General features: G+C 38.4%; 4 protein-coding genes across 12 annotated transcripts; 1 reads left to right on the plus strand and 3 right to left on the minus strand.

Annotated features, from left to right (window-relative positions):
- Nucleotides 1-1,966: 1,966 nt before the first annotated feature.
- On the minus strand, nucleotides 1,967-46,056 carry phactr3a (phosphatase and actin regulator 3a). 4 transcript variants are annotated; one of them, XM_079589694.1, is made up of 12 exons: nucleotides 40,624-40,928; nucleotides 19,596-19,757; nucleotides 16,410-16,556; nucleotides 15,848-16,060; nucleotides 15,543-15,762; nucleotides 15,283-15,425; nucleotides 14,379-14,532; nucleotides 7,139-7,194; nucleotides 6,085-6,146; nucleotides 5,011-5,151; nucleotides 2,851-2,927; nucleotides 1,967-2,531 (listed from the first exon to the last, which is right to left on the minus strand). In XM_079589694.1, the coding sequence occupies exons 1-12, from the start codon at nucleotides 40,727-40,729 to the stop codon at nucleotides 2,516-2,518; spliced, it is 1,497 nt and encodes a 498-aa protein (XP_079445820.1). In that variant the 5' UTR covers nucleotides 40,730-40,928; the 3' UTR covers nucleotides 1,967-2,515. The 4 variants fall into 4 exon arrangements, with proteins under 4 accessions (XP_079445820.1, XP_079445822.1, XP_079445823.1 ...); XM_079589696.1 differs by lacking the exon at nucleotides 40,624-40,928 and adding an exon at nucleotides 45,619-46,056 and having other exon boundaries at nucleotides 1,968-2,531; XM_079589697.1 differs by lacking the exon at nucleotides 40,624-40,928 and adding an exon at nucleotides 45,693-46,053 and having other exon boundaries at nucleotides 2,031-2,531.
- pigt (phosphatidylinositol glycan anchor biosynthesis, class T) lies at nucleotides 45,937-56,074 on the plus strand (the record flags this gene model as incomplete). 2 transcript variants are annotated; one of them, XR_013794979.1, is made up of 13 exons in its annotated part: nucleotides 45,937-46,141; nucleotides 47,700-47,877; nucleotides 48,019-48,146; nucleotides 48,460-48,560; nucleotides 48,648-48,734; nucleotides 48,848-48,935; nucleotides 49,516-49,613; nucleotides 49,723-49,879; nucleotides 50,103-50,303; nucleotides 54,647-54,812; nucleotides 54,958-55,041; nucleotides 55,131-55,619; nucleotides 55,696-56,074. XR_013794979.1 is itself a non-coding variant. In XM_079589678.1 (12 exons), 12 exons carry the CDS (start codon nucleotides 45,937-45,939, stop codon nucleotides 55,381-55,383), a joined length of 1,746 nt encoding a protein of 581 aa, XP_079445804.1. In that variant the 3' UTR covers nucleotides 55,384-55,633. The 2 variants fall into 2 exon arrangements, 1 of the variants encoding a protein (XP_079445804.1); XM_079589678.1 differs by lacking the exon at nucleotides 55,696-56,074 and having other exon boundaries at nucleotides 55,131-55,633.
- Nucleotides 56,075-56,553: 479 nt separating this feature from the next.
- On the minus strand, nucleotides 56,554-108,437 carry LOC306986452 (uncharacterized protein). Of its 5 annotated transcripts, none has more exons than XM_079589698.1 (11): nucleotides 70,285-70,556; nucleotides 69,310-69,378; nucleotides 69,053-69,202; nucleotides 65,937-66,086; nucleotides 65,198-65,347; nucleotides 64,366-64,518; nucleotides 63,746-63,898; nucleotides 61,358-61,507; nucleotides 60,583-60,735; nucleotides 59,964-60,116; nucleotides 56,554-56,942 (listed from the first exon to the last, which is right to left on the minus strand). In XM_079589698.1, exons 1-11 carry the CDS (start codon nucleotides 70,370-70,372, stop codon nucleotides 56,938-56,940), a joined length of 1,374 nt encoding a protein of 457 aa, XP_079445824.1. In that variant the 5' UTR covers nucleotides 70,373-70,556; the 3' UTR covers nucleotides 56,554-56,937. The 5 variants fall into 5 exon arrangements, with proteins under 5 accessions (XP_079445824.1, XP_079445825.1, XP_079445826.1 ...); XM_079589699.1 differs by lacking the exons at nucleotides 69,310-69,378; nucleotides 70,285-70,556 and adding exons at nucleotides 107,247-107,315; nucleotides 108,254-108,437 and having other exon boundaries at nucleotides 56,682-56,942; XM_079589700.1 differs by lacking the exon at nucleotides 65,937-66,086 and having other exon boundaries at nucleotides 56,682-56,942; nucleotides 70,285-70,496.
- LOC306985981 (uncharacterized protein) lies at nucleotides 97,773-104,927 on the minus strand (the record flags this gene model as incomplete). The annotated part of the gene is made up of 6 exons (XM_079588813.1): nucleotides 97,773-98,911; nucleotides 100,069-100,218; nucleotides 101,835-101,984; nucleotides 103,593-103,736; nucleotides 104,418-104,498; nucleotides 104,819-104,927. The coding sequence occupies 6 exons, from the start codon at nucleotides 104,925-104,927 to the stop codon at nucleotides 98,901-98,903; spliced, it is 645 nt and encodes a 214-aa protein (XP_079444939.1). The 3' UTR covers nucleotides 97,773-98,900.
- Nucleotides 108,438-111,272: the final 2,835 nt, after the last annotated feature.

Genomic DNA, 111,272 nt, shown 5'->3' on the forward strand with positions numbered 1-111,272 from the left:
CTTTATTAAGTACACCTGTCAAACTGCATGTTAACGCAAATATCTAATCAGCCAATCACATGGCAGCCACTCATTTAGGCATGTAGACATTTTATGCGCTAGCGAGACAATGGCTGAATCCCCCCTATACCCTCAATTGGGGCATTATTTGAAAGGACAGCCATTTGGTGGTGTCCGAAACCATAGTGGACGTTATTGAGTGCACTCATTCAATCCCACAATGCACTGCAATAACGAGTGTACAACCGATGTACGCTCAACGACTGTCCGAACTCGCTCATTCCTTTTCATTCACTCCTTCGAACAGTATTAGTGGACTAACGTAGATAATAGTGAATTAGGGTTCAGGGGGCAATTTCGGATTCAGCCATGGTCAAGACGGTGCCGAAGTTCAAGCTGAGCATGGGGAGGAAAGGTGACTTGTTTAATGTGGGATGGTTGTTGGTGTCGAGACTGGTCTGAGTATTTCAGAAACTGCTGATCTACTGGGATTTTCACGCACAACCATCTGTAGGGTTTACAGAGAATGGTCCGAAAAAAAGATAAAATAACCATTGAGCGGCAGTTCTGTGGGAGAAAATGCCTTGTTGAGGTCAGAGGAGAATGACCAGACTGGTTCCAACTGATAGACAGACAACAGTAACCCAGGGCTCCAGACTAACTTTTTTCACCTCCGTCCTGAAAAAAAAAATGTAACCGTCCTAAAGTGAATGTCAACCGTCTCAAAATAAACATGTTGTTTCTGTACTTTGTTATTATCATAGTTGTTAGTTCTTAGTCGCCACATACCACTTGGTCACTGCTTTCACAGAGTCATAGGTTGTGCAGGACCGCATAGGTTTATTACCCACTGTCGCTTTAAGACATCGGATCATGTTCAATGACATGCGGATCCAATTGCACGGATGCACATCCAATACACTCAAAACTGTTTAATGTTGTGTGTATTTGTCCATTCAGACACGAAAGAGAGCAGTTCAGTCCTCGCAAGCGCTGTATAGGTGTCTATGTGCATGGCTGCACGCTTCGGGTCGGGTGTGTGCGCACAGAAAACCTGAGCAGCATGAGAAGACGCGCTCCGTTGTAGTCAGCGCTTGGTCGGTTAATTTTGGCATTTTCTAAGTAAGTTACCCTTATAGGCTAGTAATAAATGAACACGCATACAAAAATGTCTTTCGTCCTGTAGGCGTCCTGGAGAATATTTCTGTTCGTCCTAAACACATTTTCACCGTTAGTCTCGAGCCCTGAGTAACTCAGATAACCACTCGTCTCAACCGAGGAGAAGAGCATCTCTGAACGCACATCACTTCAAAGCAGCAGCAGAAGACACACCGGTGCCACTTCTGTCAAACTGAGACTACATTCACATGGGCTCGACAAAACCGGACAATAAAAGATTTAAAAAATGTTGCCTGGTCTGATGAGTCTCGATTTCTGCTGCGATATTCAGACAGAATTTGGCAAAAACAACATGAAAGCATGGATCCATCCCGCCTTGTATTAACGGTTCAGGCTGCAGCTGGTCTTGGCACACTTTGGGCACTTTAGCATCAATTGAGCATCGTTTAAACATCACAGTCTACCTGAGAATTGTTGCTGACCATATCCATCCCTATCTGACCACAGTGTACCATCTTCTGATGGCTACTTCCAGCAAGATAACATGCCATGTCACAATCCTCTCAAACTGGTTTCTTGAACATGAGTTCACTAAACTCAAATGGCCTCCACAGTCTCCAGATCTCAATCTTTGGGATGTGGAGGAACAGGAGATTCACATCATGGATGTGCAGATGACAAATCTGCAGCAACTGCGTGATGCTCTCATGTCAATGTGGACCAAAATCTCTCTGAGGAATGTTTCCAGCACCGTGTTGAATCTGTTCTTTTGATGAGCCAAAAACATAAAAAAATCTTACCAATCCCAAACTTTTGTGTGGGTACATAATCAGACTTAACAACGCAGGAGTATTTCCAAAATTGTATTTTGAAGACAAGTAGTGCTTACAAAGTTTTTTTTTTTTTTTTCAAGTGATGACATGAACAACCCTGTTCAAACTGACTTTTGTACAGTAAATATGAAATTCATTTATAGCAGGCTTATTAACCCTCAAGTTTATTTTTCTTTCTTTCTTCTTCTTCTTTTTTTTTCTTTTTACTTTTTTTTCAAGTGAGGCTGGTTACATGTACACAAACATTTACCCAGAACTGATTCGTCTTTCCTTAGCAGTCATTGAAATGTAGTCCAGTTTTAAAAACATCAAAAAGTCTTCTGCCGCTCCACTCCGTCAGCCTCAGGTTAAATGTCTCCGCAGATGTTCTCCAGGTTTGTCCCTGTGGCCGTCCGTGAAGGAGACGCAGCCTCCAGCGCTAACCACCTCCAAACACCACTCGGCCCAGGCCGCTGGAAGAATAGGGGAATCCCATGGACGAAGCCACAGCTCTGGAAGAGGCACCTCCAGTATTTAACATGAACGCCACTTTCAGCATTTTCTTCACAGAAGAAAACCCTCTCTTAGGGCCTGTGAAACCTGATCGAGAGGAGACAAATCCACAAAGGTGCCTTTCACAAACACGACCATATGATTGGACAGGACTTGATTATAGTGTTGCATCAATCAGTTATTTTTAGTAAGATCAAACATAAGTGCTCTAATGGGCACTAATGTCGTCATTATGTAGAGAGCAACCTTTTCTCCAAAACCACTCATATCAAGGTGACACAGTCATAATTTCATATCTACGTGTCCCAGTCATTTTTGGACCAGGCCGTTCGTCTTCGGCGCTGGATTTTGTCCGTCTAAAAATAGCGAGGGCACATCTGTGAGAGGGTTACACACACATACTGACCTTGTTAGATGCTTGCTTGAAGCATGGACCTCCATTTCAGTGCTTTTGAACTCGTTCAACTCTTTGCGGATGGCCGCCTGTGGAATCGCAAATAAAAGCAAAGATTTTAGTCAAAGATGGCCGCCGAGTGAAATGTTGCCTTAAAGGGACTTTGATAAAAAGCCACTTAAGTAGGATGACCAGACGTCCCGGTTTCCCCGGGACAGTCCTGTATTTTAGTGTCTATTTTCAGTGTCCTCCAGTGAAAAATGTGTGCAGTATTTCTTCTTTCCTAAATTGTCTTTTCTAGGTGATCATAAAAGTGAGTAGTAGTCATCTGTCACGCGAGAATAGCCTAATAAAAGGTAGCCGATCTTGTCATAGTATATTTTGTAGAACAAAATTACCATTCAAGGCAAGCACAATTCGTTATCGATTAACTTGCAGTTAGTGAAGGAGAGCGCGGAGGAGATCAAGTCAGACGAGTGCCTGTCCATCCCATCCCGTATTCCACCATGAGAAATCTGATCACCCTACACTTAAAATGAAATTAATCCATCATTTATTCACCCCCAAGCCATCATAGGTGTAAATGACTTTCTTTTTTCAGCCAAACACAATGAGTTATATTAAATATATATATATATATATCCAGGCTCCTCCGAGCTTTATAATATAGTAACTTAAGATTTTGATGCCCAAAAATCGCATCCATCCATCATAAATGTGAATCCATTCTCCAGAGGGTTAATAAAGGCCTTCTGAAGTGTTTTTGTAAGAAAAATATCAATATGTATGTTTGTTGAGTAATTTACAACGGCTTCGAACGCGACTCAACCAATCAGAATCAAGGACCGGAACTATCCGTTTTGTAAAACTTTATAAACTATAATCACTGGCTTCCGGTAAAGGCTGTAAGCGAGTCTAGTTTCGGCGGAAGAGTGACCTCTGACCCGACATATATCCATATTTAAAACTTCATTAGCTATAATAACTAGCTTTTACGGCGGGAGAATGACCCCTAATCTGACACAACGTATTGATGAACGTGGAAGCACAGAGGACAGAACAAAACACCAGTCACGAATCAGAAGTCTAAAGCGAGATTTTCTACAGAGAAAGTGGGAGGAGCTTGAGTTCGTTGCCCAGCCCTGTTTGTTTGAACCGCGAGAGGCGTCTAATCTCACCGAAGCTTACGCTACTCCTACATCATGCGTCGGGTCAGAGGTCACTCTTACGCCGGAACTAGACTCGCGTACGGCTGTTACCAGAAGCCAGTAAATATAGTTAATAAAGTTTAACCCAATAAAGTTGGATATTTTTCTTACTAAAATGCATCGCTTCACTTCAGAAGGCATTTATTAACCCACTGTAGTCTTATGGATTTCTTTTATGATGGATGGATGCGAAATTTCAAAAACGAAGTTACCATTTACTTCCATCATACAGCTTGGAAGAGCCAGGATATTTAGGTGAACTAAGGTGTGTTCACACTTTCGGTTCTCTTGTTTCTTTTGGTCCGGACCAAAAAGAATTCATAAAGAGCTTATAAAATGTGTAAAGGAGTTAAACCAGGGGCGTAAATTCCTCCATTACACACACAAACGACAAGCAAAGATTTGCTGAAAGGAGCTGTAATGGGCAACGTAGCTCCTATGAAGAGAAGATCTAGGTATGGCTGAGCATTCTGTCTTTTTTAGGATTGCATATTGTGATTGCATCCTGTTTTTGGTTTGTTTGGATATCTTTGATCCATATCGCGTTCATATTTCAGTCAAACTGCACTAGAGTTTGTTAGAAAGCAGACACGGACCAACTAAAATGGTCTCGGTCCACTTGTTTGGTGCGCACCAAGGTATGGATGGCAGCGTTCACACTTGTTAAAATGAAACGCACTAACAGAGCAATCGCACCAGAGTTCGTTTTAATCCAACCAAACCTGCCAAGTGTGAACACACACTTAAACGCATCCTCAAGTAAAAAGTGCACGGATTCATGTTGACAAGCTGCTTCAGTTTTGACACAAATTAGATTTCCTTTTATCCACTTAACGAAAAACCTCGAGAGAATCACTAATAATAATAAGAAGAAGCAGCATTTCCCTCTGTGCTGTCTTATTGAATTTAAGGCAAACTGAAGATCACTGTAAAGGTCTGCTGACATCGGCTGTTTGTCACGGACCTTGTCAGCAGCAGACAGTCTTGTCCAGGGTTTGTCAGCTCTCCTGTCATAATCCTGGGCTTTGGCCACCTCCACGTAATCACTGAAGCGGATGAGAATCTTTCTTTCTCTCAGTTCATCAACTGTTGGCCTCTGGTTGAGCTGTAAGAAAAGCAGTGCTGTTAATGGGGCTGCATACAAGTTATGAGATACACTTTTTCTGCAGGAAACAAAACAAAAACACACTTTCGCACATTTCAGAGTAGAATAACTGGCTCGTTGTTTCTCGGAGAAACAAGTATTTTAACTTAGTATGTGTGCTCTGAGATTTAAGAAACATGCTATGATATTTTATGCTATAGTACAGTCAAAAAAAAAAAAGCAATTTTAATAATATGTAAATAATGAGTAACTAATTGCACACTGGGGGGGATAAAAGCCTTAAAACAAAATTATTTCAAAATGTAATTATTATTAGTATTTTTGTTGTTATCATTGCTAAATTTTAATAATAACAACAACAACAATGTGTAATTAATGTGTAATTAATTGCAAACTAGAAAAAATAAGCCAAAAAACTGATTCCAATATGTAATAATAAATGTTTCATTAATTCAATTTAATTATTTAAATGTTAATATTACTCTATACATCACGCCGTCATTTTGAGGTAAATTTATGTTTGTTTTTTTACCATAAAATAATGCAGGCAAGCACTATATATATATATATATATGCATACAAATTTAAACGCATGCTGTTAACCATCTCAATAATTGAGGTCTCATGTCAACCCTTTTTCTTTTGTTCTCATCATCTCTATGGTCTGAATGCTTTATAGAAGTTCTTTCAATCTGATTCACACGATGAAACTAACTCTAAAAATGATTACACAAAATTGTTTTACCCTTTTGAGAACCGCTGCTTGTCCTTGAATGCTGCATCTTTATTCAGCATCAGACAGTGTGTTGTGCAATGTCTTATTACAAGTAGTAATATTAGGAGCGTAATAATTTTACAGACCAGCAGCTTCCTTGCAATCAGTGACCATGAGGAAGATGAAGCATGCTGCAAGTGAAATGAAACTGAACATACCTTTCTGTTGAGTCTCTGTTTGATCTCTCTCCGTTCCTCTTGCTCCGTCTGATCGTTCCTCTCTGAAAGAGCAAAAGAGACTCGATGAGGGCGATCTAATCAAGTGCACAGTCACAGGGGTCACTTCACATGCCTGCTTGTTTTTCTCTGATGTGTCTTATCTGACAGACAGATTACAGTCATCTATTTGATATAATACTCTAGTGATTTTGTGTGTAGTACAAAGCAATGGAAGACACAATCACATTACTTTGTGCCGAAGTCAAAAAGCATGTCAACAACATTTTCACCATAACAGCCCACAAAAAAAAATTCATTTAATTAAAATAAAATAAAACTTTAATTGAATTAACATGCTGATTAAAAATGTCTTACTGTATTACTTTTCACTTAGCAATTTACTTAATATTTCAACTATATGTGTAACTACCATTTCAATCTGACTAATTTTTAACTTGTTTGTCATAAATCAACATTTGAGGAAAATGGTATGGGGTTTCTAATCAAAATTTGACTTTCTGTTACAAAACAGGGCATTGATTTCATACATGTCCACTGTAGAGACACCAGGACAAACATGATGTTTATCAGGCATTTTGGGAGACACAACAAATAGGGAAATAAATTATTTATCAATATTCCTATGAAATAATAGATATTATTTTGAAAAATGTTTTGCCAATGATTACTCCATTATTACACTTTTCATTAGATACTGCCCCAATAACACATTAAATATGCAAATTAGATACATTGTATTGAGTGGGACTACCCAATTAATGGCAATTTTACCCACATATTGCATAAAGTAAAATGGTATATCAGTTAATTCCGTTATATCTTATAGAACATAGTTGAGAATCATTTTACACAGTTTGGTTAAAAAATACTGAAACATAAACATTTATTGGTAAATAAAAAAAAAATAATAACATTATTATTATTGATGTGCAATATCATAAACAATATAATTACTTTTCCAAACAACATTTTTTTATACATAATGCATTTATATTTATATTCACATTTTTTTTGATTATCGTGTAATACTCACGTTTTAAAATGTTTCTGCTCTCCAGCTCTTCAACGGCCGGCCGTTGACTGAGTCTCCTGCGGAAAAAGAGCAGAATGTGGTTTTGAACCATTACTGTCCCCGTCCCGCGCTGAAGCACAAGCAGAAGCCGCTCAACGAGACCCAGAGGTGAGGGAGGGAGATTCTGAAGGGACGCTCAAAGTCTCTCCGTCCTTTGTGTTCAGCCTGACAGTTAGCACTCCTCATCTGGATAGCTCAAACACCGGGCCTTTGAGCCCTTTTGCTAAATAAACACCAATTATCAAGATGCGGTGCCGACGAGACTTGAATGAGTGAGAAAGTGCAGTCTGTGTGTATTACGGTCCGAGAGAGAAAGAACTCGTGCTCCTTGTTGTGGTTTGTGTGCGGGCGCGCGCGCGCTCTTTTGAACAGGCTGGCGCGTGCCGAGTGATGAGAGCTCCACGCGCGCTCTTTGTCGTGCGCTCTGTCTCTCCACGCGCCTTTGTAGTAGCCTAGTATTAGGTTAAGCGACCGTTTGATAATTGATCATTTGAATAGAATATGCTGCCAAATAGCAAGTAGAAATCATAGACCAAAGCAGCTAGATCATGCAGTATGTCCCCGTGTATGTCGTAATACTATTACTATTTTTTATTTTTTTAAATCTAGAAATCATAGTGTGAGTTTTACTCGATCACATTTGACAATTACATAGGAGGAAATTTTAAATAGTTTTACATAATTTCACTACTGGTTTGAGTTGATTTTACCACGTGATACGCATTCTGACATGAAAAAATGCGATTTAATATTTCAGGAGTTTCTTTATTTTCTCCATTCTCTAAATAAAACGTTTAATTGGGTAGGATGTTATTTTAATATGTGATCAATTTACACTTTCCCCCCTGTGTTCCCAGTCTTATAAGTTGTATTAAGTAACAAGTTGTAAAAAATAACAATGAGTTGTAATAAGTAACCATATAAACCCGGGTCATTGTTACACAGTGTAATTATATATTTAAGTAATGTACTTACTATAGGGTTTAGGGTTAGTTGCATGTCATTATGCATCATTTACTTTTATTACTATGTTAAGTGCATGTATCATATGTAACAAGGACACTGTAAAATAATGTTACCTAAATCAGTATAATATCATCAATCAAATCATATTTCTAAAAGTCTGCTATACTCTTTTAAATAAATATTTCCTTAAATTACGAAACATTATTAAACGTAACAGAGTTGAAAATGCTGTACAACATGAACGACTCGACTTTGATTAGATTTGCATTAGACGCAAATATGGAATAAAGCGGCATGTTGTCTCATGGAAATTGCTTTCAAACACACTATTAATATGACCTACTCTGTTATGCCAAGATCTGCGGCGAGATCTGATTAATAAGACATTTTACAGCATTAGACTGCATTCCAGCCATTGCAACACTGTTGTCACTCATATAAGCTGAGTAAGACGGGATTCCAGCAGATGTGGCGGCGTTAATATTTCATGAGCTGAAATGGAGACCAACTCCCAAAGCTCCCTTGGAAGCTGCCTGGATATTATTGACCTGTATCACGAGTTGCCTAGCAACAGTAGCTTCCCCGTGAACACGGAAACAAAGAAATCTGCCAGTGCAACACTGGAAGCTCGTGGCATTGCTCTCCATTATACACCGGTCATTCATCAGACCGGTTTAATTAACAGATGGACGGCAGTGTGCTTTATCCTATATATTTCCATCAGATAGGAGAAGCCGCTGTGAGTAGTACAGTAGACCACCGCCGTGTTTGGCATTCACTACAGTGAGGTGGAGATGGAGGAGGGGAACACGCACTACCATCCATTATTCACCAGTCTGAGCTCTAAAAATAGCTCCAGCCGGGTCTTTCTTCTGTGGCGGAGTAAAGCAAGGCAAGCCAAAGATAGGAAGGTCATGACATGCTGCTGCGGCAAAGTGTCACTGTGTGTTTCGCTCAGACTTCAGCCGGTCCTGCAGGTGCATTGACCGTCACACTTCACTCTGGCCTAGTTATACTCATTTATGCTGACCATCACTGTCACACCTAAACATGACATTCAAATTCACCCAATTTACTACCTTAATAGTGTGTATGTGCTCCTCGTATTATGTGAACGATTCATCAGTGCATGTTAATAATAATAAAAAAGCTTTTATCAAAAAGTTAAAACATGCTCCACATCTGAAACGACTTTCCTTCTCGGCTGACCTGACCTGACCTGACCCTTCTCATTTTTCATGCTTTCTTTCTGGCGCATGCTTTTCAAAGTGCAGTCAATTCCAAAATGCCTCAAAATAAAGTCATGCACTAAAGTATTTATAAAAGGAGTACTTGTTACAGAATTAAAAGTATATACTTAAGTGCAAAGTGAATGTAATGTTTTTGGGAAATTAAACAGTTACACTTTATTTAAAGGTGACGTAGTTGTACTTACTCAAATAAGTACTGAGTAATATTAATGAACTATGCACTTACTATAGGGTTACTTCTAATTATGCATTATTTACTGTTATTACTATAGTAAGTACTTGTAGTAGGCCTAGCGTGTAACTACTCCACCTTAAAATAAAATGTTAAAGTAACACCAGGTAACTTTTGCTCTCGGGGTCCCCCTACAGTTGGGAAACAGTATTGTCCTCTACTACTGTCGTAAACTCTGTCGTAAGCTTTCATTTGATATTTGAAAGTCCGCATCGGTCGGGCATAGGGTTGCCACCTTTGATTTAATTGTAAAAAACCGGGACACTCAGATTATTATTATTTTTGGGGGTCTGAGTTGTAGGTTGTAAATAGTATTTTCTTTGACACTGGTGGCTCATCCGATTTTGTTGTGTTATCCTCCTCGTCCGTCTCTCCCCCCATTTCACACAATAGATGTAAATAGACCGTTTTTAAAAAGCTAGCTAGCAACTAAAGTCACACTGTATCATCTTGGATGTGTGTTGATGCGCGCGCGCGACCGACCGACAGCACAGGCAGTTGCTAGGCGATAAGTTGAGCTTCCAATCAAATAAAAGTAAACGCCAGGTCAATCCACTGTTTTACCCGTTTTTACCCGTTTACGGACACAGGATTGGATGTACTGTACACAACTATGAAGAAAACACATTAACAGTAGACGGAAACGGTTTAATTTGAAACCAGGAAATTCTACTTTAGAAGTACATTTTCACAAAAAAAACGGGACAATTCGTGTCCCGGGAAAGAATATTCATTTTCCGGGACTGTCGCTCAAAAAAGAGAACAATCCCTGGAAAACCGGGTCGGGTGGCATCGGGCACCCCTCCTCCCTCCTCCTCCTTCAGCTCACGCCAGCGAGGAAACGCTAAGTTAGCCCAATGTTGATCCTCGTTCTGCCTTTAATGCGATCACTTTCTCGTTTCCTCTTTTTGCTTTCCTCCGACAAAACCTTTGCTTTCTTGCTTTTCTGTGCTGCTTCGTCCATGACTATAACATTTGGCAAACAAACGCTAGTTTGGCTCGCACGTCCGATTTTAAGGAAGTGGGGGTGGTGGTGGAAGTGACGTATATGCCGTAAAGCAGTCGAATTTTGTAGTTCTCTTTGTTCGCCGGTTAACGTTACCCGAAACCCGAAGTTTAAAAGTACGATTAAAAACGCTTCAGACCCCGTCAGGCTATGGCAGATGTGTCATTCAACCTATTGTAAGTCGATGTACCATCACAAGAGACTTGGATATATAATATTAAGGTTGAAAAGTTACCTAGAGCTGCTTTAACCATTAAACTTGCCATGCAATTAGCAAACTAACTAATTTGTGTTTTTTTACCCACTTAAGTACCTAAGTACTGTACATCTTTATATGCAATTTCATAATTACTTCAATATATTTTAATGTCAGTTCAAACTTAGATAACACTTTATTTTACAATGCTACATGTAGTAATAACAGTACATTATGCATAATTACAAGCAACTAACCCTAAACCTTCATCCTAACCATATAAGTACATGTAGTTAATTAATATTACTCAATGCTTAATTACTCTGTAACAGGGACACCTTAAAATAAAGGGTAACCAAAACTAGTGTCAATATGGTTGGTTACACATTTATTATGACAAAGTTGCATTTGAAACAATTTAACTTTTAAATGTAATAATGATTAACATGCTACATGCTTTAGTAATCAGCATATCAAAATAATTTTACTTCTTAAAAAGTACAACAAAATATTTGACATAATCACAATCATTTAAAATTTAAAAGTAAAACTTATAATTTGACATTGCAAAGTGCACATTTTAAAAGTGTACTTAAGTGTATTAAGAAACAGGCATTTAAGTGAACTAAGTACCCTTACATGGCTTTTTATTTCATTACTGTTATATTATCTTCAAGTACAGTTTTTTTTAAATATACTTTTAAAGGAACACTCCGACTTTTTGGGACTTTAGCCTATTCAACGTATCCCCCAGAGTTAGATAAGTCCATACATACCTTTTTCATCTCCGTGCGTGCTATAGTCTGTTTGACGCACCCACCGCTAGCCTAGCTTAGCACAAAGACTGGATGTAAATGGTTGCAGCTAGCATACTGCTCCCAATAAGTGACAAAATAACGCAAACATTTTCCTATTTACATGTTGTGATTTATATAGTCACAGAGTGTGCAAAAAACAAAGTCACATGAAACACAGACATATTTTAACCGTATAAATACTGGGAACTATATTCCCTGAATATAGGGCGGAGTGATAACCGCAGCGCACCTGAGACGCGCTCTGAACGAACTCTCTGCTCCTCACCACGGCGCGTCTCAGGTGCTGCGGTTATCACTCCGCCCAAGTAGCAGTGCTTCGCCTTCAGAGAATATAGTTCCCAGTATTTATACGGTTAAAATATGTCTGTGTCTCATTTGACTTTGTTTTTTGTACACTCTGTGACTATACAAATCACAACATGTAAATAGGAAAATGTTTGCGTTATTTTGTCACTTATTTGGATTAGTATGCTAGCTGCAACCATTTACATCCAGTCTTTGTGCTAAGCTAGGCTAGCGGTGGGTGCGTCAAACAGACTCATAGCACACACGGAGATGAAAAAGGTATGTATGGATTTATCTAACTCTGGGGGATAAGTTGAATAGGATAAAGTCCCAAAAAGTCGGAGTGTTCCTTTAAGATTGGAAGTACTCTACAAGTGCACATTCAAGTACACTTCTTTTTCACAAGGGACACCACCAAAAATAAAATGGGTTTCAAACGTCATTTCATGTTGAGTAATCAATACAGATTCAATATCAATATACTGTATGAATTCTGTGTTATGTAAAATCGTGAACATGATTATTACTGGGGAAACATTTTAAGCTGACGTCTTCCCACTCTAGAATGTAACAATTGACAAAGAGTACAAGACACACTAAACCCTATGACTAAGATCTAAATGTCCTTGCTATCAAGGAAAGTATCTGATAAGCAGCTAAAACTTCCAGTTATACACATGTGGCTCCAAAATCCTCAAAAGCACAACAATTATTTGTTGGTTTATTACAAATAATTTACTGTTTGTTAAGCATCCAGTACTATTTCCTTCAGTGTAAATGTCCATCATATGCATGAATCTGTAGAATGTGTTGCTGAAGTTAATCTAAACACCTGCACAGGCACAGCGCCTGCTTTTCCTTCTCTGAACCACATCTTTGTTACAAACCACTCATGGTTTTCCCATTACATAACTTAAGATGGTCACATCACATACCATCTTATAACATTTTAGCACCTCGTATGTGTCACTGCGGCCTGAACAAAGCTCTCTCGAAGCCTAAATTAAACTGGACATAATGGCTGTTTCTTCTAAGAATCCACAGAAGGCTGATTTCAATGGTGAAATATACCACAGCTGATTACATAAGACTTATCCTGACAAGATCTGTAATTGCGTGAGGCGCTGAAGCCCATCCTCGTCTCATTTTTTCCAAGCACTTAGTTGTAAAGATCAGATATTAAACACTACACTGCTTCTATCAGTAGGCTGAAGTAGCAGATGTCAACATTTGTCTTCACTTACTTTCTAAACTCTGAGGGTATGTTTACACGACAACGATGTCCTAAAAATGGAAGTTTATCCTTTGCATCTTTTGCGTACAGACGACAACATTGTCAAAACGATCCCTGTTCATACGGATCCTCGAAAACTACTAAAACCGCTGTATTCTGCTGCGAGGCCAGTAGTTGGCGATATCTCTTTGTAAAGAAACACCTGCCAATAGACTGATCAAGTAATATGCATGATGTCACCGTTTTCACAAATTCACTTTTTTTTATAGTTTACATGGATACATTAACAGTATCGTTCGTTGATTAAATGAACGGCCAAAACGAATCAAAAGTTTTCCGTTTTTAGTTGAGAACGGTGCCGTGTAAATGGCCCCTGAGAATTAACATGCTGTATTTAAAATGTAAAAAATCATTAAACAAAACAAAACAAAACAAAAACACAAAGCAAAGACGCAAAAAAAGATAAAACAAAACAAACACCAAACAAAACAAACACAGCAAAGCAAATCACAACACAAGCACAACAAAGAAATGCAAAACAAAACATAACACAAAGACAAAACAAAAAACATAGCACATCAAAGCAAAGCAAAACATAACAACAACATTTTATCAGCCTGTAGAAGTTTCATTCATTCTTTGTAACATTAAAGTGTGAGCAATGCATGCACCATATACTGAATTGAACTTCTGAACTCAAAGGCAGGTGTTCATATATAATCAAATATAATCTAATGAAAACTGTAGTGGATTTATTCTCAGATTAACTCCAATCCTCAACTGACTGTAATCCCAGTTTCTGCTATACACTTTACATCAGATTACAATCATTGTACAATAACACTATACCTCTGCACGAAATCTGTTTTCATAATCTGTTCCATGAGTTCCCTTGTCCATATAATCCTTAAGTGATATCTAAACAGATTTGCTGTCATTAATGGAGAAGTTCGAGCATACAACTCAACTCAAGCGCTAAGCTTCCCCCTGGACTTAGTAATTAATGGATATAAATTAGTAGCTAAATTAATATTAGAATAAAGGTTGCCAGTGTATGCAGGTGATAACAGCAAAAAAAAAAATTATTAAGCAGTCTCCAAATCCCTGAAGATGACCTTCTCATGTATTTCCAAAAATGTCCTGAAGAGGGCAGTGTAATAGTTTATATACAGTACTTGCATATACAGTACAGTCAACATACATTTATGACTTACTTGGCAAGTTTCATTTCGATCTGTTGACGGATCTCCTGTCTCTCCTGGTCACTCCGCGTAGGAAAAATGTTCCTGTCTTCCAGCTCCTGTTTGCTTGGACGATTCCGAAGCTTCACGGCCAGCAGCTCCTTCCTCATCCTCCTTGGCAATGTGCCTGCACACATTCGCCGTAGAATCCATTACTTAATGACATAACAATCTAAAGTGCTCCATATTTCCAGACAGAAATTACTCTCTTGCCACTTGTATTATGAAAAAAACACATTGATCCAATGACTATATCATGGCAAACATTCTGCGCAAATTCTACCTGATCTTCTAGTTATAATAAATCATTGCAGTATCTTAGCATCGCATTAAAGAGGATCTATTATGCTTCTTTACATCTTCAACCTTCTACAATGTTGCTGTTTGAGCATAAAAAAGGTCTGCAAAGTTACAAAGCACAACGTCATTCCAAAGGGAGATATTCTCTATATCCGTAAACACCGTTTCTGAACTCCCTGAAACGCTTCGATTGTAGTCTTCAGTTTTCTTCCGGGAATAAACACGTCACAATATTCCTCATATAAATAATTGAGTTAGTAGTGTGTTGAAAGTCGAGGTTATGGTAAGGGATGTGAGATTTCCAAAACACGCTTGAAGCGGTTGACAAATCACAACACACTGATCCAGCCGACCAATCAGAGCACAGTGCACTTTTCAGAAGGAGGGGCTTCATAGAGACAGGAACTAAACAGAGCGTTACTGACAGACTGGGAAGAGTGGTGCTGGAACAATGTCAAATATGTGAAAAAAAAAAAATTTCAATCATGAGAACCTTTTCTAGTAGAGCCCAAAAACAAAACAAGGCTTAGTAAAAGGACATACAATAGCCTCTTTAATAGTTGTGCAGTCCACCCACCAGAAATGACAGACTCGTTCCAGTCGTCCATGTCGTAGATAATTCCTGAAGCGTCAGTGAAGCAGTTGTCTTGTCGAACGTTTTCCTTGTTTTCCTCTGCTTCCTTTCTGTTCTCACCATTTCCACTTGGCTCTCGCTCAATGCTAAAATAGAAAAAGAAAGAAACACTTTAGCAATACAGAAAAATACTTCTTAAACCTCCTAAAAATTCATTCTGAAATCAAGCAAGTAAAAGTAATGATGGGTTTAAACATCCTCACCTTTCCTGTCTGAGCTTTGATGCCAGTGCTCGGTGCAGTTCTTCTATTATACAGCTAGGGGGCAGCGGCGGATGTATGCTACCTATATGCGGCGACCCCACAGAATTAGTAAAGTGCCCTCTTAAAACCACAGGACTGGGGCCATCACAGACTCGAGACAGTTCTTTTTGGAGAAAAGAGTTTGAATGAGGCACTGATGCGACAACGACTTTACCCGGGTCTGTGGAAACAAAAAATACATTCATATATATATATACCACAATATCAAATTTGATCTGATTTTCATTAGCGAAAAATGAACACACCGTCCTCCGTGCTTAGCTGAGAAACGAGATTGCCGTGACTGCTTGGCGGAGACTGCTCCTGCGGTTCATCTTCCTCATCTTCCTCTCCGTCGTCTTCATCTTCCTCAACATCTTCATTCTCATTTTCAGAGGGAACCGCCTCCTCGTCCTCCTCCTCTTCCTCCTTTGAATTTGGCTCTTCCATTGTCCCGTTGGCCTGTACAGAATCTACCACTAATAGGAAACACAAAATCCATAGCTTACACTATTAGGAACGCAATTCAAGGCTGTTGTTCATTGGTGTATTGTGTATTTGTCAAGGACTCTAGCAAAAAGGGAAAAAGTAAAAAGTATTTTAAAAGTGTGTCACTATAAATATGATGCAGTGAAGAGTGTCATAATTTGCAAAAAATAATGACGGTTTAAACGGGTTTCCCAGCCACTCCCCCTATCCTTCATTGGTCAGTCATAAAGATAGCCCCGCCCTAAACTCCTGCTATTGGCTGAGCAACAGTGGTAGAGTACTTCTATTTTGGACAATAAATTATATACATATATGAATATACGTATGAAGAGCACTCACTGGTGTCTTGCTCTGAGCTGAGATACTCCATGCTACTGATGCTGAGAATGGGCCCCTGAGAGCCAGGCAGCCGGATCTCAGCATCGGAGATGCCCCGGATGGGAGAGCTGGAGTTTGGAGAATGAAGTCCACAGGCCAAGGCCACATCTGGACACAGAGGAACACAGCATTAGATTGCTCAACTCACAAACACTCATCAACAGAAGTTATATAATACTGTACATACACATATCGCTATATTGTATATTATGCATTTGTATATTTTTATTGTCTTGTCGCTGTCGTTCTGTCTGTGCCGTGGAAGCTTCTGTCACCAAGACAAATTCCTCATGTGTAAACACACTTGGCAACAAAGCTCATTCTGATTCTGATATACGTACGCATGGCCCGTTTCATTCGCACACGCTCACGTAGCTCCATCTGTGCCATCTTCTGGGTGACATGATATTGGTAGGTGTTCGTGACTTTAACTTTGAGACTTGGTCATGATTTGTGGATGTTATTTGAGTTCTCTATGGGGGTGCTATAAAGCGTCATGCCCATTCAAACTGAGTGGCACATCCCACCAACCTCAGAGTTGGTGGGATGAGCCACTTTATATATAATATATATATATTTATATATACTATAGTCTACTCTCCAAAAATGGCCCTGATTGGATTGCAGTTTTAATGTAAACAAACTAATAAACTTTATGTGATGCATACAAGTCAGTCATACATAAATGGAAAAAAAACAGGGTAGATTTCTGTAATAGTACTAATAAACAATGTTTTAAATACACAATAACCATGTTCATATATATTTATCATCAATAAATACAATTTCTTTCAATCTCATACATTTAGCTTGTTCCACAAATAGCCATATTTGAACACTTTTTAACTGAAAACAATGAACAAATGTAGGCTGATTCCAAGCAATCTTGATTTAAAAAAGTTGATTGAAAATAATGATTAATTAAAATGTATGTAAATTGTTAATAATAAACTATGCCATGATTTTTTTGGAGAGCAGATGTATGACTGACAAATATGCATTGCATCAAGTTTAATAGTTTACGTTATAACTGTGTAATGCGAATGGATGGCAAATTTATATGCCATTCAAATACATACATGTACATCTTTAGGCTTCTCAAATTAAGTTTATATTTTTTTTAATTCAAATTCATATTTTTTTGAGTGTCATTGTAATTTTACTGTGTCAGTCCAATAACAGACTGCAAACATCTTTCAATTTTTCCCCCCAGTGGAACAAAATGTTAAAGCTACATTTATGTTACATACATACAAGACATACAAGATTACATACAACAAAAAACGCATGCTAATCACTTCATTTGTGATTTGGATTGGTGGATTTGAACCTGGGTCTGCATAGACGCTAAGATGTTTACCATTAGACTCTCACATCTTTTAAGGGTACTTTCATGTGGTTCCACACCTGTTTGACTTTCTTGCTTCATTTGGAACATAAAAAAAAAAAAAAAATATATATATATATATATATATATATATATATATATATATATATATATATATATATATGTATATATATAAAAAAATCCAAACAATGAGAGTAAATGGGGTCTAGAACAACATTGGACCCCACTGACTTTCATTGTATGGACGAAAAGTTGAAATATTCTTCAAATATCTTGTTTTATGTTCCACAGAAGTACCGGTAAGTCATGCAGTGCATGTTTGAAATTATATGAGTGAGTAAATGATTTTACAGAATTTCCAATTTTTGGGTGAACGATACCTTTGAAAGTAGAAGAGTCACTGGCTAATTTCTCCAAAAATGGTGTATGACACACCTGCTGTTTGCCACCACAGGATTGACTCAGGATTGACTTTGAACTGATTTTCCTACTCATTCCCAATCTTAACACCATCAGAAGACTAGCAATCCTCCCTCATTCCCTGCAAGCATCCACTCTCATTTGTGCATCACTTCCTCTGCTAAACTTGATTGGATTTTGAAATGGGATTACGATATTGTCTCATTATGTAACTAAACTGTTTCTACAGCTGTTTGCTATCAGTTCACTAATTTCCCGCTTGATTAAAAGATCTCTTGCCTCTGGTACTGTTCCATTAAAAACTGCTGCTGACACCCTAATTCTCAGGAAACTTTGTCTAGGTCCCTCTGTGTTAAATAATTACAGACCTATCAAAAACCACCGCTGAACAGAGCCGTTTCCCCCTCAATTAGAGTCGCACCAAGTTTTTCAAAGCAGAATAATGTCCTTTACATAGCAGAGACGTCTCTCCACAGGGCCATAAATGACCTATTCCTTTCTGCTGAATCAGGGGTGTTTAATATTCAACTCCTTCTGGACCTCAAGTCTTTATTGGATTCTGTCTCTTAGATGTTGGCATCACTGAAAATGGAAACTCTCCTCTGGTTCAGTTCTTCAATGACAAACAGCAGTGTGTTTTTCTTCTGAAACACACATCCTCCATCAGTCCTGTTATCTGGGGTGTCCCCCAGGGGTCTGTTCTTGGTCCTCTTTCTCTCAGCCCAAGCTAAGTTAATATCTCTATAGAAATTAATTAAAGTGCTAGTTAGGGATGCATTGATTTTAAAATTCTGGACGATATAAGCCAATTATTGTTTTCATGCTATGGTCAATGTTAAAATTCAAAACCATTTTGTCTAAAAAAAATTGTAAACAATAAAAACTAAAATCAGACATTTTAAACTCTACAAGTAAATTTAGGCAACACGGAATTATACTGTACAGTATGGAAAATTCATGTTCATTTTAAGATTTGCTAAAGATTACATTCAACAGTGTTATTAAATTAGCATTATCAAAGATTAAAATCATCGTATCACTCATAACCATCCAAATATTTATCGTTCACAGCCCCCTAAATTTGTTAGCTTTGTTTTCCACTTCTATCACACTATTGTGTCATTTTTGTCATTTGAATTGATCATTGAAAAATGTCATGCAATATTTTTCCCATTCATAAATCTTTGTTATCAATTGCCTCTGTTGTGCATTTTAAATAAAAAAATATTTTCATTATCTATTTATTTTTTATTTTATAAAAGGTACTTTTAAATCACTCATCACTCTACAAAATATCTATCTGTATTATCAATTTCACTATGTTATCAGTAATATAAGACAGACAAATAAAAGGGCAACAAAGCCCGGTTGTCTCTCACCTGTAGAGCTCTGCTTCAGCTTCTCGTTTTTCTTTTTCCTCCATTTCCACGGCCTGAAAATGCGCCCCAGTGTGGCCAGCTTGCTGTGGCGTCGGATGGGAGGGGTGTGGACTCCACTCACCAAACAGCTGGAGCGCAGCACATTCTGCTGCTCCATCACATCTGTAACACACATGAGACAGACAGGAACCATCAGCACAGTGAATCAAATTTGAGGTTTTAGAAGCACTTTAAATACTTAAATACATTCAATTTTATTTTATTTTACTTTATTTTCCACTACTGGTGTTAGTCGACTCTGGATTTCAGATTTTTACTGATTTTCTACTACTTTTAGAAGCACTTTAATTACCTTTTTTTATTTTTTAGAAAAATTGTATTTCATTTTATACATTTCTATTTTATTTGGACACTACTGCTGTTTGTCATTGCAGGATTGACTCTGGATTGTTGGTTTTCCTACTAATTTTAAAAGCGCTTTAAATACTTTAATATTTAAGTAAATTGTTATTTTATTTTAGAAGAATTTTATTTTCATTTTATTTTGCATTTGTTGTCCAAAATGTCTTATATAGGCTCATTATTTAAGTCAGTTTTTGTTTTTGTTTTTTTTGTGATCAACATTTTTATTGTTTTCCAAATGGAGAAGGGGGTGGGGGGTGGTGACAGACATATTCAAAATCATATGTGACTGTTTAATTGAAAAATAATAATAATATAAATGAAAAAAACATCATATTGGTGAGACAATAAAGCAACAAGAACATGTTCGGCAGGTAGAGTCAACAATTATTGCCTATAGCATGTTGTCCCTGGCCCAAGAGATTATCCTAGAGTCAGTTTGTAGCAAGACCGACTCTGGACTTCTGTTTTTTTTCTGATTTCCTACTCATTTTAGAGGCATTTTAAATACCTTAATATTTTACAACATTTTTATTTAATATTATTTTATTAATTTTATTTTTATTTTGACACTATAGCCTACTGCTGTTTGTCATTGCAGGATTGACTCTGGATTGTTGATTTCCCTACTCTGATTCCCAACTCCTTTTAGAAGCACTTTAAATATTTTACGTAAATTGTAAATTTAAATACTTTAAAAAATATATTTAAATTTAATTTTGCATCTATTCTCCAAAACATCTCATGTAGGGTCATTATTTTAGTCAGTTTTATTTTATTTTATTTTATTTACGGTCTTTCTCTTTTGAAAAAATGAGCGTGATAACATAATTTTCCAACACAAAAAGAAGGTAATTACAAAGCATGTAGGCCTACCTCTTAGAACTTTTCATTTATTTTTCTATAGGATTTTTCTATTTTACTTTTGAGCTAAAGCAGATGTTAATCAAACGCGTATACATCAATTGTATATTTTACCACACAAAGCCTCTACAACACCCACATCATCAGCATCACATCCTTCAGCAGGCTAGACCTAATCCTTTTAAATATTCACACGCAGGAAAAAGCCATTCATAGAGCAAAATGAGTCAACGCTCTGCCAAACACTCAGTTACCGAAATAGTGTAGTGTGGGCAGGGGCAGCGAGCGGGTGCCGTCACAAACCCAGAGGCGCTGCGGCGCGCACCACATGCACGGAGGTCCTCCGACCATTGACCATACAAGAAAAGAACCGGGTCAACCGACTGAGCGTTTCTGCTCAAGTAACCAGCGCTACACGGAATCCAGGTCAAGCCTGAAAACTGTGCGGCGAGGCGAGTCAGCAAAGCCAGGGTCAGCAAAGCCTAGCAGTTACTATGGTTACTGCTCCTCCAGATGCAGAGCAAAAGGCTGAATCCGAGCGCGTATGAGGGGCCGCCACTGTCTTAGGAAAGGGAGGATGGGGGAAACGGAGAGAGGAGGGGGAATGGGGGTCTGTTGCTATACGGAAGCGCTTGCTGAAGACCTCAAGCAGCCAATCAGGGCCCACCCTTTCATAACATATAATATCAAGCACACTACCCCTTTCTTCAGTGCAGGCCAGGGAGGTCTGGTGTTGCACTGGACAATCTGTTGCAAATCAGAAAATAAAAATGTAAATGTGTTCAATATTAGCTAATATTAATGGTGGGCGCAGTAACCGTTACACAATGCATGCTATTAAGAAGCAAGGTTGTAAAAGCGAGAGACAATTTTCAAAGGAGTATAAAAGGAAATAGAAACCAGTACATCTGACAATGTTTGAATGAATATCAGGGCAGTTATTCATGAAGCAAGCGACAGAAGAGCAAAGCACAGCGTTTTGTGAACAGAGAGGCAATCAGCACACAGGCCTGCATGCTGGACGTGTGCCACAGATGCCCACGTTACCAATATCTCAAAACACCTGCCAAACACCGCTGATATAAGACTCACGGTGACCCAACGGACATATATCTCATGCGTACAGTGTCTATTAATACAATAGTCATTATAATACAATACAGGACAAAATTACAGAACAGAAAGCTCCCACTTTTATAGTAGAATCATAACACAATACTGTACTTTTTTTTTTAGAAACATTATGGGTAGATCACGAAGCGGGATACATCGGCCAATAACAACATTAGGAAAATGTTTTTTATATAATTATAAAGCTTGACAGATCATTATTAACATAATTTTAAATTTGAATTGTCATTCTACTATATATTCATATTCACATTTAAACAGGAGATTGGATGAACTAATAATTTAGTTGCCAGTTATTAATACAATAATCAATATAACACAATTCAAGACATTGCCAAATAGAACACACCCACTTTTACTGTAGGGGCATTATTATTAATATTTTATGGTTGAAACACTTCTAGTTCCAGGCTCTACTGTTTGTAGATGGTAAATACATGAATCAAATGGAGATCATGTTAGGCCGCTTAAGAAGTTTCAGTTCGTTTTATCAAAGGCGTTTATGTCTGTCACGGCTCATTGAAAACACTTTAAACGTGGTTTTAAAGAGGAGGGTATCTGTGCGATTAACAGACCCAGACAACAAAGAGACTGAGAGACACTACAAACCCCTTTTTAACATTGCAGATTGGCAAATACTGCTTATAGCTCTGTCAGCAAATCTGCACTCCTTTATTCTGCGGCTGCGGCCCCCTGCACCTGATATTAATATGTGCTTTGGATCTGAATGATCTTGTTTGATTCTTGTTCATCAAAATGCTTTTTCATACACAATTGTTTTTAATATATATATATATATATATATATATATATATATATATATATATATATATATATATATATATATAAATAACTTAAATTCAATTATTGTCATAAGCAATGAGAAATGAGAGACAGTGGTATATAGTGAATATAGTGTGATGTATTCACCAATCAGAAGCCAGGATCAGAAAAATGTGCTATAATGAACATTTATACAAATGTTATATTATATAAGTCATTGTTACCTTCAATTTTGAACTTAGCTTTATATAGCAATATGCTGTTTATCAGTGCCATTATGGATTAAATATATATAGAGAAAAATGTTTGTGTATGTCAGTTCCAAGAATACACTTAAAGAGATAGTCACCTAAAAATAAAAAAAATCTCTCATCATTTACTCATCCTCATGCCATCATGCCATACGACTTTCTTTCTTCAGATAAACACAAATGAAGATTTCTAGGGAAATAATCCATGTAATGCCAGTGAATGGTGCCGCTTGGTTGACACTTGAAAAATCACACACAACGATTCGACGAATCACGGTCTTCTGAAGCGAAACCATTGTAGGTGTGCGTGTAAGAAAAACACAAATATTTGTACCTTTTTTAACTGTAAATCATTGACTCCGGTCTATTGTCACAAAACTTTGGACGTAGATGCGTTGCGAAGTTGCGCATGAGAAGTGGCTCTGTTGTTCCACGCTATACTTTTAAAACAAAGGCTGTGTTAAAAATCTATACCCTCATTCACTATTCCCTACATTAGTCCACTAATATAGTCCACTTGAAGGCGTAAATGTAGGAAATTAGTAAAATAGTATTTTTCTTACACCTACAATTTCTCTTCAGAAGACACCACTGAGGTCGTATGGATTATTCAAGCGTCAACCGAGTGGCACCCATTCACTGGCATTACTACCCCTTTAACACCAGAATGGTTCGTGTTCTGGAGCCAAAGCCTGTTCTCGGCTATGCGGCAGTGCGGCACTTCTGTTTTGCGGTTCAGAGTACAGGGACAGGCCGGGAAACCGCACCGGAACTGTGTCGGTGGAAAAAGGGTAACAGATGGATTATTTTCCTAAAAATCTTCGTGTGTTTTTATCTGAAGAAAGAAAGTCATGTACTTTAAGGCATGATGTGATATAAATGAGGAGAGAACTTTCATTTTTGGATGAACTATCCATTTAATATGGTCCATAATACTTAATTTATGGCTGTTTTAATACATACGTAATCGACTTTTACATTTTTCCAGCTCAGGTAAAACACTCAGAGGAGAATAAAGCTGAAATTCCATTTTAACATCTACACTCAGGTGATAGATGCTTTTATTTAATAAAGCTCTTTGGCATTAGGAGATGCTTTAAGTAAATGTAAATGTAATGGAGTTGCGTACAGTCTGTCCTCTGAGGCTTGTTTTGGAGATGCTGACCACATAAACAGGCAGCAGGCAAAACCCATTTGTCTGCAGCAGATAGATACTAAGAGCTTGTTATTGTAATGTCACCCTAGAGATGAAAGTGGGAGATTGAGAATATTATTCAATTCATCAATGACTACAGTCTAAAGATGCAATCATAGCAGACGCATGAACGTGGGCCTCATTGTAAGTAGTCGGGCCAGGGGGTCCTGCAATATGAGGAGGTAGTTGTGCTGTTTAGGGCTGATCTGAGACCAGTCACCAGTATATATACACACTTTATAGCCAGTATAAATCGACACAAATTTCAATAGCATAAGCAGACCCTAAACACAGACCTGAGATAATTATGGCAATTTGGTCTCTGATCTGTATCCAGGGCCACTTTCTATCCAGGACTCCAAAAGAAACACACACACTGCAGTTCAAAAGTTTTTGATAATTGATAATTTGCTCTCTGCATTTAATTGACGAAACAGTAATATTGTGAAATATTATTACAATTTAAAATAACTGTGTTCTAATGTAATAGATTTTAAAATGTAATTTATTCCTGTTGTCAAAGCTGAATTTTCAGCATCATTACTCCAGTCTTCAGTGTCAAATGATCCTTCAGAAATCAGTCTAATATGCTGATTTGTGGCTCAAGAAAAAGGTCTCATTATTATCAATGTTAAAAAAACTTTCATATTTTTGCTTAATATTGTCACAATTATAGCTGTCGCACTCGCATGATGCAGATAATCCAAATATATAATCTTTAATATACACAGATAATACACACAGGAGATCACTATAAGAAAACAAACGCAAACCACACTGCCAACAAAGGCGAGAACCGACAAGCGAAACTGAAAACACAGGGCTATGTATACAAGGGCAAACTCGGCAACTAAAGGAGACACAGGTGGAACTAATGAAAAACAATGGACACTACAAGGAGCTTGTTCAGGTAGCTAAATAGCGGATACGTATACACGACAATGATGTACTACGCAAAGGAGACGACACCTACAGACGACAGCATTGTCAAAACGATCCCCATTTACACAGGAATTTTTTTTTTAAATGTATTATTCATGCCAGGCCAGTAGTTGTCGATGTCACTGTAAAGAAACACTAAGCTCTTATAGACTGAACACGTGATACTCATGCTCATGGCGTCACCGTTTTCACAAATTCGCATTTTGTAACGATATAATTTTCAAAAACTTGCACTTCGAATCCCATTTACAAAAGTTAGCATTTTCAGGCCCCCAAAACGCCGGTGTCATGTAACGGCCAAAACGCATGAAAAGTATCCTGTTTTTAGTTGAAAATGGTTGCATTGTGAGTATTTGCAGTGCATTTCTGTATTTGGTTGCGTTGTGAGTATTAGCGGAGCATTTCTGTATTTGCTTGCGTTGTGAGTATTAGCGTATTATTTCTGTATTTGCTTGCGTTGTGAGTATTAGCGTAGCATTTCTGTATTTGCTTGCGTTGTGAGTATTTGCAGCGTGTTTCTTTATTTGGTTGCGTTGTGAGTACTTGTAGTGTGTTTCTGTTTTTGCTTGCGTTGTGAGTATTAGCGGAGCATTTCTGTATTTGCTTGCGTTGTGAGTATTAGCGTAGCATTTCTGTATTTGCTTGCGTTGTGAGTATTAGCGTAGCATTTCTGTATTTTCTTGCGTTGTGAGTATTTGCAGCGGATTTCTGTATTTGGTTGCATTGTGAGTATTTGCAGCGGATTTCTGTATTTGGTTGCGTTGTGAGTATTTGCAGCGGATTTCTGTATTTGGTTGCATTGTGAGTACTTGTAGTGTGTTTCTGTATTTGGTTGCGTTGTGAGTACTTGTGTGTTTCTGTATTTGCTTGCGTTGTGAGTACTTGTAGTGTGTTTCTGTATTTGGTTGCGTTGTGAGTACTTGTGTGTTTCTGTATTTGGTTGCGTTGTCAGTACTTGTAGTGTGTTTCTGTATTTGCTTGCGTTGTGAGTATTAGCGGAGCATTTCTGTATTTGCTTGCGTTGTGAGTATTTGCAGCGGATTTCTGTATTTGGTTGCATTGTGAGTATTTGCAGCGGATTTCTGTATTTGGTTGCGTTGTGAGTATTTGCAGCGGATTTCTGTATTTGGTTGCATTGTGAGTACTTGTAGTGTGTTTCTGTATTTGGTTGCGTTGTGAGTACTTGTGTGTTTCTGTATTTGCTTGCGTTGTGAGTACTTGTAGTGTGTTTCTGTATTTGGTTGCGTTGTGAGTACTTGTGTGTTTCTGTATTTGGTTGCGTTGTCAGTACTTGTAGTGTGTTTCTGTATTTGGTTGTGAGTATTTGCAGCACATGTGTTGTCAAACTAATGAAGATGTTTTCTTAATTTGCTGGTGTTTTTCCATAAAATGATAATCGATCATAAACGATCCCATGATGGAAACCCCTAAAAGGTTTTATACACACTGTATGAAGTGCCTGATAGAACCATTTGAGGTTCTAAAAAGAACCTTTTCTTCTGGCACATAGTTTACACAATCAGTATGAAAATACAAACTATCAGTTTTCAGAAATGAATCAGGTAGTTTAGTGTGAGAAATGAACGGTTACTGTCGTCCAACAAAATAAACCCCGTAGTTTACCCCCTGGCTTAACAACTGTGCAGCCATCTGGTAGAAGACAAGTGCCCGCGGTGTAGCCTCCTTAAGATGCTAAAAGTGGAACAGACTAAATAACAAGTCTCTGACGAGGCTTAAAGGGACTTGAGACAGCTCGAAGCTTTGGCCAGTGTTGCTTAGAAAAAGCAACAGTAGCTTTTGACATCGAACAGACCTCTGCTGTGCATTCTCTGTGACATCTAGGGCTAGACATCGACTTAGAATACCAAGCTGTCATGATTCAGTCTCTGTGTTAAGAGACGTCAGAGGAGGGGAAAAACACTGAGCGGTAAAGAAAATCTGAAGGTATCAAGCAAAGCATGCTGGATATGAGACCATGGACATTGTCCTCTGAGCAGGAATCAGTTGTGTGACCTTTTAGTTATCCTTTTCGGTCTGTAATATAACGCTGAAGGTGTTAAATTGGGTCACATAACTATTCCAAGAAATCTAAAAAATTCAAGGCCACATGGACAAATGCTCAAAGACGGAAGGCAAGGGAAAAGTCAGTCTCACTTTTAAAAGCCTCCAAAGTTAAAGGGATAGTTGATGCAACAATTAATATTCACTAGAAATCTATTTGTGTCTATTACTTGTACAGTAAGGCTAAGGCATAAGAATTAGAATGAATATGTACCCATTCAATGTTTTTTTTTTTTTTTATTGTTACCACAATGCTTTAGGAATTATATTATTATGATTTATATGTCAGAGTTATAGGTCAACTTCAGGTCACCTGTCTCAGCATGGCTTATATCACTGAATTTTTGATGGAAGTCACTTGGAAACTCCAGAAGCTCCATGCACATTAGGCAGCAAACCTTCAGACAATATTTTGAGAATTTCCATTTATATTTATAATCCATTTATATTCATGTAATGACCTTTTGCCCAGACCTTCAGCTTATCAAGAAAATCTTTCATCTTTTCTCAAGGACAAAATCTTTCCCAACTACTGTTGTAAACTACATACAGGGAACCCTGTCAGCTGGTGCATAATTATCAAACATTACGTGACATTGTTTACAAGCTGTTTTATCTGCGGTTGAAACACTGATTGAGCGATTACATCAGACATTATACTGTACATTTCAAAACGGTTTCTTTTGACATGATATAAGTTGTAGGCCTAGATTTTTCAACACCCTCTGATGTTCAATCATGTTTATTTTGTGCTGTAACTAATAGTAAAATGGAAGAGTTGATCGAACTGAACTGAACTGTCACGTGCCAAAAAGGTATATAGTTTGAATATAGTGATTTTGAAAGCTGAGCCGTAGTTTCATCTCAAAAAGCAACCTGTCCTGTCTTGTCTGTCAGCGCATTGTCCGTTTACTCTTTGCTCAGTGCTTTTTCACTGTGTGAGAACATAGACACGAGAGCGCAAGAACAGCGTCAATTGCTTGACTCTCGTGCTACATGTCATATACGCTGAAAATGTTCGCATACGTCAAGCTAATCCCATAATGACACATTGATAACCGCATCACAAATGCGTCTTTTAAGCCACTTCTGACTGATGTGGGCGTGTAATGGTTCAGAATAGAAATATGCCCTAATGTTCGCATTGGCAAACGTATATATTTGCTCTTTAAAAATCCTCATTGACTCTCTGGTGAGTCACTTGAAGTCATTTCCATCCTTCTGTGTCTATTCATTGTTGTTTTTTCCCACCTCCCCTGTTTCCCCTTCACTCACTCCCACTCAGTCTCTCTCTCTTTCTCTCTCCTTCCCCTGACTCCATCCTACAGTATATCGCCTTTAAACTGCATTACAGTCATGGTTTCACTTACCGTTCAACACAAACAGTCAGAAATTCATTGAATCGCAAACAGCACAATAAAGTCAGGTTCAGCTGAGCTACGCCATCCATCCAAGGCAGCTCCGCTCAAGCTTATGAATGAGAAATGAGCTTCTGAAATATTTGAGATGGTTCAGGTATGCAGAGAGTGAGGCCTGCTCTTTCCAACGGCATTGCATTCAATATTAACTACATTTCCTCTCTCAGCCGCTCAGAAGAGCCAAGATACCAAGATCTGTTGACTGTGCATTACAGCGATTAGAATTTGAACTCCTATTCTCTCTAATGGCCTCCCACAGGAAAGAAAAATCTCTTCTCATCCAAAAGTTGAGGGTCGGTAAGATTCTTTAATGTTTTTGAAAGAAGTCACTTATGTTCACCAAGGCTTCATTTATTTGATACAGTGAAAGTGTGATCAGAGCAGAATCTTTACATCATTACTCCAGTCTTTAGTGTCACATGATCCTTCAGAAATCATTGTGATTTGCTGATTTGATGCTCGGGAAACATTTTTGATTATTACCAATGTTGAAAACAGTTGTGCCGTTTAATACGTTTGTGGAAACCGTGGTACATTTTCTTCAGGATTATTTGGTCAAAAGAACAGGATTTATTTGGAACAAAAATCTTTTATGACACTTTTATGTTTTTACTGTCAATTTTGATCAATTTAATGCATCATTGCTGAATAAAATTCTCTTTCTTTCTTTCTTTCTTTCTTTCTTTCTTTCTTTCTTTCTTTCTTTCTTTCTTTCTTTCTTTCTTTGAGATCCAAAACTTGAGTGTTTCAACTCAATTTGAATTCAAACATTTATCAGATATAGCAATTAATCTGAGCTATGCCATTCGCATTCATTTTATGCGTTTTATTTATGTGTAAAAAATATTCTTACTTTACAGCAACAATTGACTCGTTTGTGTGTTTTTTTCTATTAATTTAGGACAAACATTGTAGAAACAATTGCTACTTTTATGGTATATAACTGTAAAATATCCTGAGCTATGATAGTTAGCCTACTTTTTAAATGTTTATAGAAGCTTAATTTATAGTAATTTATATTATAATTAATATGCATGTTTATATTGCTCTCTGGGGTCTCTGCATGTTTCCAGCATTCTGGAAAAAGTTTATACTCCTGAGAGGGAATCAGTGAAGCTTATTTCTGAGAGCTGCAATAATCAAACCGTATGACTGAGACGTCTCTGTTTTGTAAGAAATCAAACAGTTCTGCTTTCCTCGCTTTCACTGTCACTGTCACACACACAACCTCAAACATATTCAACTTTTTGCTTCAGATATATACACAGTGTCAGTCACACAACTAAAAAGACAGAAAGACCGTCATACGCCTTATCGGCTCTGTGTTGTATCCCTGGGGAGGTCGCTGAGCTTGTTGTTGTGTTCGGTTTTCACGCCTGAGAAGAGCTAGAAGCTGCTGAACTGCGCTTGACAAGGTCAGGTCTTGTCTCCTCTTGTATATGCTGTGCATATACCTTAGTCTGCATTGAGGAAAGACAATCTCAAGCTGGAATGACACCTAAGGATTTTTAAAGGCAGAAGCCACTGCATGAGGGAATTATATATCCTTATAAGCATCTTTGCGAAGGCAAGAACCACTACTTATTGGTTAGGGATTTGAAAACACCTTTAACCTAAGTATTGAACTTCAGAACATAACTGTTTCACACATTTGAGCTACTGGCACCTTGTTATGTGGTCCGTTGTGGACTACTTTTCATATACTTACATTGAAGAAGGCACCCAAGTCACATATCATTTACATTTACAGTTATTAATTTAGCAGACTCTTTTATCCAAAGCGACTTACAAATGAGAACAATAGAAGCAGTTAAACTAACAGTAGGACAACAATATGCAAGTGGTATGACCCTTCCCAGTTTAATCTAATGCAGTTTTTTTTTATTTTTTTTTTATAAATAGAATAGGAGAGAAAGTGTTAGTATTACTGGATCAAGTGCTGCCGAAAAAGATGTGTATTTTCAAGGTACCAACATATCATAAAGAGGTGGGCTTTTAGTTGCCAGCAAGCCACAACTAGGAACAACCTAGCAACACCCTAGTAACTTTATAACAACATGTTAAAAACAACTCAAAATACCTATAGCAACAACTGACTTAGTGACTATGCATGATAAGCACAACAAAATGTAATCAAGGTCTCATTCTTTGTCAAAATTAACCAGGATTTTGTGATATAACAATGGCAGCATTTAACTCTTTCCCCGCCAGCATTTTTATATTTTTAAGTTGCCAGACAGCATTTTTAATGATTTTTTTTAAAAACAATTTCATGGCCCCCAGAATATTTTGTTGTATAAATATCTGAACATGCAATATATATCAAACGAAAGAATGGTAAATGGACTGCATTTATATAGCGCTTTCACAGACCCAATGGCCACCAAAGCGCTTTACATTGCCTCACATTCACCCATTCACTCACTCATTCATACACCGACGCAGTGTCAGCCATGCAAGGCGCCACTCAGCTCGTCGGGAGCAGCTGGGGTTAGGTGTCTTGCTCATGGACACCTCGACACTTGGTCAGGTGGAACCAGGGATTGAACCACCAACCTTTCAGTTTGTAGACAACCTACATGAACCACTGAGCCACTGCCGCCCCATCAAACGAAAGAACAGAGCCTCTGCTTTTAAACAACAACAACAACAACATTTTATTATAGTTTCATGCATTCTTTTTCATCAACACTTGAATGTGGGTAAGGGCTATTTACACAGAGCACGGTTTTGCTTTGAAAAACGGGGGAAAAATCGCAAGGTCTCAAGGAACGTTTAATTTATTTTAACGTGAGCGCTGGGTTTTTAGAATGCAGTGTCATGCACGAGACTCTGCAAAAGACGAGATCAAACACGTCCGTCTAGCGCGCTTAAATAGAAAAACAATGGAAAAGTGCAATGAAAAAATGCGTTTTGTGTGAATCTGCCATGAGTTGCATAAAAAAAAAGCTGCATTTTGAACAAAAACCTGAGAAAAATCACGTTTTTGTCAAAGACTATCCATCATATTCAGAATGATCAAGATATAGATGGAGTAGACCGAGTCCATTAACCTTTCCTGGCTCAACATGGTAACGTTAGGCAGTTTTGATTTATATGCTGTTTAATGTTTGATGATTGTGTTATTTTAAATGTGGATAAGTAATCCTTCTATCGCTTGTTTCTCCCTCTTCTTCGGCTGTGTTTTCATCCGGACATTCTGTCACCAACACCAATTATCTAAACATCATGATTAGCCTACTGCTGGTTACCGCAAAAACACAAAAATGCCACAAATATCGCTGCAATTTTTGAGAAAAGATGCAACAAATTCAGTCATTTTAGTCCTATCAAAATGTATAATCATTAGATTTATTGCTGTGGTGATCTACAGATGCTGCCTATATGAAATAAGAAAATCTAAATACATACAAGCAGTTATGACCAAGATCTGTCAGCTAGGCTAATGTCTGAGCTTGTGCTTTCCTCGTACCTTCTACATTTCATCTACTCTTAAAAGTGTTTTACTCTTAAAAGACAGCGGCACAAATGAAAGTAGCTTTTTTTTTTAGTGAAACACTGACACTGCCTTTCAAGCCACTGCAAAAACAAACACAGGAGAATTCCACTTTAAGAACACAATCACAGTCAGTCTAAAGCAATAACGTTGTATGCAAATCCTCCTAAAGAAGTGAAAGATGCAAGAAAAGAGATGTCAAGGACTTTCTGGGCCAGACCTTTTCATCAGACACTGTGTTTGGCAATAAACACACCCAGGTGAAGAAGTGTTTGCACCAGCCTGCACAAGAGAAGCTGATGATGAGTCATAGCCCACCTCAGAAAGCGGCCTTTGTGCCAAACTCATGAAATGTTACATGTTCTGTACAAGGAACTTTAAAATATGGTTATAGCTCAGTAAGAGCAAGAGATCTGAGATTATAAAAATGAGCATAACTATTAGTCACCATGAAATCAAAATTGACAAATGTTTTTTTTTTTAAGGAATATTGCAATATTTATTATAAATTATGTATCCTTTTTTTTTCTTCTTTTTTTTCACGTGCCATAGCAATCTTTAATCAAAATAGCTTCCTTTCTCTTCTCTTCTCTGATGACGTGTTTCTAGGCGTGAGGGCGGGACAACCGGTCACTCGCATGATATCGACCAATTGCAAACCACAACCATTCAATCAATTCCGAATGGACAAAATCAAGTCCGAGAAGACGCTTCAATTAGATATACGTCCCAATAGGGAAGAAAAGATCATCACAACATCCGTTTCATATTGACTTTAAAAAGATATCCTTAAGAAGATGGTGGAATGAAATATTCAGTGCATACTGGATCATCTAAGAAATTAAGACTCATAGATAATATATGTAATATATAAAGTATTGTATGAAGTGTTTCTCTGACTCTTGCACACCCCAAAATGTTCACTTTATCTCAATTAGGCTTTCACCAGAATGGTTCATTTTCATCCCGTTTTTCAAGGGCACGAACTTCACGCAAGCTGAGAAGACACTTTTAATGTGTAAATAGGTGTGAAGTGATGTGGTGCATCATATCTAAATTTAAGACTCTTTTAATGAACTTGATGATAATCTTATGGGACAAACCAGATCTCAGTCATGATTATATACGTCTCCCTGCGCTGTCTTTCTGCTCAACCCTTGAAGCACTCTTGGACATATCGAGCAGAGTTAAAAGGTTAACGCACCTCTGAGAGCTGTGGGCAAGAGAACTACATGCTGAGCTAGTTGTGTAGACAAATTAGTCCTTTGATGCAAGACGTCCTCTCAGACCTTAAAAGTAAAAGCATAAGTGATATCCATAATTCTAAGACATATGTCATGGTATGTCATTATGTGGGTCAACATAAATTCATATAAATAAATATATATGGTAACATGATTAATATAAAAATAAGGATTAAATTGATCAAAAGTGTCAGAAAAGACATTTATAATGCTAAAGATCTATTTTAAATAAATGTTGTTCTTTTTAACTTTTTATTCATCAAATAAAAATATGTATAAAATATCTGTTTTCAATACTGATGATAATAATAAATGTTTCTTTAGCAGAAAATCATCATAGTATAACGATTTCTGAAGAATCATGTGACTAGAGTAATGATGCAGAAAATTCAGCTTTGATCGCAGGAATATATTTCTAAAGAAGTAAATTATTGAATTAGTTATATATTCATAATATATATATCTGTGTGTACAGTATACTTTAATTTAAGTAGATGCTTTCGCACTAGGTAGTTATAGGAACTCAGGAACTAGTCTGCAGAGAACTACATTTTCCCCTAGGGCCATTTTCATGGTTGCATTCGCACCACCAGTAGAAACTCTGAAGTGACGTAAGCCGGTCGACAGCGACGTCATTTAAGCGCGGCATTCAACAACGTCAACAGCAGGAGAATGGAGGATGCGGTGATCGGTTGAGAAGTGCCTGAACTTCAGCGTCGGTCCATCTATCGCTGTGTTCCATGTTCATGGAGTTAGTTTGTGGAGTAATATGTAAACTGCGTGTTTACATGGCGTTTTAAAAATGGCAGATGCCAATGTTTTGTATGGCATGTGTTCAGGCCAATCAGCGTTCACTTAGTCACTGGTAGTTCCTATTGTGCTGGGTTAAACTCTAGCTGTACACTGTAGATGCTAATTTAGGGTGTGTTCACACTTGTAGTTCGGATTGCTTGGTACGGACCAAAAGAAAAAACATTTAGTCCTTGTCCGATTAGCGTTCACATTGGCATTTTAACACCGAACCTAAAGATACTGAACCTAAAGGCATATGTTCAAAACCCGATTGGTCGGCTTTTATTACGTATATTTTGAGACAGAACTTACCGAACATCCAAAACAATGCTGTGTGCTGGGCTAAATGCGCTCGCTGTATGTGCGTAGCCTACATATGATGGTATTTTGACCAGCTGAGAACTCGTAAAGAGCTTGATATGGGACATATCGTGACTTTGAGAAGTGGAAAAACAGTGAGAAAAAACAGGTATTGAGCATTCTGTCCTTTTTAGGGTCGCATCTTGTGACATCATGTCCTGCTTTTGGTTCGTTTACATGTCTTTGGTTCGTATTCATATATAATTCGTACCGCACCAGTTTTTTTGGCAGTGGACAGAGATCCATCTTTTAAGGGATCTCGGTCTGCTCGTTTGGTGAGCACCAGGGTTCGGATGGCAGCGTTCACACTTACTCAAATGAACCGCACTAACAGAGCAACCGCACCAGAGTTCGTTTTAATCCAACCAAACCTGTGAACACACCCTCATTACCCCAAAAGGCGTTCCTATAATTAAATAATTTAAGGCTCCAGCGGAGCAAACAAGTCTTTTTGTGAATTGGGAAGTTTCATTGGATGTTAAAGATTCTTCATGGAACCATCAATGGCAGTAAAGAACCTTTATTTTTGAAGAGTGTGGAATGATGAAATGCAATGACAGATTTTCTTACGAAGGAGGAAAGTGCTAAAACAGCATCATCACAAACCGAAGTGTTAACAGGCATCTGTGAGCGGTGTGAACTTCCACATTGTTAAATCGTGATGCAGAAGTCTTCTCTAGGCATGATGTGCACTCGAGAGAATGGTCACATATCGTTCAGACATTTAATTAATGAATGTTTAGCTCAGGAACAGAACGATGCATCACCCACAGTACCAACCACCGGAGCTACTCGATGAGTACCAGAAAAGTACTAAAGCATGCCAGACTCACTCGATTACTCCCTCTCTCTCTATCTCGCTCTCTTACAGCACGCATATCTTTCTTAGCTCCATCAGTCTTCCCTGTGCTCCTGTAATACAGACATTTTAATGCAAACGTAATTCATTAAATGCATTATTTTTAAGACACGCATTAAAGTGTCACTCAAAGCAACCCTTTTTCTATATAACTGCTGAGCATCTGAGCAATATTAATCTAGAAGTGCATCTCCTCTGTATTTAAAGGCCTAAAAATACCTGCACTCGACAGTGAACAGTCTCTTGTAAAAATGCGCTGCTCCCACACTGGCAGAGTGGAAGTACCTGCATATGAAATGTTACATCTGATTTTTTCATCACTAAAAAGAGTACGGTTAACTTGACTCTTGGCTTTATTGATTGGTAGCACAGCCATGATGAAACAGTGGTCCATACAGAATAATCCAATAAACCTAAAGGCGACACTGTGGGGGATTCAAAGAAGTTATCTTCATCACAATAGATTTTAAGTTCAGATTGAAAAAGATCGACTGCCATTTTCCGTTAATCTTTCCCAAGACAGAACAGGATTGATTGGTCATTGTGCATTATGTAGAGTCCAAAAAGACACGTGGAATCATGAATGCCTGACGTTATATATACATATACATACACACACACATACCTAAATACTTTTGTAATTCTTATTATCAGTGGTGATTATCACAGTTTTACAGTAAAAATGTATATATACATTTGTGATTAGCTTTATAATCTGTACACAAATTCATAATGGCCTCAGTCCCCTTTAAATTTCATATGAATCGGAATCGGAGAGAGTAGGTACTTATTTTAAATAAGTAATAACTTCAAACACATTAAAACGTGTTATTGTGGATGTGGCATTATATTATCATCATGCACAGAAATTATTAAAGTCAAGTCACCTTCATTTTAACAATATAGATTGTTTCAAATCAGCTTCACAGTGATAATAGTACATTTAAATAACAGATTGTTTTGGCTTTACAGCAGCTCTAGAGTAAAGTTATTGTCCAGCTAAAAAGACATTAAATCATTAAACTATTAAAGACAGTGTAAAAATGATTGGTTGGTTAAACTTAAAAAGTAAGTAGCCTAACCTGGTTGCCTTAACATTTTTAGTTAATAAAAAGTTGAGTTAAAGGTTTGAGGTTTTCATAAACACTTTTTACTATAATGCAATCATAGGATTACCTACCTGCCTGTCAACACATGTGTTTGCATACCTCCGCGCAAACATCACACGTCATCAGCGTGTTTCATGAGAGTGCAGAGTCGTAGACAGACAGTCACCAAGCGCCGCAAACAAACAACAGCCGCCTTTTACAGTTCCTCCTGAATGAAAACAATAAGCTTATGCTTTGAGAAATTAGGTAGTTTAACGCCGTCTCTTGTGTCGGTTTGCAAACTCCGCTGTACTCGTTCATGTGTTTTGAAGGAAGCATTGCTTTGGAGACACTCTGAATAAAGCAGGGGCGTAGAATTTAGTAGGGACGCTAGGGACGTGTCCCTACCAATATCCAATGACCACTGATTTGTCCCTTGCAATAATTTAGATTTTTTAAATATATATATTTATATAAAACGAACTTTATATATAAATTAAAATATATGTATATATAAAACCACTCTTACAAGAGGGTTCTGTGAAAAAAGCGCAATTCCTGGTACACAACAATTAGTTAATAGATCTCGTAGAAGTCCCGCCTCACGAACCCACATTGCTAATCCGATTGGCTGTGCTTTTTCTTTCTAACTTGTGAGAGGCTGTAGCTTAATTCGGTTGTGAGAAGCGGCAAAATTCCTCCGAAACCTATAAGTGAGGGAGAAAGAAATCAACAGCTCTGTGAACAAAAATAATCGCGTCAAATATTGATTCTGGGACAGTGCAGTTTTTTTTCAATGTATGACAATCGCGGGATAAGTGTGTGTGTGGGGTTGGGTGTTTTGTGTGTGTGTGTGTGTGTGCGTGTGTGTGTGCGTGTGCGTGTGTCTTTCTGTCTCTGTATGTCCTGGTAAACCCTTGTGGGGGTAAAATGCCCCACAACGATGGCAATATTTGAAATCCTTATGTGGACAAGGATTTTTTGATTCACGAGGAAAACCGCTTATAAATTATCTAACTGATGTTTTTGAAAATGTAAAAATGCAAAAAAGTTTTCTGTGATGGGTAGGGTTCGTGTAGACTTTTTTTACACAGTTTGTACAGTACACAAAATGTGTGTGTGTGTGTACACTTTGTGATGGGCACTTACACTAAAAGATCATGACAACTATTTTATATGTGCTTGCTATTTAAAAAGATTTATAAATCTGACAAATCATGTTTCTATTTAAGTCTAGTGTTTTGCACAAGTTTCTGTAAGGGTTGTGTAAAATATGAATTTTGAACTTGATACAAAAAGTGGAAGTCTGCAATGTCCTGACCTGAGCTTACTAATATAGTGAAACAAATGTGTTTGTCAATTAGGCTTTTTTTTTTTTTTGATGTGCTGAGTCAGGATGGCAGCTAAAAAAAGAAAGGTAGACATTAGGAGCTACTTTAAAACAAATACAAGTAAGTCATTTAAAATATTTTCTCAATTGCTAAAGTGTAGAGTCATCAACAATTGTAAAACATTTTTTTTCTAAGTTTTCTCTCCCTGTTAATTCCGTCAATGTGTTGTTTTGCCAGCTGAGGTGACAGAAACAGTCCTGCTAGGTAGTTGCTCAGGAAGAGAGGCAAGTGGAGAGGCAGGGTCACAGGTGAGGTCAAGTTTTGACATGATGTTGACATGTTAGTATAGTGAGATTTATTATTGAGACAATTGTTAGGCAGATGATCTGCTATATAGTTCTTCAATGTGAGTTTGAAATGAGCGCTTTGATCAGGCACAAGTTGTTGCATTGTTCATTTGTATGCATTGTTTCATTTTATCAGGTGACAGAAACAGTCCTGCTAGGTAGTTGCTCAGGAAGAGGCAAGTGGAGAGGCAGGGTTACAGGTGAGGGCTAGGCTGGTAACAATGTAATCATAAGAGTAAATGTAGATATTTGTTTTGTATTACATTGATATTGCACTGGTATATTTAGAGGTTTATTAATCACTCATCATACATGGTTTTAATAATATGGGCATAAAGTGGTTACTAGCCTTATTCCTTAATCCTCAGCTTCCGGGAATGTCCCCACCAATCTCAAAATCAAACCTACGCCTCTGGAATAAAGGGTGAAATCTTATGTTTTTAAAGCTAGCTTGCTATTGCTAGCCTCTCTGAAATTGCCTACCCTACCTTTAATACAAAAGATGAAATTAGTTTATTCAACAGAAACTCAAATATTATGTTATCTGAACAACATGACAACAAATCATGGAAATAGTTTTTTACAGTGCAGTGACAGACAGCACTCAGTCAGCGCACTCATTTAAACTGCTTATCAGAGTGGATGACAGACACAGAGAAACATCATGCAATTATTTCCTTCTGCTAAATAATGACCCGGCAGCTGATTGTGACACATTTATTAGCCTTAGGGGCTGTTTTACAACACCGTTTTCAATTAATAACTGAAAACTTTTTTCAACAACTACGTTTAGGGGGCCTGAAAACACAAACTTTTGAAAACGGGTTTCAAAGTGCAAGTTTATGAAAACGATACCGTTATCGTCTCCGTTTAAACTACAAAAAGCGAAATTGTGAAAACGGTGACATCATGCACATGCGTATTACGTGTTCAGTCTACATGCGTGTAGTGTTTCTTTACAAAGTGACATCGCTAACTGCAGGCCTGGCATCAATAATACAGCGTTTCTACTTGTTTTCGCAGATCCTTGTGAACGGGGATCGTTTTGACAACGTTGTCGTCTGTTTGCAAAAAACGCAATGGAAAGACCTTTCCGGTTTACTTTTTAGTACATCATTGTCATGTAAACGAGTCAAGGAATTGTGGTTTTTGATGTCAATTTGAATTATAGAAGTAGCAAATTGATAGAATCATGTGCTGTTATTATTATTGTTTTATTAGAAAACAAAAAGGCATAGTTTAAAATAGGGCAGATTAAGCATTGATAATCTAGACAATTACAGTAATAGTATGATCTGGTTTGTTAAAATTATTTGACATAAAATCAATATTCAGGGGTTTACTAGGTAACCCACTGAATGTATTGTTCCTGCCTACCCTAATATACAACAAAATATGAAATATTTTTTAATCATACCCTCATTGGGGGCTGAGGACTCCCAATATTGAAATCCTAGAATCATCCCTGCTATAGAGATACACATCTCTATTAAAAATTATATGAAATATTCAGCAGACTTAAAGCGAAACAACAATTTCTGCTTACTGTTACCTACATTTTTAAATACTATATTTTTATTTTGTATATCACAGTAATGAGAATTGGGAGCAGAAATGGTTAACTGTCATAAAAATTATGTCAATGCACAAAAACTTCGGGCTTGATTTTACTTAGCTTCTATTTCTAGTTTCTTATTATAGTGCAGGCTTGCATTTCTTTCCTCTGAATTTAGGGTGTAATATGACCCAGACATTCACCCATTCTATGATGACAATGAATAGACACAAGCTATTTCAGAGTCAGACCACCTCAAAGTACTCCAAATTACAGACTCTGTGAGATGTGCTTTTTTTGTACAGAATCAAGAAACATCACGGCTGGGACTCACTCCATCAGTTTCTTCTGGAGACACCATTGACCTGCTCTGTTGAATGCAGTGAATGCGCAGTCTCAGTGCGGAACGAAGGTATCAGACACACCAGCCAATGTTGCCAAAGCAGCAAAAAAAAAAATGCATCTCATTTCATCAGGTCTTCCATAACAAACCTGTATTAAATGCTCACAGAGATATTGCACACGGAAGGATGTGCACGAGACAAAAGACAACGCGGATCCTCCCACAATGGAAAAAAAAGGATCTAAATCTTTTTGTCTGCTCATTTTGAATTGTAGCATAAGCCACAGTTGGGTATATAATAATGTCTGCTATGCTGTTTTGTCTCTCTTTCTCTCAACGTCTCGTTATAGCAACTAAAACACATGTCCGTAGGGAAATATCACTATGGTACCCAATGGTATCAAATGCGGCGTAATTTGATTGATCTCAATCGTGCAGCACACAACATTCAAATGAAAGTGGGGGCTATTAGCGCAGATTATGGAACCACTTTCACCTCCATCGCGCGTGGAAATGAAAAGCGCTTGTTCTAAAGGCATCTCCAGACAATAAATGCATCATCTTACCTGCGCTGTGCGAGAGATCAATGCTAGACTCGCTGAGGATGTTCGGGTCACTTTGAGATCTGCCTCTGTGCAGAAGACATTTGTCTATTCCGTCCGATGAAGCCATGAGGAGCTAGAAATAAAATATTGAAATCCCTTTCTGAGGCAGTCAAGCCCGGCGGTGAGGCGAATGTGTCTCGGTCTATGAGCACCCAGCAGCAGGCATGCTGAATTAGAACCCTTTACAGTCACTGTGTGTGTGTGTGTGTGCATGAGGGAGGGAGACCGAGTGTGTCTGTCATAAGGGCTGGGGTATTTGTGTGTGTGTACGCGCGCGCGCAGATGCCACCTTTATCCACTCCACAATGACCCACTGACAAGCGAGCATCCGTTCTGAATCACAGGATGCTAGCACATGACGTTTTTACAGTGCTTTCATAAATGAATTCATTCATTTGGGCTTTTTTATAAACAGTAGACCTTATAGCCTAGTGTTTCGTTCGGAACGAATCGGTGTTTTTGAACGGAACGACTCTTTTAAAGTCCCCTTGAAATCAAAATATAGGCTAATTCTTGTTTTTGTTTTTTTAAGGAACATTGCATGATTTATTATAAATGATTTATCCGTGCACATTATCATTATTATTATTTTAATTCATGTGTCTTTAACTTACCCCCTGTCATGCAGTGACATTCTCTGATGAAGTGGGCGGGACAACAACCTGTCACTCACAGCAAACCAAAACGATCAAATCAATCCCCAAAGGACAAAATCACACCCTACATTTTTTCTTGTTCGAGAAGTTTCACTCATATGCACTAAAAGACTGTTGCAAAGTCTATTTCATGACGACTTTAAAAACGCACTAGAGCATGATAAAATGGGAGTGATTCATGTGAAGGGTCATCAAAGGGATGGGCAACCAAAAATTACATTACAAAATGTCATTAATTACTCATCCTCATGTCGTTCTAAACCCTTAAGACTTTCGTTCATCTTCAGAACACAAATTAAGATCTTTTTGAGGAAATCTATAAGATTTTTGTCCCTCAGACAGAACAGATTGAATTTAGGCTTTTATTCACATATAAACATTCATCAACTGGCGCATCAGTTGTGGTAAGCGGAAGCTCAAGCACGTTTGAGCTTCAGCAAGAACCAATGAGGTTCATTCTCGAGTTACGCGGCACGTTTGAGCTTCAGCAAGAACCAATGAGGTTCATTCTCGAGTTACGCGGCACGTTTGAGCTTCAGCAAGAACCAATGAGGTTCATTCTCGTGTTACGCAGCACGTTTGAGCTTCAGCAAGAACCAATGAGGTTCATTCTCGTGTTACGCAGCACGTTTGAGCTTCAGCAAGAACCAATGAGGTTCATTCTTGTGTTACGCAGCACGTTTGAGCTTCAGCAAGAACCAGTGAGGTTCATTCTTGTGTTACGCAGCACGTTTGAGCTTCAGCAAGAACCAGTGAGGTTCATTCTTGTGTTACGCAGCACGTTTGAGCTTCTGCAAGAACCAATGAGGTTCAGTCTTGTGCGTCATTCAGGTTCGGGTGAGCTTCTGCACACAAAAAAAGCATGCGTGTCATTTCATAAAATTGAAGTTAAACCACTGGAGTCACATGGATTACTTATGATGTCTATAAAAAAAAATTAGGGGGCTTGAAAGTGGTAGTTGCATAGACTGTCAACGGAAGGACAGAAATCTTTCAGATTTCATCACAAAGATCTTCACTTGTGTTCCAAAGATAAATGAAAGTCCTACAGGTTTGGAACGATGTTAGGGTGAGTATTAATGATAATAAATTTTTTTGGGGTGAACTAACCCCTTAATCATGCTGCATTCACGCCATGTCGTAATTACCATAGACTCGATATGACAACACATGGCGTTTTATTCGGAGCTATTAACATCCTCAGACTGGGAATTATGCGTTTCTATGTGCCACCATCAACGCCTGAATGAATCTGCAGTGGTCATGTGGTACAAGGAGCTCTCCGAAAATGTCCATCTTACAAGCTGTAATTACGAGCTAGAGGACGTGAACGCTTTTACAAGTTGAAATCTCAAAATTACGGTAATTTCAACGTGGTAACGCACCTTAACCCCTTCGCTGAGTGTTTTGAGGCCATGCAAGCAAAATTTGGATTGGATTGGATTTTGTTCGTAAACTTTTTGAATGAAACTGGACTGAATCTTATTCATGAACAAATTAAATGAGCTTAGACATTTGCTCATTTAAGGGTAAGGGTGCAGTAATGCCCTCTTAATGCCATCAGTAATACCCTCTTGTGAGTCATTTAAATATAATTCTCCACGCTTACTCTAAAATTAGCACGTCTAAGGTTTTACTTGTCTTGTAAAAGTGGTGAAATGGGACTACAGAGTCTGGGCAGAGCCGGACAGTAACGGAGTACATATACTTGAGTACAGTACTTAGGTACAATTTTGAGGGATCTGTACTTTACTCGAGTATAATTTTTGGGGAGTACTCATGACTTTACTCAAGTACATTTGAGAGGCAAATATTGTACTCTTTACTCCGAGTACCCGTTACTACTTCTAAAAAATAAAAAAATCGGAAACCCTCAATTTGTTGTTTCCCTCTCAAACGTGACTGGATTGTGCAGGCGCCACTGATTGGGACAGCCTATCAGCAACCACCTTTCAGGTTCAGGTTCAGGTTCAGAGGTGTGTCAGAACATTGCTATATTGCCTTCTTTGCTGGTTTAGGTTTATTGATTTAATTGATGAAAAAACAGAGAAACTCACATGTACACACAATTGTTAGCTGAATTTTCTTTTCTGATATTACACATTAATGTAAGCTGAGCATTTGCTTTGATGTTCTTGAGTATGCTGTGTGTTCAAATCCGCAGGTTTTGCGGATTTGTTCAAATGTCAGGTTCAATGTGGGTGCAAAAAATCCATTAAAACTCTAGCAGAGGTTTGTCAGAGCGTTGCCATTGTGCTATTGCCTTGTATTGCCTTTATTTAATGTTAAATAAAGCAACATGGTGAAAATGAAGAAAAATATGAAAATGACTTGATTTTACTTTCAATTCCTTTTACATTCTCCAAAGTATTAACATTAAAAATTTCATAGCTCCATGTAGGAGGTTTCTGTACATAAATGTAAGCACTGTGGCAGTAGTAATGCAATATTTAGAAAATGTACTCTTGTACTCTTGATACTTAAGTACTTTTAAAAACAAGTACTTCAGTACTTTTACTTAAGTAGACATCTGACTGTAGTACTTTTACTTGTACTTATGGGTAAATTTTAGCAAGGGGTATCTGTACTTTTACTCAAGTAATGAAGCTGTGTACTCTGTCCGCCTCTGGTCATGGGACATTAAACATCATCAGCAGCAAACTCATCTCCTCACTAGTCCGCTTCCACAGCCTCGTTGTGTTTCTAATCTCGCTCTTGCAAACTATTATAACTCAAACTATCAGAGAAAATGTTAGACTTGATGAAAGATTAGTGATTGTGACGACGTTTAAGCCATGATGCGACCGTGGTGTAATTCGTTTATAGCCAACATTTAGCTTTTGACTTCTGAAGATTGTATTCACACTTCAAAATTCATAAAAGTTCATTATTGAAGATTATCACAATGAAAAAAAAAACTGTGTGAAAGTATCATAAGCTTTTATTAGACAGACCTTATTTTCTGCAGTAGTCCAAAAGCCAATGGAAAAACCCTATTGGCTTTTTGTTGAGGAAACCTGGGTGATGCTAACTTCAGGGTTGGCCTACAAACATGTCATCCCTGCACCTATTATCGTCCTTGGTGTGAACAAGAGTTGGCTGTGTCCGAAATCACATACCGGTACTCTCGAGTAGGTACTTATTTTGAATAATTAATTTCTTCTAAAAAAGTATCTTCTAGTATCAAATCCAGATGTACTACATTCGCCATGTTGTCATTATCATGTGACCTATACCAGCATCAGTTACATCCATAGACATCATATAATATCTATGGTTACATTGCTTCACTGCCAATCATAAATTCTCTCCCGTGGCCTCATGGGATAGTAAAGTGTCAATCGAATGCACACTTCAGAATCTCACTGGAAGAAGTAGGTCATCCGGGTACTTTCTGCCTGATCTTTTATAAATATTGTGAATTCGAGCATTCTTCTGCTGTCACTAGATAGGCTACTGTTTTTTACCTATACTATAGTGAAGTATGCAATTTTTGATGCAGCCCTTAACTCTATAGAAAGGGCCACTAAACAAATCTAAATTCATTTTTTAAGGCAAACGAATTGAAAGGATTCGAATCACTGACTGGATTTTGATACAGCATCCAAAAGAGACACCGCAAGGCAGGCAGAGACGTGTACTCTACATTGAAATTAACTAATGCAGGCCGACTTGATGTAGTCTTAGCAGCGTTCTTCAAAGAATTATTCATCTAATCTTTCTGGAAACAGCATCCAAAGAGCAACAATAGTCGTAGTAACAGTGAAATAAACTAAGCGTAGTTCTTCTTATTATTATTATACCTACATTATTATTCATAACATCAAATAAATTATTTATATTAACACAATATATGACACTCAATTGACAAGTTACTGGTGCAGTAAAAGGGCCACTGCAGAAAGGGCCACTTAACGAGGATTTTAAACCAAAAGAAATCAAAGAAATATAATCACTGACTGGATCTTGATACAGCATCCAAGAGCGACACCGCAGGCAGAGACGTGTAGTTACATTGAAATTAACTAATGTAAGTTATTTGATGCAGTCTTATCAGCGTTCTTCAAATAATTATTCATCATTAGGCCTACTTGCGATTATGATTAATATCTAGGCTAACGTTATATTCATAACATCAGAACCCCCTGTACTATAATTAAAGTTCAACAGTTGTACCACTTATAATGGGTTTCTGAATAGCAATAAAGTTATTCTAGTATTTCTTCCTTCACATAAATACTGATATTTAAAATAATACTGATATTTACAATAATCGTGTGCACTGTTGTGTGGAATTTACCATAACAGAATAATCTCTTCTCCTGTTGGTCACATGTTAGATTCCTCTCTCCCATTGGTCAGATTTCAACATACCCTTCGCTGATTGGTCAGTTCTGTCAACCACATCCAGGAAGTGTTGCCGCGAGAGAAACCGTAGCAAAAAATGGCAGCGCACAGGTGCGGTTTGTCTCTAGTAATCATTTTGATTGTTTCTAGTTTAACACACCCCAGTAGGTGTGACACGCTTACAAAATCTACCGATAATACAGGAGAAAAACAGAGCGTTTCAGACGCTCTGCGAGAAGCGAATGCCGATGAAAGCAACGCTGGAGAGGAAATGAATGAAAGGCAATGGCAGTCGACTGATGTTGAGCTGGACAAAAGCGATGGCACGAAAGACAGCGAATCTTTTAGACTAGCACCGGCGAAAGATCAGTTTGAGGAGGAGCTGGTCATCCGGCCCCTGCACTCCGGGGACATTTATGCCAGCTTCCAGTTCCGCACACTATGGGATACTGACTTCCTGCAAGAGGGACAGAAAGGTGAGTTATCATCGCTGTAGAACTTAGTGACCCATCACCTAAAGAATTGGTCTTTGTGCATCACAAAGCATGCTAGCATATTAACGTTACACACAATAAGTCAAATCTAGTTCTTCATTCAAACTAGGAACAAGGAACCAGGACAGATATTTTTTTTGTGTGGAATAGTATGGAATATTACAGTAACGTTAGTTATAATAAATGATTTATCTCTGCATATCACTAATGTTCATGTGCCTCATAATCTTTAATCAAAGAATCAAACTCCACATCGCTCTTGCAACGACTTCTCTTCTATGATGACGTGTTCACTGGGGGCAGGTGTTTGACACCACAACAAATACTCCAAATTACAGACTCTGAGATGTGCTTTTTGTACAACATCAAACAATGAGACCTGTCAGTTTTTAATGTCACAGCATAGAAAACTATAATGATCCAAACAATTTCCTGAAGGACAAAAGCAAGTCACTACATTTCTTCTTGTTCAAGAAGCCGTTTCACACAGATGTACTTCACAACAGGGAAAAAAGACTTGCAACTTCCGTTTCATGACGACTTTAAATGAAATATCCAAAATATCCTCTTTTTGTAGTCCATCCCCCTTCCTGATAGATCCAGTCACTGCTTGTAAACCAATCATTTTGAAGTAATAGAATTGTGCAGATGCATTATTTACTGGCATGGGATCATTTTCTGATAAAAAAAAAAAAAAAAGCCTAGAGCCACACCTACATATGGACCAATGGCAGATTAAAGGTGTTTACCATTCAGAGCTAACTTTTCCAGAAAGTTTGCTTTAGCAAGCTGTTTCAAACTGTTTAAATGAACGTTGTTTTGGCTTGATTTCCCCCCCCCAAAATTTTATCACACCAACTCGTTCTCCTTTTATTGCAGTTGTATCTCAATCTGAATCGTGATCACATATGCGTTTAAACTATGAAATTTACCCAGAGGCATATTGTCCTTCAAATGCTACTTTGTAGTCAGTCAAACGAACAGTAATCTTACTGTTACTCTTCCACATTTTGAAATAATCGTAAAGTCATCAAAACTATAAACTAGCACAAATGGAGGTATTGGAATTAAGTAGAGACCCCAAAATGTTAAACAAATCAAAATGGTCTCATTACATTTTAAAGTAGCACCCACAACTCTGCACGCTTGGAGCTTTTCTCAACCATTTTCATAAGGTGCATTGTGGGATGCCTTTATCAATTCGAGCCTTTGAGTTCTCATCCTTTGGAAGTTCATGCAAAGTGGATGTGCTTTCGCAACTACAGTGTTTGAGGATCAAAGTAGATGACGTTCGCGGGCAGCCAATGAAGACCATAGGCTGAAATTATGCAAATTTGTTTCAAACCTACGTAGGTTAGTACAGGAAGTAAGACTGCAATTACTGACGACTGACAATTTCAGGCCGTTCTGATCAGGTTCTTTCTTTCAAGAGACAATAACTCCCTTTATCGTGCACCGTTATATGAAAGGCAATATCTGAAAAAGCATAATTGGGGCTTTTTAACATTTGTTTTCATGATTTGCCTTTTTTTGCCTACAGTTTCTCACTACCGGCTGTTCCCCAAATCCCTCGGCCAAGTGCTGTCCAAGTTTTCAGTGCGAGAGCTGCACATCTCCTTCACGCAGGGCTTCTGGAGGACCATGCAGTGGGGGCAGCCCTTCATCCCCTCTCCACCGGGAGCAGAGCTGTGGGTCTGGTTCCATCACACAGTCAGCGAGTGAGTGCTTTAATCAGTTGTGAAAATCATTTCAAAGTATCCCTGATTCATAAGCATGTTATATTTATTCTGCAATTTGAACAGAATAGAATGTAACCGCAAAATGGATTAACAGTCCACTGACTTCTGTTGAATTCTCAGTGTGGATGGAAACTGGAAGGAGCTTACCAACGTCCTCTCTGGAATCTTCTGTGCGTCCCTGAACTTCATTGACCTGACCAACACCGTACAGCCCAGTGCTTCTTTTAAACCGCTGGGTCTGGGGAATGGTACGGCCCCTTTAGTTCATTATAGAGGAGTGTTCACACTGACAGCAGTTTGCAGTGATGAAGCAACTGGAGGTCATTCATTCTGACGTGCACTTATTTGGCATGAAATCATTTTAAAATTAATTTTTACTTTGTACGTCACAATACGGAAGAAAATACGTTACTTTAATTGTTATACCTTTAGGTTTCAGTCAATGTCACATCAGTAGGAGATTTATCTTTCTTTAAATTCACCCTGAACGCTCGCACTATATTTTTAAAGCAACAAATTAACGTTTATGTACTTGATATTTATATTTTTCTCTCTAAACAGCTACAGATCACCGTTTTCTACGATATGCCACATTACCTCGTGAAATCGTGTGCACTGAGAATCTGACCCCCTGGAAGAAACTTCTCCCTTGTGGTTCTAAGGTTCAGATCATTGCCTGTGATTTTAATAATTAGTCATTTAAAATAAGGCATCAAATGCATTGATTGATGCCTTTTTCTTTTCTGCAGGCAGGTCTGGCTGTTCTCATGAAGTCAGAGAAGCTGTTTCACAGCAGTTTCCACTCTCAGGCTGTTCACATCAGGCCTGTCTGTCAGGTAAGGGTCTTTTCAAAGCGCCCTTAAAAAATACAGAAATTATGTTCTGGCACAGACTGTACATTGTCTGGAAAATTCCTTGCATCCCGATGACTCAAGATGTTCCCTTTTAGGATGAACAATGCACAAATAAAGCATGGGAGCTGAGACAAACTCTCAATGTTGTGTTTGATCTCTACACTTCAGGCCAAGGCAAAAAGGGTGAGTAATAAATTAATGTTCGATGTTGGAAGAATATCTCCTTTCCCATTTCTTTGCTAAAATGTCTCTATTTCAATGTTTTCGACCATCGATATACTGCATTATCTTCATTTTGCTCAATGTTGTCAACATGAACTTTGTTTCTTCACCAGCCCCAAAAAATGCTTTTGCACTTTGTTCATTGTGGAATAAATGTGATTAAAGTGTTTACGTGTCTGAAAATTGCATAAATAAGCATATTCCATGTTTTACAATGATTATGGTTGCTACTATTATAAGCTTAATCGCATCAATTTGATTGAAGTGTTGTTTACATAAGTTTCACAGGTTTATAGGTTAAATTATAGGTTTAATTAATTAATAGGTTATAGGTTTAATTGCAATATTGCCTAAATCTCCTGAATAAAAAATAAGAGGAAATCTAGTATAGAAAAAGCCTAGAAGTTCAAAAGTATAAAGAAGTCCAAAGTATTATCTTTGGTGCACCTCATACATTATTTTTTGCAGTTACACACCTGAAGCAAATACTATGCTCTATCCATCTGCATATTCTTTACTATTTACTATCATCTTTCGACAGAGTGGTCCCTGTTTAAGATGTTTTCTCGAACATTGACAGAGGCATGTCCTCTTGCTTCTTCTAGTAAAGTCTATGTGGACATCACAGACAACCCAGAGGTGAAACAAAGACAATGAATACTTCCTTTCTGCTTTGTGATTTGTCATTTGATCATTTTCCACTTTAGTTCAGTCAGTTTGTTTGAGCGTTATGCTGTTTGTCCAACAGGGGGAGCTGTTTGAGTTGAGTCCTGCCACTCCTCTGCTCAGCCAAGCTGTAGTGCTGGGGGATCGCAGGACATATTCAGTATATGACCTGACCAGAGCTGAGACGTTCGGCCAGCTGCGGTCATTCAATCTCCTACTGCGCTGGAAAGGGGACAGCGGTATGAATGAGTTTAATAGATGGTGTCCGTGTGATGGGCTTTATCATGATTGCCCAATGATAGCCATTGTAAAACCAATATGGTTTCAGCATTATTATTGTATAAAAATATAAAAGGTAAAAATAACTGGAACTATTTACGTTATTGTTACACGGTAACAATCGAATGTACTTTGGATACTCATTTTTAAATGTGATTCTTTCAATCTCTGGTTGTGCTTTAGGTGATATGCTGCGTCCTCTGCTGCATGCAGAGCGGTACGTGGCTGGTTTTGGGCTGCAGACTGGGGAAATTCACACAGTCATCTATAATAACCACCCATATCGGGCTTTTCCTGTACTTCTGATGGATTCAGTGCCCTGGTATCTGCAGCTGTACATTCACACCCTGACAGTCACCAGCAAGTCCCGTGATAACAAACCCAGTGAGTTTATTCTACAATTATCTTAGATTCCACACTTTATGTATGGTTTGTATATATTTATTGCTAGTTTTAGGGCAGTTCTTCAATTATGTGCTCTTGAATCTTCTTTAAATTGACTATAATATAAATGTAGTCAGTGTATATATATATATATATATATATATATATATATATATATATATATATATATATATATATATATATATATATATACATACATATATATATATATATATATATATATATATATATATATATATATATACATATATCATATATATTAGGGCTATGAAATTATTAATCGTGATTAATCGCATCCAAAATAAGTTTGTGTTTACATGTGTATAATTATTTGTATATATAAATATACACGTATAAATTTAAGAAATATTTGCATGTATATATTTATATATAATTTATATCAATATTTTATAAATAAATGTATATATACATTATACTTGCATGTATGTGTATTTTTTTATATATACACAAAATAATTATACACAGTACACACATATTATGTGGATGCGATTAATCGTTTCACAGCCCTAATGTGTGTGTGTGTCTGTGTGTGTATATATCTATATATATAAAAAATATGTACAGTGCTTAGCATAAATGAAAACACCCATGCTAATGTTGACTAAAAAGAGGAAATAAAAAAATCTTCTTTTGGAAATTGATCCTAATGCCTTAATTTAAAAAAAAAATAGGAAAACTCCAATCTTTAAGGACACCAATTTTCTTTGTGAATTAATAATGTATCGTAAATAAATAAATGTTCTTCCTTAAAATACAGGGTGCATAAGTCCGCACACCCCTGTGTTAAATTCCCATAGAGGCAGGCAGATAATTTTTTTTAAAGGCCAGTAATTTCATGGATCCAGGATACTATGCATCCTGATAAAGTTCCCTTGGCCTTTGGAATTAAAATAGCCCCACATCATAGCCCTTTATATAGCCCTTTTACTTTCACGATTGGTTGCTGATAAAAAGGAAATTGCCATATTTGGATCTGACAGCATTGTACAGGAGAGAGAGAGCTTTCTAACGTTATGTGATGACAGGGTGCAGGCAGCAATCGCGGAGCAGCGGGATGATATATGACGGCAACTTTTGTTGAATTTATGAGAAATCTACAGACGCAAACAGACAGTGTAGTAAAATAAAGACCTAAATGTGTATTTCTGACTTTTTTTCACCACAAGTCTGAAAGAAGACATGTTATTGAAGACAAATATCCCAAAATCTCAAAATTGACTAGTCTCGCCTTAAGGGCATAGATCCTTCCTGTGGAGGGAGCCCTGGTACCCAGAATTATCTGTATGACATCGGCTGGAAGCCCAGCATTCCTCAGTTGGTCCCCCTCAGTTGGCCAAACGTGAAGGTTCCAAAGCTTGGGCCGGGGATGAAATATTGCCCCTTGTGTCTGAGACAGAAGGTATTTCCTGTTTCATCAATAAGATGCAAGATCCTTGTTGACGGACCATGGGCAGGACTCCTGGGAGCAAAGCGATCGGTGCAAATGCATAAAGAAGCAGTCTTATGCTGCGTTCACACCGAACGCGAATTGAACGTCTGGAGCGAGTGATTTTCAAGTCAATGTAAAGACGCGTCTGGAGGTCCTGTGGCGCGATAGACGCGTTTAGTGCGGCACGATGGATGTGATTTCGCCTCAGAGGCAAATTGAGCGTCTGGCGCGATACGTGCGAGTGATTTTATTTGGTGCTTTTTGTGCATTCACACGTTTGAAGTGAATTCGCGTCTGAAAAATGTGCATCTGCTGTCACGCGGTGAAATGACGTGATAAACGGGGGCAGGGCTGCCCGGAGTCCCAGAGTCACTCATTCAACATGGAGGAACGACTGATAGTTCGTCATCTTCATTTATATATAGCGCTTTTAACAATGTAGATTGTTTCAAAGCTGCTTTACAGAGATAAACGTATAATTTTGTTTCGTGTCTGGACAGTGTTGTGTGATAAAGAAAATCACAGGACAGGTTAATTACTTTTGGAGGCTGGCTCCATTTATCATCAAAACAAAAATAAATTACAGATTATTTTACAGTAATAACCTGAACAAAGAAATGGCACAGACCTATAGAATTATTCAGGACATCAAAGAAGGAATGACATTGTTCAGCAGCTGTTAACTATGAATGTGATACTGAAATTTCTGAATGAGATGAATAATAGGACTACTAATAATGTATGATTTTATCATTTTACCTTGTATACTAACGTGGAAAACCTGCCATTTGAAATTTCGCCTTTAACGCGGACCTATTTCGCTTGGATGCGCGAGTGGATTCAAAATTAGACGCCAATTAGACACGATAGAAGCGAATTTGCTCAATTCGCGTTCGGTGTGAACACAGCATAAGCCATGCATGGGCAATGGCGTCCAGCCCACGCAATGGCGGTTTTTTTTTTTTTTTGACCAAATGAGCTTCCAAGACAGGTGGATTAGCCACCTTTTGTATATTAAAGCTAGAGTAGGTAATGTTGGAGAGCTAGCCAGATTTGAAAGTGGCACCTCTTCTAAGCTCCGCCCCCTCCTGTCAGTGCTCCGTCCAAAGCTACGCCCCCCCACAAACATGAACGTGCATCCACATTTGGAGCTGAGCTGCATCAGCTGCATGTACCTACCAGTGATGCGCGGGTTGATCCAAAATGAGCGGGTGCCTGCGCCCGCGGTAACGAGTCATCCAAAAATATTTTTAATGATATTCGGGTCGCGGTCGGTCGGGTCGTTTACCTTTGTAATTTATATAGTACTAGACACAATGTTCTATGAAATACATAGGTCTACACTTTATTGGCTGAATGCGCGAGGATGACGCACGAGCAGTCTGCAGAGATGACAGCGGGAAATCCTTAATGTTGAGCGCGTTATTAACTTTTGAATAAAAGCTGACGCGGGACAAAATGCCCGATTTCCCAACGCGTTGAACTGAGCAATACCATTGTGCCGTTTTAATAGGCTACTTTTAAACGCATATAGCTCAGTAATGTCAGTTTTATGTATTTGCTGAGAGGGGGCGGGGGGGATTTTTGTTGGGAAAGTCCGGGGAGAGACGCACACGTCGATTAGACTGGATAAACACATGCAGCATCTTAATTGTTAAGAAAATGAAATGAAATAAATGAATAAATCAAGCCTTTATTACAAAACACTAGGCTATATCATACAGCATTCAGAAAAATGCGCACCCCTAGTTCCTCCGTCTATGGCCCATGACGCGATGAGCATTTACTAGCTACTTTAAACAAATGCGGGTCAGGAACAATATTTTCTTTCTTTTTTTTGCGGTCCGAGTTGCGGGCGGGTTAGTTGAAAACGTCGGTCGGGTTCGGGTTGTTTATACATTGACCCGCGCATCACTGCTGTGCACGCAGTGGTGCTCGGGCACGAGACATGAAGGCATCTGATTGGTTCTTTACATTCGCACCGAATGGCAGTGATTGGTCAGAGTTTTTACTGTCCTACAGCTGCTACAGAGGTCAGATTTGTTTCATTCCTTTTTCTGAACACATAATGTATTGACTTCTATCAGAATGGAAGGACCATTTCACCCAGTATAAAAAAAAATGTTTCTGAACAGGATTACCAACCCTACCTTTAAGTGTTGTGAGTCACATAAGCAAATATTCGGTACTTTTTTTTTTTCTTTTTTTTTTTGAGTATCAAAATCAAAGATTAGCCACCTTTTTGTTGGGAGGCTGGGTGATTCAGAGATAACTAGAGGGGACATTGCGCTCTTTCCTGTGAAGTGAAGAGGTCCTCTTCTACTTCATAAAATTTTTCCCAAATCTGTTTGACTACCTCGGAGTGGCATTTCCATTCCCCGTGTGTCACAGCCTGACAGAAAGCCAGCTCCCACATTCAAATTCCCAGGGATGTAAATTGCCCTGTGGGACACAAGCTTGAGTCCAAAGAAGAACCTGCGCGAATGCAGTCCGCCTTGGCGATTTATGTAGGTGACTACCGAAGTGTTGTCCACCTGCACTAGGACATGGAAGTACTTCAGGGTCAGAAATACAGCCATCAATTCAAGGCAATTGATGTGCCAATCAAGATGATAACCTCTCCAGATTCACAACAAAGATGTTTTTTTCATAGCGCGACTCACGCATCATTGAGAGTAGCTTTTGATAGGGAATGTCTGAGTAGGGAAATGTAGTTTCAACATTATTTAAAATGAGGAAGTAAAAAAAATTAAAAGGCACAATAATAAGTTTAAAGCTATTAGAAACTATCCTTTTTTCCTTAGTTTACAAAAAGTCTAGTTCATGTTCAGGGGCATAAAGAGTTAATAGACCTTTGTTAATTGTCCTGTAGGTTACATTCACTACCAGCCTGCTAAAGACCGCCATCGTCCTCATCTACTGGAGATGCTGATCCAGTTACCGCCTCACTCGATGACAGAGGTCACGGTACAGTTTGAAAGGGCCCTGCTCAAATGGACAGAGTACACCCCTGATCCCAACCACGGCTTCTACGTTGGGTAAGACTCTTGCTTAAGTATTAGATAATTTTTTTTTTGTAATTCAAATATATATGATAAAATGTCATTATTGTTCTAAGAATTTGTGACACATCCTGTCTGCAACTCCCTATATCTGATTGATGTGCCATAAATGTTACTGCAGGTCCTCTGTGGTCAGCGCCCTTGTGCCAAGTATGGTTGCAATGAACACCAACTTCACACAAGACCAACCATTGTTTAGCAGTTTGTAAGTATAAACTGGCCTTGGTGTTAATAATAAATAAGTGTGCCTTATTTGTTTTGGTTCTTCGTAACTTTTTCACCTCTGACTTCCAGTGTCCCAGTCAAAGAAGAATCGAGCTACTTTGTGCGAGTGTACACCGAACCCCTGCTGGTAAATCTACCCACGCCTGACTTCAGCATGCCCTACAACGTCATCTGCCTCACCTGCACGGTGGTCGCGGTCGGCTATGGCTCCTTTTACAACTTGCTGACCCGCACGTTCCAGGTAGATGAACCGAGTCCACCGCTGGCCAAACGGTTGGCCAACCTCGTTCGTCGCATAAGGGGAGTGCCAATGCTGGCCTGACTGCCGAGAGCAGGACTGATGCCTGAAATGTCCATATTAGGCAGCTGAGAGGATCATGACTCTAAAACGGCATCTGCTGGAGTTTAAAGATGCTTTTCAGCCCTGGAAGGACTCGATGCCAAGTGACTGTTCTGAACTTTTGTTGAACAAATGAGCTTCCAAGACAGATGGATTAGCCACCTTTTTATGTTTTGTGTGTCGCATAAGCAAAGATTAGCCACCTTTTTATTTTTTTGGTAAGTATAAAAATCCCCCAAAAATTTTTTGAGAGAGAGTCACATAAGCAAAGACTTTTCTCTGCTGTGTTTTTAGAAAACCATTGTTTTCAAAGGAACTGCATGGTTTGGGCATCTGGGATAAATATACATGGAAGAGCTTGATGTTAAGTCGTCTCAGTTTACGCCACCTCTTTGAGAGCATGACCAAGTGTCACAGAAACACAGACACTACAATCCAACTACTGGAAATTGATGTCTAAGAATGTGGCAAGTATTTTCCACTTTCTGTAATGCACTGATATTCAAATATGTTTTGAAGCACTGGACTGTTTTTTTTTTTTAGTTTTGCCTTTATTTTTGTGCATTTGCCCATGGCCTGACCACATAATGACTTCCAAACTGTGTGTTATTGAGTTCAAATTCTGAAGCAGCTCTTTAACACTGGTTAATTTTCCCATAATAAATTAACTGGAAACCCATAACGTGTTGAGAATGTTTTTCGTTCATGCCTCGAGGGATTTTGTGGAAGAATGCATGTGTACGTATGTGGCATGGTAGTTTGTAATACACATATGCAGGTAATGTAGTTGAATAGATTTGTAGTAACTCACTGGTACCACTGATCAAATCAAACTATCCAAGTAGTACCATCATCCGCTAACCTATTTTTGCCTGGCACTACAGACACAAGTATGTCAGTTACACTGTCCTTGGCAGAATACAAAACACGTTTCCAGCAGAAAGTAATTTGTCTCTCCAGGATGAATGTGAAACTGTGCAACATGATACAGTCCTAGCCAGAAGAGACTGATGTTCAAAGTATGGTTATGAATTGGATTTTGGACAAGTTTGTAACTCCCAGGGCTACTCAAAATCAATAATATATAGGCCTATACGTATAGTGGTAGAAATTCCCCTACGCACCTGACTTAAGTTAACCTGCCGTCTGCTTCTAGACACCTACAAATGTGTACTCTACTAGACGTCTCTCCACTTAACACTATCACTTGAGAATAGAAGTAAGATCTCTAGTGTCTAGCCTGTCCCGGCATTAATCAGACAGACTCCAAATAATGCCTTTGAATATGTTTTAATCACGGCCGGGAGGACCTCATTTCAATCACAGAGAATCCCACTGGCAAAAAGAATACAACAATTAATATAGGATAGGTACATGACAAAGGTAACATGACTCATTACATAATTTTTTTCTAATTTGATTAACACTGCATGCATGACCAGAGGTGGTTGAGCAGCATTTCTGTCCGGCTGCGCACTGACCATCATGGGAACATGATGTATTCGGCACACTCTGGATTCCCCTTCAGTAGGTCACCTAGCCTGTATGGATAGAGATTCAGATTTAGTCTGGCCATTTAGTGACATTAAGCGTCAGATGTTCAGCACAAAACACTCAAGGCATGAATAGCTAGTTTTACTTACAGAGTGAATTACATTCACGCCTACTCTTTACACGATGTGATTGGCCTGACCCAATTTAGGTTTGTCCAGCTGGAAAGTCAACGGAGAGTTGCTAGAATACCCTGGCTGCAAAATAAATGTTGCTGCTGCTAGTGTGCGTCTAGATTTCTAGGCTATTAGGATGCGTCATGAGTGTCAGATCTGCATCATGTGCGTCAGGTCTTAAAGTGACAGCAGCCTAATAAACCGGCTGCTGTGATGTCTGTCATCAATGTTAAAGTCGGCATGAAATCAAAATTGACCCCATTTACTTTGTTAGCGGATATTACTAGTCTTGTGGTGAACAATTAATCCGTGCAAGTTAATACATGGAAAAAAATTGTTTGCCGAAGTTATCTTTAATCAAAGTCTGAAAAGTTACTTCCGGGACTGGAATGGTTCTTTTTCTGTTGACGTAGGCTTGAGGGCTTGGGTTGTTTAAACGCTTCACCACTCCGCTCAAACCGTTACTCTGCTATGGGCGAGAGATGGAGAGGAGGAGCGCTGAAGTAAAACCCTGCCCTCTGATCAATATTCCGTTTCACTCGGAAATGCATCACAACACTTGAGAAGTCGTTTGCAACTTCCGGTTCACGCGGACTTTAATTAAAGGGGTGGTTGATTGCGATTTCACTTTTTTCATTTTAAATAGTGTGTAATGTTGCTGTTGGTGCATGAACAGTATCTGCAAAGTTGCTGCGCTGAAAGTTCAACGTAAGCAGAGATATCGTCTTTTAAAAATCAGGAAGTTTAATCAACCCTCCCTCCGGAATATGGAAAAAAGGGGCGTGGCCATATTTCTGTGGCTTTGTGGAAGAAGAAGAGTTATAGTGGAGAGCTGTAGCCATGCCGTCTAAAGTGTGTTATTTTCACCCAGCTGTCAGGTCTTCTGTGTTCGGGCTTCCTACGGACGCTGTAGTTCGTCAACAATGGCTAAAATTTCGTTTGATTATGTTCCTGAAAATTACAATCGTAATTTAGCTCTCTGTGCTGCGCATTTTACGGAAGACAGCTTCCAGAATCTCCACGAATTCAATGCCGGATTAAACAAGAAACTGTTACTAAAACATGAATCAGTTCCAATTTTAAAACCAGAGGCAGCCGTTGTTGGGCCACAACCTGTAAGTAAGACTTAATCATTTTAAATGTATTTGCATGTATAATTTCAGATGTAATATTTTAGTTTTATCAAGGATGTAAACAAATGCCAGCGCTGGCGTTAGCCACTTAGTTATGCTATTTCGTGTGTCTACGTCAAACGCGTAGGGCTACACACATTTTGAACCTGAATTTGTAATTATGTACTAATTTTGTAAATGTATTTTCCATGTATACGTAATTTTTCGATTTGATCAAGAACGTAAACCAATGCCAACGCTGTTTGTTTATAATAGCCAGTTAGTTCGATGCTATTTTGTGTGTATAAGACAAACGTGTATAAAGTTCAAAAAATTATATGTAATCGCAACAGCAAACTTCAGCTGCGGTATTACTCAGTCATTTATGCAGTAATATTAAATGTTTAATCAGGAGAAAACCGTATCTCAGAAGCTAACAAGCAGCAGTGGCATTTTTAAAGTAACAGCGTATCAAAATTATTATATAATAATAGTAGAATAGAATAGAATAATAATAAATAAAAAAATTACCATTCAGAAACGTTTTGTAAGAGCCGTGTTTGGGGAGGTTCTGACTCTTCATTGCCGCTTTCTGGGTCTGATTCTGGCTCAAACTGATACGGGCGTATTGACACCATTATTTACATTGAAGGAGCACATGCCGCTTTCGCCCGTAAAGGTGATGGGCGGGAAGTTTCCAGACAACGTGCATTTCGCGGTTTAGCCAATTACAACACACCGGCCCAACTAACCAATCTGAGCCCATGCCTGTTTCTGAGGGAGTGGTTTTATAGAATCAGGAAGTCAACCGGTCGTTCAAATGACAGAGGAGAAAGCGGCTTACAATAAAGGTGAAATTTATGAAAAATAAGGCTTAAAAAAAAAAAAAAAAAAAAAAGACAACGACATGTTATATTGCACCCCATAAACACAATCATGCAAAGAAAAAAAAGCAGTAAACCACCCCTTTAAAGAACAAAAAAGAGAAAATTATTTACCGCTCTTGACTGAATAACTTTTGTAGCTTTAATCTATATGTAATTTATAATTTATGCAGTGAAGACTGTGAAGTGTTTGATAACTTTAATCAATTTAACGAGTTTGTTTGCCCATCAAATCTTTAAGATATTAGGTTAAACTTATTTGGCTTGCTGTCCACTGAAGAGGGGCTCGATGAAGCAGCTTCAACTCGAGCTCTGATTGACCTTTTACAAGGTTACATTAGTCAAAAACAACGAAAACAATAACTTTGTGCATTTTAGCAGGGCAAAAAAAAAAAAAAAAAAAAACTCGAAGCTAGTCTGACTGGGCCAATATAAAAAAATTGAGCTCTGATATATTGAAGGGCTGGTAAATGTGACATTCAATGGGTTTATGTGAAGATTGTTTTAAGTTCACTTAACTTAAAAGTTGCTATATTTTTTAAAGCCTAATAAATGTTAAATTTGATCAATTTCAATTGTACTCCATGTGCCTGTATTTAATGGCTTTTTATAAAAAGATGCTATAAACAAATGTTTAAAATATTTGCTTCTGTCTTTATGTTGTTTATACATTCATTTGGAGATTAAATGTGAAATTATTACAATATAAAAATATATAAAGAACTTTTTAAAGAATTTTTTATCAAGATTAATTACAGAAAAATGTGTGATTAATTAGTTTTTAAAAATTATCGATTGACAGCACTATAATTACAATACAATACAATACAATACAATACAATATAATATAATATAATATAATATAATATAATATAATATAATATAATATAATATAATACCTGTAACTCGAGCCGTACACCGACTTCCACTGCATGCAGTTCTGCAGCATTTCTGAATGTTGGGACACTCACTGTCATCGGCACACAACTCTTCATCCTTCTTACTACACCTTATTAGTTCACCGTTTGTCTTTGGACACTCTCCTGGCTTTACTGTTTCACAGACACATGACAAAAGGCATATCACTGAATGCTGAATGAATTTTTCACGTAGAAAAAAAATATTTTATTGGAATACGTTTTACTAGAAATAACTATGTCAGTCTTTCTACTTTAAAATTTCATGTTTTATTCGTCGTGGGTTTTGGTTCTTTTGCTGTTGTTGCTTTAAGGACCTTTAAAATAACAGAAATCATTTGGCGAAGTGATATGGACATGCACATAATGTGGTCAAGACCTGCATGGCTAAAATGAATGGCTTTTTTTTATAAAAAGATGACATTAAAAAAAATGTTTCAAATATTGGTTACTATCTTTATGTTGTTTCTACATTAATCTGGAGATTAAGTGTGAAATTTTTACAATATTAAAATATATAGTATTTGAATTACAGAAAAATTTGACTATATATTACAATACAATATAATGTAATGTAATGTAATGTAATGTAATGCAATACCTGTAACTGGAGCCGTACACCGACTTCCATCGCATGCAGTTCTGCAGCATTTCTGATTTTTGGGACACTCACTGTCATCGGCACACAACTCTTCACCCTTCTCACTACATCTTATTAGTTCACCGTTTGTCTTTGGACACACTCCTGGCTTTACTGTTATACAGACACATGACAGAAGGCATATCACTGAATAATGAATGAATTTTCCACAAAAAATATTTTGGAAGTTGTACCTATACAGTATGTTATTGGAATGCGTTTTACTAGAAATAACTATTTCAGTCTTTCTACTTTAAAATTTCATGTTTTATTCGCCGTGGGTTTTGGTTCTTTTGATGTTGTTGCTGAAAGGACCTTTGAAATAACAGAAATCATTTAGTGAAGTGATGGACATGCACATAATGTGGTCAAGACCTGCCTGGGACTACTGTACATTTGATAGATTTCAATCATGCTGTAATGCTGAATGCCTAATTAATGGATAAAATGAATGGCTTATTTTTTAATAAATAGATGCCATTAAAAAATTCTCAAATATTGGTTACTGTCTTTATGTTCTTTTTACATTCATTTGCAGATTAAGTGTGAAATTATTACAATATTAAAATATATAGTATTTGAATGTTAGTTGCGATTAATCGCAATTAATTACAGAAAAATTTGATTAGTTACTTTTTTTTAATTGATTGACAGCACTATATATTATAATACAATACATAGGCTATAATATGCTATAATATGCTATAATATAATATAATATAATATAATACAATACCTGTAACTGGAGCCGTACACTGACGTCCACCGCATTCAGTGATGCAGCATTTCTGATTTTTGGGACACTCACTGTCAGCGGCACACAACTCTTCACCCTTCATGATACACATCACTTCATATTTTGGGCTTGGACACTCTCCTGGCTTTACTGTTAAACAGACACATGACAGAAGGCATATCACTGAATGTTGAATGAATTTTTCACTGTAAAAAAAAACATTTTGGAAGTTGTATCTATATGTTATTGGAATACGTTTTTACTAGAAAAAACTATTTCAGTCTTTCTACTTTAAAATTTAATGTTTTATTCGTCGTGGGTTTTGGTTCTTTTGCTGTTGTTGGTGTAAGGACCTTTGAAATAACTGAAATCATTTGGCGAAGTGATATGGACATGTAATGCGGTCAGGACCTGCCTGGAACTACTTAAAATTTGATAGATTTCAATTATACTGTAATGCTGAATGCCTATAATTAATGGCTAAAATAAATGGCTTTTTTTATATACAAAAGATGCCATTCATTTTTTTCTTCAAATATTAGCTACTGTCTTTATGTTGTTTCAACATCGATTTTGGGATTATGTGTGAAATTATTACAATATAAAAAAATATATAAAGTACTTGAATGTTAGGTGTGATTAATCGCGATTATTTTCAGAAAAATGTGATTAATTGGTTACTTTTTTTTATCGATTGACAGTACTACAGTCATGGCCAAAATTGTTGGCACCCCTGGTAAATATGATCAAAACTGGCTGTAAAAAATAAATCTGCATTGTTTATCCTTTTGATTTTTCATTCAAAAAATTGCCAAAATTCTAACCTTTCATTGAAGCAAGAGAATTGAAAGTGGGGCTAAATCACATTATGAAATAAATGTTTTTCTCCAAAACACGTTGGCCACAATTATTGGCACCCTTTTATTAAATACTTTTTGCAACCTCCTTTTGCCAAGATATCAGCTCTGAGTTTTCTCCTACAATGCCTGATGAGTTTGGAGAACACCTGACAAGAGATCAGAGACCATTCCTCCATACAGAATCTCTCCAGATCCTGCAGATTCCCAGATCCATGTTGGTGCTTCTCTTCAGTTCAGCCCACTCATTTTCTATAGGGTTCAGGCCAGGGACTGGGATGGCCATTGCAGATCTTGGTTTTGTGCTCAGTGACCCATTTTTGTTTTGATTTTGATATTTGTTTTTGGATCACTGTCCTGTTGGAAGATCCAAACATGGCCCGTTATAAGATTTCTAGCCCCGGCTGTTAGGTTTCGATTTTTTATCTGTTGGTATTTGATCCAATCCATGATGCCATGTATCTGAACAAGATGTCCAGGACCTCAGGCAGAAAATTAGGCCCACAGCATTAAATATACAGCAGAGTATTTCATTTTACACATGGGGTACTTTTTTATCCCTGTGTGCACCAAACCCATCTTAAGTGTTTGCTGCCAAAAAAGCTATTTTTTTGGTTCCTCTGTCCATAGAACGTTTGAAAAGTACCAGACACGACTGGCACTTCAAACGGGACGGGTTCTATGGTCAGATGAAACAAAAAAATAGCTTTTTTGGCAGCAAACACTTAAGATGGGTTTGGTGCACACAGGGATAAAAAAGTACCCCATGTGTAAAATGAAATACTCTGCTGTATCTTTACTGCTGTGGGCCTAATTTTCTGCCAGAGGTCCTGGACATCTTGTTCAGATACATGGCATCATGGATTGGATCAAATACCAACAGATAAAAAATCGAAACCTAACAGCCGGGGCTAGAAATCTTATAACGGGCCATGTTTGGATCTTCCAACAGGACAGTGATCCAAAAACAAATATCAAAATCAAAATCAAAAATGGGTCACTGAGCACAAAACCAAGATCTGCAATGGCCATCCCAGTCCCTGACCTGAACCCTATAGAAAATGAGTGGGCTGAACTGAAGAGAAGCACCAACATGGATCTGGGAATCTGCAGGATCTGGAGAGATTCTGTATGGAGGAATGGTCTCTGATCTCTTGTCAGGTGTTCTCCAAACTCATCAGGCATTGTAGGAGAAAACTCAGAGCTGATATCTTGGCAAAAGGAGGTTGCAAAAAGTATTTAATAAAAGGGTGCCAATAATTGTGGCCAACGTGTTTTGGAGAAAAACATTTATTTCATAATGTGATTTAGCCCCACTTTCAATACTCTTGCTTCAATGAAAGGTTCGAATTTTGGCAATTTTTTGAATGAAAGATCAAAAGGATAAACAATGCAGATTTATTTTTTACAGCCAGTTTTGATCATATTTACCAGGGGTGCCTACAATTTTGGCCATGACTGTATATATTACAATACAATATAATATAATATGCTATAATATAATATAATATAATATAATATAATATAATACCTGTAACTGGAGCCGTACACTGACGTCCATCGCATGCAGTTCTGCAGCATTTCTGAATGTTGGGACACTCACTGTCATCGGCACACAACTCTTCATCCTTCTCACTACACCTTATTAGTTCACCGTTTGTCTTTGGACACTCTCCTGGCTTTACTGTTGTACAGACACATGACAGAAGGCATATCACTGAATAATGAATGAATTTTTCACCGTAGAAAAAAATATATTTTATTGGAATACGTTTTACTAGAAAAACTATTTCAGTCTTTCTACTTTAAAATTTCATGTTTTATTCGTCGTGGTTTTTGGTTCCTTTGCTGTTGTTGCTTTAAGGACCTTTAAAATAACTGAAATAATTTGGTGCAATGATATTGACATGCACATAATGTGGTCAAGACCTGCATGGCTAAAATGAATGGCTTTTTTTTATAAAAAGATGACATTAAAAAAAATGTTTCAAATATTGGTTACTATCTTTATGTTGTTTCTACATTAATCTGGAGATTAAGTGTGAAATTTTTACAATATTAAAATATATAGTATTTGAATTACAGAAAAATGTGACTATATATTACAATATAATGTAATGTAATGTAATGTAATGTAATGTAATGCAATACCTGTAACTGGAGCCGTACACCGACTTCCATCGCATGCAGTTCTGCAGCATTTCTGATTTTTGGGACACTCACTGTCATCGGCACACAACTCTTCATCCTTCTCACTACATCTTATTAGTTCACCGTTTGTCTTTGGACACACTCCTGGCTTTACTGTTATACAGACACATGACAGAAGGCATATCACTGAATAATGAATGAATTTTCCACAAAAAATATTTTGGAAGTTGTACCTATACAGTATGTTATTGGAATGCGTTTTACTAGAAATAACTATTTCAGTCTTTCTACTTTAAAATTTCATGTTTTATTTGCCGTGGGTTTTGGTTCTTTTGCTGCTGTTGCTGTAAGGACCTTTGAAATAACAGAAATCATTTAGTGAAGTGATGGACATGCACATAATGTGGTCAAGATCTGCCTGGGACTACTGTACATTTGATCGATTTCAATCATGCTGTAATGCTGAATGCCTATAATTAATGGATAAAATGAATGGCTTATTTTTTAATAAATAGATGCCATTAAAAAATTCTCAAATATTGGTTACTGTCTTTATGTTGTTTCTACATTCATTTGCAGATTAAGTGTGAAATTATTACAATATTAAAATATATAGTATTTGAATGTTAGTTGCGATTAATCGCGATTAATTACAGAAAAATTTGATTAGTTACTTTTTTTTAATTGATTGACAGCACTATATATTATAATACAATACATAGGCTATAATATAATATAATATAATATAATATAATATAATATAATATAATATAATATAATATAATATAATATAATATAATATAATATAATATAATATAATATAATATAATACCTGTAACTGGAGCCGTACACTGACGTCCACCGCATTCAGTGATGCAGCATTTCTGATTTTTGGGACACTCACTGTCAGCGGCACACAACTCTTCACCCTTCATGATACACATCACTTCATATTTTGGGCTTGGACACTCTCCTGGCTTTACTGTTATACAGACACATGACAGAAGGCATATCACTGAATGTTGAATGAATTTTTCACTGTAAAAAAAATATTTTGGAAGTTGTATCTATATGTTATTGGAATACGTTTTTACTAGAAAAAACTATTTCAGTCTTTCTACTTTAAAATTTAATGTTTTATTCGTCGTGGGTTTTGGTTCTTTTGCTGTTGTTGGTGTAAGGACCTTTGAAATAACTGAAATCATTTGGCGAAGTGATATGGACATGTAATGCGGTCAGGACCTGCCTGGAACTACTTAAAATTTGATAGATTTCAATTATACTGTAATGCTGAATGCCTATAATTAATGGCTAAAATAAATGGCTTTTTTTTATATACAAAAGATGCCATTCATTTTTTTCCCCAAATATTAGCTACTGTCTTTATGTTGTTTCTACATTAATTTTGGGATTATGTGTGAAATTACAATATAAAAATATATATAAAGTACTTGAATGTTAGGTGTGATAAATCACGATTATTTTTCAGAAACATTTGATTAATTAGTTACTTTTTTTTAAATCGATTGACAGTACTATATATTATAATACAATACAATATAATATAATACCTGTAACTGGAGCCGTACACTGACGTCCACCGCATGCAGTGCTGCAGCATTTCTGATTTTTGGGACACTCACTGTCACCGGCACACAACACTTTACCCTTCTTGATACACATCACTTCATATTTTGTGTTTGGACACACTCCTGGCTTTACTGTTTCACAGACACATGGCAGAAGGCATATCACTGAATGTTGAATGAAATTTTCACTGTAAAAAAATATATTTTGGAAGTTGTACCTAGATGTTATTGGAATACGTTTTACTAGAAAAAACGTGTCTGGTTACGCATGTAACCTTAGTTCCCTGAGAGGGGACGAAACGCTGCGTTTATGCAATGGTAACACTTCCAAGTGTTGCGTCATGAAGCACGTGTATAATCAGTCCAAAGAATGAGCGGGACGTCAGCTGACGTCATAGACCAGGAACTATAAAGCGCCCCTGAACGCAGAGCGTGACAGCTTCTGATAAGCCTGAAGCAAGTCGATCAGGGCATGAAAGTATGGCAGGCGAACGCAGCGTTTCGTTCCCTCTCAGGGAACTAAGGTTACATATGTAACCAGAGACGTTCCCTATCAAGGGAACTCCCGCTGCGTTTACGCAATGGGAACCCCATACCCACTACACTATAATGACAAGTGCCCGTTCTGTGTGAAGACCTTGCGCACACTAGAAGCAAGCAACCTAGCCCCAGGAGTGGAGAGGTCCAAGTCATAAAATTTGACAAATGTATGCGGCGAGGATCAGCCTGCCGCATCACAAATGTCGTGAAGGGAAACTCCCGAAATTAGAGCCATAGAGGCAGCCATACTCCTCGTAGAATGGGCCCGGACAGCCAAAGGTGAAGGCTGTCCGGCCGCTTCATAAGCAAGTGAGATAGCCTCAACTACTCGCTTGCTCATTATCGGTTTTAGATGCAGGGCAACCTAACTAGGAGAAACATTCATTGCAGAAATCAAGTACTGTACCGTCAGTGCATATAACAAGATTCAGAAGGCGGTCTCCGCACCAGGCAGAGAACAGTTTCCATTTCAATGCATATTCAGTATTCTTGTGGAGGGAGCTCTAGACTGGAGTAAAGAGAAGTAGGCCTAAGCGTGTTATCCAAGCATTAATGGCATGGAAATACCCTTTTATACTGTGAGCGGCACATATGAGGTGTTTTCTCACTCATTTCTGCTCCGAGGTCTTAATTGTGGCATTTCTTTGTGGTTTAGAATCCAATATTCCTGTAATTATTTTGTCTTTTATGTAAGGAGTCAATTATTCCGCTTATACTACAGTTACCACACCTCAAAATATTTTTCAGATGATGTATTTCAAGACGTTTGTAAAGTTGTTGTCATTAAAACGCTCTTGTATGTAGGACTAATTCCTTGCGCATCTAAACCCATGCTCCGTTGCTAAATCCAAAACGTCATTTTAGAGTTAGTAACGGAGGGTTGAGCCACTGTTAGCAGACACACACTTAACGACTAGAAACGTTCTCTGACTGAATGCAGCAGATTTTAAACACCGATGTGAACACAGACTGAACGTGATGAAAACGCGTGCATGATCAGTCATAAGTATCAAATTACATTCATAGCTGCCTTACAGTAGGCTAAGTGTGTCCCCTATGTAGTTATTGATGCAGTTATGAGAGAGAGAGAGAGAGAGAAGCATGTGCTTCAATATTATTATTAATTTATTAATTTAATTCGTTTTAATTAATTTGTTCATTCTTTTTTTCTATTAGTGACAGTAGACTAGCCTAATAAATGAAACACAAAGCCCTTTTAACAAATAGCTATAGGTCTATCAATAATTATTTATTTGTTGTATAAGTAAGGAATAATTGACGACAGGCCGTTGAATTATTAGAAAAATAATGCACACCCGAGGTGGTAATGCGGTCATGACGCAAAGCGGAGTCAATTTATCAATTTATTTAAATATTCAGTTTAATTTTCTATTGATTATATATACTTTATTTATTAAAATTAAACTGCATGTTTCCATTGATTGTGAAGTTAGACATTGAAAATTGCAGATCAAGCGCATGGGGCTGCAGTTTTTCTTGTTGTAAATTTTATTCTATTTTCCGTTATTACAGTTAACTACGCGAAGTGATATGGAACTGTAATGCGGTCAAGACCTGCCGGAACTACTTTAGCCGTGCGGTTCCCTGAAAATAATTGCACACTGTAGAACGTTTATCAATCAATCAGATTCAAGCATTCAACGGCCCTGTAGTATAAGAATTTAATAAAGAACTCTGTCTAGTATTCTGTCCAAACACAATGCGCTTTCACTGCGCTCGTGATATAACGTGGGCAGGGAACAACACAACGCTTGTTTGCTCTTTTTTTTTGTTTTTTTTTTTGCCATAAAATATATATATTGCAACTTGACAAACAACAATAAATAAGACAAGACAGATTCACACAGATATCGCTTTGCTGAAGAAACAGAAGCTGTCCCGCTCTGCGTTCAGGGGCGCTTGGTTCCTGGTCTATGACGTCACCTATGACGTCCCGCTCATTCTTTGGACTGATTATACACGTGCTTCATGACGCAACACTTGGAAGTGTTCCCATTGCGTAAACGCAGCGGGAGTTCCCTTGATAGGGAACTATTTTACTTTAAAATTTTATGTTTTATTCGTCGTGGGTTTTGGTGCTTTTGCTGTTGTTGCTGTAAGGACCTTTGAAATAACTGAAATCATTTGGCGAAGTGATATGGACATGTAATGCGGTCAGGACCTGCCTGGAACTACTTAAAATTTGATAGATTTCAATTATACTGTAATGCTGAATGCCTATAATTAATGGCTAACATAAATGGCTTTTTTTATATACAAAAGATGCCATTAAAAACATGTTTCAAATATTAGCTACTGTCTTTATGTTGTTTCTACATTAATCTTGGAATTATGTGTGAAATTATTACAATATAAAAATATATATAAAGTACTTGAATGTTAGGTGTGATTAATCGCGATTATTTTCAGAAAAATTTGATTAATTGGTTACTTTTTTTTATCGATTGACAGCACTATATTATAATACAATACAATACAATATAATATAATATAATATAATACATATAATATAATATATCATTAATATAATATAATACCTGTAACTGGAGCCGTACACTGACGTCCATCGCATTCAGTGATGCAGCATTTCTGATTTTTGGGACACTCACTGTCAGCGGCACACAACACTTTACCCTGCCTTTTACATATCACTTCATAGTTTGTGCTTGGACACACTCCTGGCTTTGCTGTTATAGACACATGACAGAGAAGGCATATCACTGAATGCTGAATACATAATATTATGCCACATAATACATAATATAATAATATATAATATAATATAATATAATACCTGTAACTGGAGCCGTACACTGAAGTCCACATCCTTTGCTGCAGCATTTCTCATTGTTAGCTGGATTTGCTGTTAAACAGACACATGACAGAGAAGCCATATTACTGAATGCTGAATGTCTTTTTCATTTGAGCTTTTGGTTCTTTTGCTGTTGTAAAATCAATTGGCAAAGTGATATAGATATACGTAATGCGTTCAAGATCTGCCTGGAACTAGCCGTGTGTTTCCCTAAAAATAATTGCACCTTGAAATCTTTCTCAACCAATCAGATTCAAGCATTCAACAGCCCTAAATAACATAACATAACATAATATAGACCAGGTTATAATAGTTTGTTATAGTTTATATAATATAGACCAGGTTATAATAGATTGTTTCAGCATCTTTCTCAGCAAGTCTGTGGTTTTGTGTGTGTCTCAAGCTTATTCACATTTATCTGCTTCAAATCAAAGTAGTTTATAAATCTACTTTATCCCTAAACGGTGTCAATTCATGTCAGATAAAAAGGTGTGAAACAAGAGTTGTAAACAATTGTATCTGTCAAAATTCATTTTAAGCATTTTAATCCACAAAAAACTAAAAATTTTTATCAAAAACTAAATGCAAAACTTTTAGGATTGATCAAAATCTGATTGATGGCAAACAAATCTGGTAACGTTTTTTTTTTTATCACATTAATATTCTTGTTTTATTGTAAAAAAAGAATATATACTATGTGTGTTTTTCCTGTATGGTGGAAAATGTATATAAATGGTAATAGATCAAACACAACTTACGTTTATAAAAATGTAGGCTATTGATATAACTTTATAGGAATTATTTATAGGCTACTGATGTCAAAGTTCATCATTAACTGGACGTCTGTACTCTGTATGTTTGAGAATTGTAATGAGCTGAGATGTCATATTTTGTAACGCACTATTAATGCATTTCTTCGGGCTGCGTAATGAAGTTAAAGAACATGGATCTTCTCACCTGTGAAGTTTTGTCCTGGAGCAGCTTCTGTTGAGCTCCAGCATCCAGACAGACACAATAACACCGCGCAGTAAACTCGAGCTGTCATCCTTTCGACCTGCGATCACACAATGAACTCTGCTGGGAAATCACGCTTATATCAGGACGAAAAAGTATTTGAGTTAGCGCTCAACCAATGGCGTGAGTTTGAGGTGTTGTCTATTTCGTCTCCCTGCCAGAATCTAACTCCCCCTCGCGTGCACGCGCATGACGTTCATCGACTGTGGTTTTCCACACCTGTAATTCCTGTCTGGATTAAGTGTTTGTTCGTAGGCCTACTCTTTATTATGTTTTTCCCTGCTTTGTTTTTTGATTTTGGTTCTTTTGTTACTATGTTACTTTCTGTTCCCACTGTCTGTGTGTGTGTGTGTGTGTGTGTGTGTGTGTGTAGGTGTGTGTATGTGTGTGTGTGTGTGTGTGTGTGTGTGTGCGTGCGTGTAAATTAATAAACAATATATGAATATAAATGAATATATAATTATTCCTTAATCAACAGCTACATCCATACAGTTTACCTGCCAAAAAAAAAAAAACCTGTTTCATTTACAAATTAACAACATAAATCATAACCATATACTTTATGGAGTGACACACACATCAATTTACTATAATTTTAAACCCCAGAACCTGACGAAATACTCATCCTCCCTCTCCCAATGTCAGCTTTGCAAGGTCAAACAGATAATAAGGTCAAACAGCATCAGTAGTCACAATCAAATCCAGACTCAAAACACATCTGTTTAGCTGTGCATTTACTGAATGAGCACTGTGTACGTCCGACTGATTGCACTTCATCTGATGTATCCTTTTTTATTCTTTTAATTATTTTTATAACTGTTTTATTTTATAATTTTTATTATCTGTTTGTATTGCTCTTATGCATCTGTTAACAATATATATATATATATATATATATATATATATATATATATATATATATATATATATATATATATATATATATATATATATATATATATATATATATATATGTTAATTCCGTTTGTAAAGCATTTTTAATTACCATTGTGTATAAAATGTGCTATATAAATTGCCTTGCCTTGCCTTGCCTTGCCTTGCCTTGCCTTCCCTTTTCTTGCCTTGCCCTGTCCTGCCCGCTCATGCAGAATTTTAGCTAAATTGTTCACTGCTCTTTTAATGTTGTCTGGGATATGTGAACAACACATTTAGTTGCAATCACTTTGCATGTTCCTTCCTGGGAGGCTAGTATATCAAGAGCCATTCGATTAACCTTGCGCATTACATGCACTTCCTCTGAAATGTTAGCAATAGAACTAAGTGTAGTTTTTGCTATGGTCTCAAACGCCTCATTATGTGCCTGTACTTCCTTCTGTAAATTGATGACAAAGTGTGTGCCATTAGAACAACAAGTGTTTAAATTTCTCATTGTTAGAACAGCTTTGTCACATCTGGAATATTCACATATCTGGCTCAGAATTGCTTACCTTTAATGCACCAGGAAGAATTCACTTCAATTTCATATAAGGTCAAACTGATAGCTAAAATCAGTACTGAATGCATGAATGAATGAATGATTGAATGAATGAATGAATGAATGAGGCACACCCAAAGCGCAAAAGTGTGCAGCATCCACTTGACAAATGGCTGACAAATGTACTGTTGTAGGCAGTCAAATGCCATGAACTTACTATAATGTAAATTAGAATAATTTCTGCAGTGACATTCACTGCTTGTGAACAGCAGTTTGTTGTCCTAGGAATAATCAACAAGGGAATAATCAACAATTTGTTCCTTGCAACAAATCTGTAAAGATTTAATATTGTCAGTGGCTCAAATTGGTGCATTTAGCAATTAGCACCAGTTTTACCCTGTAATTTAGTACAACTGGAATTTCCAAAAAAAAAAAAAAAAACTTTACCACCTCATATTGCCTGTTTTTTTGTACCATTTCCCTTTAACACTTTTCCCATTTGTCATCACAACATTAAATCATAGAACATCCTAAAGAAGCTGTCTGGCAGGTTTATCATTTTGATACGTGAATTGTCAGTTTGGGTGCAGCATTCAGATTGCACAAATCATTCAATGCGTTTCCCAAAAGCGTTGTTAGCCAACTATGCTCACAAGTTCCTTCGTTTTCCTCATAGTTTAACGAGTCTGTGTTTGCCAAACCATAGCTCTAACATTTGCAAACATCTTAAAGTGTTTAAAATGACCACCTGTGGTTAGAAGCATAGTTTCTTTTTGTATGACATGTGGACTTAAAGGAACACTCCACTGTTTTTTTGAAATAGGGCTTATTCACTGTCTTTCATTTAGGTGAGCAAATGCATTTTTGTCTCAGTGCATGCATTGTTTTAGTTTGGCAGGGTCGCCGCTAGCTTAGCTTAGCATAATGAATGGAATCCTTTGTTGCCAGCAGCATGTCCTGAGTAAAAGTGATAAATTAATTAAAAAAAATAACTTCTTGTGGCCTGCGTATTCACAACGAGTACAAATAGCGCCCAACGCACTGAGGTATGTGTAGCGCTACACTGTTTTATGGCCATTCAATTGTGTGCACACGTAATTAAAATGAATGAAATGGTCTGATCGTGGGTGGATAAAAGACTTTGGTACTGACTGTTTGTTGTAATGAACTATTAAAATAGACTAATCCTTATGGAGACACGCAATGCAACATCGGATGGAACTGTGGGGTCTGGTGTATCAGCTGTTAAATCAAAAAGTGTGGTTAGCAGTGTGGAAGTACAAACTGAAAAACGTGTGGTTAAAGGAGAACTCCAGCGCAAAATGAACCTTTGGTCTAATTACACATTGTTACCTAGTCAACCGTTATCTGAGATTTGTTTTCATGATTATCGAATGTAAATAGTTTTATCTCTAAAAACAGTTTAGCCTATAACGCTAGTATAACGCTAGTATATGGGGCATGGAGTAATGACAAATAAAAATCGCTTGTTAATACCACTAACAAGGCTCAAAATAGCCCCACACTAACACGGTATCATAATGAGGGTCCCTACATGCAAACCGAAGCATTGAGAACTGTGTAAGTGTCCAGACAGTTTAATAAGAAGATATTTTATACATACAGTCAACTTCGCGTATATAAGCAGAATCCATCTTTGAAAAACAGACTCTATCAATCGATCTACGAACCACCGATCCAAATGCGCTGGACCATATGAGATTCTACACAGTTCAGCGCATTTGGATCGGCGGTTCGTAGTTCGACTGATAGAGTCTGTTTTTCAAAGATGGATTCTGCTTATATTCGTGAAGTTGACTGTATGTATAAAATATCTTCTTATTAAACTGTCTGGACACTGTCAAAGTTCTCAATGCTTCGGTTTGAAGGTAGGGACCTTCATTATGCTACCGTGTTAGTGTGGGGCTATTTTGAGCCTTGTTAGTGGTATTAACAAGCGATTTTTATTTGTCATTACTCCATGCCCCATATACTAGCGTTATACTAGCGTTATAGGCTAAACTGTTTTTAGAGATAAAACTATTTACATTCGATAATCATGAAAACAAATCTCAGATAACGGTTGACTAGGTAACAATGTGTAATTAGACCAAAGGTTCATTTTGCACCGGAGTTCTCCTTTAAGCTTTCATATAAAGCATTAGCTGATAAATTGGATAAGTTTCAAGCTGGCAGAAAAGCCAAATTGAATAAGGCAGATAATATAAGAAAATCCTTGCAAGAGTTTATTCAAAGGGGTGACAAATTACAGGTACACTGTGCACTTGAAGCGTTCATTGAGGTATGTGATAATGCAAAGAGCATTCATGAGTCTGTATTGGGTTTATTGTCACCTGATGAAAGGGAAGAACAAGAAACGTGGTTTAAGGCAAAAACTATGTTTAATAATGAATGCATTGCTGATGCAACTCAATGGGTTTTGTGTGACGGTAATGTGTCTGAAAGAGAATGTGATGTTATTGATTATGGTATTAATCCAAATGACAGTGTGTCCAATGTGGAAAGTAAACGTTCAAAGGGCAGCATGAGCAGTAGTAGAACCAGCACTGCATCCTCTGCAAGGGTAAAAGCAGAAGCAGATAGAACTGCACTTGTTGCTCGTGCTGCAGGAGGTCGTGCTGGAGGAGGTTGGTCGTGTTGCAGATCTTGAGGAGCAAGAGCAGCAGTTAAGGAATTGGCTGCATCTACTGCTAAATTGGCTGTTTTAGATGCCTTTGTTCTTCTCATGGATCTACAAGTGTTATGAATTCCCATTCGGAAAAGGAAGGAAGAAAATCTGGCAATTAAACCCTATGGCAACGGAATACAAACCTGGACAAGGGAAATCAGTTTAAAAAAGTGTTCGTTCATTATCACCTTGCCAAATAGTTGATGTGCGACCTAAGACAAGTGAGACTCGGATTAACATTCCTACAAGTCAACATGCTGTCAATAAACAACGACCGACAATAGCTGTACCGGGAACATCACAGCATCCAACTTCTCAACTAAAGGACAAAGCGGCCTGTATATTATGATGCCACTGGTCAGAATACATCTGATGGTATACTTAACATCATGCAGAAGCAAAATGAAATCACAACTGCCTTGCTTCAACATCAGCGTTCAATGTCATGTAAAACATTTACATTTACATCGACTTTGTTGTGTTTGTTTGCTTTTAATGTTTAGAAGAAAACAAGCCTTTAAATCTCCTTTTGTAAATTAAAACTTTTTTAATGCCTTAGTCACCAGCCCCCTCGACGACGAAACCCTGAAGACCTTGTTTTGGATCGGGGCAACCTTCCACCATCCTATCGACCTCCCAGACACCACAAATATCAACTGGAAGACCATCATCAGGTGTCTGGAGAGCATTGTACCCTGATCCAGAACACAGCCGCACCCAGAGCCCGGATTACTACATTCGACCGCGGAGAACTTGTGTGTGTGTCCCGCTGATGGAGAGCTACCACCTGCTGTGACCTGCCACCCAGAGCCAGAGGAGAAGAGGACAGAGCTGACCATCGCCCCGGAGTAGGAACTCCAACATGAGTCTGACCAGGGGTGTGAGCCCAAGACATCAGCTGTCAAGAGAATCGTATCAACGGAAAATGAGGACTAGCTGATCGACTTCAATGAGGAAACATCTATTCCCACCCTATCCCACCCGGTACCTTCATCTTCGCTGTTTTCGGACAGCTCCAATGAGTGTGTTAACTCTACCGTCTGCCAGTCAAGTACGGTGGCACAGCGAAGCTCAGCCAGTTCTCCAGCCTCGCCGCTGCTGATTGTCTACAGCCCTGCGCCATCTCCGGGGAATCCCTGTGACGTTGAGCCGCAGGTCGTGCATCCACCTGCAGCGCCTGTGCAAAAGGATCCCACGCCTTTGCCTCCGGCCTCTGTCCTCTTCACTCCATCTCAGCCTGTCGACCTGCCGGCTCCATCTTGGCTCCTCCCACCTTCGGCTCCAATGGAGACCCTCAGACTTACGGCTCCTTCGGGTTCCCTCGTCCTGCTGGCTCCCCCTTAGTCAGTCATCACTCTGCCTCCACCACAGACCTCTGGTCTGTCCGCTACGCTCCGTCCCTCCACCCCTACGGCTGCAGCAGGTTCCTCCTTTCCCTCGGCCTCACCTCTGTCCTCCATCACACCGGCTCCGCCTCAGCCCTCGGGTACTCTGGCTCCACCTCCAGCGTTCGTCGGCACGGCATCACCGAGATCTCCAGAACCAGCGATATCACTTGAGTCCACCGGCTCTCCGTCTCCGCAGATGGATCCATCCGCCGAGTCTCCGCCGGCCGTTTCCCAGCTGCTGTCAGCCTCTTCATCAAGTGGTCTCCTCCCTCCCTCTACTACGTTGTGGGGTGTCGGCACTGGACTGCTGTGGGTCTGCACCACCAGGCTCCTTTCATCTGCACCACCAGGGAGTTGTCGTCATCCCTTCACCATCCTGTCACTCCAGCCTCTCTCCATCACCTCGTCCACCTCCAGAACCCCCGGAGGGGGGAGTAATGTCACCATTATGTTCAGTTATATTCAGTTCATAGACTTTTAGTTTGTTTTCATAACTCACGTGTGTTTCCTTGTCTGTGTTTCCTGCCACTGATCAGTCACCATGGACACTAATCACATTCATCACAGCTGCTAATCATTTAGTTAATCACAACTGCGTATTTAAGTTCCTGCCTGTGTTCTGTCTAGTGTCTGGTATTGTTTGTGTTCGCTGTCTCGCCTGTTATTTATTAAACAAACTTGTTACCTTTCAATCATCTCCGTCTTCCTTGGATCTAATCGTGACAATTATAGATGTGCTTATTAATCAAGAATAAGCAGCGTATTAATGTCTATGTATGCTTTATAAATTATGAATTAATAATGCTTAACTAATGAGTAATAGTGTGCAGTTATTATAAGGTGTTACGAAAAACTCAAGAAAAAATTAGGATTTCATTTTAGAAACAAGTCATGCTTTTCATTTAATGTGATGAATAAACTAGTGTCTGCTACTTTTTTAAAGGTTTTTGATTATGGGGATGTATATCAGCACGCTACCTCTTATCTTCTTGTCTCTCTGGATGCTTTGTACCATGGTGCTCTGAGATTTAAAACTGATTGTACATTTTCAACACACCATTGTGATCTATACAAAAGGGTTGGTTGGCCTTAGTTGAATATTCGAAGAAAAATGCACTGGTATTTGTTGATATATAAAGCTGTATTGGGTTATCTGCCCTCTTATCTTTGTTGTTTTATTAAACGGAAACTGACTGGCAATTACTCATTACGTTCTGAATCAAATTACAATCTGTGTGTGCCTTTTGGCTAGCCTGACTTCGTCATACTCATATTCTAGGCAGAATGTGAGTCAGATACTGCTCTATAGGGCTTTGATTATGAGGCGTGTCTTAACCGAACCAGGAAAAAAAAAACCTCTGCACTCAATTGGATAGACCTACAACCAATCAGAGCAACGCATGTTGAGTGACGCACAGTGGTCAACAGAGCTCAACTGCACGCACGCTGGAAGAAGTAGTAAATTAATGTGTGTAAACGATCTTTGCCGTTGTTGTAAAAATAATTTAAGAATTCACGGAGTACTTTCAAGCACGAATAGCATTTTTGAGAGAAATACAAAAGGTGTATGTATATACGAACAAGTTCTCCGTTTAGGATTAGATCTCGACAATAAAGCAAATAAATCTTCTTGCATTTGTCGGTCCTGTCTCAACTTTATAACACGGTTGCAATGCGACTTGACTGATTTTAAAAAATGGAAAGATGACGAAAGAGACCAGGCTGAAGAAGCGTGTTCATCTGAGGCTTCAGAGAAAAGAGACCGTGAGCCCATCCCTTCCATTGGTTTTCATTGCGTCCCATCTTCTTAGCGACCATCGGAGCCAGATGAATTAAACGTTTGCCTTGCGACAAATGCCTTGATTGCGGCTCTCTGTTCGTCTTTTAAAATTAATGCGCTGTCGATTTCTTTTATAACAGACGTGATAGCGGAATCTAAACATCTCAATCCTCTAGCTGTAGTCATTTTTGTTGAAAACCAATTCAACCCAACCGCTCTTTGATGACTTGGTGATTACTTAACCACAGATCATCAGTCCATCATCGATTAAAGCCCGCCCTGGCAATTTGATTGGCTCGACCTTCTGGGAGCCGAGCATAATTTCTCCTCTACGGATCGAGTCCAGACAGAACTTACCGACCAAACAATGTTGTGGGCGGGGTTCGGGCTGGCACCCAGGCTACCTTTTGGCAGAACCGAGCTTGGTAAAACCTCTTTTAAATATGCTGCAACCTCAGATTGGAATCTTCTCCAGAATGACATGAAGCAAAAATAAATTAAAAAAAGATAAAAAAAATAAAATAAAAAATCTGTCTTGTAGACAATTTAAAAAATGGATTAAGTAATTATCAGAGTAAATTAATGGTGTGTAAATGTTTTTAGTCAGTTGCATGTCTTATTTTTATATGTAATGATGTTTTTTTTTGTATGTCGTAACTTTGATGTATAACTGTATGCAAGACGTTTCCAATAACTTCCAATAACACTTCCAATAGTGTTATTGGACGCTTCCAATAACATCGGAAGGTAAATGCAAGAATTCTTCGAGGTGGTCTGGCCTCGTCGGGACTTAGCCCTCTCCTCTTCTCTCCTGACTGATCAAGATGGCTTCTGCGGCTCAGGGTCCAACGTTATCTTGGGACGGGGCCCTGGTGCTTGGGAAAAGGTTAGCACTTTTGGAGCTCAGACTCTGGCTTGTACTGAGGCTGAACGGGCGATGGGGCAAGCCTACACATGTGTGTGTGTATAAAGTGAAAGATTGTAACAACCAGCTATTTAATGTGTGCTCAGATTTACATTTATGCATTTGGGAGACGTTTTTATCCAAAGCGACTGATATTGCATTTAAAGGTACACATTTTTACAAATGTGCTCACTAGTTAAAAGGGCTTTATAAATATGTCAAATGTTTATATTTAATTCTAGTGTTTTGTACAGGTTTATGTGAGGTTTATGTTAAGGGGTGGGGCTTGGTCTGTTGAAGGCTTGGTCTTGTCGAAGCGGGGGCCTGTTTGATCAAGTTGAAACCCTTGTCAGGCTGCTTTTACAAATGTGCTCACTAGTTAAAAGGGCTCATAAATATGTCAAATGTTTCTATTTAATTCTTGTGTTTTGCACTGGTTTCTGTGAGGTTTATGTTTAGGGGTGGGGCTTGGTCTGTTGAAGGCTTGGTCTCGTTGAAGCGGGGGCCTGTTTGATCAAGTTGAAACCCGTGTCAGGCTGCTTTTAGTCATCCCATTCTCAGCTGAGGCTGAAAAGAGTTTCAGTGCTCTTAGGAGACTGAAAAAAATGGCTCAGAACAACAATGGCACAAGTGAGACTCAACAGCATTGCTGTGTGCAATGTCCACCAGGACAAACTAGACAATATTTATGTGAAAAAAATATGCCAACAGTTAATTTCTGTTAACACAGGTATAGACATGAGTTTGGCTTCTTCAAATAGCAAGGAACAAGACAGTAGACACACTGACATTGACCATTTGATTTCACTATGCACTATGATGCATTGCACTATTGTGACGTCAGAAACACCAGCGATTTCAAACCTGTTTTTTTTTACTTTTGAGTCTTCACTGCAGTTTTAAGGAGAAAATACTCTGCAATGGTGTTGACTTATGAATCTGCACATGGTTTGTCTTAAAGCACATTAAAACCACCACATAGACATATAAACAACATTTTCACCACAGGTGGACTTTAATAAAATTAAATCCTATTCATTTCCTGAATCCTCAGCTTCCGGGGATCTCCCCACTAATTACAAAATCAAACCTACGCCCTTGGAAACAATGTGTGACATTTCCTTCTGGGATGTCTCAATCCAGTATTTTTGCCGTAAAGACAGCACTGCCTTTCTTGGTGATAAAAACTTCGACCCACATTAGGAGCTTATTAACTATGACAAAAACATCCTGATAACCCTTGCATTTTAGAAAGAGTCATACAATTACATTGCAATTGAAAAAAACATGCTGAGGGTGAAGGGTTTTCCAAACTTAATGGAATCGGTTGGCATATTTGTAAGGAATCACCGGAGGCAGTCAGGTCCATTTGCAACGTTTATTAAAGGAGAAGAGTCAAACAAGAAAAGGGGTCAAGCACCGGCAAGATCAACAGCAGGGAACAGGCTCACACTTGTCAAGTCCAGGCGGAGAGTCAGGGCTGGCAGCGAGCAGAAGTAAATCCAGGGACGAAGCAGAGGGTCGAGAGGCAGGCAGCAGACAACGGAATAATCAAATCAGGGGAGGTCAAACACAGGCAGTCAGAATACAGGAATAACGCTCAGAATGTTCACAGAGGAAACGAGACTTCGCACTGTTTGTGATGTGAGTGAGGCTTATATGAAGGTTGATAACAAGATGCAGGTGCGTGAGTAATCAGTGATGACAGGTGCATGAGTAATCAGTCCAGGAATGATGTGAGAGGAAGTCAATACTCGGGTGAGAGTGCCCTCTGGTGGTCAGCGAGGGATCTCGTAGAGTCTGAGATTGTGACAGAGCCCCCCCCCCTGCGAGCGACTCCTGGCGCGAGGATGTTGGCGGCGTCGGGGTCTACCACGGGGTCGGGGAGCAGGTCTGTTTGGGTGGTTGTGATGGAACTCAGTGGTGAGAGTGGGATCCAGAATGTCCGTGGCGTTGACCCAGGAACGTTCCTCTGGCCCGAATCCCTCCCAATCGACTAGATATTGAAGCAACCTGCCCCGGCGCCTCGAGTCCAGTAGTTGGTGTACTAGATAAGCCTCCTCGCCTTCTACCAGGATGGGTGGAGGATTCGGTTCCTGGGGTCGGTTCTCTCCTCCCTCAGTGGGGTCGACGGCAGGTTTGAGGAGTGAGACATGGAAGGTGGGAGCAATACGGAAATGATTGGGCAAGGCAAGACGGTAGGATACTGGAGTGATCTGACGAAGGATTTTGAAAGGACCCACGTACCTTGGACTGAGTTTCTTGCATGGGAGCTGAAGACGAAGGTCTCGAGCGGACAGCCACACCCATTGTCCTGGTTGATATTCTGGACCGGCTCGACGGTGATGATCAGCCTGTCTCTTGAAGCGGCGGACTGCTCGTTGGAGGTGTGTGTGCGCTTGGTCCCACGTCTCCTCGCTGCGTTGTAACCAGTCGTCTACGGCAGGAACGTTTGTGGGCTCCCCAGACCATGGGTATAGAGGCGGTTGGAAGCCCAGAATACATTTGAAAGGAGTCAACCCCGTGGAGGGTTTTTGTATGGAATTCTGGGCGTACTCCGCCCAGATCAGGTATCGGCTCCAATCCTCTTGATGATGATGACAGTAGGTACGGAGGAATCTGATAATCTCTTGATTGAGACGTTCTACCTGCCCGTTGGCTTGAGGATGATATCCGGACGTGAGGCTCACGTTGACTTGAAGGGCTTTGAAGAATGCCGACCAGACTCGGGAGGTGAACTGGGGTCCTCTGTCAGAAACAATATCCTCGGGTAGACCGTACAACCTGAACACCCAGTTGCAGAGATGCTCCGCTGTTTGTAGTGCAGTGGGAAGCTTGGGTAAGGGAATGAGGCGACAGGCTTTGGAGAATCTATCCACAACAGTGAGGATGGTGGTATAGCCGTCAGAGGTGGGTAAGTCCGTAATGAAATCAATTGCTATGTGGGACCAGGGACGTTGAGGTATGAGCAGAGGATTGAGTAAACCGGCGGGTAACAGACGGGATGATTTCTGGGTGTTGCAGACCTGGCATCGTTGGACAAACCTGGTGGTGTCTTGGTTTAAGGTTTGCCACCAGTAGCGGTTCTGTAGAAGCTGAATGGTGGCGGTAACTCCTGGATGACCGGAACTGGGAAGAGCGTGAACGTGCTCCAGGACCTGGTTACGAAGTGTCTCAGGGACAAAGATTCGGTGAGGCGGACAGGCTGGTGGAGCTTCTGTTTGAGCATTAGCCTGTTCCAGCTCGGTCTCAAGATCCCATTGGATGGGACCGACGACGAGGTTGGAGCCCAGGATGGATTCAGGAGCTTGGGTGGCTGGTTCGGGGTCGTACAGTCGAGACAGGGCATCAGCTTTAAGGTTCCTAGACCCAGGACGGTAGGTAACCGTGAATTGGAAACGGGTAAAGAAGAGGGACCAGCGGGCTTGTCGGGGGTTTAACCTCTTGGCGGTGCGGAGGTATTCTAAGTTTTTGTGATCGGTGAGTTCAGTGAAGGGAGTAGCGGCTCCCTCCAGCCAGTGTCGCCATTCCTTGAAGGCGGCCCTCATGGCCAGAAGTTCGTAATCTCCCACGTCATAGTTTCTTTCAGCGGCGTTGAGTTTCCTTGAGTAGAATGCACAGGGGTATAGTTTGGGTGGAGACCCCTGCCGTTGGGACAATACAGCACCCAGGCCAGTGTTAGACGCATCCACTTCCACCACGAAGGGCAACTTGGGATTAGGATGGTGCAAGATAGGAGCAGACGTGAAGAGTTGTTTCAATTGATTCAAGGCACGGGTGGCTGAATCATTCAAGGGAAGACGTGATGTGTTCTTTTTTACCAGAGATGTCAAGGGATTTGCCACAATGCTGAACTTACGGATGAAGCGGCGATAGAAGTTGGCAAACCCGAGGAAGCGTTGTAGCTCCTTTAGAGTGCTGGGTCGCGGCCACTCGAGAACAGCTCGAACTTTGCCCTCATCCATGGCGACGCCCTCAGGGCTGATGATGTATCCCAAGAACGTGGTGGAGGTTTGATGGAACTCACACTTCTCGATCTTTGCATATAGCTGGTGTTGGCCAATGCGTGTGACTGAGTATGAATGGAGTGAGTGTAAGGAATCACCGGAGGCAGTCAGGTCCATTTGCAACATTTATTAAAGGAGAAGAGTCAAACAAGAAAAGGGGTCAAGCACCGGCAAGATCAACAGCAGGGAACAGGCTCACACTTGTCAAGTCCAGGCGGAGAGTCAGGGCTGGCAGCGAGCAGAAGTAAATCCAGGGACGAAGCAGAGGGTCGAGAGGCAGGCAGCAGACAACGTAATAATTAAATCAGGGGAGGTCAAACACAGGCAGTCAGAATACAGGAATAACGCTCAGAATGTTCACAGAGGAAACGAGACTTCGCACTGTTTGTGATGTGAGTAAGGCTTATATGAAGGTTGATAACAAGATGCAGGTGCGTGAGTAATCAGTGATGACAGGTGCATGAGTAATCAGTCCAGGAATGATGTGAGAGGAAGTCAATACTCGGGTGAGAGTGCCCTCTGGTGGTCAGCGAGGGATCTCGTAGAGTCTGAGATTGTGACAATATTTAGTTTTGACCACGCATGGGTTAACTTCTGCATTTCTCTAAAAATCCTTCGCCCATATTATTTAAACATGAACACATTTAAAAACACCTAAGTGTCCGACACACACTGTATATCTATGTAACTAGATAAGGAAGCAAGGTTTGGAGTGTATTATCCATTTGATCATTTAGATCAAATCCAAATCCACAGATTTTGCACTTTGGCTTTATCTGAGAGCTGTGAGTGAGGTGATTCAACGTGCAAATGACATGCCTGAGCAGTGAAGATAGTTAGTAACGGACTTAAATTCAGTTTAGGTGGAGCATTGGGGCACGCCAACTGAAATTTTAGAGATTTGCCAAAAGAATTGGCAGTAGTCATGTGTACTCAGACTGGAGAGGCTAATAATTTAATTTTCACGTAGAATAACAGAGTGTTGCTAGACACTCTAAATAGGGTGAGCCTCAACCTCTGATAATTGCAGTATTATTCTAATTAAGTGTACATGGGAAACCATGGCATGATTATATAAGTTACCATTGAAGGAAGTTAAGTTGGTCAGCTTATTGGTAAGGGTCATGACTTCTGGTTAGATAGGCTATAGTCTTACCTTAATTGTGTACAGATCTATGGAGACTAAATAGCATACTTTTAGAAATAAGCAACCATGGAGCGGCTTTTTGCCAATGACCCTTTTTGCCACAATACCTAAAAAGGTAATTAATGGGACCTTTTAACACAACTTAATGAAATACACAATAGCAAGAAAACTAATTTAACTCATTGATTTAATTAAACTTTTAAAGTTGCAAAAAATATCTTGATGAGTTCTGTTGACATAATAATATTGATCATTACTTCATCTTAACTGGGCAGTTGATTTCCCAGCATACTTTTCATAGGACTGGATAAGGAGAGTATATGTTGAAATTAACTACATATTTAGAAAACATTTATATATATATTTAGAAAAGGGAAATACGGAGGAGGTCACGTGACCCAATACACGCGATGGTCGAGGGACTCCGATGCTCCGTCTAAACCTTCTTCCTTTTGCTAAATAGCAATATATAGTATCGACAGCCAGTTATTTTCTACTCTGTATATTGTCAACATAATGTACGGAAACAAAAAACAGGACATCTCGCTGTCCACAACTCCCTCTGGGAAGAAAAAGATGAAGCTAACGAGCACTGAGGCTAATCTGACAGACGCCATTGCAGAGGCGCTTGCAAAACAACAAGACTCGCTTGAAACCACGATTCAAACTGCAATTCGGATGGCTATGGAGGATGTTAAATCCTCTCTGATCGAGCTCCACCAAGAAGTGCAATCTCAAACCAACATGGTGCGAGACTTGGGGTCAAAGGTAGGAGATTCAGGGTGAGACGCGACAGATGAAGAAAGATTTAAACTTGCACAACAGAGCAGCAAAGCCTCACCTTGGAAGGGGATGACCCAATAGGCTTCCTTCAAAAGATGCTCCCTATCTGGATACCCGCGCTGAAGAAGAAGGGGCCGATCGAGATCGCACAGAATCTACGACTCCGGTAAATCCCACACTTTGATCTCTCGTGTGCTACGTTACCAGGACTGGCAGGCGATTCTTCAGGGAGCCAGGAAAGTGATGAAAACCGAATCAATTCGTTACCAGGAATTCCTACTGTGTTTTTTCGCTGATTACAGCGGGTTTACCTCCCGTAGAGACGACAGGCCTTCGGAAGTATTCCAAAGGAATTGCACACGTTGGGAATTCCAAACATCCTCATTTACCCCGCCATCCTTCGTGTCAGTTTTGGTGCTAATCAACACTCATTTGATTCAGTTAAAAAAGCGGAGGAATTCTTAGTGGAAGCTCGTAATACTCCTGGATCGGGTGCCAGACGTAAATTGTCCTTTTATGGGCCAGCGCCAGGCCAGAGTCCATGGATGAGTAAAACGAGTCGTCCATGAATGGGTTGGGAGTGAGTACTCTGATTATGTAAAGTGCAAGCAATGTAACTCCTTTTGTCAGAGAAGTCCTGTTAAAAAAAAAAGTTTTTCTCAGCTAAATCGTTCAAATATTCATATATTTTTTCTTTTTATTATTTCTTTTTTTTTTTTTTTTTATACATATAACACATGGCTGTCAATACTGTTTATTCTATGTATACTCATTGTTATAGTACATACAGTACTTCATGTTCAATGGAAGAGGGTGGTTGACGTTCTGGTGAACGACGGTGGAGGTTGTCACAAGCCCTTTTAACGTTGGGGGATTTTGCGGTCTCTGATAGGTTTTTTTTGTTCATGCTATTTCTATTTATTTCTTACAATGTTTTAGTTTTGTCACAGGTCAAGCAGATATATCTTGGTTTTGCAAAACGTATTAAAATTCGCACCATTTTTTCATTAGATTATGGATAAATAAAAAAATGATGTCGCTCAATATTAAAGGACTTAACAGTCCGAATAAGAGAGCCAAACTCTTGATCTACTTGCGCAGGGAAGCGATTGATAACGCTCTAATTCAGGAAACTCATCTAAAGAGAGCAGACGTTCAGAGATTACAGAATACTTTTTTTAGGGTTGTAGCCTTTTCTACTGATAACATAAGACTAAAGGTACAATTGTTTTGATTTCTCGTAACTGTAACCTCAATATTGACAGAGAAAGTCAAGACCAATCTGGCAGGCTTGCATATTTTTGTACAAACATTAAGGGGAAGAAAATAGCATTTGTATCAATCTATGCCCCTACAATATTTGAGGCTAATTTTTTCCCACATGTAACTAATCACTTGCTTTCATTAATAGACTGTTCTCTGATTATTGGAGGGATATGAATGCGGAGATAGACCCTGTATTGGATAGATCTTCCTCCTGCAGTCAAGTTCAGCTTAGTTCCTCGATTCCTTAATGATCAAGTGCTGAATTGGTCGATGTTTGGAGATCTGGGAACCCCTTGAGTAGAAACTATACCTTTTTCTCGACACGACATCTCTCTTATTCAAGAATAGACTATCTACTGTGCTCCAAGGAACTTTTGAACTCTTTTGACCAGACAGTGATACTACCAGCTATTCTTGCAATTACAATTCTTTAATGGCAGAATTTGAATATGCTCCATTTCACGAGTTCACATTTACATAAAATTTGAGGGGGTAAAGTTTAATGCGTATTTGGCGTGCTCTCCGGGGGGAGGGCTCCGAGCTCGGAGTTCGGCCTGATCCCAGAGTACTCCCCCCTATGTAAGTGTTTAGGACTAGAAGTGTGGAGAAGGGGTGGTGGGGGGGATGCTGCAAAACTGTCAAGGGATTGAGGTGAGACTGCTGAGTGTATATATACCTCTTACCATTGATTGCTGAGTGCTCGCACTTGTGGTAATTATCTGAACGTCCTCCCCCCGAACTTTGTTAATAAAACCTCATTTGTTGAAAGTCTGTAATCTGTCGCAAATCTCTGCTGTGGCGTTTTAATATCTCTCTTTTACAGAATAACCAGTTTGATGAAGACTTCAAAGCCGGCCTGTCAGTTAATATTGGTTCGGTTAAACATCCTATATTTGTCTGGGAAGCTACGAAAGGGTTTATCAGAAACAGAATCAGAGAATTGACCAATTAGAAAAAGAATGTTGTTTGACATTCAACTTGAAATTGAATTTAGCTTGAATTGTCACTAAAATCTTCATTCTCTCATTCACATTTTAAGATACTTCAGACCCTTAAAGCGGAATTGAACAATCTTTTGAGAAGGAAAGCAGAATTTGTGATGCACAGAACAAGACAGTCCTATTACTTCTGTGGTGTCAGACCTAGCAAACTATTAGCCTTAAAGGATTAGTTCACTTTTAAAAAAACTTTTGCTGATAATTTACTCACCTCCATGTCATCCAAAATGTCCATGTCTTTGTTTCTTCAGTCGAAAAGAAATTAAGGTTTGTGATGAAAACATTTCTCCATATAATGGACTTCAATGGGCCCCAAACGGTTCAAGGTCCAAATGACAGTTTCAGTGCAGCTTCAAAGGGCTTTAAATGACACCAGACGATGAATAAGGGTCTTATCTAGACCGAAACGCTCTGTCATTTCAAAAATAAATAAAAAAGTTAAAGTTTTATAAGCACAAATGCTCGCCTTGCTCTGTGTGATGCGCGTTTGTGACGTCACGTAATACGCAATTAAGTTGAAAAGTCAGTGTTTACAAATGTGTAATAATTTACAAATTATTAGTAGACCTTGTAACTAATAATTGTTGCAAACTGGTAGGCCTACTACCAACAAAATATTAGTGCATTCACTTTCTACCAGAACTTTTACGGGTTTTTCCCAAATCACGGAACTGACCTCAACATCCGGGTAAGCGGTAGCATCAGGCAAATGTTATTTAAATAAACTCCTGATGTGCTTACAAACTTTCCAATGCCTCGTTTTATGAGTACAGAACCTATTTGTACTACTGTATAAGTTTGGTACCACTCCGGGCATTATTACGAGATACAACCTTGGATCCATTAGTGCCTGCACTAAGCCTGCTGATATTGTCACAGTATGCAGAGAGAGGACCCAAAAGGCGAAAAGCAGGTAAAGTCTATTTTAATAGAAATAAGACAAATGGGATAAACAAAGGTTCTTCTCAAAACAATAATCAGATAGAGACGGCTTAAGCGGCAGGTCCGGGAGGCTCATGTGAAAACGAGACCAGGGGCTCTGGTGAGGCGTCGAACCTTCAGCAACTCTGGGCAAAGCACAAGGTAACACGCAGCAGTTGATATCTACCAGGCAGAGTAGGAATGGACTGGATTGAGTTTGACAAACACTCTGTAGATAGAACACAATGATAAACGACATACGTGACAGTCAACAATAATCCGACAGAGAAGAGTAGAAAAAGAGGGCTAGAAATAGAGAGACTAATGACAGGTGTGAGGGTGACGGGAGAACGAGGAACAGCTGATGCGAATGAGTGAGTGATAATGGGTGTGTGTGAATGAGTGGATGAGAATGGAAGAGAGTGAGAGAAATATGGAAAGGAAGAAACCAGCAGAGGGAGGTAGAGGGAGAAAAAGATAAAAGAACCAGGATCATGACAGATATCTCTAAATAAGCTTTAACTTTAATAATGTTCAACCAAGGGAAAAAAAGCTTCTGGGGGGGTTGGGGGATGTGTTTGGCTCAAGGTCATGGTGCAAAGGACCCTAGGTTGAAATTACTCTGAACCATCCCTTTAAATAACACAACAATATTGTACCATTGACTTTAGACCAGGTTTCAGTTGGTCGCAGGTCTATTTCAGTTGCCTCAAAATAGCAACGCGCCATCAATTCGCCCGAACACACCTTGTTTTCAGACCAGCACGCCCATGGGCGCACAAATGGGCGCAAATGCATTTGCTATTTAAACAACGTAGTGCAGGACATGAAAATGGTAACTGTGTCGGGCTGAAACTAGTAAAAAACACTTGCATTGCGCCGGGTGTATTATGGGGCCCTCAATGTACATATACTGTATCTGTTCCCATTGTCTCACTGATGTTCTCGGGATAAGTGAGTTACTGTTATTCTGGGGGTGTCTGTAAAATGTCAGTAAAAGGCAAATTCTTAAGATGTGCCATTATTTATAAAGTTTAATTTATTGTATTTGAAGCACACAATAATAATGCCATAGCACACTTCATTACTTGGAAAGCCATTGCAATATGTTTTAAGTATACTTGGAATAGTTCCACTTTAGCACAAACAATTTAATACAACTTTTAATACAGAGTTGAACAACTCAAATGCATTTAGCACCACAATTGGTTAATCAATTTTGACAGACTTTAAGTATACCAAATTATAGTGTGCCACAAATACATTTAGTTATACTAAAATACATACGGATAAATTGCGCTTAAGTATAAAACATTTTTTCATTAAGATATGTTTTACAGCCTGTACGGTAAGAGATCGGAACCACAACAGGCAGATTGGCACAGGCTACACAAAACAACTGGTGTCAAAAATAAAGAAAACTATTTTTTTTCTTATGGTGTTTGCGGAGTCTTTTGTCGGTTAAGCCTGGGTAGTGGTAACTATTAAAAGCCCTCACCAATTTGGAACCTAAATTTAAAATTGAGAAATGGGGTTCCAGATCTCAAAATTGCGCATGGGTATGAATGAATGTGTTGAAATGAATGATTGAGTGAAAGAGAGTATTGAGTAGGCTAATAAAGTGTGTCAAGTAATTAAGAGTGTTGAGAAATCATCTAAGAGGTGTGTGGTGCAAGTAATTAAGAGTTTTAAGAATAATCCAAGAGGCGTGTGTTGTAGATAATTAAGAGTATTGAGAAATCATCTAAGAGGTGTGTGGTGCAAGTAAATAAGAGTATTGAGAAATCATCTAAGAGGTGTGTGGTGCAAGTAAATAAGAGTATTGAGAAATCATCTAAGAGGTGTGTGGTGCAAGTAAATAAGAGTATTGAGAAATCATCTAAGAGGTTTGTGGTGCAAGTAAATAAGAGTATTGAGAAATCATCCAAGACACGTGTGGTGCAACCCAGCTAACAGGGAACATTCCCATTACTTTCACTAATGTTATGTAAAAGTTTTGTAAATTTTTGTAAAAAACTTTCATGAAATAATGTTTGTGGAACTGTGTTTATATAGTTAAAATACATTCTCGAAACGTTTCGAGAAAACATTCTTAGAACAACATTTTTAGAACCTCCTTGTGATGTCATTTGTACACTGATGTTCTCATAATGTTGAGTGAAAACTTTTTTATAGGAACGTTCATGGAACGTACTTGTGATGTTATTTGTACTTGACTGATGTTCTCATAATGTTGAGAGAAAACATTCTTAGAACAACATTCCCAGATAACAAAAATATGTTCTTAGAATGTTTTGCTAACATTCCCATTAAGTTATGAAAACTTTATTTCGGAATGTTTTCTGAACGTTCAAAACATCAGTTCCCTTTCGAGGGAACTCACGCTGCGTCGAGAATCGACACAATGGGGAACGCCTTCAGCGTGATGCGTCTGAAGCCTGTATGGAACTAGTCCAATCCCGATTGGTGTTGCTTGCGTCGTTGCATGTGACGGTGCAACAGCATCATCTTTCTGGTCTTCAGCAAGCGTTCTGTGTGACTGTTTGTCTTATTTGGCGTTGTCTGTCAAATCACTCTCATATATATAAAGAAAATGGCGATTAAAGAGAAGCAATTCAGGCAGTGTGTATGCCCTTTCCCGCGCTATTTGAGCGAGGGTGACACACACTCGCTCTGAGTTGTTTGTCTGGGAGTGGAGCATGTACGGGCAGCACTCGAGGGTGCTGTCTGTGCAAACTGTGATCTGTTGCCCATAAGAGCACTTCGCTCCTGCCTGAGCCTGTTCGATGAATCAGGCCAGGCTCGCGCTCCCCGTGGGTCAGGTCCTGCGTTTGTCGTGGCAGCGCGGCGCCTGCACACATGGGGATCACAAATGGAGCTGGCAGATAATGTTGAGACGACTTCTGCCCTTTCTCAGCATTCAGCAGCCAGCTCCATTGGTCCTGCGGACGGGTCGGAACCCCACTCTGCGGTTTCTTCTGCCCGTGACGAGGACCAGATGCTCGAATTATCAGGCTCAGAGAAGTTGGATATTTTGAGCATTGAGGCAGGAGAATGTGAGGATTCGGTAAATTGGTTAGTTCCTGCCAGTAAAATGCTTCAGATCACCGAAATACAAAATACGTTATCTGAGGTCAGTCTCGAGAGACTGGTCCCCCTAGTAGAATATCTAGACACCTGGAAGGGTCTTCAAAATATATCTCAGTGGGTCCTGCGCACAGTGGAGAAGGGGTACAGTATTCAGTTTGAGTATCGTCCACCGAAATTGAGCAGGGTTGTGCACATGCTTGTCAGCCCCAAGCAGGGTCGAGTCATGAAACAAGAAGTTCAGTCCCTCTTAACAAAGGAAGCCATAGAGCAGGTTCCTCCTCAAGAAAGGGAAGCCAGGTTCTACAGCCGGTACTTCATATTTTCCAAAAAGTCCTATAATAGATCTCAGATTATCGAACCGGTCTCTGAGGAGATTCAGATTCAAAATGCTAACCATACCTTTTATCGTGAGTCAGATTAGGTCAGAGGACTGGTTTGTCACGATAGATCTAAAAGACGTGTATTTCCACATATCTGATCCTTCCCCATCACAGGAAGTTTCTGAGGTTCACTTTTGGGGGAAAAGGGTATCAATACCAAGTTCTACCAAGTTTTGGGTCTTCTGGCCGCAGGGTCCAATGTAATGCTGTATATGAGAGCCCTGCAGTGGTGGTTCAGGACCAGAAGGTTTTCCCAGACGGGGAACCCATTTTGCATGATCAAAGTAACAGCAGATGCCTTCGTTCTTTGGTCATGTGGAATAGAGTGCGGATCGGGCCGACTTTTTCAGTCCGAGCCCGGCCCGCGTCCGACAGAGCAGTAACCGAACCCGACCCGAGCCCGACAGGCATCAAGATATTTATGTTCGAGCCCGACCCGAGCCCGACAGTTAAAATCCCATTTTTTCTCATACTAATGACAATTGTACGTTTGTTTGTGTGGAAAGCCTGCTTTTATTAAGCAACTGTAGGAAGGCAATCGGAAATGTCAACAGGACAAGCGCATCAGCGCGCGGAGCAACAAGCGCTCTTAACACCTGGCGCGCGCACATTATGCACGCGTTTCGTTGTCACGGCTACATAAACAAATGTCCGCACACAGGAAGACGGATGGTAATATTTTACATGTATTTTAATCACAAAAACGAACGTTTGCATCAAGTGAAAGCATCAGGCACATCGGCTACCTACATAATAAGCTGTTTTAAATTTAAAATATTCAATGCCTTATCGCGCTGATGTGACCGAGCCCGACCCGAACCCGAACATCATTTCTAAATATCTGTCCGAACCCGGCCCGGCCCGTCGGGTCCCGTCGGGTCCCGTCGGGTCCCGTCGGGCTCGGGTCGGGTATCCATCCTCTAATGTGGAAGCACCGTGTCAGAGAAAAATAGTGACCACGGATGCGTCCCTCACAGGCTGGGGAGTGTTCATGGAGGGCAGCTACACCAGGGGTCCATGGAAGGACTACCATCTCTCGTGGCACATCAATTTCCTGGAGATGTTGCCAGTATTTCTGGCTTTCAGACATTTCCTTCCAGACCTCAGTGGGCATAATTTTCTAGTACGAACAGACAATACGTCGGTGGTCTCATATATAAATCGACAGGGGGGCCTGAGATCATGCCTTCTATGCAGACTGGTGCACCAGGTTCTTCTGTGGTCCCAGGGCAAACTACTCTCAATCAGAGCAATGTTTATTCCCGGGGACAAAAATGTGGGGGCAAACATCCTGTCGAGGCAGGGGCTGAGGCCCGGGAATGGAGACTCCACCCCGAGACGGTGGAGTTGATATGGAGGAAGTTTGGTCAGGCGGAAGTGGATCTGTTTGCCTCTCACAAGAACACACACTGTCTACTCTGGTTTTCCCTCACACATGCTGCTCCTCGTGGACTGGATGCCATGGTGCAGGCGTGGCCGAGGCAACGCCTGTACACATTTCCCCTGATAGCTCTGCTCCCAGGGGTTCTAGAGAGGCCTTCCCAGAACGTTCCCTTCAAGTTGTATTAGGTAAAAAAAAATATTTTAAAGAGAACTTTCCCTGCAGGTTAGATTAAGGTTTTATTTTTATAACCTAAAGAGAGGGTTCCCATAATGTTCACTAACGTTCTTTAAAAGTTATGTATAAATGTTAGGACAAAACCTTCTTAAAATATTTTTTTAAAAACTGGATGTTTTGAACGTTTAGAAAAAATTCAGAAATAACGTTTTCATAAAAAAAAAAAATATAGAATTGAATGTTCCTCTAACGTTCACATAACTTGCTCAAGAGGTGCTAGTTGAATCGTGCAAAATACTGTGGATAGCACCCTCTTGTGGTGACACCAGCATTAATGAAGAAACCGACAGGGGCTGTGTGCTGGCTGTGCGGTGACCTCTGAGCTGGCTAGGGACAGCGGCCCCACGATTTTGATGGTCTCCGCTGTTCTCGAAATAGCACCACAGGAGATGTTAGTGGACTTGTACGCAAAAGTCAGTGTCTGAAGCAGCTGTGACCACTTTTCTTTAGACCAAAGGCAGTCTTCTTTAGAGGCAGTCCTCTGACCAAGGTTCTATTAAACCGTTCAACATGGCCATTACCCACGACCTGAGGCTCTCTTGCCTCTATTGACGTAAAACAGGACCCTGGACATACAAGGATCGTTCTGCTTTTTGTCTCGAAGTTCATCTAACGCTAACGCTATGACTGGTAACGGGCATTGCCCAGGAGGTGACAGATGCTGGGTGTCTTGTGCGATCTAGGAGATTGCTCTCGATTGAACTCCTGCTTCCTGCACTCTGTCTTTCTCAAACTGCTCCACTTCCTCAAGCAATGCACCAAAAGGCTCATTCACCAGACTCTGACTGACACTGTTTTGGACAAAGAGTTGATGACTTAAAGCATGGGCCACTAACGAGTGGAAGGCCCTACTGTGCTCCTCCTTCCAGTCACCAGGACTCAACTTCCTGAAAAGGAGCCCAAGACAGTAGCCCAAGACTGTGGCCCAAGACTGGTTGCCCACTGAAGCTAAGCAGGGTTGAGCCTGGTTAGTACCTGGATGGGAGACCTCCTGAGAAAACTATGTTGCTGCTGGAAGAGGTGTTAGTGAGGCCAGCATGGGGTGATCATCCTGTGGTCTGTGTGGGACCTAACACCGCAATATAGTGATGGGGACACAATACTGTCAAAAAGCACCATCCTTAGGATGAGACGTTAAACCGAGGTCCTGGCTCTCTGTGGTCATCACGAAATCCCCGGCATCCTGGCCAAATTTTCCCATTGGCTTCTGTCCATCATGACCCCCTAATCATCCCCATACTGATTGGCTTCATCACTCGATACCATCTCCTCTCCACCAATAAAATGGTGTGTGGTGGGCGTTCAGGTGCAATATGGCTGCCGTCGCATCATCCAGGTGGATGCTGCACATTGGTAGTGGTTGAGAAGATTCGCACCGTCTATGTAAAGCGCTTTGAGTGCAGAGAAAAGCGCTATATAAATGTAATTAATTATTATTATTATTAATACCACAATCTAGCTTGTGTTTAGAAAACACATCTTGATATCCCTGAATCAACAGGAAAAGCTGGTCTTTCCAGTACAGAGTCACTTTGCAGGACTCGATTTAAAGGTAACTATGACCAAGCTTCTGCAGCACACCACGAAAAATGTCTGCACTAGAAGAGACAGACTAGCTCTGGACACTCACAGTTTAACCATGCCCGGGTTGCACGTCCAGGTCCACGACTGCCAAAACAGGAGATACATCGACCATTTTAGCATTACTATTTTATTTTTGACATTTTTGCCTTTTATTGGATAGGACAGTATCTAGACAGGAAGCGAGATGGGAGAGAGAGAGAGGGGGGATGGGATCGGGAAAGGTCTCGAACTCGGGTCGCCCCAAAGCGCAACGGCTCTACATGTTGGCGCACTTGCCCAAGAGGCTATCGGCGCCAACTAGCATTACTATTTTAGCTGGATGGATTGATCACCTTAACCGGCACCAATCTGTCAGTAATGTGGCTATAACATACCCGACAAGAACACCTTTCTGATGAGTTTTTGCCTTAGACGGCTCAACTAATATAGTACCACCCACAGAAATAGTGCAACTTGCCGAGTCTGCCCCACACAAGGTGCTCTTGCTGAGGCAAAAGTGTGACAGCTTGAGTGAGCTTAACGGTACCGACAACAGTTGGGATACTACCACCTTCCCATCTGTTATGCCCAGACAGCATACTCAAGAACCGCTGATTCTTTGGTTCTTTGGTTCATTAAAACGATAGAAGTTTTGGTTACACTTTATTTTAAGGTGTAATTTTTACAGTGTAATTATATATTTTAAGTACTGAAAAACTACATTTACTTCCTATAGGGTTAGGATTAGGATTTGGTTTAGGGTTAGTTGTATGTAATTATGCATAATTTACTATTATTACTATGGTAAGTACATGTAATATATGTAATAAGGACACTGTAAAATTGTTACGCAGGGTTGCTGGCAGGCAGACGAGTAAGACGAATATAATCCCATACAGGTTTATTAAACAAAAAAGATCCTAGTGAGTAGAACAGGGACTATAAATACACAGGTCAAATGAGGGAACTAAACAAGCACAGGTGGAGGAAGAATCAGGGACTAATGAGAACAGGTGCAGACATGACAGAACATACACGTGAGTCGTGACATAACGCCCCCCCCCCCCCCCCCCTCGGAAAAAAAAAAAAGAAGCGCCGTGACAACTAAGTCTCAGGGAAAATAGGGTGGAGGCTTCAGTTGAGGGCATTGAGCTGATGGACAGGGGCCAGGAGAAGTCGGAGGGAAACACCATGGTGGTGCTGACAGTGAACCAATAACCTCTATGAACCAGCTTTGAGCATTGCATGTGTTGAGAGAAACAGGCATAGAACAGGAAGTTTAAAGACGAGGTGGTCTTCACTACAGATTTGTCTGTTCCCCATTTCTCTTTCCTCTCTCCCCATCTCTTTCCTCCCATCCCCTCATGCCAGCTCTGTTGCTCTGTGATTCTCCATCCTCTCACCCCTCATGCCAGAAATGTTTCTCTGGAGTTGAAACAGTAAGGATTGAGCTTATATACACCACTGAGGGACTTACAAATTCCTTGTAAAGTAGTAAAACAAGTTGCTTATGTATAAAATGGAACATATATGCGTACACATGGCACAATCCACTTTCCATATAAAGAAACTGTCCTTCAGTGTATACATTTGTGGTACATTTGCATCAGTGGAAAAATTCCTTTCCTTGTAAAGAATATGCCAACTGTTGATGATGTACACATCATCATTGGAAAACCTATATAATTATAGCTAAATATATCTCATCCCATATCTCTCCTCAGCACACATGTACAACATACTCTGACTTCACAAAATACATTATACTATGAACATTAATAAAGAAATATAATACTGAAAATCTTTATTTTGTAACAGTGAGATATTGAAACTATATGCCGTAATTGGCGCAGACACAAGAGAAATCTTAGCTGAAACACTGCAATCGGATAAAAATGGTTTTATTTTTTTAGAAAATACCCCTATATCTGATTGATGTGCCATCAATGTTATTGCAGGTCCTCTGTGGTCAGCGCCCTTGTGCCAAGTATGGTTGCAATGAACACCAATTTCACACAGGTCCAACCGTTGTTTAGCAGTTTGTAAGTATAAACTGGCCTTGGTGTTAATAATAAATAAGTGTGCCTTATTTGTTTTGGTTCTTCGTAACTTTTTCACCTCTGACTTCCAGTGTCCCAGTCAAAGAAGAATCGAGCTACTTTGTGCGAGTGTACACTGAACCCCTGCTGGTAAATCTACCCACGCCTGACTTCAGCATGCCCTACAACGTCATCTGCCTCACCTGCACGGTGGTCGCGGTCGGCTACGGCTCCTTTTACAACTTGCTGACCCGCACGTTCCAGGTGGATGAACCGAGTCCACCGCTGGCTAAACGGTTGGCCAACCTCGTTCGTCGCATAAGGGGAGTGCCACTGCTGGCCTGACTGCCGAGAGCAGGACTGATGCCTGAAATGTCCATATTTAGCAGCTGAGAGGATCATGACTCTATAACAGCATCTGCTGGAGTTTAAAGATGCTTTTCAGTCCTGGAAGGACTCGATGCCAAGTGACTGTTCTGAACTTTTGTTGAACAAATGAGCTTCTAAGACAGATGGATTAGCCACCTTTTTATGTTTTATTTTGTTTTGTGAGTCACACAAGCAAAGATTAGCCACTTTTCAACTCACATAAGCAAATACTTTTTTTCTGCAGTGTTTTTAGAAAACCATAGTTTGCTGTCACGTGAACATTTCTCACAGGAACTGCATGGTTTGGGCATCTGGGAGGAGTATGCATGGAAGAGCTTGATGTTAAGTCGTCTCAGTTTACGCCACCACTTTTAGAGCATGACCAAGTGTCACAGAAACACAGACACTACAATCCAACTACTGAAAATTGATGTCTAAGAATGGGGCAAGTATTTTCAACATTCTGTAATGCACAGATATTCAAATATGTGTTGTTTTGAAGGACTGGACTGTTTTTTAGTGTTTCGCCTTTATTTTTGTGCATTTGCCCATGGCCTGACCCCATAATGACTTCCAAACTGTGTGTTATTAAATTCAAATTCTGAAGCGGCTCTTTAACAATGGTTAACTTTCCCATAACAAATTAATTGGAAAGCCATAACGTGTTGAGAATGTTTTCTTCATCCCACTCAACTGTGCCATTCTGTTTGAATTAATGTATGTGAAAGAGCCTCTGCATTGTTTGACTGTAAATTTTTCTGTTATCTTTTATATGACATGGTAGTTTGTAATACACATATGCAGGTAATGCAGTTGAACAGATTTGTAGTAACTCACCGGTACCACTGATCAAATCAAACTATCCAAGTAGTACCATCATCCGCTAACCTATTTTTGCCTGGCACTGCAGATGTAAGTATGTCAGTTACACTGTGTCCTAACTAGGCAGAATAAAAAACACATTTCCAGCAGAAAGCAATTTGGGAATTCACTTATCACTTGAGAAGTAAGATCTCTAGTATGCGTCGGCAGTAATCAGACAGATTACAAACAATGTCTTTGAATATGCTTTAATCACGGCCGGGAGGACCAGATATCAATCACAGATAATCCCACCGGCAAAAAACAGTTAATATGGGATAGGTACATGGCAAATATAAAATTGACTCATACATTATCTTTGTCTAATATGATTAGTTCTACATATGTGCAATTCAGAAACACCCCCAGAAAAGCAAATTAGTTTGTTTGATTACTTCAGCTTGTTACTTAAGTCATGAGGTTATTATATTTAGTTAACCGTCTAGCCATGTCCATATACTTCCGATATTTCAACACACTAATTTTGGCTAAAGTGTTGGTACATTTTGTTCTCAAAATCATACAAATGTTAAGCCTGCAAGAAAAAAAAATGATGTATTGAATTGATTTACAAGAATTCAAGTATGTATTAATTATGCAAAATCAATCTCACAACTCTTGGTTAAATCGGCACAGTTTCACTGCATGCATGATCACAGGTGGTAGAGCAGCATTTCTGTCCGGCATGGCACTGCCTATCATGGGAACAGTATTCGGCACACTTGATTCCATTCAGGGCACATAGCTACTTTAAAATTTCATGTTTTATTCGTCGTAGGTTTTGGTTCTTTTGCTGTTGTAGGCTGTAAGGACCCTTGAAATAACTTAAATCATTTGGCGAAGTGATATGGACATGAACATAATGTGGAACAAAATAAACAAATACAAAATGAAAGTAAAGACGACAGTCGACCGTGAGGGACTGCCGTCTTTAGTTTCATTTTGTATTTGTTTATTTTGTTTAATAAAGTTTTAAAATGTTCGCTGGTTCCCGCCTCCTTCCCATAACTTCTGAACTGCGTTACAATTATATTATATATATTATACTACAAGGCTGTTGAATGCTTAAATCTGATTGGTTGAGAAAGATTCTAAGGTGTGCAGTTATTTTTCAGGGAAACGCACGGCTAAAGTAGTTCCAGACAGATCTTGACACATAATAAAATAAAACACAACATAAATCCAGGCCTGGCCTCTCTCGATCTCCAATGTCGTCGCTCCTCCTTTTATGCTTCCGCTGAGAGATACGAGACCGGTGCGTCTCACAGGTGTCGCTCATTATCAGTCACGCCACCGGCCTCGCGCCGTTCTCCCACAGCCCTCAGCCTCGTCCTGCTCGCCACAATAATATAATATTAAATTATATATATATTAACCTTAGTTCGTTGGTTTTCAATTTCTATTGTTCTTTACTTTGCTTTACTGTTTTATGTGTTTTCTATCTTATTGTTTTTTTTTCCTTGGCTTTTGAAAAGCACTTTGGTCAGTTGTTTTTAAACATGCTATACAAATAAAATTATATTGTACCAAATATAATTAGGGCTGTTAAAATTTGCGTGTTAATGTATGTGATTAATATTTTTAGTTTAATCGTTAAAAATATTTAACGGAATTAACGTAGCATCCATTTTTTCCCCACCATTCTTTGGTTAGCTTTACAATATATGATCACGCTCTCATTCAATCAAATGCTTTTAAAACATTCAAGTATAAGACACAAAAGAGAACGCAGTGCAGCACTGGCAGTACTTAAAGTGACAGCAGCCTAATAAACCGGCTGCTGTGATGTCTGTCATTAATGTTAGTTAATAAACAAAAGAGAGGAAATAATTCACTGCTCTTTTTACTGAATAACTTTTGCAGCTTTCATAAGGATTAATCTAAATTGAATTCATATTTATGCAGTGAAGACTGTGACGTGTTTGATAACTTTATTAAATTTCTGTATATCCTACCAGTTAGACCAACCTGAAAATCTTAAAGCACTGTTTACAAGGTTACATGGATCAAAAACAATGAAAACAATAACTTGTTGTGCATTTTAGCAGGACAAGTAAAAATCGAAGCTGGTCTGACTGGGCCGATATAAAAAATTGAGCTCTGATATATTGAAGGGCAGGTAAATGTGACATTCATTATAATGGATTTATGTGAAGATTATTTTAGGTTCACTTAATTTAAAAGTTGTTATATTTTTTAAAGCCTAATAAATGTTAAATTTGATAGATTTCAATTATACTCTATATGTGCCTAATGGCTTTTTATAAAAAGATGCCATTGAACAAATGTTTAAAATATTGGCTACTGTCTTTATGTTGTTTCTACATTAATTTAGAGATTAAATGTGAAATTACTACAATCAAAAAATATATAAATCACTTTTTAAAGAACGATTAATTACAGAAAAATGTGTGATTAATTAGTAAAAAAAATTATTGATTGACAGCACTATATATTATAATACAAAACAATATAATATAATACAATACCTGGAACTGGAGCCGTACACTGACTTCCACCGCATGCAGTTCTGCAGCATTTCTCCTTTTTGGGACACTCACTGTCACCGGCACACAACTCTTCACCCTCCTTGATACACATCACTTTATATTTTGGGATTGGACACTCTCCTGGCTTTACTGTTATACAGACACATGACAGAACAGGTATATCACTGAATGCTGAATGAATTTTTCATTGTAGAATTATTATGTTTTGGAAGTTTTATCTATATGTTGTTTTACTAGAAATAACTATTTCAGTCTTTTACTTTAAAATTTCATGTTTTATTCGTCGTGGGTTTTGCTTCTTTTGCTGTTGTAGGCTTTAAGGACCTTTGAAATAACTGAAATCGTTTGGTGAAATGATATGGACATGAACATAATGTGGTCAAGACCTGGAACTACTTTAAAGATGCCATTCATTTTTTTTCCCCAAATATTAGCTACTGTCTTTATGTTGTTTCTACATTAATTTTGGGATTATGTGTGAAATTATTACAATATGAAAATATATAAAGTACTTGAATGTTAGGTGCGATTAATCGGGATTAGTTACAGAAAAATGTGTGATTAATTAGTTAATTTTATTTAAATCGATTGACAGCACTATATAATATAATATAATATAATATAATATAATATAATATAATATAATATAATATAATATAATATAATATAATATAATATAATATAATATAATATAATTAGGGCTGTCAAAATTAACGCGTTAATGTATGCGATTAGTATTTTCAGTTTGACGTGTACAAAATATTTAACGCAATTAATGCAGTATCCATTTTTTCCCCCATCATCCTGTCTAACTTTACAATATATGATCAAGCTCTTATTCAAGCAAAGGCTTTTAAATTATTCAAGCGCGATAAGACACGAAAGAGAACGCAGTGCAGTACTGGCGCACATCTGTGAATGGAGGAGTGACACACACAGACACTCATGCGCACAGAAAAGCTGATTCAAACAGCGCTTGAACAGACAAAAGCACACAAAATTACGACAAAATGCCAGTTTGTCGAATATCCTCGCAAGCACAGTCTTAAATGAGTTCAGTGAAATCTTAATGAACGTAAAGAGTTGGGATGCGTCATGAGTGTCAGATCTGCATCATGTGCGTCAGGTCTTTAAAGTGACAGCAGCCCAATAAACCGGCTGCTGTGATGTCTGTCATTAATGTTAATTAAAGAACAAAAGAGAGAAAATTATTTACTGCTCTTGACTGAATAACTTTTATAACTTTAATAAGGATTGATCTATTTACTATATCATTTATGTTACAATAACCTTTTGTGCATTTTAGCAGGACAAGTAAATATCAAAGCTGGTCTGACTGGGCCGAAATATAAAATTGAGCTCTGATATATTGAAGGGCAGGTAAATGTGACATTCAATGGGTTTATGTGAAGATTGTTTTAAGTTCACTTAACTTAAAAGTTGTTATATTTTTTAAAGCCTAATAAATGTTAAATTTGATAGATTTCAATTATACTCTATATGTGCCTAATGGCTTTTTATAAAAAGATGCCATTGAACAAATGTTTAAAATATTGGCTACTGTCTTTATGTTGTTTCTACATTAATTTAGAGATTAAATGTGAAATTATTACAATCAAAAAATATATAAATCACTTTTTAAAGAACGATTAATTACAGAAAAATGTGTGATTAATTAGTAAAAAAATGTATTGATTGACAGCACTATATATTATAATACAAAACAATATAATATAATACAATACCTGGAACTGGAGCCGTACACTGACGTCCACCGCATGCAGTTCTGCAGCATTTCTCCTTTTTGGGACACTCACTGTCACCGGCACACAACTCTTCACCCTCCTTGATACACATCACTTTATATTTTGGGATTGGACACTCTCCTGGCTTTACTGTTTCACAGACACATGACAGAACAGGTATATCACTGAATGCTGAATGAATTTTTCATTGTAGAATTATTATTTTTTGGAAGTTTTATCTATATGTTGTTTTACTAGAAATAACTATTTCAGTCTTTCTACTTTAAAATTTCATGTTTTATTCGTCGTGGGTTTTGCTTCTTTTGCTGTTGTTGCTTTAAGGACCTTTGAAATAACTGAAATCGTTTGGTGAAATGATATGGACATGAACATAATGTGGTCAAGACCTGGAACTACTTTAAATTTGATAGATTTTAGTTATACTGTAATGCTGAATGCCTAATTAATGGCTAACATAAATGGCTTTTTTTATATACAAAAGATGCCATTCATTTTTTTTCCCCAAATATTAGCTACTGTCTTTATGTTGTTTCAACATTAATTTTGGGATTATGTGTGAAATTATTACAATATGAAAATATATAAAGTACTTGAATGTTAGGTGCGATTAATCGGGATTAGTTACAGAAAAATGTGTGATTAATTAGTTAATTTTATTTAAATCGATTGACAGCACTATATAATATAATATAATATAATATAATATAATATAATATAAATAGGGCTGTCAAAATTAACGCGTTAATGTATGCGATTAGTATTTTCAGTTTGACGTGTACAAAATATTTAACGCAATTAATGCAGTATCCATTTTTTCCCCCATCATCCTGTCTAACTTTACAATATATGATCAAGCTCTTATTCAAGCAAAGGCTTTTAAATTATTCAAGCGCGATAAGACACGAAAGAGAACGCAGTGCAGTACTGGCGCACGTCTGTGAATGGAGGAGTGACACACACAGACACTCATGCGCACAGAAAGCTGATTCAAACAGCGCTTGAACGGACAAAAGCACACAAAATTACGACAAAATGCCAGTTTGTCGAATATCCTCGCAAGCACAGTCTTAAATGAGTTCAGTGAAATCTTAATGAACGTAAAGATTTGGGATGCGTCATGAGTGTCAGATCTGCATCATGTGCGTCAGGTCTTTAAAGTGACAGCAGCCCAATAAACCGGCTGCTGTGATGTCTGTCATTAATGTTAATTAAAGAACAAAAGAGAGAAAATTATTTACTGCTCTTGACTGAATAACTTTTATAACTTTAATAAGGATTGATCTATTTACTATATCATTTATGTTACAATAACCTTTTGTGCATTTTAGCAGGACAAGTAAATATCAAAGCTGGTCTGACTGGGCCGAAATATAAAATTGAGCTCTGATATATTGAAGGGCAGGTAAATGTGACATTCAATGGGTTTATGTGAAGATTGTTTTAAGTTCACTTAACTTAAAAGTTGTTATATTTTTTAAAGCCTAATAAATGTTACATTTGATAGATTTCAATTATACTATATGCCTATATTTAATGGCTTTTTATAAAAAGATGCCATTAAAATATTGGCTACTGTCTTTCTACATTAATTTGGAGATTAAATGTGAAATTATTTCAATATAAAAATATAGAAAGAACTTTTTAAAGAACAATTAATCGCGATTAATTACAGAAAAGTGTGATTAATTCATTATTTTTTATCGATTGACAGCACTATAATATAATACAATACAATACCTGTAACTGGAGCCGTACACTGACGTCCACCGCATGCAGTGCTGCAGCATTTCTGATTTTTGGGACACTCACTGTCATCGGCACACAACTCTTTCTTGATACATATTACTGTATATTTTCCGATTGGGCACACTCCTGGCTTCACTGTTATACAGACACATGACAGAACAGGTATATCACTGAATGCTGAATGAATTTTTCATTGTAGAATTATTATTTTTTGGAAGTTTTATCTATATGTTGTTTTACTAGAAATAACTATTTCAGTCTTTTACTTTAAAATTTCATGTTTTATTCGTCATGGGTTTTGCTTCTGCTTTAAGGACCTTTGAAATAACTGAAATCGTTTGGTGAAATGATATGGACATGAACATAATGTGGTCAAGACCTGGAACTACTTTAAATTTGATAGATTTTAGTTATACTGTAATGCTGAATGCCTAATTAATGGCTAAAATTAAGTACTTTTTTTAATGAAAGATGCCATTAAACAAATGTTTCAAATATTAGCTACTGTCTTTATGTTGTTACATTAATTTGGAGATTAAGTGTGAAATTATTACAATATGAAAATATATAAAGTACTTGAATGTTAGGTGCGATTAATCGCGATTAGTTACAGAAAAATGTGTGATTAATTAGTTAATTTTATTTAAATCGATTGACAGCACTATATATTATAATACAATACAATACAATATAATATAATATAATATAATATAATATAATATAATATATAATATCATATAATACCTGTAACTGGAGCTGTACACCGACTTCCTCTGCATGCAGTTCTGCAGCATTTCTGATTTTTGGGACACTCACTGTCATCGGCACACAACTCTTTATCCTTCTTGATACACCTTATTAGTTCACCGTTTGTCTTTGGACACACTCCTGGCTTTACTGTTTCACAGACACATGACAGAGAAGACATATCACTGAATAATGAAATTATTTTTCACTGTGGACATTTTTTTTTGAGGAAGTTATACCTATATGTTATTGGAATACGTTTTACTAGAAATAACTATTTCATAAAATATATAAAGAATGTTTTTAGGTGCGAGAATGTTAGATGTAAATAATAGTGATTATTTACAGAAAATTTGTGATTCATTCGTAAAAAAATTATTGATTGACAGCACTAAATAATAATATAATATAATATAATATAATATAATATAATATAATATAATATAATATAATATAATATAATATAATACCTATAACTGGAGCCATACACTGAAGTCCACATCCATTGCTGCAGCATTTCTCTTTGTTGACACAGTCACTGTCATCGGCACACGGCACGAAACTTATCCGGGCACACATTGCTGCTGCATATCTTCTGCTTGGACACACTCCTGGGTTTGCTGTTATACAGACACATGACAGAGAAGCCATATCACTGAATGCTGAATGATTTTTTTACTGTAACTGTGGCGAGCAGGACGAGGCTGAGGGCTGTGGGAGAACGGCGCGAGGCCGGTGGCGTGACTGATAATGAGCGACACCTGTGAGACGCACTGGTCTCGTATCTCTCACGGAGGAGCGGATAAAAGGAGGAGCGACGACAGTGGAGATTGAGAGAGGCCAGGCCTGGATTTATATTGTGTTTTGTTCTGTGACAGCAGTCGTCCGTGAGGGACTGCTGTCTTTACTTTCATTTTGTATTGGTTTATTTTATTATTAAAGTTGTTGAATGTTCGCCGGTTCCCGCCTCCTTCTTCCGACAACATCTAACTTCGTTAGAGTAACAAGATTTTTGGAGGTTGTACCTATAACTTATTGGAATACATTTTACAATAAATAACTATTTCAGTCTTTCTACTTTAAAATTTTATGTTTTATTCATCATGGGTTTTGGTGCTTTTGCTGTTGTTGGCTGTAAGGACCTTTGAAAAAACTGAAATCATTTGGTGAAGTGATATGGACATGAACATAATGTGGTCAAGATCTGCCTGGAACTACTTTAGCCGTGTGTTTCCCTGAAAATAATTGCACACCTTAGAACGTTCATTAACCAATCAGATTCAAGCATGCAGCCACGTAGTATAATGTAATATAAATAGGGCTGTCAAAATTAGCGCGTTAATGTATGCGATTAATATTTTCAGTTTAACGTGTAAAAAATATTTAACGCACGTAATGCAGTATCCATTTTTTCCCCCATCATCCTGTCTAATTTTACAATATATGATCAAGCTCTTATTCATGAAAATGCTTTTAAACTATTCAAGCGAGATAAGACACAAAAGAGAACGCAGTGCAGTACTGGCGCACGTCTGTGAATCTCCTGTCTGTGTGAAACACACACTCATGCGCACAGAAAAGCTGATTCAAACAGCGCTTGAACGGACAAAAGCACACAAAATTACGACAAAATGCCAGTTTGTCGAATATCCTCGCAAGCACAGTCTTAAATGAGTTCAGTGAAATCTTAATGAACGTAAAGATTTGGGATGCGTCATGAGTGTCAGATCTGCATCATGTGCGTCAGGTCTTTAAAGTGACAGCAGCCCAATAAACCGGCTGCTGTGATGTCTGTCATTAATGTTAATTAAAGAACAAAAGAGAGAAAATTATTCACTGCTCTTGACTGAATAACTTTTGTAGCTTTAATAAGGATTAATCTAAATTTAATTTATGCAGTGAAGACTGAAGTATTTGATAACTTTATTCAATTTCTGTATATCCTGTTAGACCTGAGAATCTTAAAGCACTGTTTACAAGGTTACATGGATCAAAAACAACGAAAACAATAACTTTTTGTGCATTTTAGCAGGACAAGTAAAAATCTGAACCAGACTGACATGGGCCGATATAAAAAATTGAGCTCTGATATGTTGAAGGGCTGCAAATGTGACATTCATTAATGGGTTTATGTGAAGATTGTTTTAAGTTCATATCAATAAAAAGTTTAAAGCCTAATAAAGGTTAAAATTGATAGATTTCAATTATACTGTAATGCTGAATCCTAATTAATAGCTATAATTAATGGCTTTCATAAAAAGATGTATATAATAAAATATAATAATACCTATATATGGAGCAGTACATTGATGTCCACATCCATTGCTGCAGCATTTCTCATTGTTGGGACAGTCACTGTCATCGGTACAGAACTCCGCACACACTCCTGGTCCTTTACGGCGTGGACACACTCCTAGCTTTGCTGTTATACAAACACATGACAGAGAAGCCATATCAATGAATGCAGTCTTTTTCAGTGTAAAAAGTTAAATAGTTGTATCTATATATTATTGGAATACGTTTTACAAGAAAAAGCTATTTCAGTCTTTCTACTTTAAATAAAATGTCATGTTTTATTCATCATGGTATTTTGCTGTTGTTGGCTGTAGGGACCTTTGAAATAACTGAAATAATTTGGCAAAGTGATATGGACATATAGGTAATGCGGTCAAGATCTGCCTGGAACTACTTTAGCCGTGTGTTTCCTTGAAAGTAACTGCACACCTTAGAATCTTCATTAACCAATCAGATTCAAGCATTCAACAGCCACAGACACGTTAACGTATGCGATTAATATTTTCAGTTTAATGCGTTACAAATATTTCAACGTTCATCAACCAATCAGATCCAAGCATTCAACAGCCACACAATATATAATACAATACAATACAATAATACCTGTAACTGGAGGCCTACACTGAAGTCCACATCCATTGCTGCAGCATCTCTCCTTGTTAGCTGGATTTGCTGTTAAACAGACATGACAAGCCATATTACTGAATGCTAAATGTCTTTTTCATTGGAGTTTTTGGTTCTTTTGCTGTTGTAAAATAATTTGGCGACGTGATATGGACATGTAATGCGGTCAAGATCTGCCTGGAACTATTTTAGCCGTGTGTTTCCCTAAAAATAATTCCACACCTTAGAATCTTCATCAACCAATCAGATCCAAGCATTCAACAGCCCTGAATAATATAATATAGCACAACACAACACAACACAACACAACACAACACAACACAACATAACATAACATAACATAACATAACTCCACTACAGAGCATCATTGGGAGACCAGGTTATAATAGTTTGTTTCAGCATCTTTAAGTCAGTAGTTTTTCAATATGTGTCTTAAGCTTATTCACATATTTATCTGCTTCAAATCAAAGTAGAAAGTCTACTTTATTCTGTGCCAATTAATGTCAGATAAAAAGTGTGAGTTGTAACCAATTGTATCTGTAAAAATTCATTAAGCATTTTAATTGTATTAATTATTTAATTTAAGCATTTAAAAAATTAAAAAAATTGTAGGAGGATTGATCAAAATCTGATTGATGGCAAACAAATCTGGTAACGTTTTTTATTTTTTTATCATATTAATATTCTTGTTTTATTGTAAAAAAATACTATCTATGTGTGTTTTCCCTGTACGGTGGAAAATGTATATAAATAGTAATAGATAAAACACAACTTATATACAAATATAGGCTATATATTTATATAACTTTATTATAGGAATTATTTAAACTGATGTAGGCTAGGCTACAAAGTTCATCATTCACTGGACGTCTGTACTCTGTATGTTTGAGAATTGTAATGAGCTGAGATGTCATATTTTGTAACGCACTATTAATGCATTTCTTCGGGCTGCGTAATTAAGTTAAAGGATGGATGGATCTTCTCACCTGTGAAGTTTTGTCCTGGAGCAGCTTCTGTTGAGCTCCAGCATCCAGACAGACACAATAACACCGCGCAGTAAACTCGAGCTGTCATCCTTTCGACCTGCGATCACACAATGAACTCTGGTGGGAAATCATGCTTATATCAGGACGAAAAAGTATTTGAGTTAGCGCTCAACCAATGGCGTGAGTTTGAGGTGTTGTCTATTTCGTCTCCCTGCCAGAATCTGACTCCCCGTCGACTGTGGTTTTCCACACCTGTAATTCCTGTCTGGATTAAGTGTTTGTACTTAATCCAGTACAGTTTGTACTGTTACTTTCTGTTCTCACTGTGTGTGTGTGTGTGTGTGTGTGTGTGTGTGTGTGTGTGTATAAATTAAAAAATAATTATTCCTTAATCAACAGCTACATCCATACAGTTTACCTGCCAAAAAAACAAACATAACCTGTTTATTAGATCTCGTGGCTGGGGTAGAAAGAAAAAAAACTCCCAACACAGTCTGTATACTTTTATGGAGAGAGCAGGTCAGGTGCATCAGTCTCTTCTCTCGACTGCATATCTTTCTCTTAAGGACAACTGCAAATAACATATACTGTATGGAGTGACACACAAGACTGTTTAAAAAAAAAGTTAAATTTACGTAAAATACCAGCAGCTGTTGCCAGGATTTTAACGTAAAAATATGGTGGCAACCTTTTATGTTTTACGGGACTTACATTTACGGGCAAGGTACTGACAACCACAGCTGCAAGTTTTTTACCTTAATCTTTAGATGACTGCTGTAAAACCAAAAATGTTACTACCATATTTTTTACGGTAAATCGCTTGCATCCAGCTGCCAGTTTTTTACCGTAAATTTTAGTCTAATGATGTAAAACATAAAAATTGGTACCGTATTTTTTACAAAATCTGTAAATTTAACAGTATTTTACTGTAAAACTACATGAAATTTCCCGTGAGAGCTATTACAGTTTTTCACTGTATATAGTAAGGGTACATACTGTTACACAATTAACATGTGTTTTCCGTTGCTTTTTTTTACAGTTTTCTACCGTTAAAATTCCTGCCGAAATCACACTCCCACTCAGCTTTGCAAGGTCAACACACATAAAACTAATTCTGATGGCACCTTTCTCCATGGATGATCCAGACTCAAAACACATCTGTTTAGCTGTGCATTTACTGAATAAGCACTGTGTACGTCCGTCCGACTGATTGCACTTTATCTGATATATATATCCTCTTTTTTATTATTTTTATTCTTTTTACAACTGTTTTATTCAATCATTTTTATTATCTGCTTTTATTGTTCTTATGCATCTACAAAATATATATGTTAATTCCATTTCTATTTAAATGATTTTGAATTACCATTGTGTTTAAAATGTGCTATATAAATAAATTGCCTTGCTTTGCCTTGCCTTGCCCTGTCCTGCCTTGCCTACCTGTTCATGCAGAACTTGTTCACTGCTCTTCCAGTCTGGGATATGTGAACAAAACTCAATTGCAATCAATTTGCATGTTCCTTCCTGGTAGGCCAGTATATCAAGAGCCAATCTTCCTCATTACATGCACTTCCTCTGAAATGTTAGCAATAGAACTAAACCTCAAACGCCTCATAAAGTGCCTGAACTCCATTCTGTAAATTGATCACTTATAAAAAAAAACTTGTTTCGTTACCACAAACAAAGTGTGTGCCATTAAAATAAACAAAAAAAAAAGCTTTTCAATTTTTGAACAGCTTTGTCACATCTGGAAAATTCATACATCTGGCTTTGAATTGCTTACTACATTCTTCCCTTCAATCCACCAGGAATAATTCCCTTCTGTTTATTTCAAGGTCAAACTGATAGCTAAAATTAGTACTGAATGAATGAATGAGGCATTTATATTGCGCTTTCATATGTACTATTTTTCAACCAAAGCGCTTTACAATCATGTCAGGGAATCTCTCCTCAACCACCACCAGTGTGCAGCATCCACTTGACAAATGGCTGACAAATGTACTGTTGTAAGTCAAATGCCATGAACTATAATGTAAATGAGAATAATTTTTGTAGTGGCATACACTGCTCGTGAACAGTTTTTTTTTTTTTTTGTCCTAGGAATAATCAATATATCTGTAAGGATTTAATAATGAAACAGTTTCACCCTGTAATTTATACAACTGGAATTTCCAAAAGTCATTGCTCATATTGCCTGTTTTTTATTACCCTTTCCCTTTAACACCTTTGCCATGTGTCATCTCAACATTAAGTCATACACCCTAAACAAGTTGTCTGGCAGGTTTATCATTTTGATACGTGAATTGTCAGTTTGGGTACAGCATTCAGATTGCACAAATCTCAATGCGTTTCCCAAAAGCATTGTTAGCCAAACTGATAAAAATTATTTTGTGGTTTAATGGTCTGTGGCAGAAGTAAATACAAAAAAAAACATTTTAATTTACATGAAAAAGTTAGTTCAGACAAGAATAAAAAATAAATAAATTCTATATAATTCTCAATTCAAGTGTGTAGAAATGAAACGTAAATATCAACGTTATACAATTAGGTAAAATTACTCAACTTTTCTGATACGGTGTTCCCATCATGCATTGGGCCTTGATTAATCAATTAGGTTAATTTTTCATGTTTTTTTTTCCATATGTGAAATTGACTTAAAAAATATTCATGCAAAAACTTGCCATAGAAAAATTAAGTCATTTTTACTTATTGTTTTTTTTCAGTGACAAGTTCCTTCTTTTTCCCTCATAGTTTAACGAGTCTGAGTTTGCCAAACCATAGCTCTAACAAACATTCGCAAACAACATCGCAAAGTGAATTACAGCTCTCCACCTGTGGTTAGAAGCATAGTTTCTTTTTGTATGCTTAACAAACCCTTATCTTGAGCAAAATAAGCAAGCTGATGTTCAATACAATCAATATATTTCATTTTAAATATATACAAATTTAATTAATGTCTTTTAGTTTGTCGAGAGATTTAAATTGCCGGTTTTGAAGCATGTGCGTATGTGCTCTAAGT

The sequence above is a fragment of the Phoxinus phoxinus genome (assembly GCF_949152265.1).
Source record: "Phoxinus phoxinus genome assembly, chromosome: 18".
Classification (NCBI taxonomy): domain Eukaryota; kingdom Metazoa; phylum Chordata; class Actinopteri; order Cypriniformes; family Leuciscidae; genus Phoxinus; species Phoxinus phoxinus.

What these genes read in the sequence shown, in the direction of transcription:
- phactr3a (XM_079589694.1), bottom strand. Translation starts at nt 40,729, where the DNA reads ATGGCTTCATCGGACGGAATAGACAAATGTCTTCTGCACAGAGGCAGA. An exon ending in CAGCTCAGAGCAAGACACCA is followed by an intron (nt 16,061 to 16,409) that starts GTGAGTGCTCTT and finishes GTTTCCTATTAG; the next exon opens with TGGTAGATTCTGTACAGGCC. An exon ending in ATCGAAATGAAACTTGCCAA is followed by an intron (nt 7,195 to 14,378) that starts GTAAGTCATAAA and finishes CTTTTTCCGCAG; the next exon opens with GAGACTCAGTCAACGGCCGG.
- LOC306986452 (XM_079589698.1), bottom strand. Translation starts at nt 70,372, where the DNA reads ATGACAGCTCGAGTTTACTGCGCGGTGTTATTGTGTCTGTCTGGATGC. An exon ending in GTGTACGGCTCCAGTTACAG is followed by an intron (nt 69,203 to 69,309) that starts GTATTATATTAT and finishes TGTCTATAACAG; the next exon opens with CAAAGCCAGGAGTGTGTCCA. An exon ending in GTGTACGGCTCCAGTTACAG is followed by an intron (nt 60,736 to 61,357) that starts GTATTGTATTAT and finishes TCTGTATAACAG; the next exon opens with TAAAGCCAGGAGTGTGTCCA.